Source organism: Rhinoraja longicauda, chromosome 7, assembly GCF_053455715.1.
Source record: "Rhinoraja longicauda isolate Sanriku21f chromosome 7, sRhiLon1.1, whole genome shotgun sequence".
NCBI classification, from domain to species: domain Eukaryota; kingdom Metazoa; phylum Chordata; class Chondrichthyes; order Rajiformes; family Arhynchobatidae; genus Rhinoraja; species Rhinoraja longicauda.
The window spans coordinates 40,750,236-40,894,414 of NC_135959.1; the positions used below are offsets into that span (position 1 = coordinate 40,750,236).

The 144,179-nt window shown below is 43.1% G+C and overlaps 2 protein-coding genes across 2 annotated transcripts; one reads left to right on the forward strand and one right to left on the reverse strand.

The window, feature by feature from the left end:
• The first annotated feature begins 55,763 nt into the window (after positions 1-55,763).
• On the forward strand, positions 55,764-85,275 carry trmt9b (tRNA methyltransferase 9B). The gene is made up of 4 exons (XM_078403036.1): positions 55,764-55,859; positions 75,018-75,218; positions 76,613-76,786; positions 84,066-85,275. Exons 2-4 carry the CDS (start codon positions 75,065-75,067, stop codon positions 85,124-85,126), a joined length of 1,389 nt encoding a protein of 462 aa, XP_078259162.1. The 5' UTR covers positions 55,764-55,859; positions 75,018-75,064; the 3' UTR covers positions 85,127-85,275.
• A 15,909-nt stretch (positions 85,276-101,184) lies between these two features.
• rfc3 (replication factor C (activator 1) 3) lies at positions 101,185-117,060 on the reverse strand. Its single transcript, XM_078402347.1, has 9 exons — positions 116,888-117,060; positions 114,288-114,425; positions 111,408-111,475; positions 107,423-107,520; positions 106,720-106,901; positions 103,782-103,918; positions 103,341-103,439; positions 102,744-102,813; positions 101,185-101,588 (listed from the first exon to the last, which is right to left on the reverse strand). The coding sequence occupies exons 1-9, from the start codon at positions 116,972-116,974 to the stop codon at positions 101,397-101,399; spliced, it is 1,071 nt and encodes a 356-aa protein (XP_078258473.1). The 5' UTR covers positions 116,975-117,060; the 3' UTR covers positions 101,185-101,396.
• Between the last annotated feature and the right edge of the window lie 27,119 nt (positions 117,061-144,179).

Sequence of the window (144,179 nt, forward strand, 5' to 3'; positions counted from 1 at the left end):
ATCACAGCCATCCATCATCAACCACCTGACCCAGTCTCACTGTCTACCAGTCCGCCACCTGGATGCACACCCAATTCTCCCACTATCCCTTTCCCCTTCTCCCCGTTCCCTTCCACTGATATCCCTTCCTGGCTTTACATTTCACGCCTCTTCTCTCCTTATCTCACAGCCTTTTGTCTTTTCACCTCTGGCCTTTATACATCAATCTAAAGTCATAGAGCCATATAGCACAGAGACAGGCCTTTTGGCCCAACTTGCCTATGGCGACCAAGATGTCCCATCTACACTTGTATCACCAGTCAGTGTTTGACCCCTGTCCCTCTAAACTTTTCATATCCATGTACCTGTCCAAATATCTTTTAAATAGTGTTAAATAGTACCTGCCTCAACTATCTCCCCAGGCAGCTCATTCCATATACCCACCACCCTCTGTGTGAAAAAGATTCCCCTCAGGTTTCTACTTTCCTCTCTTCTCTTACTCTGACCTCTGGTTCTTGATGACCCTACTCTGGTAAAAAGACTCAAACTTTCCCCACCTGTATCCATCTATCACTTGCTTGCTTTGTCCTGCCCCCAACTCTCTTCTAGTTTTCTTCCCCTAATACAATCCATTTGAAGATTTCTGAACCAAAACGTCACCTATCCATGTCCTCCAGAGATGCTGCCTGACTTATTAAGTTACTCCAGCACTTTGTGTCCCTTCTATTTACCATTTGATACCTAACCTCTCTGCTCAATGATTCTCTGAACCTACTCAACTCACCACTCCAGTCCTTCAATCCACATACCAACTCCCCACCAACTAATCCCTGATTCCCAAGTCTCTGTCTCCCCCCCGATGACTCTATAGCCCAGCCCTTATCCTACCCCACATCCCATGCACAGGCCTGTGATCATGTAAAATATACACTTGGTTTGCAAATGGATTACTTTACAGCTGATTCTTGGACCTTGAACAGTCTGTTCAAACTGTGGCCAAATCAATGTTGAGGCAATGGTTCTGTGAATAACTATTCCCAAAAGCTTTTAAAATCGGAAGGCAAAATTCCAGTAAAATTGGAAGCTATCCAAGAGAAACCCATCTGTACCACGAGGTTCAAGAACCGCTTCTTCTCAGCAACCATCCAGCTCTTGAACACTGCATAACACTAACGGCACTATGATCTTCTCCGGACTTTGTCTTTGGTTGCACTATGGTTCAGTTTTGCAATACCATGACAACTTAGTATTACAATTATTAATTTATTGATTTAAAATATATATACTTTGTCTGTGGGTATGTGTTTACAGGCCTGTTAAGGTGCAGCTAGTAAGAATTTCATTGTCCTGTTGTCAGTACATATGATAATTAAACATGACTCGATTGATATTTGACTTTAGGGGGCCACACACCTAGGTTTCTTTGTCTTCAGTACGTAAGATACACAGGGGAGCTTGATGGAAAATCATAGGTTGCTGAGTGCAGCTCACAGCAAGTGCCCAATTTTCTATTACATTTCATATTTAATTAAATCAGCATCAAATGGCACACAAAATTGTAGAACAATTTGAGTGAATTTCCAGGGCATTTAAGTATTACTACTGTTGCTGGTCAATATATATTCAGCATTAGTGAGATCATTTATTAAAATAAAATACCATTCCATTAACTGAGATTATGCTTCAGTGATCCATAAAAAATAATGTAGTCATAAACACGAAACCTCATTGGTCAGGAGTTTTAGATTAATTGATCATTGAACCCACCTGTCAAATTCACCAGTATAGTATCTTCCCATTGTTGTTTAGTTGAACTTGATGTTTGTGAAGATTCATAATAATGGCAAAGTATTATTTCCCCTTTCTCTTTGCCACATCCTTTCTTTCCCAACAAGCAATCTTTTATTTAGTCTCTCTATCTGAAGAGCACAATATTCTCCAGCATTTGAACAGGGTTCCCCAGAGGACTGAAAAGGGTGCAGAGAAGATGATGCCAGAACTCGAGGGCCTAAGTTGGGGAGAGTTTGAGCAGACCAGGACTTTATTTCTTGGAGTATAGGAGACTGAGGGTTGATCATATAGAGGTGCATATAATTCTGAGGGGAATCAAAAGTGGGAATGCCAAAGTAATTTTTCTGAATCAAGAACTAGAGGGTATAGATTTAAGCTGAGAGGAGAAAAAATTAATACAAAGTAGAAGGGCAATTTTTTCACTCAGAGGGTAGTTGGTATATGGAATGAGCTGCCAGAGGAAGTAGTTGAGGCAAGTATATTTAAAAGACGCTTGGAGACGTACTGTATATGGATCGGAAAGATTTAGAGTGATGTGGGCTAAAAGTGGGGGCCAGCTCAGATGAGGCATCTTGGTCGATGTGGACGAGTTGGGCTGAAGGGCCTGTTTCCATGCTGCATAACTCTATGACTCTAGGGTCAATGTACGTTTCACCTGTTGCAATGGGTGGTCCTGCAAATGAGACTATGAAGCAAAGGAGGAACTCAGCGGGTCAGGCCGCATTTCTAAAGAACATGGATAAGTGACGTTATGGCGAGACTGGAAACTTGTTCTTTGTTGAAGAAGTTTATTGCGACAGCAATATTCGATTACAAAGTTTTCTTAACAAGATTACAGACAACCATTAAAACTAACTGTCCTCTTCGAAGACGTCTCCCAACTGACTCTTATCGGGCGCCAAAAGCGCACATGACAACGCTGTCCAATCAGCGATGTCGCTCTCTGGACCAATCCCTACGGTCGCACCCACACGTGACCTTGCTGGCCAATCTGAGGGTTCGACGACTAGGACCACTCTCTATGGTCGCTACAACGTTTTATTTTAGGACCCTTCTTCAGACAAAGTGGTCCTCTATGAAAGCAAGGAATAAATTTTAACTCTGCTTCTTTTATTCTTTTATTTTCATTTAGGCAGAATCACTGTGACTGGATTTATAGAAGTCCAAATCACATCCAGTGACTCAAGCTCACAGATCAACAAGGAGCCCTCTTCAAGGATGATTGGATCTGGTCTGTTTCACATCCATCATTCATTTTAGGCCCCAGCAAAGCATTGAAAATATAATTAACTCACCCCCACTGCTGTATTAACAGGAAATGATGGATGAGTAATTCACAAATGGATCACTTTAGTCATGGCATACATTCACCTTATTTTTAATGATCTTTACTTCAACACAGCTGTCATTTCAGCCGGACATTTTGCATTCATCATCAATTTGACACAGCTATTTAGATGCTGAATCATCAATGGTGTTTGAGCTATGCTTTGGAAATTGGAAGCTAAGTGTTAAGTTCTAGTATTATGATCCAGCTATTTGCCTTTGTTGAGGTTTCAAATTGTGCCATGAGGGCTCATGTAATGTTGAGGATGACAGTGTTTTGGTGAACTTAAAAGTAACTGCTCTCTGATTACTCACAAATACATGGTATACTATGAGATCATGAATGTATAGTGTTTACAGTGTTCTCAGTATTTTTGAAGCAGTTAGAATAATAATGTGAAGTAGGTACAAGCAACTGCAGATGTTGGTTCACAAAAAATGCCGCAGTGCTGGAGGTAACTCAGCGAGTCAGGTAGTATCTCCAGAAAACATGAATAGGTGATGTTTTGGGTCAGAGGAAGGGTCCCGACCTGAAGCAACACCCATTCATGTTCTTCAGAGATGCTGCCTGACCAGCTGAGTTACTGCAGCACTTTATATTCTTACATTCACCTTATAGGGAGTACAGTAGGGGAGTCAGAACACATCGTGGAGGGAACCGGTGTTGAGAATTATTGTGGAGAAGGTGTAGTCACCTATCCTCACTGATTGTGGTCCATGGATCAGAATGGCAAGAGTTCAGTGTCAGAGAGCATGCTGATTCCTACTTCCAGGAGTTTAGAGATGAGTTTGGATTGGATTATGATGTTGAAGTTGGAGCCATAGTCAATAAATAGAAGTCCAACTTAGGAGTCCTTGTTGTCTGGGTGTTCCAAAGATGAGTTTAGGGCCAGGGAGGTGATGTCTGCCGTGGACCTATTGCGATGTAAGCAAGCTACCGTGGATCAAGGCTGGCTGGGAGACTGGAGTTAATGAGTGCCATCACCAGTCTCTCGAAGCACTTCATGATGGTTGATGTCGAATCCACTAAATGGTAGTCATTAAGGCATGCTACCTTGCTTTTCCTTGGCACTGGGATGTTAGTGGACTTCTTGAAGCATGTTGACGTATTTAACGACCTCAGAAAGGATTAGTGAGAAGTTAAAGACGTCTGTGAATACCTCTTCCAGGTGATCCGCACAAGTTCTGAGAATGGTGTAAATGGAAAAGAAAATGTGGTAGCCTTGTCAGAAATTGAGGTAAAATGGAGTAACACAGAGACACAAGAAACTGCAGATGCTGAAATCTTGAGTAAAACACAAAGTGCAGGTGGAACTCAACGGGTCAGGCAGCATCTGCGGAGAGAATGGACAGTGCACTTCGGGTTGGGACCTTTCTTCAGACTGATTGGCGTAGCGGGGAGAAAGCTAGAAAAGAGAGGTGAGGATGTAGAGAGTATTCCATCACATTCAAGGTATTAGTTCGGCAATTTATAAATGTATATTTCATAAATGATTACACTTGAAAAATGTTCACTCCTAACTAGTACTGCTACTCTGGTAATGGGAGGATGAGTGATAATGTCAAATTATAAAGCTAAACAATGTGTTACACAGTCATCTGTAATGTATGAGAATTAATTATATTGATAAAATACTAGAAATTCATTGTATAATTGACATAAAAGCTTTATAAGACATAAATTTATTTTGGGAAGATGATTTATATAGTTTGAATTCTTCATGCACAGATATATTAAATGGGTCTGAAGCAGACAGAGTATTGGTGCTTGACTCCATGAAATGGCACATTTTGAGGAAGGACATCCTTGTAATTGAGGCAGTGTTGGAAAATAACTGCAGATGCTGGTACAAATCGAAGGTATCACAAAATGCTGGAGTAACTCAGCAGGTCAGGCAGCATCTCAGGAGAGAAGGAATTGAGGCAGTGATTGAGGCAGTGCAGCGTAGGTTCACGAGATTGATCCCTGGGATGGCGGGACCGTCATATGAGGAAAGATTGAAAAGACTGGGCTTGTATTCACTGGAGTTTAGAAGGATGAGAGGGGATCTTATAGAGACATATAAAATTATTAAAGGACTGGACAAGCTAAATGCAGGAAAAATGTTCCCAATGTTGGGCGAGTCCAGAACCAAGGGCCACAATCTTAGAATAATGGGGAGGCCATTTAAAACTGAGGTGAGAAGGAACTTTTTCACCTAGAGAATTGTGAATTTGTGGAATTCTCTGCCACAGAGGGCAGTGGAGGCCAAATCACTGGATGGATATAAGAGAGAGTTAGATAGAGCTCTAGGGGCTAGTGGAATCAAGGGATATGGGGGGAAGGCAGGCACGGGTTATTGATTGTGGATGATCAGCCATGATCACAATGAATGGCGGTGCCGGCTTGAAGGGCCGAATGGTCTCCTCCTGCACCTATTTTCTATGTTTCTATTTTAATTGTAAATGGGAAAATGTTACTCGCTACGTTGGCAAGGGTGAATAACTGAAATTGATGAAAATCAGAAGAAAACACACATTAGTACCAAAATTCAATTTGCCACTTGATCAATCTTGGCAAGAAATTTTCTGATACATGGATGATCATGCTCAGTTATTAAAAGTTCTTTGTTCCTATTTTATTCAGCTTTGCAGCTTACTTTCATTTTAGTTTTGCTGACAGTGGCTCCAATCGTAAATATCAATGAGCAATGAGTTAATGCACAATGACATCCATACTGAAGCATTAATAATTATCAGTGCTGTTTTATACAATCTTCAACACTGCACAGAAATCCTGTTTGCATTTGCAATAAACATCCATAAAAATGGCAGTTGAATAGGTGAGTGCCTGGAACGCGCTGTCAGGGTTGATGGTGGAGGCAGATATTTTGAGGTTTTTTGATAGGCATATAGAACAGAACAGCACAGGAACAGGCCCTTTAGCCCACAATGTCTATGCCACACATAATGCCAAGTTAAGCTGATCTCTGCCTTTTGATCCATCTCCCTCATTTCCTGCATATCCTTATGCCTATCCAAAAATCTCTTAAATGCCACTATTGAAGGGAGGTACATGGATCAAGAGGCAGATAATTGTTTAAATTGGCATCATATTTGGCCTGGACATTGAGCCTGTTCCTGTGCTGTACTGTTCTGTGTTCTATGATCATCTTTTAAAACCATGAGCAGGACCACCTCATTGAATCATTGAAAGATACAGCATTAAAACAGGCCCTTCGGCACACCGAGTCCAAGCTGACTGTCGATCACACGTTCACATGAATTCTATGTTATCCCACTTTCCCATGCACTCCCTACATACTAGGGGCAATTTAACTTACAAATCTGCACCTCTTTGGGATGTGGGAGCGCCTGGAGAAAACGCTGATGGTCACAGGGAGAACATGCAAATTCCACACAGACAGCACCCGAGGTCAGGTTAGAACCCAGGTCTCTGGTGCAGTGAGGTAGCAGTTCTACCTGCTGCAACACTCTGCCTCTCAGGAAGATATCTGAACTCTTATTAACATGACATTTAACAGTTAGGTGCTGTACTTTGCATTCAGTGAAAATTAAATCCTGCTTATGCTAAACTGAAATGTTTCATGCATTATTGGAAGTGAAAGAATTTCTCTGCCTACTGAAAATATCACACTATCTAAAATAGGTTAATATCAGCAGTCAATATGGCATGCTAGAACGTCATAGATAAATCTTCATTCTTAAGCTCTTCTAAGAGATATGTATCTGAAATACTAAGTTACCTTACCTCCTTTCAATTTTTGACAGATCAACTGTGTACATTTTATGAATTTAGATAATTGGTACAAATGGAAATATGGATTTTTGATCTGAGAACATTGGGGTAAAGCCATTGCTCTTTACAGCACCACACAAAAAGAAACAATTGAAAAAAAATAGACCATTGGATAAAAATATGTCTTGTAATTGAGATTATTCTTCACAGAATCGTACCAACAGGCCTGATCACTTTGGTTTTGGCTGGTCTGTGCATTAAATAGGTTCTGTTAAATGCAAAGTTGATCTTTAAAAATGTATAAAATCCCAGGCCAATTGTATATTCAAATTTCCAAGAAAATGTTAATTACAGATCTATTTTAAGGAGCATTAAAACTAGAGAACTTAATGTGAACAAAGACTATGTATTTAGTGTGGGCTCCACTTCCATCTAGTGGAGAGTTTAGGAATCAAAAGCCAAGGAGGCCAAGTCAATTGATATTTTTAAGGCAGAGATTGACAAATTCTTGATTAGTACGGGTGTCAGGGATTATGGGGAGAAGGCAAGAGAATGGGGTTGAGAGGGAAAGATGATTGAATGGCAGAGTTTACGATGGGCCTAATGGTCTAATTCTGCTCCTATAACTTATGAAGTTATGAACTTATGAACTAAATATGGTGTTTGATTGTTGACATTAACTATGTCAGTTTGCATAAAATAACATATACTTTTGTATATAAATTGACTTCAGATTGGTGTGAGGTTAAATATTCTCCAATAGGGAGCAGACACTTCTTCATTTACACATACTTCATCTATTATGTCTTTGTGACATTTAGCATTGTGGGAAAGAAACATGATGAAGGTTGGCATGATTTAATATTAATTAAAACGTGGTGATCTAAACGAACAAAGGTTGCCAATGGCATTCTTGCCGGTTTCGTGTTCAAGTTCACTCACTATCTTAATCTGCCACATCAGATCTATGTATGTTGTTATAATTTGTATATTTTTAAAATTGTATTTCCAGTATTTGACACCATTATCATAGTCATATAGCTTTACAGCACGGAAACAAGCCTTTCAGCCCAACTTGTCCATGTCGACCAAGATGCCACCTGCCCGCATTTGGTTCATTTCCCTCTAATCCTTTCTTATCCATGTACCTGTCCAAATATCTTTTAAATGTTGTTATAGCGATATGTTTTAGGGATAAGGGCCTAATGTGAGCAAATGGATTAGATAGGCATCATGGATGAATTGGATCGAATAATGCATTTCTGTGCTGTAAAAGTCTCTGATTCAATGATTTAGACCTTGTTGAAAATATCTAAAAATTGTGTTGATGCCTAATGAAATTGGTTTCACATAAGAAGATAGCTGAGCTGAAATGAAGAAAAACCTGAATCATTTATCTATATATGGGTGTTAAATTGAGCCAATATTTTGCTTAAATTGCTCATCAGTATTGTTATACCCTCCATCTAGTTTTATTCTTTAACATCATAAAATAATATAATAGGATATATTCAGATAATTTTTTCTCCTTGTGAGAGATCTGAATAAAAAGAAATAATCTTAAAATTAGAGCTTAAGTCATTCCAAATTACTTTATCATATTTAGGTTGCTTTTCCCAAAAAGCAATAACTGAAATGTAACAATTGAGATCAATAGATTTTTTTTTCAGCGAAAGGTATCAAGGGATTGAGGAATAAATGAAGCTGAAGTGTGGTTTTATAGAACTGCTGAAGATGTTGGAGAATAACATTACAGAAAAGCAATATGGATAAACTATCCTATACATATTCACCCACTGCTGGTACTTCATTACAACAGAATCACCTTCTTAATATATTTTCTTCAAAATGCTATTCTCATTTTTTATTTCTCAAACAAGGAAGCAACAGCCATCAATGCTATTGCTCTGTTGACCCACTTAGAGTCACAGCAAGCAAGTTGCATTCATGCATAATTTTGATGCAAATGAGAAGTGAATATCATGTGTATTTCTTCAAAGCTTGGCGTATCTGTTCTGATTAGTATGCAGTGCTGCCGGCTTGTAGTTGATGATGAAAGAAACACTCCTTTTTCTAACACCGAGGCGGACAATTTCTTCTTCTATACGAAAAGTTCTAAATTTTGCAAATTGGTGTGCTCTGTTGATTTCAATGGTCAGGTTGAAAATAGGAGGAAGGACAATTAGAGTAGTCGTGCATTAAAATCATCTGTTGGAGCACCATTTGGTACTCTTGACTTGCAGAATGATCTACTTCAGTGAATTCTCCAATTTCAAGTGATACCTCCAAAAACAAGTAATACCTCCAATTTCAAGTAATACCTCCAACAAATCCTTCCCCTCCCCCCTCTTTTCCCTGCCCTCCTTCTACCCCGATGTGAATACATTTCTCCCACCATCTGCCACTGCCCCCAGTCACCCTACTCCTTTATCCCCCTCTGTATGCTTATCTCCCATTCCTGAGTCTCATATTTCCCTTTTATATCTGCCTTCTTCCCTTCCCCCATCCCCTTCCACCCACATCCCTCCCTCCAGATTTACATTTAATTCCCCCTAATTTTATTGGACACTCTTTTGTCCCATTTGCACCTCCAGCCTTTGTCACTCACTCTCTCCAACTGCTAATACCTCTCCCCCCACCCACCCCCACCTGTGTCCACCTATCACCTGCCAGGCCTGGTCCCAGCCCAACCTATCTTTTCCAGTTTCTGCCTCCCTCCCTCTTACTCCAAAAGCCTGAAGAAGGATCCTGACCTGAAACATCATCAGTCCATTCCCTCCACAGATGCTGCCTGATCCACTGAGTTCCTCCAGCACTCTGTTCATTGATCAAGATTCCAGCATCTGCAGTTTCTGGTCTCCACTATGATTGCATGTAGGAAAACCTCTCTGCTACTTTAGGGGCAAGGATAACAAAATAAGAGGTGAAATGCAGCTTGATGGGCTGATTGAAATTGCAGTTCAGTTTGTGTGCATCAATAACCATAAGCTAGCGTACCCTCAAATTCACATCTACCCCGTTGCGGACATTGGACTTTGTCTATGGAACTGGTGCGCTGAGAACCATGTTCTGCACTCTATACTTTCACCTTTGCCCTACCTATTGTACTTGAGTTTGATTTGATTTTATCTATGTATGGTATATCTGATCTGATTGAATAGCATGCAAAACAAAGCTTTCACTGTATGTCAGTACACGTGATAATAATAAACCTAAACCTCTTCTTCTGTTCTTCTACAAATCATTAATATAAATGATAAACAACAAGGGACCACGCCACTGGCCACAGGTTTCCAATCTGAAAAATAACCCTCCACCACTATACTCTGACTTCTTCTATCAAGCCAATTTTATAACCATCTGATCTGTTTGGATAGCATGCAAAACAAAGCTTTTCACTGTACCTTGGTACACATGACAGTAATAAACTTAAATCTAAACATTATTACTGGACAAACAGCATCAGCAATTAATTCACTGGATTGCCAAAGAGAAATGCTTGATGGTTCATGAGATTTAGCAGAATGTAGGTTCCTTCACTCGGAAATAATTGTATAAACAATAGGGTAGACTATTGCACCAGATTACTTCATTGCCTTTGCTCGTGTGAAGTTATAGTTCCAAATCAGCCTCAAACAGCTCAAATAAAGTGAGATATAAATGTACTTGAAGACATCTGATTTGCAAGGATTATAGGAAACGACTTGGCTGTGGAACTAAACAGAAACTGATGGTTCAAATTGCCTTATTATGTGCTGAGAGATTATGTGCTTCTCTATGCACAGTATGTTTGGATTGTCTGAACCCAGTTGCTAATGAATAAAGGGAACAGTGCAAATTGACTCAATACAGTGTTAACAAAGTCTCACACAGAGAGTCACTGCAAGACTATCAGATAGGGAAATGGGATATTGTATCCATGCAGTTTTCTGAGCTGGTCAGGCAACATCTCTGGAGAACATGGATAAGTGACTTTTCAGGTCAGGACTCTTCCTCAGAATGAAGAAGAATTCCAACCTGAAACGTCATCAATCCATATTCTCCAGAGATGCTGCCTTACCTGCTGAGTTACTCCAGCACTTTGTGTCTTCTTTGGAAACCAGCATCTGCAGATCCTTGTGTCTTAGTTTTTATATAATGGTGTTTTTATTAAACTTTAACAAACATAATTTTACTTCAATTGTTATGCTTATTTGCATGTCTTGTTTTTCTACTGACAATTAATTTAGTTTAAAAATACACCATGGAAACAGGCCTTTCCACCCTTAGAAACTATCGATCACCCATTCACACTAGTTCTATATTATCTTACTTTTGCATTCATTCCCTACACTAGTGGCAATTTTCAGATGCCAAATTAACCTACAAAACCTACACGTCTTTGGTATGGGGGGGGGGGGGGGGGACTGGAGCACCCGTGGAAACCCACACAGTCTCAGGGAGAATGTCCAAACTCCGTACAGACAGCACCTGTAGTCAGATTGAACTCAGACTCTGGCACGGTGAAGCAGCAACTCCACCAGCTGCATCACTGGGCCGCCCATTAATGAATATTTCTTGAATATTTAAACTTTGCTTATTAATTTTTGCTTAAGGCTGATAACAGCTGTTGTATTATAACTTGTGTAATTTATAAAGTCACGTCTAAATAAATATGGGACTTTAAATGTATTTTAGTGCTAGTGCCTTTTCTGATATTGGCTCATATGATTTCACAGCAGCCGTTATCAACTTAAACCTGCCAAACTTCATGTGCGAACCTTCACAGTAAATATCTTCACTGTGGGAGAGTCACAGTTGAGGATGAATCTGTTTGCATTTTACAGAAAGTTAGAGCAAGGCAGACAGAAGAGGTCCCCCACTGATTGCTTTCCCTGCTCCATGGACTCTGTAGCCAGTTATAGAAGTCCTATTGCCGCTCAGCTATAATTCAGTTCATTCAGCACAGTTCAAGGCTGCCAACCTGCTAGGTTCCATCCCTTGGCGCCACACCTGGTAGTACCATACTAACTTAACACCTATCAAACACAGGATCTCTCTTTTTTGGCAACAGCTGAAATGTGTTTAATTAAAATGATAATTATGCATGCAGTGTTGAATTTAATAAATGAAGCACATGATAGGGACTCTGTTAAAGGCATGGCACTGGGCTGCAGCTAGAGGCTTATCCAGTTTGAGGGCAAATTAGGATATATTGTAGGCAATGTTAACATTTAAACATTCATTTTGGGGAAGAAAAAACAAGTGGACTAAAACAACATGGATCTTTAGTAAGGCATTTGATAAAATCCCCCATGGTAGGCTGATCCAGAAGATTAAAATGTATGAGATTAACAGTGATAGACACAAAATGCTGGAGTATCTCTGCTGAGTTACTCCAGAATTTTGTGTCTATCTTTGGTATAAACCAGCATCTGCAGTTCCTTTTTTAACATAAAGGTTAACAGTGACTTGGCCATCTGGATTTAGAACGGGCTTACTGAAAATTGCCCTCATGCTTAGGTGTGTGGTAGAATCTAATGGGGAACTGAGAATGTGGGGAGAATAAAAAAGGGACTAATGTAAGATTCATGTAAATGATGCTTGATGGCCCACATGGATCCAATGGATCGAGTGGTAAAGGTCAGAAGGATCTTGGGGTCCAAGTCCAAGGTTCTTTATCCCTTTGATAGGCAGTTGGACAAACACCAGAGATGAAAAGAGGAAAAGTGAATTGTTAAGCCAAAGGAGGAAATATAGGTGGAAGGAAATAGAGGGAGAGGAAAAGGGTTTCCAAGTTCTTGGTTTCCAAATTAATAGTTGAGCCTTAAAGATAAAACCAAGTATCATCACAGTTGTTGCTTTATCATCGATGGAAATCTCACATGTCACTATGTAAAGTTCGTATATGAGTGTGCATACGTTTGGTTTTCAAATAGGTATCGCCGCACATTAAAACAGTTTGATTTGCTAGCATCCCATATTACCCGATTGATGAGATAAACAAGAGAGTCGATATGTCAGTAAGATGTCGGGTGCTGCCAATTATCCTTCATAATCCTTAAAATGTCCCATTAAACTACATTTCAGCAAAACCCTGTGTGTTATTTCATGTTATTTGAAATCCTGAGAACCTGTGAATGTCTGAGGAACTATTTACAGCAGAATCATAATAAAAAATGAGAAGGCTTTAACCAGCAATGTTTGGTTCACTTGAGATCAGAGCCAATCCCTTGGTATCCTATGTCTCTGTTGCTTCATAAGCAAGCATGTGATGCAGAGGCTCTTAATCAGTTTGCTTTTTGTTCTATGACATAAAACTTGGGACAGTTGTCACCATTTTTCATTTCGTGAGGTCACTTCAATTGCTGGAGAGACATTCTTAAAAACAGCAGCGGCGTTGCAGTGTTTCAGTTCCACAAACTAAATCCAATGTTCCACAGACTAAATCCAATGTTCACAATGGGGTAGAGGTGAACCGGACAGTATCTTAGCCTATGGAAGGACCGTTCAGAAGCTTTAGAGGGGAAGAAGTTGTTTCTGAGTCTGGTAGTGCACATTTTCAAGTTCTGTACCTTTTTGCCTGATGGGAGCAAGGAGAAGAAGGAATGACCACAGTGGGACAAGTCTTTGATTATGTTGGCTGTTTTTACGAGGTAGCTTGAAGTGTAGATGCAGTCAATGTTGGATAGTCTGGTCTGTGTGATGGATGTTAGCTATATTGAGATCCCAGAATGTTCTCAGGGGACATTATTCCCAGCATAATTTTAATCATAAAGCTTATCTATTTGCCCGAACAGTCCTTTGTGTGCCTGAACAATTTCTTTGGTTGCAATCCCCTTGAAGTAGGTTTCACATTACTTCAAGGTCACCTCCAATAATGTGTAGTTCTGCATTACTGGACTAAATATGCCACCTAGATTTTATGTTTAGGCTCAGGTGGCCAATTTGGAATCAGGATTATCTGGTTCAGAGGTGACAATAACAACAGCTGTTTTAAGCTGACACAAATTCATTTCATTAGATATTAAGGCCATTCTCACTCAACCACAGGTGCATGTAAAAAGATCCAAAGGCAGAAGTCAGAAACACTGCTACATATTCAAATAAAACAATCTGCAAGAACTCTTCTTGCGCTATTTTTATTTCAGTTGACTTTTCCTCTAAAACAACTTAATCTTGACCTTGCAACCTTGTGGTAGAGGTAGATACAATAGCAGCATTTAACAGGCTTTTAAAGAATTATATGGATATGCAGGGGATAGAGAGATATGGATCATGTGCAGGTAGATGAGATTAGTTTATCTTGGCATCATGTTTGGTGCAGACATTGTGGGATGAAGGGTCTGTTTCCATGCTGTATTATTCTACATTTTATGCTCTTCCTGCCATTCAGAATCCTTCAGCCTGTGTTCTGCATTATAAAAGATTTTGGGTCTGATTAAATGTGTGTCCATTCTTAGAACCACAATCATTTCCTTTACTCTGAATCATCCGCCCACTTGTCTTGCCTTTATTAAGTTCATAAGTTCATAGGTTGTAGGAGCAGAATTAGTCTGCCATTTAATCGTGGCTGACCTATCTTTCCCTTTCAACCCCATTCTCCTGCCTACTCCCCAAAACCCTTGACACCCGTACTAATCAAGAATCTATCAATCTCCACCTTAATAATATCTATTGACTTGGCCTCCACAGACTTCTGTGGGAATGAATTCCATAGATTCATCACCCTCTGACTAAAGAAATTCCTCCTCATCCCCTTTCTAAAGGTATGTCCTTTTATTCTGAGGTTATGGCCTCTGGTAATAGATTCTCCCACCAGTGGAAACATTCCCTCCACATCTCCTCTATCCAAGCCTTTCACTATTTGGTAAATTTCAATGAGGTCCCCCTCATCCTTCTAAACTCTAGTGAGTACAGGCCCAGTGCCGTCAAACACTCATCATATATTAACCCAATCATCCCTGGGATCATTCTCAACCTCCTCTGGACCCTCTCCAATGCCAGCATATCCTTCCACAGAATATTTCTTCCATTATAGATGAGGCTCTCACTAGGGTGTCTTCTACATCCCGCAGCTCCGCTCTTGCTCCCCCTCCCCCCACTCGTAACAAGGACAGAATCCCCCTCGTTCTCACCTTCCACCCCACCAGCCAGCATATCCAACAAATCAACTGCCAACATTTCTGTCACCTACAACGGGACCCCACCACTGGCCATATCTTCCCATCCCCTCCCCTTTCTGTGTTCCACAGAGACCATTCCCTCTGTAACTCCCTGGTCCACTCGTCCCTTCCTACCCAAACCACCCCATCCCCGGGCACTTTCCCCTGCAACCGCACGAGATGCAATACCTGTCCCTTTACCTCCCCCCTCAACTCCATCCAAGGACCCAAACAGTCTTTCCAGGTGAGACAGAGGTTCACCTGCACCTCCTCCAACCTCATCTATTGCATCCGCTGCTCCAGATGTCAACTTATTTATATCGGCGAAACCAAACGCAGGCTCGGCGATCGCTTCGCTCAACACTTGCGCATGGTCCGCGTTGGGCAATCTGATCTCCCGGTGGCCGAGCACTTCAACTCCCCCTCCCATTCCCAGTCTGACCTTTCTGTCATAGGCCTCCTCCAGTGCCATAGTGAGGCCCACCGGAAATTGGAGGAACAGCACCTCATATTTCGCCTGGGCAGCTTGCAGCCCAGTGGTATGAACAGCGACTTCTCCAACTTTAGATAGTTCCTCTGTCCCTCTCTTCCCCTCCCCCTTTCCAGATCTCCCTCTATCTTCCTGTCTCCACCTATATCCTTCCATTGTCCCACCCCCCTGACATCAGTCTGAAGAAGGGTCTCGACCCGAAACGTCACCCATTCCTTCTCTCCTGAGATGCTGCCTGACCTGCTGAGTTACTCCAGCATTTTGTGAATAAATATCCTTCCACAGATGTGGGGCCCAAAACCGCTCACAATACTCTAAATGCGGTCTGACCAGGGCTTTATAAAGCCTCAACATTACATCCCTGTTTTTGTATTCTAGGTGTCTTGAAATAAATGCTATCTTTGCATTTACCTTTCTTACTACCAATTCAACTTGCAAATTAACTTTTTGGGAATCCTGCACCAGCACTCCCAAGTCCCTTTGCACCTCCAATTTCTGAATTACTTTCCCATTTAGAAAATAGTCTATGCCTTTATTCCTCCACACTTTGCTATGCTGTATTCCATCTGCCACTTCTCTGCCCACTCTCCCAACCTGTCCAAGTCCTACTGCAGAGTGCCTGCTTTCTCAACACTACCTTCTCCTCTACCTATCTTTGTATCATCTGCAAACTTGGCCACAAAGCCTTCAATTCCCTCATCCAAATCATTGATATACAACGTGAAGAGTAGCAACCTCAGCATCGACCCCTGCGAACACCCCTAGTCACTGGCAGCTAACCAGAAAAAGCCCCCTTTATTGCCACTCTTTGCCCTCTGTCATCCAGCCAACCTGTTATCCATGCTAGTATCTGCCCTCTGATACCATGTTGTTGATGCTACCGCAGTTATATGAGAATATCAGTTCTGACTGATTAGAATACATGCAAAGGTTGAGCAAATCTTCCTGTCAGCTCAAAGTGAAGAAAAGGTGCGAAGCCAAAAGAAGAAGAGAAAATTAGCAGCAGTACCAACATAAGTTGCACTTCCATAATAACTTTACGTGATATTTGTGGTGTTGGATGTCAAGAGAAAATGTGAAAAGAAACAAGAATTGTGACAAGCATTGCAAACCGATTTGGTATTCGTTCCTAACATGATAATTGTTCACAAATTGTGGCAGATTAAACAAAATATTATTGCTCTTTAATTTGTAAAATAATGCAAACATACATCAATGGCACAAGAAAGCTGCTCCCGTTTATTTTCTTATTAAGTCACTTGTGTAATTCTGACCAACATGCTTCCTCCTTCAACCATCAGGGATGGGTATTTGAGGGTGGAGATTTTCCTGTATCTGCTTTCAGCGGATTTATGACAATTGTGTGACCGCTTCAAACTCATTGTCTGAAGTAACATTCTTAATACAATTCCAAAAATCAATTGAATAGAAATAATCTCATTTGCAATTACATGCACACAAAGCTTTCCTATGCTGGAACAATAATCATATGTAGACTCTCTCATATGTAGAATATGCACAGCAAATTCTGCAATAATTGGTTTAGGTTGGATATATTCAAGCAAGGTATGTTAGTCACTTCTTTCATCTAACTCCCCGACATACTCCATTGCCTTTGTCAGGCCTGACCTCAAATATAAATTGTTTCACCATCTTGGAACAAATACGGATAGAATTTCAGAAATGATTTTGCAGGTACATCCTCTCTGAGCAATTCTATTAGTGCATTTTTGCATGATAGTCGCAAAGCTAAACAAATCTCTGACAAGTTTATTTCTCCCTTGTCATAGACCTTTATGCAGTTTAATGAGAAGTATATGGTTTGTCTTAAATGTAGGATTTTAACATTTCTATACCCATAGAAAAGTTAAGTAGAACTCAGAACACACAACTAGCTATTGCTAGTGATTATTTTCAAGCTGTGAGTAACATACATATTATACGGAGGGCATTAAAATATGATTGCAATTAACTCCCATCCAACAAAGGAGAATTTAATATGCTCATATTAACATATCATATGGTGTACATTTAAGGTGTTGTTGATGATGCTTGCTTCAATGCAGACACATTAGTGTCATTCTGTCTGGTAGCAAGTGTAATGGCTGGCTGGACCACATGTTAATTTATGGCAATCAGAGATCACTCAATGTGGTAAGGATAAACATCTTACTTCGCTTATCCTGGTGAATCTTTAAAACAATGGGGTGGATTGACATTTATGTCTGAATTGAAGATATGTCAAGTTCAAGTGAGGAACAAACACTTGATTCTTTGCAGACACAAGGAACTGCAGATGCAAAAAACGCAAAGTGCTCGAGTAACTCAGCAGATCAGGCAGCATCTGTGGAGAACATGGATAGACGACATTTTGCGTTGGTAATGTTTTATTGATTGCAAACCATGACCATCAGGCTCTTGGTTGAAGGGATTAAAAGTACCATTAGCAAATTTGCAGATGATACAAAGCTGGGTGGTAGTGTGAACTGTGAGGAAGATGCTATGAGGTTGCAGGGTGACTTGGACAGGTTGTGTGAGTGGGCGGATGCATGGCAGATGCAGTTTAATGTGGATAAGTGTGAGATTATTCACTTTGGTGGTAAGAATAGGAAGGCAGAGTATTATCTGAATGGTGTCAAGTTAGGAAAAGGGGACGTACAACGAGATCTGGGTGTCCTAGTGCATCAGTCACTGAAAGGAAGCATGCAGGTACAGCAGGCAGTGAAAAAAGCCAATGGAATGTTGGCCTTCATAACAAGAGGAGTTGAGTACAGGAGCAAAGAGGTCCTTCTGCAGTTGTACAGGGCCCTAATGAGACCGCACCTGGAGTACTGTGTGCAGTTTTGGTCTTGTATACACTGGAATTTAGAAGGATGAGAGGGGATCTTATCGAAACATATAAGATTATTAAGGGATTGGACTCATTAGAGGCAGGAAACATGTTCCCAATGTTGGGGGAGTCCAGAACCAGGGGCCCCAGTTTAAGAATAAGGGGTAGGCCATTTAGAAAGGAGATGAGGAAAAACTTTTTCAGTCAGAGAGTTGTGAAATTCTCTGCCTCAGAAGGCAGTGGGGGCCAATTCTCTGAATGCATTCAAGAGAGAGCTAGATAGAGCTCTTAAGGATAGCGGAGTCAGGGGGTATGGGGAGAAGGCAGGAACGGGGTACTGATTGAGAATGATCAGCCATGATCACATTGAATGGCGGTGCTGGCTCGAAGGGCCGAATGGCCTACTCCTGCACCTATTGTCTATTGTCTATTGTCTATTGAACCCTACAAAACACTAATCTCAGTAACTATGAACTACCAGAGACTGTGTCTTCAGTTGAACTATGCATCTTTGTTTTTTACTCTATTATGGTTACTTAGTATTATGGTTATTAATTTATTGTATTATTGATTATTATACATTTTCTATGAGATTTTGCATTTATGGGCCTGTAAAACTGCAGCAAGTAAAACTATCATTGTTCCATTGTCAGTACATATGACAATTAAACACTCTTGACTATTAATGTTGTGCAGAAGGCAGCACACACTAAGCATTCTGGACCCCATGTCTGATACTGCTGGTGAAGCTCTTCTTCAGATCTGCCCAGGCAGCTGAAGTGCATCCCCAGCATACCTATGTAGCTTGTTCAGTGACTCACTGAGTACCATATGGCTTTCAGTATAAACTCCTGTGTATCAATGCCTGGGATTCCTCACAAATTTTATCAGCCATTTCTTAAGTGGTGATGGCTCATTTCTGAGGAGATGGCACAGAAATCTACTTCAAGGTACAAAGTGAAGAATGGTGATAGATTGCAGTAAGCTGGGAAAATGATGTGCAAACCAACACAAAGACTCTTTTGTGCTTACATATGAAATGCACATTGACGAAGTGGATGTGGTTGATGAATATTTCTGAATATTCTGGGAGTATGTTAATTGCCACACCTCTTCAATGATGTCCCCATGTGCTGAGAAGAAGCCAATTTGAGCTGTAGACCTGGTTTTGATTGACATATTTGCAAGCTGAGCTGATTTGATTGCCTTCCCTGGAAAGCAAGACATTAGTCAGGTCTTATGCATTGGTGGTCGATTGTCTGTGAGGCCTTTGTCAAAGTCCTGGAAAAATTCCAAGGCAAAGACATTTAATATACAATAATTATACAGGTGCAAGTATAGTTTGGTCAGCAGATCATTGTGGCAGCAGGTCTCTGGAACAAGAGTCAAGAGTGTTTGATCGTCATATGTTCTGGCAACAGAACATGAAACTCCTACTTGCTGCAACTTTACAGAGTCATTAATGCAAAAGCACACAAATAGAAAAATGATAATCAATAATAAAATAAATTAATAATCAGTAATTCTCAGTAACCATACCATAATAGTTCAAAAACAAAAGTCGGCGGTGAAACAAAAACAAGTCTATAGTTGATGAGGTTGAGGTTAGTGTTGTATAGTGTTCAAGAGCTTAATGGCTGCTAGGAAGCTCTTCTTGAACCTGGAGATCATGGTTTTTCAACCCCTGTACCTTCTTCCAGATGGTAGTAGCGAGATGAGAGCCAGGGTTTGCGGGTTTTTGATGAAAGCAGCTGCCTTTTTCAGGTGGCGCCACAATGGTGGCGAGGACAGTACCCATGATGAACTGAGCAGTGTCCACCATTCTCTGAAACCTTCTTTTTTCCTGGACATTTAAGTTACCAAACCATGCCGTGATGCAACCAGTCAGTATGGTCTCTACCGTACACCTGTGGAAATTTGATAAGAGCACTCAGGAACATACCGAATCTCCTCAATCTTCTATGAAAGAGAGGCATTGAAGAGCTTTCTTTGTGATTGTACTGATATGCTGGGCCCTGGACAGATCTTCAAAGATATGCACGCTCAGGAACTTGAAGGTGTTGACTCTCTCCACTATTACCAGATGCAACTATCTGTCATCACCTATGAAGACCAAGTGTGCCCTGAGCCAGGGGTCATTTGACATGTTGAGGAAGTATATTAATTTAGAGATATAGCTTGGAATATACAGCGTGGCCCTTCTGCCCACTGATTCCATACCAATCATTGATCTTCCATTCATATTAGTTCTATCCACTTTCTCATCCACTCCCTACACACTAGGGGCAATTTTACATAAGCCGATTAACCTACAAACCCACACATCTTTGGAAAACCCACATGGTTGCAGGAAGAATGTGCAAACTCCACAAAGGCATCACCCAAGGTCAGGATTTAACCTGAGTCTCTGGCACTGTGAGGCAGCAGTTCCACCTGCTGCACCACTGTCCGCCCTTTAATGTCCTCTGACTTCACACACTATTTAGTTTCCAACAACCTGCTCCTCTTTCAACCTCTCTCTGCTGGAAGTTAATCTGTGAGGAGCAGGCTACTGTTTCCTTCTCCAATAGATTCTGTTGCTGCTGGCAATGCTGAGGCTTGGTTCATTATAGGGCTGCACAGTGGCGCAGCGGTAGAGTTGCTGCCTCACAGCGCTTGCAGCGCCGGAGACCCGGGTTCACCCGGGTGCTGTCTGTACGGAGTTTGTACATTCTCACTGTGACCGCGTGAGTTTTCTCTGATATCTTCGGTTTCCTCCCACACTAAAAAGACGTATAGGTATGTAGGTAAATTGGCTTGGTAAAATGTAAAAATTGTCCCTGGTGTGTGTAGAATAGTGTTAATGTGCGGGTTCACTGTTCAGCGCAGACCCGGTTGGCCGAAAGGCCTGTTTCTGCACTGTATCTCTGAACTAAACTAAACTAAACTAAACTAAACTAAAATTATATGATCCTCGCTTGAGTTCCAAGACAACAGAGCATCAGCAGCACCCATTCTGATTTGATAAATACATCCTCCAAAGTTTTAAAATTAACTTTCAAAGTTTATGACATTACCTCTCACCACAGGTTCCATGAACAAAACCTTTCATGGAGCAGCCAAGAAAGGAGGTTCCAGGATTTATTGACTGAACTCACTGCCAATTCTTAATCTCCTCGAGGGCTGTTGTACTCGACTTGATTTCACTGGCAAATGCCTGTAAACTGATTGAACCATAGTTAAACTTAAAGAGCCACGTTAACAAAGGTCTGTTTGAAGTAATTAAAAATTAAAATTGGTGGCCTGCCATTATTTGTATGCATCCTAACCCTACTGGATCTTTTAACCTATAGTGGACTATTTGGTCTATTGTGTCTGTAAAAAGATTATTACACTTCTGCTCATTCCCCAAGCTGAGGAAATTTCTTCCCCTTTGTGTATTTATCCTATTTCCTTTTAAATGCAACCAGTGAATCGCTTTTTGTCATTGTATTGGGCAGCATACTGCAGCGCAGTGCTGTTTTTGTAGACAAAAAGGGTGTCTTTACATATATAATTCCTTGCTTCAGGTGCCCATGGCAGATCATCCTCCTATAACACACCAAGTGCTGAAGTAATTTAGCGGGTCAGGCAGTATCCCTACAGAACGTGGATAGCTGATGGTTCAGGTCAGGGGCCTTCTTCAGACTGATTAGAGTCATAGAGTGATGTAATGTGGAAACAGGCCCTTCAGCCCAACTAGTCCCAGCTACACTAGTACCACTTGCCTGCATTTGGCCCATATTCTCATAGACACCCCACACCCGATAATCAGTGATTTCTGAGCTAACAGTTTAGCTTCACTTCTAGTGAAGTGTAGATGCTCTCTACACTTCTATAATTCACACTTCTGCCAATGAGGTGTGTCAACATAAGTGTCTTTATAATCCGTTTTGAAAATGACTGACAGCATCACAAATGAAGGGAGAGAATTGTATTTCTGATCGTTAACAACCAAGGCCTAAAAATGTATCGGCTGCAGTTGTACTCACTTGATGTTTAGTCCAATTGATGTCAGGAGATGTCTACAACTGCAGCCAACACTTGAGCAACTCCTAGGGCAGTCCCTTGGGATCAAGGATTAATTTCGTGCTTTCTGTATTGTGAGTTAGAAATATGGGAACCGTGCACTCTTTATTGGTTTTGTTTAGTTTAGTTTAGTTTAGAGATACAGCATGGAAACAGGCCCTTCGACCCACCGAGTCCACGCTACAAAATTGATCACCTGCACACTAGTCCTATGATATCCCACTTTCACATCCTGCATACGAGAGGCAATTTACAGAAGCTAATTATCTTACAAACCTGCATTTCTTTGGTACATGGGAGGAAACCAGAGCAGCCAGACAGTTCCAGGGTGAACATACAAACTCTGCACAGTCAGCACCCATATTCAGGATTAAACCTGGATCTCTGGTGCGGTGCGGTAGCAGCTCTTCCGCTGCGCCACTGTGCCGCCCTAATTGGGGCGGTAGTTATCTTCGCTATGTCTGATAGAATCCCAGAGTCTCCAACTATATGATGGGTGGGCTGGTAGGTTGTTTCTGAGGTAGCGTGCTCTTTCAATCATTTACACAGAATTCCTGTGTATTCCCTATGCATAGTCTCAAGGTCCTCATTGGCATCCCAAATGCCCCTTCTCCACTTCGAGTGGACATAGGCTAGAGATTTCCAAGAATCCGTGTGGATGTGCTCATAGCTTTCTTTTCATAAAAGAGGCTTTGAGCACTTGCTTGAATCTTTTTCTCTTATCACCTGTTGACCCCTTCCTGTAACTGAGCTCAGAATTGAGTGCCTGTCGCACGGGCCTAGTGTGATATTCCAGCACACTAATGATCATAGACCAATTTCTTCCCCCTCCCCCCCCCCCTTCTCTCCCCACTGCTGTCGTGGTGTAATCAGTAGATAGTTAGAGAGCCAGAGAGTCATACAGCATGGAAACAGCCCCTTCTGCCTAACTTGTTCATGACGACCAAGATGCCTCATCTACGTTAATCCCATCACCTGGGTCTGGCCCATATCCCTCTAAACCTTTCCTACCCATTTATCTGCACAAATTTTCAATTTCTTTTCAATTTTGTTATATTACCTTCCTTAACTACCTCCTCTGGCAGTTCATTCCATATACCCACCACCCTCTGTGTGGAAAAAAAGTTCCCTTCTCCCTTTTATCCTAAACTTATTATTCTGGTTCTTGATTCCCCTACTCTGGGTTAAAGGCTCTGTGCGTCTACCCTATCTATTCCCTCGTGATTTTATACACCTCTGTAAGATCACCCCCTCATCCTCCTGCGCTCCAAGGAATAAAGTCCTAGCCTGCCCACACTTTCCCATAGCTCAGACCCTCGTCCTGGCAACATCCCTGTATTTTAACCATAATAAATCTAAGGGGAACGCCTATATGTAAGCACCTGCATTTTAAACAGTATTGACCAGACTATAAAACGTCTATTATTCCTGAATAAACCTTGACTTTTGTACCTTTTAAAGAGCTAGCTGCAAAAAGCATTTAAAACAAGTGTTTTGATTTATGCCTGGATAAGCAACATGTTGAGTGAAATTAAATTAAATGCATCTGGTACATTGGATCAGCGATGGGTCTATTCAGAGTCAGTTGTGTGTGAATATCTGGCCTAATATTGGTGACGGCTTAAGCAGAAAGATTTTTTTTACAGCTCAAGGTGACTTTGACTTTTAGAAGAAGCAGTGGAAATGGAACAGATAAAATAAATGACTTGATTCTGTAATCTCCAGGGTGCGTAGTCACACTGAACAGCAAGGAAAGAACTGATGTTCAGGAAATGGGAATGACACAACGGGGATGATGAAAAATGAGAAATGTGGAGATAGTGTAAAATGACATAATAGTGGGCAAATACTTGAAGAATATAAATACACTAGGAAAACTAATTTTGCTCTTGTTTACACTGCAACTGTAGTGTGAATAGGGAGCCATGGCAACATTGGTGTCATAAAACTCAGATTCCCTCCATTGAGAATATTGTGTCACACTGTTTTCCATAGTCTAATCTCTCTCACTGAGTTTGTCAGCTGTTCCTGTTTTTGTTCCCCCATATATCTCTTTGTTTTTTATTTTTCCTAAAAAGTGTTAATCAATCTTTGGTCTGCTTATTTAACTCTCATTCCCAGTCCTGTGATTGCTTGTCCTAGAATCTGACAGAACTGACAAGGTATCTTTAGCATGCTTCCATTTCAAGTCTCATGCTTCCATTTCAAGACTCTACATGGATAAGAAAGGTCGAGAGAGATATGGGCCAAACTGGCAAATGGGATTAGCTTAGATAGGGCAACTTCATTGAGATGGGAGCTGGGCCAAATGGCCTGCTTGTGCTGACATTATACATGGAACATAGAACAGTATAGCTCAGAGACAGGCCCTTCAGCCCACAATATCCATGCTGAACATGATGCCGAACTACTCTGCCTGCCTCCATGTCCCTTAATTCCCTACATATGCATGTGCTTATCCAAAAGCATCTGAAATACCACTATCAAATCTGCCTCCACCACCACCCCTGGCAGCGTGTTCCAGACACCCACCAACTTGTGTGTAAAAAAACTTGCCCTACATATCTTTTTAAACTTTGTCCCTCTCACCTTAAAGCTATGTCCTCTTGTATTTGACATTGCTGCCCTTGGAAAAGGTTTTAACTGTCGACCAATCAATGTCTCTCATTGTCCGTTTACTCTGGATGCTCTGGTTTCCTCCCACATCCCAAAGACGTGCAGATTTGTAAGTTAATCGGCCTCTGTAAATTACAGTTTCCTGTGTCTCCAAGGATGCTAGGTATTGCATTTTTTTTAAATACCTAATTCCCTGTTAAAGGAATTGGATTCTTTTAGATTGATTCGTACAGTAGCTATGACCAAGATCCTTGAATAAAACATGAAAGTGAAAAATATTCAATTTTATGCATTTGAAATCATCTTCTGGTGGTGTGAACATAGGTTTTTGTTTTTGGCTGCTGCATGATGCTAATTTACCCAATAAATAATTAATCAATGCAACTGATAAGATATCAGCATAATAGAAAGAACTAAATGCAATAGGTAATGCATTAGTTTAATAAACAGCAGCCATGTGCCGGATATTTCGCACCTGCTGTTTTCTATTGAGTTAACACTAGAAACAGCAACATGCTCGATAAGGACCTCGTTCTTATTGTGCAAGTTGAAAGACAGCTGGTTGGAGATCCAAAATTGTTTGACTTTTTCTTTTTGTCTTGGAGTTTGAATACTGATGTATTTTGATACTATAGTTCAGGAATATAAATGAATAAATGGAATGAAAAAGATAATCGGTTCCAAAAGGAAATCAGACATATACATTGCCCTGTCTTTCTCTGCCGAAAGATGTTCATGACAAAATCAAAATCTTCCGTGAAGAAGCTGAGCACAATTTATTTGGATCCAATGAAATTTGATCAAGCTGCTATACTGCATCATATCTAGTCATTACTTGTGTGGAAAAAAACAATCAAAATTATTCATTGGAAAGCTTTTTGAAATGCAAGGTCACAAGGAAAGAATAATTTTTTAGGTTCCCGTTAACTTTTACCTCGGCAAACGTTTCATATTTATTTTTAACCATGGACTCTATTTCAAGTGACTGGGACATGATTTTCTTTTCCTCATTAGACAGTACATCAGAGCCAGCTGGATTCAGATGTGAACGGGAGATTAGTTAAAATGATTAATTTCACCAGAGGTGTGGAGTAGCAGAACAGATTTTTTGTGCTTTACCTGGCATTTTCCCAGTATTTATGTGGATATTAATATTGTCAGCAAATGGATACTATTTAATTAAATATGGAGATGATACAAAGTGACCAGAATGACTTGTACATCCTATTACACTTTGGTTGTTTCTATTACGTTGATATCTAATCAGTTGCATTGATTAATTATTTATTGGATAATTGAACAATGTAACAATACAACACCCCTCTTTTGGAGGTGGCATAATGGTTCAATGGTACTTTATTGTTGCATGTACTGTAGGGAGAGGCTGAGCAGGCTAGGACTCTATTCCTTGGATCGCAGGAGGATGAGGGGTAATCTTATAGAGGTGTATAAAATCATGAGAGGAATACGTAGATCGGGTAGACACACAGAGTCTCTTGCCCAGAGTAGGGGAATCGAGAACCAGAGGACATAGGTTTAAAGTGAGAGGGGGAAGATTTAATAGGAATCTGAGAGGTAACTTTTTCACACAAAGGGTGGTAGGTGTATGGAACGAGCTGCCAAAGGAGGTAGTTAAGGCAGGTACCATCGCAACATTTAAGAAACATTTAGACAGGTACATGGGGAGGACAGGTTTAGAGGGATATGTGCCAAATGCAGGCAGGTCGGACTGGTGGGATATGTTGGCTGGTGTGGGCAAGTTGGGCCGAAAGGCTTGTTTCCACACAGTAAGACATTATGACTCTATGTACCTAAGTACAGTGAAATTATTTTTGTTGCATATAGTTCAGTGACAATCCTACTATACATTAGGCACAATCATACTAACCATGAGTTACGAGAGGAGATGACACTAATTCCGTACACAAAAGTCACTACATTTTAGGTGCCATCTATTTAGGCGCCATTGAAGGCAATTTGAAACCACGAGTTTAATCGTAAAATCACATAAAATAAGAAACGGGGCATTCTTACTAACAGGTTTTTGATCATATTGTTTTCTACCATCCACAACAAGAAGAGCAAGGTGTCATACCTCTATGACTACCAAGCAATGACACTCCTGGTATGGCATGGTATTAGTTTATTGTCACATCCACCAAGGTACAGTGAAAAACTTCTGCTTGCATGCTATCCAGTCAAATCAGATTTACTTTCTATGAGTATATCAAGCGATACACAAGACCGTTGTGATGAAGTGCTTCAAGAGTTTGGTTATGGTGTAAATCAAATCCTGTCTGAGTAATGATCTGGATCCACTTCCATTCATAAAAGACTGACAGCAGATACAAACTTACTGGCTCTCCATTCAATGTAGGACTACTTGGACACTAGGTACACGTACGTCAGGCTGCTGTTCTTCAAAAATAGCTTGACATTCAACACATTCATCCCTTCTAAACTAATTGACAAACTCAGGAACATGGATCTCAGCTTCTCCCAGTCTCCCATGGATCATCAACTTCCTCAACGGCAGACCTCAATCAGTATGAATTGGCAACAACACCTCCTCCTCAATTTGTAGCCAGGCACAGCTCCAGGTGTTGTGGACAAATAATTGGTATCAATGAGTCGAACTTCAGGAGGGAGATCAATAACCTGGTTGAGTAGCGACAGAACAACAATCTTACTCTCAGTGTTAGCATGGCCAAGAAACTAATAATAAAGTTCAGGAAGGGAATGTCAAGGGCCCATGCATCTGCCTTCACTGCTGGGACAGTGGTGGAGAGAGTCAACAGCTTCAAGTTCCTGGGCATACACATCTCTGACAATCTGTCCTGGAACCAGCACATTGATGAAATTGGAAAGAAAGCTATCAATTCTTCAGAAGTTTGAGTAGATTCAGCATATTGCTCTATCAAACTTCTACAGGTGTATGGCAGAGAGCATACCAACTGGATGCATCATGATCTGGTTCAACAATTTGAACATTCAAAAACAAAGGAGGCTGCAGAAAGTGATGGACTGGTACTGACCTCCCCACCATCGAAGGGATCTACAGGAAATGCTGCTTCACGAAGGCAGCTAATATCATCCCACACCACCCTGGCCCTGCTCTCATTTTACTATTATCATCACGAAGACGGTATAGGAGCTAACCATTACCTCCACCCCTGCTTCATGCAGCTGCCATAGGCTGCACTCAATCTGCTCGCTCACCCAGCTGCTGTAGGGCCTCCCGCGGCCACCTCTGCCAACACCACAACCCGTGGCCACTGCAAATGTGCAGTCTGTTGCTTCCAGCAGCCACCCCTCCACTTCTATACGCCAAGGTCGCCGTGTCCCACTTCCTGAGCCGATCACAGAACTTTAGGGATCTTTTCGAGGGTGCAGGAGGCGTGTTCGTGGACCGTTCACAGCCACCGACTTTCCCTTTCACCTTCCACCACTGCCATCTTGGTTGAGAGAATGTGTAAACTCCGCGCAAACTGCACTGGAAGTCAGGATTGAACGTGGGTCGCTGGATACATGAGGCAGCAGCTCTCTCCGCTGCAAATTGTTTAAATTGAAACCAGAAACTTTATTCTATTTTGTACGCTGGTTTTGGGAAGGAAGCAACTACCATGCTGAATTTAACAAATGTGAAAGGCAGTGGTAAATTATACAGAGAACAAGCAACTTGAGAACCATTTGTGAATGCAAATTTACCAACTAGCTCACGTGTTATTTTCCAGTCTTATTTATCACCATGTTAATGCAATTTACAACCGTAAACACAATACTCCTGTTGCACCACTGCAAATAAGGATTTAATTGTTCCATTGTTGGTACCTATGACAATTAAACACTTGCTTTCTTGAAACAAGATTACGTGGCAGACTCTCTTTCGCCATATGTGCGTAGCTACAGTATGTGATGCAAACCCATACATATTTGTATGAGTTCAACTTTGTGTCTTACTGTAACCATGACCATTGATAGAATTATTGAACATTATAGCACATGGATATTAAAAAAAACTTTACAACATCACTGGCTGAATTGAACTGCATTATTTTTTAAAGCAGCCGAGCTATTGAATTAAGGAATAACACATATATTAAGCATTGTTCCAAAATTACTGAAATAATGTCTGTTTTAATTCATAATTCTTGTGAAATAACATTACCCTATTCATTAGAACATAAAGTGCTGGAGTAAATCAGATTGTGAAGAAGCGTCCTGAACCGAAACATCATTTATCAATGTCCTCAAAAGATGCTGCCTGACCCATTGAGTTGCTTGAGCGCTTTGTGTTCTACACGCGGTTCCAGCATCTGCAGTTCCTGTGTCTACATGTTACCTTATTGATTGATCGAAAAATACAGCATTGTAAAAGACGCTTTGGCCCGCTGAGCTCATGTCGAACATCATGCTCATGTCTGTTCACACTTGTTCTATGTAATCCCATATTTGCATCCACTCCCTACACAATTAGTACAATGTACAGAGGCCAATTAACCTACAAATCCACACATGTCTTTAGGATTTGGGAGAATACCGGAGCACCCGGAGGAAACCCACGTAGTCACAAGGAGAACGCGCAAACTCCACACAGACATCACTCAAGGTCAGGATCGAATCCAGGTCACTGGCACTGTGAGGCAGCGGCTCCACCAGCTGCACCACTGTGTCACCTAGTACAATATTTTAATTTATTTTAGAGCAGCGAGATTAGGAAGTTAAAATACTACATAGCATTTAACAAGCTGATTTATAAACTGTCACAGTTCCTTTTATTGATCAATGGTAACATACAAGCAAACATTTTCTTCTCTGATCGTGCAACTATTTTCAAAACCATAATCAGTCATTACATATAAGATTGCAGAACTTGCTGAGACAGTACTTACATTGTTTCCTTGTGCATAGATTGGAAATATTCTGAAATATTAGTGTACCTTGGTCCATGCAAAAACACGATATTGGCTTGCTTCAATCTCTTTATTCAGTTTCTGGTTGGAGCTATACTAGAGAGTGTGCAGTTTTGAGACAAAGCTTGACTTTGAGATGATCTTCAACTTCTTTCCTATCACATTCAGACTGATCGATAGTTTGCCACACTGCTGCTAAAATCATCACCCATACTTTTCAATGCCACAGATCATCAGTCTAAGGAACGGTCCCAAACCAAAATGTCATCTGTCCATTCCTTCCATGGATGCTGCCTGACCCGCTGAGTTACTCTTGGCACTTTGTTTATTGCTCAGAACCGGTTTGTCAGCTCAAAACTGGGCCCCCATGAGGTGCTGTGAATCATCAGCAGTAGCAGAAATGTTCACCACCACAATCTGTAACCTCATGGCCCAGGATATCTCTGACTCGACCATTACCAATAAACAAGAGGATCAACCCTGGTTCAATCAGGAGTGTAGAAGCAAACATGGGAGAAACACCCCATATATCTAAAAGTATTCAGGTGCCAACCTGGTGAAGCTGAAATGCAGGACCCATTGACCTAGCACATGAATACAACCATAAAGAAAGCCCATCAACATCCCTACTTCCTTTGAAGATTAAGGAGATTCAGTATGTTAACAAATGCTCTCTTGAACTTCAATATATTGACCAATTGCATCACAACCTGGTTCGGCAACTCGAACGTCCAAGAATGAAGGAGATTACAAAAAGTGCTGCACAGTGCCCGGTCCATCACATGCATTGACCTCCCCACCATCAAAGGGATCAATAGGAAATGCTGCCTCAGAAATGTCGCCAGCATTATCAAGGACCCACACCACCCTCTAATTTCCACACTCTAATTTCACTCCTGCCATCGGGAAGAAGGTACAGGAGTCTGAAAACTGTAACGCCCAGGTTTTGGAACAGCTTCTTCCCAACAACCATCAGGTTATTGAACACTACAAACTCCAACTAAACTTCAAACTATGAACTGCTTGGGTTGCACTGGCACCTTTGGGCTTTGTTTTGTTTGTTTTGCACTATATTGGGCTTTTTATTTATTGAACATATTTTTGTTATGTAATCTACTGAGAACAGCATCTGCAGTTCCTAGTATCTACAGGACAGAGTATCTACAGGACAGAGCTTGACTGGCATCCCATCAACCTCTCTCAGCATTCATTGCCTCCACATAAGCATTGTGGCTGCAGTACATACCATCTACAGAATGTACTGCAGTTACTCTCCCACGCTACTTCAACACAATGTCTGTGTCGAACATGATGCCAGGTTCATCACTTATCTACCTGCACATAACCCATATCCATCCGTTCCCTGCATGTCTATGTGCCTATTCAAAATTCTCTTACATGCCACTATCATATCTGCCTCAACCAGCACCACCGGCAGCAGGTTCCAGGCACTCACCACCCTCTGTGTAAAAAAAATGACTTACAGATCTCCTTTAATCTTTGCTCCTCTCACTTTAAAACTATGGCCTCTAGTATTTGATATTTCCATCCTGGGAAAAATATAGTTTAGTTTAGTTTAGTTCATTGTCACATTTACCGAGATACAGTGAAAGGCTGTATCTGTGTACAGATACATGATAAAGGAATTTAACATTTAGTGCAAGATAAAGTCCAGGAAAGTCTGATTAAAGATAGTCTGAGGGTCTCCAATGAGGTAGATAGTAGCTCAGGACCGCTCTCTAGTTGCTGATAGAATGGTTCAGTTGCCTGCTAACAGCTAGTAAGAAACGGTTCCTGAATCTGGACGTGTGTGTTTTCACGCTTCTGTACCTGTTGCCTGATGGCAGAGGGGAGAAAAGGGACTGTCCAGAGCAAGACTAGTCATTGATTATGGTGGTGGCATTGCTGAGGCCGTGTGAAGTATAAATGAAGTCAGAGGAAGGGAGGTTGGTTTGTGGGATGGTCTGGACTGCATCCACAAATGGATGGAGCTGTTTCCAAGCCAAGTTGTGATGCATCCTGATATAATGCTTTCTTCGGTGCATCTGTAGAAATTGGTGAGAGTTGTTGGGGACATGCCGAACATCCTAAGCTTTCTAAGGAAGTAGAGGCGTTGGTGTACTTTCTTGGCCATTGCTTCGATATGGGTGATCCAGGACAATTTGTTGGTGATATCTACTCCAAAGAACTTGAAGGTTTCAACTATCTCTACTTTGGCGCCATGAATGCATACCCGGGTATGCTTTGCTTCCTAAAGTCAATCACTAGCTCCTTTATCTTCCTGACATTGAGAGAAAGGTTGAAACAACACTGCCACTGCCGGAACGTCTCTGGAAGAGTTCTGCAGTTGTGTTCCAATGAAAAATTTAAGTACCAGAAAAACCTAACAGATCAGCCACAGAACAAGGATAGACAAAATGCAGTAAATGTTTCAGGTCAATTCAGAGAAATCAGTGAAGAGGACCAAAGAATAAAGGAAAGGTCTGATTTGGGATTGGGATGAAGTGATTAAATGGCAAAAGGAGTGATACCACAAAACAACAGAAATTTAAAGATGGGCAAAATACAAAGTGCTGGAAGAACTCAACAGGTCAGGCAGCATCTGTGGAGGGAATGGACAGATGACATTTCGGGTCAGGATCTTTCTTCAGACAGAGAAGTCTAAAGAAGATGAAAATGTGAAGTAATTATCTTACAATAATAATAAAAAACACAGATTTAATGAAATCTGAAACCAACCTGTCCTCATCACACCACATCCTGACCAAGTTAGTGTGCCCAACAGTTCAAGTGCCTGTGTATGTGTGTCACGTTTCTTAGGCAAGAGAACAGTATTTGCAGTCGTGTGCAGACCATCTTGACTTAACTTGTAACATTGTGAAATTTCTTGTGACATTGCTCCATGGTTCAAGAATCTATGGCTCTCTTGATGATGATGTGGTGTATGGAGGTTGATTATGCAACATTTGAAAATCTAACCTTAATAACTAGTATGACACAACAGACCTGTTATGCTTCTGCAAATAAGAATTTCATTATTCTGTTTTGATACGTATGACAATTAAACCCCCGTGACTCTTAAAAACATTAGTCACAGAGCCATGTAGCAGAAAATCGGGCCTCTTCAGCCCATTGAATTAGTGCCAACCAACAAGCACTCATTTTCACTAATCCTATTTGATTCATCCCACTTTCCCATTAAGATAGACACAAAATGCTAGAGTAACTCAGCGGGACAGGCAGTACCTCTGGAGAGAAGGAATAGGTCACCCATTACTTCCCTCCAGAGATGCTGCCTGTCCCGCTGTGTTACTTCAGCATTTTGTGCCTATCTTCGGTGTAAACCAGCATCTGCAGTTCCTTTCTCCCACTTTCCCATTAATTCCCCCTCAGATCCAGCATCGAGGAATGGTAGGGTCAATTTAGTAACCGATTAACTAGCCCTATGATAGAAATTTTAACAGCTGGTAATCCAATATTTGGGAATACATTTCTGTATTCATTCCCCAGGACTATCAACACCCATTGTGTTCCAAATATGTGTCAGATGTTCTTTAGGCTCCCTAATAACATATGACATTGTCATATATTCAAGTTATTCCCTTTATCATATATCTGTACACTGTGAATAGCTCGATTGTAATCATTTATTGTCTTTTTGCCGACAAAAGCTGCAAGAAAAGTGTTTCACCGTACCTCGGTGCACGTGATAATAAATAAACTACACTAAACTGGAGTCATACAGTGTGGATCCAGGCCCTTTGGCCCAAGTTGCCCCATCTACACTAGTCTCACCTGCCTGCGCTAGGCCAATATCGCTCTAAACCCATAATGTTGACTCCGGCCATCAAATGGCATGATTAGCATTGGCTGGGTGCATGGATCATTGAAATGCAATATGTAGCTAATGTGTCACCAGCAGGCTTCCCAATCAATGTGATTTCATCGTGCTTTATCGTTCCTGTGTCTGTGTTATATATACTTTTATAGGACGAAGGGTTTCGACCAAAACATCACCTATTCATTTTCTCCAGGGATGCTGCATGGCCTGCTGAGTTATTCCAGCACTTTGTGTTCTTTTGTGTATTAACAAGCATCTGCAGTTCTTTGGTTCTTCAGTATAAAATTTAGCTCCCTTGGTTGTCTTGGGATTTCTTGTGATTTCTTGTGTCTCCATTTTTATAATTCCCTTGGTGTTGGAAGAGGAAAGGTGTGATCTCAAGGACTGAAGTAACAGTGTGACAGAGAGAAAAAGCACACTTTTGAAGTTGGTAGTATAAATTAATGTTTATCGCTTCAGTGTCCAATACTTGGAAAATGCTGATAACAAATAAACACGTTTTGATCAATGGAACCAATTCCTATAGCGAAATTTGAGGCTTAATTTTGTGTATTAAATGTGTGTATTCTCCATTGTGTGATATCTCATAAATAATTATCTGTTTTATTATCTTATCACTCTGTGGCACAATGATTCACAGGTGTGAGATCTATTTCCATGCAAGTGCGAATAACATCCTTCTTTCCCATCTGCCACCAGTTCAATTTCACAGCTAACATTTAGTGTAAAACTCTCTTGCCTCGCAGATGGTTCAGAAAACATTCACATGTCCATCTTTTAAAGCAGTCATAGCACAGAACCAACACTTTTGGCTGTATTTGTTGTTGTCCACACACATTTGATGGAGAAATATTGCTGATAGGGAAATTTGAATTGGGGACCTCCAAGATGCAATTTATTCAAATAGTGGAGTCACTTCCCTGCCACATTTAATAAATAACATTGTCAATAGACACAATACATCTCTTTCACCCATTGGCAAAAATTGGATTAAAAAGCGGAGGTATACAAAGCACGCAATTAATAGCCAGTTCATAGAGGAGCACAGGATAATTAGAATTAGTGATTTAGGTTTAGGTTTCTTATAGTCACATGTACTGAGGTACAGTGAGGTGCATGTTATCCAAACAGATCAGATAATACCATACATAAATACAATCAAACCAAACTCAAGTACAATAGGTAGAATGAAGGGAAAAATGCACAATACAGAATATAGATATCAGCATTAAATCGCATCTCTTCCAGAGGAAAAAGTTCAATGTCCGCATTGAGATAAAAATAAATCAGACGATACCCTAGCTTATGGAAGGAGTGTTAGGAAGCCTGATAACAGAGGGGAAGAAGTTGGTCCTGAGTCTGTTGGTGTGCACTTTCAAGCTTCTTGACGAGATTGGGAAGAAGAAGGAATGACAGAGGTGGGAAAGATAGTCATAGTCATATAGTATGGAAACAGGCCATTCGGCCCAACTTGCCCACGTTGACCAACATGCTCCATCTATACTAGTCCCACCTGTCTGCGTTGGCCCATGTCCTTCAAAACCAATCCTATCCAGATCTTTGATTTAATGGCATAATCTTTACTTTTAATAAAACAGTTATTTTACTGTAGTAAAATTTTCTGCCACACGAAGTATGGGGGTGGTCATGGCCCTCAGCCCAATCACGGCTGAGAATAGTCCTTCTGGCTCATTCGCAACGTCCATTGTGTCATATGATCTTATGGTCATTAAGGTCTTTCTGCCCAATTGTGGCTGCTCTGTAGTTGAGTTGATTCACTGTTGTAACCTTATGCCCACATCCCAGTTCTTCTTCCCCCACCTCTTATTTCCCCCCATTTCCCTACCTCAATTTTCCACCCTGTTTTTAAAGTCACCATTCCCTTTAACAGAGATGACACACTTTCCAGTGCATTTAGCTGCGATCCTAGCTGCCAGCACTCCACACAAAATGTAGGTCATGTTTTCACATTCCTTAAAGCATGCAAATTATGTTAATATTTTAACAAGCTTAAAACAGGATTATCCCAATTTCATGACGTTTTTGATTACTTTAGACGTCATTTAGTAAGCCAAAACTATATACTGTTACATTTATAGGAATTTGTCTGACATAAGAAATTCATAAACTCTCATTGGAACCCATCAAGTCATAAACTTAGAATCCTAAACATCAGCTCCTTGCTTTTTCTATTTTAGTGAAACAAATTATAACTTAGAACATAGAACAGTACAGTACAAGAACAGGCCCTTCATCCCACAATGATTCTGCTGAATATGATGCAAAGACTAATTCTTATCTATCTGCGCACAATCCATATCTCTCCATTCCCTGCATATCCTTGATAAATTCTGTGCAATATTTATGCCTTATCATCACGAAGACTGCTGCCTTCATTCTACAATATCACCTGCCTTTAGACTTATTTCTCTTTATTACATTACAATTACTCTATCAATTCAGTGTATAAAACATAAATCTCAGTAGTTATTATACTTTATTGATCATGGTCTACTTATTATCACCAGTATAGCTTTTACCTTGAGCTGTTGAAGAGAAAGACATCTAAATCAATCACTTCCTATCTCCAATCTTCAATTGGAAAATATCTTGCAGGTCTTCTGCTGAAGAAGAGAAATGGTCATTCAATGCGTCAGTATTCATCTCTTAAATACTTCAGTGCAACCAATTTTCAACATCCTGAACTCCTTCATTTCAATGAATAGAAATTGCTCCAAATGTTATCCATTACAGTAAGATGATGATTTCTTACATCTGTTTTAAATTTACATTACACTGACATAAGTTCATATATTATTCTGGTAGACTTGCAAGTTACAGGAACATTATTTCCTCTAAATGATTTGATACATTATATACGCTGATGTAGCACCACTATATGTCTTCCTTTTCGACAGTAAAGTATAAGGTTGAATGTATCAATCCGTACTTGTGAAACTGAAACGGAACTGAACTGAAATCTGCTAGAATTCTAACGAAATTCAAGCAAAATACCTAAAGGCTACATCAACTTCAAAATTGCAAGTCCCAGACTTTCCCCTTCCCCCTGTCCCCTTCCTCCTGTATCCCTTCCTCTGGCTTCATGCCTCCTCTCTCCTTAAATCATATCATAACCGTTTGCCTTTTTCATCCCTGGCCTTCCATCTGCTAATCCTCCCCCCACTCACTTCATGGAGAGTCAAAGAGTCATACAGCATGGAACCAGGCCCTTTGGCCCAATTTGCCCATGGCAACCATCATGCCCCATCTACACTAGTCCCACCTGCCTGCTTTTGGTCCATACCCCTCTAAACCTATCCGATTCATGGACATGTCCAAATATTTTTTAAATGTTATGATAGTACTTGCTTCAAGTATTTTCTCTGGCAACTCGTTCCATATACCTATCGCCCTAAAAAAATTGCCTCTCAGGTTCCTATTAAATCTTTCACCCTTCAACTTAAAAAGCCTGTATCTATCTATTGCACACCTGGCTTTGTCCTGCTTCATCTATCTTCCATCTTTCTTCACCCTACCACAAAGAAGTTTAAGACCCTTTATTATTGTACTCAATGAGCTCAATACCAGTGGTTGCCAAGAACAAATTTGGAGTATAGATGCAGGGAACTGCAGATGCCAGTTTACAAAAATAGACCCAAAGTGCTGAAGTGACTCAGTAGGTGAGGCAGTAGTGAACATGAGCCTTGACCCAAGACGTCACCTATTTATGTCCTCCAGAGATGCTGCCTGACCCACTGAGTTTCTCCAGCACTTTGTGCTTTTTTTGTAAACTACATCTGCAGTCCCTTTTGTCTACAGTCCCATACTTAGTAGTTCTAGCAGCTTTACTTATGGTAAGAGCCCCTATACAGTCCAAACAAGCAACAAATAAGGAGAAGATATAACACCAAATGTTGGAGGAACTCAGTGGGTCAGGCATCATCTATGGACGGAATGGACCAATAATATTTTGGGTCGGGACTCGTTGCCTGACCCATTGAGTTCACGCAATGTTTTGCTTAGGATTCCACAAGGAGAGAGGGAAAGCCTCTCATCTCCACTTGGGAATTTGTCATTTTTGTTCTTCTGGAGTCAAATATCCAGATCCAAATTAAATACAGTCGGCAGAAAGGTGCACAGCCCCACAGTGATGAATGGGGACCAATGAAGGTCACGGGTGAAGGAGAGAGTTCATGCCGGGGAAACAAAATGTAAACAAATACCACCTAAAAAACAATTAACAGATTTTTAAAAATGAATTCATTTGTGTGCAATTAGTGAGGTCAGAATTTGATGCACATCTCTAACTGTTGTTTCTGAAATTAATGGTGAACTTCCTCTTTAGACCACTACAGTCTGTGTGGTAAAGTTACAGTCCAAGATTTTGACCCAATGCTGATGAAGTTGCTGGAATATTTTTCAATGTCAGTATGCTGTATGCCTTGAAGAAAAACATGTTTTTAATTTCCTCCTTTGCTTCAACCCACACACTTCTTCCCTTAAGCCCTGAATATATCTCCTACTTCTAAATATTGGCCATGGTAAGATCTGGTCCAGCTCCAGCCACTATTCACCTCATGCCCTGTTTTCAAAACCTCTATGAGAACATACATCAGTATCCGTGGAATAGTAAATATGCAGTACACAGAAAGGACAGCACAGGAACAGGCCCTTCGGTCCACAATGTCCATGCCAAACATAGTGCCAAGTTAAACTAATCTCCTCTTCCTACACATGATCCATATAGATCAGTGGATGATGCAATCAACCTAGGCCTGCACTTTATCCTCCAGCACCTAGACCGCCAGGGGACCTATGCAAGGATTTTGTTTGTGGATTTTAGGTCTGCATTCAACACCATTGTGCCAGAGCTACTGCACTCCAACTTCTCCCACTTGACTGTGCCTGAACCCCTCTGTCAGTGAAACACCAACTTCCTGACTGACAGGAAGCAGCATGTGAGGCTGGGAAAGCACATCTCGGACCCGCTGACACTCAGCATAGGAGCTCCACAAGGCTGCGTACTCTCCCCTCTCCTTTACTCTCTCTACACCAATGACTGCACCTCCAGACTCCTTTGTCAAGCTCCTCAAGTTTGCAGATAACACAACCCTGATTGAACTGTTCCAGGATAGGGAGGAATCTGCCTACAGACAGGAAGTGACACAGCTGGCGTCCTGGTGCCAATGCAACAACCTGGAGCTCAATGCTCTTAAGACGGTGGAATTGATTGTAGACTTTAGGAGAGCGCCCCCTCCCCTCCCTCCACTCACCATCAACAACACCACAGTCACATCTGTGGAGTCATTTAAGTTCCTTGGAACTATCATCTCCAGGGACCTTTAATGGGAGGCCACCATTGACTCCACAGTCAAAAAGGCCCAACAGAGGATGTACTTCCTGCGGCAGCTGAGAAAACACAATCTGCCACAGGCAATGATGGTCCAGTTTTATACTGCCATCATAGAGTCTGTCCTCACCTTCTCCATCATGGTCTGGTTTGGCTCAGGCACCAAGCATGACATCCGGAGGCTGCAGCGCATCGTTCGATCAGCTGAGAAGGTTGTTGGCTGCAACGTTCCCCCCATCGAAGAACTGTACACTGCAAGGGCCAAGAAGCGAGCAGATTAGACCATCCCTGACCCCTCTCACCCTGGCCACAAACTCTTCGAATCACTTCCCTCTGGAAGGCAACTGTTAAAGCCACCACAGCCTGACATAAAAACAACTTTTTTCCACGAGCAGTAGCTCTACACAACAACCAAAAGTCTGTAGCCTCCTTTTGCTCTGGTATTTTATTTCATTCTTCAAATGTTTAAATTATAATGTTTCATTCTTGATTGTTTACTGTCTATCGTGTTGTTACTTGCGAGCAAAGCACCAAGGCAAATTCCTTGTATGTATACATACTTGGCTAATAAAATGTATTCAATTCAATTCAATTCAATTCCTCCATTCCCTACATATCCAGATGCTTGGCTAAAAGGCCCTTAAATATCATATCTCCCTCCATTATCACACTTGTCACCATGTCCCAGGCACCCAACACTCTGCGTAAAAAACTTGCCCTGGCACATCTCCTTTAAACCTTGTCCCTCTCACCTTAAAGCTATGCCCCCTAGTCTTTGACATTTCAAAAAAGGTTCTGGCTACTAAACCTTTTAAATATGTCAACTATCGTAAAAAAAAATCTGCACTTTCTTGCTTGCATTGTTTTTCTTGTACTTTATTGAAAGAAGCCTTTATGAAACAACATTTTGGTCATGGTCTTTAAAAAGCATAGTGGCAATGGAAATACACAGGAAGCATAGTTTCTCAAAGTCAAGGAGAGAAAAAATGCATGTCGTCTGAATACCTTGGTCCCTAAATGTATTGCTTGCAGTCATGCCATTTGTTTCTGACCAATTTCCTCTTATTTAATCATTAGCTTTCCCGTGTCCTTTGACTTATTCTCTTTCAGTTGTTCAATACTTTTAAAAGGTAATTACACTGAGCAAAATTGGAGACTTTCAATCGGAAATGAATCACTTCTGCCAGTAGTTTATGTTATTGTCTCAGCCACAATTGTCAACAATCATGGCAAAACACAAAGTGCTGAAGAAACTCAGCGGGTCAGGCAGCATCCTTCAGGAGAGATGACATTTAGGGTTGGGACCGACCTCCATTCTTCTAAATTCAAACAGTTCATCATTTTGTAATGTAGTGTATTATTCTATTAAAATATATATTTTTAGCAAGGTTGCTTCCTCATTTCGGGTAGGTTCCTTGAGTCCACAATGTTCACTGCATACATGCTAATATCCTGAGCAAATGCCCTTTGGTGTGATTTACCGCTCAAATGTATGTACCTGCTGCTACAGTTACACTGGAGTTCCTTGAACGCACTAAAAACAAATCCTTGGCCCATTCTCACTAACCAGCTGGTAGAGCCGCTGTCTCACAGCGTCAGACACCCAGGTTTGATCCTGACCGCAGGTGCTGTCTGTGTGGAGTTTGCACAATCTGCCTGTGACCGCACGGTTTCCTCTTCAGCAACAATCTTACCCATGCATCTGCTGCAGCAACGGGTTTTCAACTTTTCAATTGCACATGCAGTAAAATATTTTCTTTTTTTCCCGAGAAAATCTGCAGTAACAAATAAGTTTGCCACTTCTGATGAAGTGTCTTTGGAATGAAACATTAACTCAGCTTTTCTTCCCACAAATGCTGCCTGATTTGCTGAATGTTACCAGCATTTTATGTTTTTAAACAAATTGGCATTATTCTGTTCCGGATGCTTTATTATTAGGCTTATCTTTTGATTATTGAAATGTAGATTCTTCAATCATTTTGTCTCACACCTTCTGCCTTTTCATCTCTGGGCTTTGTCCAACCATCTGCCTATCAAAGCTCCCCTCATCCGTATTAACCTATTACCTGCTAGGCTTTCTCCAGCTCATCCTATCTTCCAGCTTACTCCCCCCCCCCCCCCCCCACATCTCCCCTACCAATCCCCCAACCACAATTAGTTTGAAGAAGGGTCCTCCACCCAGAACATCACCTATCCATGTTCTCACAAGATGCTGTCTGACCTGCTGAGTTACTCCAGCACTTTTTTTGTAAACCAGCATCTGCAGTTCCTTGTTTTATTTATTAAATTCCTTCCTACACAATTTGTCTGCTCAGTTCCTTCCAACACATTAAATCAACTTGTAATCCCATACAAAATTTTACAAAATCACATTTCCTGATATTCTTTGGAAATGGTGCACGATGTGCACACTGAGCAGAAAATTCTGCAAAGCAGGAGTTAAGGGCCTGTCCCACTTCGACGATTTTTAAGGCGACTGCCGGTAACTGTCAAAGTCGTAGCAGATCGCCGAAAAAACGGCGACTGGACTCCCCCTATGACAATGTCTACAACAATGTCTACGACAACCTACCACCTAGTCGACGGCAAGCTACCAACAACCCAGTCGTCACGACTTAGAACGCCCACCTACGACAGCGCTTACGACAAGCTATGACAACCAAAGTTAACCTACCTCCACCCTCGACAAGCTACGACCCTGTCAATCACAACTGATGACAACTGTAGCCATTTCACGTAATTTTGGCGTCAAAAGGGTGTGGGTAGGGTTTCAAATCATTCTGCTTCATGACTGCCATGGAGCAACATATGATGGCATTGCTCTTACAAGAAGAACAAGCCCTGTTGCTTGCAGCGGCCCTCATGCTTAAAATTCTGCAAGACAGAAGGACAAGAAGAATGGGGAAGAAGAAGCCCAAGAAGAGGTCTGTGTAGTTGAAGCCCTTGTCCCTGAAGAGACCCAATATCAAAATAAATGAATAAATGAAAAGAGTTCGCTTTTCAATGCAGTTCAATGCTTGTGTTTGTGTTTGTTTTATTGGTCAAAATAAATGAAATTAAAATATTTGAAAGAGATGCCATGAGAAACTACTATGAAATACAATAACTTCAAACATCAATCTTTTGTCAAAATGTCCAAAATTTACTTTATTCAAACAACCAAAATTCTTATAAAAGGTGGATAACCGTCGTCAGCACCGGTGACAACCTAAGTCACCTGGCGACAACCTACGACAGCGCCCACGACAGGAGACGACAAGCTACGATCATTGGCGTCAAGCCAGCAGTTGCCGAAACTTTTCGAGCAGGGAGAAAATTCTCTGGCGACCAGAAAAAAGCTACGACTCTTTGGAGACTACTCATGACCATGCCCGCGCCACCCCGCAACACCCCGGCGACCGTGCGGCGACAGCCCAGTTGCCTGTAGTCACCTTAAAAATCGCCGAAGTGGGACAGGCCCTATACTTGCTGAATTGTAAATCGGTTAGCTTTGTAAAATGACATCCAGCCCATTAACTTCCCCATGTTTTTCATGGTTATTGCATTTACATATTAATTGCCCAGTGAAATTACAACAGAAAATTATCAAGTAATTAATGCCATGAGATCCTTTTTACCATGCGATAATTGTTAGTTAGCAATTGTCTTACAAAGCCCAGGAACAGTATTACTGATTATCATCCACTTTACAATTCAAAGACAGGATCTATCCTAGACAGTCCACATGTCTCCACTCATCCTGGTTCCTATTTAATCTGAAAACTCAGCAAACTCGGGAATGCTGAAATCTTGAAAAAACCACAGGAGTAACTCAGCAGGACAGCCTGCATCTGTGGAGTGAATGGATAGGCAACATTTCAGGTCAGGACAAGTTAAAAGCTAAAAGATATAACTAAACCGTTTTGTCCTTTGTTTTCTAGAGTGAGACACGAGGTGAGCCCTGTGGGTGTCTGAAGACACCCAGTGCTGACCTCCCCACTCCCGCCCGCTTGGTGTAATAAATTGTATAAGAAAATAACTGCAGATGCTGGTACAAATCGATTTATTCACAAAATGCTGGTGTAACTCAACAGGTCAGGCAGCATCTCGGGAGAGAAGGATTCATTCCTTCTCTCCCGAGATGCTGCCTGACCTGCTGAGTTACTCCAGCATTTGGTGTAATAAATTTACTGTTTAACCACTAACTTTGTTGCATTGTTGTCTGCCTAGAGAAAACAAACTTTAACATTCATAACGGGAGGATTGGAGTATAGGAGCAAGGAGGTCCTTCTGCAGTTGTATCGGACCCTGGTGAGACCACATCTGGAATATTGTGTGCAGTTTTGGTCTCCTAATTTGAGGAGGAACGTTCTTGTGGAGCAGGTTACAGAAAGGAAACACACTAACAAAACATGGTGTCAGATCGGGGCCTGCTTCAGGATCAATCGAAAGGACGACAGCAGACGACATTTGTGAGTAATTACTGCTGAGAGACGACTGTGGGACCTACATTGTTTCCATTGATAGAGGGGCGGATTTATCAGGAAAATTGAGCAGCTGAAGCCCCCTAGGCAAATGAATTTTGAGGCAAGGGACCTGCCAATGGAGTGGAGACAATGGAGGGAAGAGTTTGAGCTCTATGTTGATTTGAGCATGGAAGGGAAGGAGGACAAGACAATGAGGAAACTGCTAATGTACCTAGTTGGACCGCAAGGGAGAGAGCTCTAACAGACGCTCGAGACATGGATGCCGGAGGGCAACGTACAAGAGGTTACGCTAGCGCAGGCACTCGATGCTTTCGAAAAGCATTGTCAACCCGTGAGGAACGAGACCGTCGACAGGTATAGATTCTTTATGCGGAGCCAAGAGAGAGGGGAGACTTTTGATTCGTTTTTAATAGAACTGAAGCTCTTGGCAGCTCATTGCGGTTTCAGAGAGTTGAAGGATTCACTGATACGTGATAGAATAATATGCGGCATAAGGGATGACATGCTGCGGGAAAGACTTCTCCGAGAAACCTCACTTGACTTAGAAAAGTGTGTGAAGGCATGCCAGGCTTCGGTGCTGGCCAAGGCCGGAGTTGATGTCCTGGTAGGGGACCAGCGACAAGATGTCTGTGCAGTGAGACATGAGGGGAAACGATACCAGCCAACCATAGAGTGCAAATACTGTGGATACAAACATGAGAGAAAGAAGGAGAAATGTCCGGCATATGGCAGGGAGTGTTTCAAATGCCATCAGAAAGATCATTTTGCCTCACAATGCAGGGAAAAGCAGGGGCAGCAGAAGAAAGAAAAGAAAGGGAAAAAACCTGTGCATGCAGTGGTGGAAGTGGAGAGTTCCAGTGATGAGTATGATGACAGTCAAGAGGTTGATGAAATTCACACAATGGAACTGCAACCAGAAGCAGGAAAAGCAGAAAGTGTGCACAGGGTTGAGGAGACTCAATTCCCAAAGAAAATCTTTGCGACCATGATGCTGAAAGGGAAGGAAGTAAAATTCCAGGTGGACAGTGGAGCCACATGTAACATAATTCCCAAGATGTATGCGAAGGATGTGGATGAAACCAAGCAAGTATTGTCCATGTACATCAATACGACAGTGGTGCCTCTTGGGAAAAGCACGATGAGACTGGTGAACCCGAAGAATGGAAGGAAATACAAACTAGAGTTTGTAGTCCTGGAGGAAGACTGCATTCCAATCCTGGGAAGCAGGGCAGCCCAGCAGATGGGGCTCATCTCGGTTTGTACAGAGAACATAATGACACTGAGTGGCAGTGAAATCCCTCTGACCAAGGAAAGATTGATAGCGGAGTATGCTGATGTGTTTGAAGGGACAGGTAAATTTGAGGGCAAGTACCATCTGCTGGTAGCTGACAGCATAACGCCGGTGATCCACCCACCACGAAGAATCCCTGTAGCCTTACGGAGTAAGCTGAAAGAGGAGTTGGGCAGACTGACAGAAGCGGAAATAATTGCCCCAGTAGAGACCCACACACCATGGGTATCCAGCCTTGTGTGTGTAGAAAAGCCCAATGGGAAGTTGAGAGTGTGTTTAGACCTGAGGGATCTGAACAAGGGGCTTAAAAGAAGTCATTACCCAATGACGACGATCGAAGATGTCCTCACCGACCTGAATGATGCCAAGGTCTTTAGCACGTTTGATGCCAAGAATGGGTTTTGGCATGTGGAACTGGATGATGAGAGTTCTCAGCTTACGACATTTAACACACCATATGGTAGATATAGGTGGAGACGCATGCCGTTTGGTTTGTCCACGGCCCCTGAGGAGTTCCAGCGACGACAGAACCAAGTGCTGGAGGGCCTGGAAGGAGTGAGGTCTGTTGCTGACGACATCCTAGTGTTTGGGAAAGGAAAAACGGCAGAGGAAGCAGAAAGAGACCATGACAGGAAGGTTAAAGCTCTGATGGAGAGATGTCGTGACCGTCACCTGAAGCTGAACATAGAGAAGGCAAAGCTGAAGGTGAAGGAAGTCACTTTCATAGGACATAGAGTCTCTGCTGCAGGACTGAAACCAGATCCAGGGAAGGTAGAAGCCGTGCTACATATGCCTAACCCAACGGATGTCCAAGGAGTTCAGCGATTTATTGGCTTTGTTAACTACTTGAGCAAATTCCTTCCTGGATTAAGCGACCTATGTGAACCGCTACGCAAGCTGACACAGAAGGATATAGTTTGGTGGTGGGCACAGGTGCATGACAGGGCGGTGATGGACATAAAGAAGCTAGTAACTGCCGAGCCAGTACTCAGATACTATGATCCATCCAAGGAGCTGACAGTACAGGCCGACGCGTCAGAAACTGGACTTGGTGCGGCGCTGATGCAGGAGGGCCATCCAGTTGCCTATGCCAGCAGGGCCCTGACGGATGCGGAGACCAGATATGCACAAATAGAAAAAGAATTGCTGGCAGTGATGTTTGGTCTAGAGAGGTTCCATGTGTACACATATGGAAGGCCAGTGAATGTGCAGTCAGACCATAAGCCACTGGAGATAATCGCCACAAAACCACTTCATCGAGCACCAAAGAGATTGCAGAGGATGCTGGTGAGGATGCAGACCTATGATGTGACAATAAGATACAGACCAGGGAAGGAGATGCACCTTGCAGACACGCTGAGCAGAGCATATATTCAGACTGGCAAGACTGACAAGACCATGAGAGAACTGGAGACTGTAAACCTGGCAAGGCACATCCCAATAGCACAGCCTCTGCTAAATGGCATAAGGGATGCAACAGGAGAAGATGAGACTATGCAGAAACTGCAAGAGGTGATCAAACAAGGCTGGCCAGAGAACAAGAAGGATGTTGACCCAGAGCTCATCTCCTATTTCCATGTGAGGGACGAGCTGAGTGTTGGAGATGGTCTCATATTTAGGGGAGAGAGAGTAATCATCCCTAAAGCCAGGAGACGCGACATGCTCACAAGAGTACATGATTCCCACATTGGTGTGAATGGCTGTCTAAGAAGGGCAAGAGAATGTCTGCACTGGCCCGGAATGAATGCAGAAATCAAGGACTTCATACAAAAATGTGAGACATGTCAAGCTCAAGGGAAAGAGCAACCAAAAGAAACGCTGCATTCCCATGAAATTCCAGAGAGACCATGGGCGAAGGTGGGTGCAGATTTGTTCCACTTGGATGGAAGGAACTATTTGATCACTGTGGACTATTTCTCAGGATATTGGGAAATAGAATATCTAGAGAAAACATTGGCAGTGAATGTCATCCATAAAATGAAAGGCCAGTTCGCAAGATATGGAATACCAGATCAGCTCATCACAGATAATGGGCCACAGTTCACAGCTGAGGAGTTCAAGAGTTTTACCAAGAAGTGGCAGTTTGAACATACGAGCACATCACCCTATTATCCACAGAGTAATGGAAAGGCGGAGAGCAGTGTGAAAGTTGCGAAGTCATTGCTGAGGAAGGCTAAGGCTGCCGGAGCTGATCCTTACCTGAGCCTACTAGCTTTTCGCAACACACCAACACCTGGCATGAGTAGCAGTCCAGTTCAAAGATTGATGAACAGACGTACCAGGACCATTCTACTGACTACTCAGAGGCTGCTCAAACCTGAAATTCCAAAAAAAGTAAGAGATGAGTTGAGAGCAGCTAGAGACAGACAAGCAGACTACTACAACAGAGGATCTCAAGATCTGATTCCCCTGAAAGCTGGCGATCCAGTTCGAGTGAAGCCGACCGATAATCGACATCAGTCCTGGAGGAAGGCTGTGGTTGTAGGCCGTGTTGCGCAACCCAGATCTTATGAAGTCAGAACCGAGGACGGCGTCATCTATCGTCGGAATCGGCGCCATCTGAGGAAGACCAACGAGCCATTTCATCGCGGTGATGTTGACCTAGATGACCTGGTGACGTTGCCTGAACCGGAGTGAGAAAATCGACCTATGAGCCGACCACCGGTCCCCAGGGAGCATCAAACCCTGACAACAAGATCTGATAGATGCGTTCGAAAACCACGCTATCTGCAGGATTATGTGCCCAAATAAGGATAGGGCCTGGTCATGTAGTTAAATATAGATGTAAAGGCTATTAGGTTATGTTTAAAAAGTTAATGTTATATTTTCGGTTATAGTTTGATATGCATTGTTTTATGTAATGGCTAATAAAACTAAATAAATAAACAAACAAATTAATAGATAAAAAGGGAAAGGGAATGAGGAACCAGACATGTGTTGTTCAAAGTTTAGATAATTCCGAGCACTGAACTGTCGCAGATCCAAGGGAGGAAAATTTGGAAGCTACCACGGAAATGGATTGTCAAAGGCATGTTGGAAAATGGACTGTTGGAGACATGTTGGACTCAGTGAAATAAGATACCATGGAAGAATTTAATTTATGGCTATACATGTAAAGTTCCTATACATATCTGTTTTGTATATAAAGGGGGATGTTATGGGAATAGCGCACCCGGTGGTGCAGTACCGGGGATATATTACCCATGAGGCTGTAGCCAGAGTGATCCTGAATTAAAATGGCTGAACCCAAGACTCGAGTGTAAAGCCTCTGTTAATTAGTTGTGTAGCTGTAATGGAGCAGGTTACAGAAAGGAAACACACTAACAAAACACTTGCTACTGAGGCAGTGCAGCGTAGGTTCACGAGGTTAATCCCTGGGATGGAGGGACTGTCATATGAGGAAAGATTGAAAAGGCGGCTTGCATTCACTGGAGTTTTAAAGGATGAAAGGGGATCTTATAGAGAGGTATATAATTTTAAAAGGACTGGACAAGCTGGATGCAGGGAAAATGTTCCCAATGTTGGGGGAGTCCAGAACCAGGGGCCACAGTCCAGGAATAAAGAAGAGGCCATTTAAAACTGAGGTGAGAAGAAACTTTTTCACCCAGAGTTGTGAATTTGTGGAATTTTCGGCCACAGAAGGGAGTGGAGGCCAATTCACTGGATGAATTTAAAAGAGAGTTAGATAGAACTCTCGAGGCTAGTGAATCAAGGGATATGGGGAGAAGGCAGGCACAGGTTACTGATTGTGGATGATCAACCATGATCACAATGAATGGTGGTGCTGGCTCGAAGAACCAAATAGGCCTGCACCCGCACCTATTTTCTATGACACTGTCAGATTGGATCACTGCAGATTGTGGATGATGCAGAGTCGAAGTGTGAGGAAAATAAAAGATCTTTCTTGATACTCACTGGTTAATCAAATATAATATAATGAATCTTTTTGGCTTGACAGTAATATAAAAATCAAATGCCCTATCATGAGAGTATCTCATTGCACTATTGTTCAAGATATCCAATACCATGTTGACTATATCCTCTATATAGACAATCGAGGAAGACTACAAAAAGTGTCTAGTCTGTTCACAGGAACCATCGAAGGGATCGAGAGGAGATGCTGCTTCAAAAAGGCAGTTAGAATTATTAATGAACAACACTTGTCACTCACATTTCACTCCTGCCATCAGGCTCTGAACACTCGCAAACACAAACTAAACTATAAACTTCAACTGTCTTGGTTGCACGAGGGACTTCGGGCTTTGCTTTGTATTAACATTGTGTTTTTTTAAATTTATTAAACTTTTTTACTGTTTAGTTTGTTATCCATGAGTACTGTGTTTACAGACCTGTTATGCTGCTGCAAGTTAGAATGTCATTGTTCTCTTTTTGTTACATATGACAATGAGACACTCTTGACTCTCGACTCGTATCTAAACCCTCTCTGCCTCAATCATTAGTGGTGTAATTAGAACTTACCAAGTTCAGACATCATATTTTTAGAATATTTATGCATTGTGACAATCAAATAGGATACTTTCTTATTATATTCTTATGACTTTTGTACAGTTATTTTTAAATGATTCTATTTAGTTTTAATCTTCACATATTGATGTTACACTGTGATTGGCACAGTGGTGCAGCTGGTAGAACTGCTGAATCATAGTGCCAGAAACCTGGATTCGATCCTGATCCTGCTGTCTGCGTGGAGTTTGCACATTCTCCCTGTGATGGCTGGGTTTCCTCCAGGTGCTCTGGTTTCCTCCCACACCCAAAAGAGGAGCTGGTTTGTAGGTTTAATGGCCTCTGTAAATTGCCCCTGGTGTGTAGGGAGTGGATGCGATGTGAGCTAATGTGAACAGGTGATCGATGGTCGGTGTGGACTCAGTGGGCAGAAGGGCTGTATCAATACTGTTTCCATGCTGTATCACTAAACTAAACTAAGGGATGAGAATTTGGGGAGCAGATTATATGATGAATGGTCTGTAATCTTGTACTGAAGTGGTATTCCATTCAGCTCAAGAGTATGGATGTGTTTCATCTCACTGCAGATGTGATCTGTTTATGAAAACTGTCCTTTGTCTGTGAATCCAAGTTCAAAGTTCTGGAAGGGAGCCAGGTTTTAAATGAATTGTCCAGGGAATGTATTTATTGAATAGATTTATGTATCAACTTGATGAATGTTTGAGCAAAATCTTCTCGCATCATATCCATTTGTCAGAGTGACTGAGATCAGCAGTGATGAAGTCACTCACTGGATTTGTTTTTAAAAACTATCTCCAGGAGTGGGAGACAAATGGATGCATTTTTACACGTTTATTAGATTTATTTTCCCTGTATACCTGGAGCCATCATGACGTTTATCCACATGATTAACCTGCAATACTGTTTGTGGATAAAGTTAAGTATGACTTTGTCCAACTTTACTGCAGCATTCTTTGTTGAATTAGTTTATAATAAAAACAGAAAATGCTTGAGATACTGCGTACTCTTGGCCTTGATCCTGAGCCACACTTCTGAAAGTGTTCTACTTTCGAGAATCACTGGCTTCAGTGATGGGCTGACTGCAGGCTGCTCATTGAAAAGCAAAATAAAATTCTGCAGATGCCAAAAATCTGAAATAATATATCACTTTCATCAAAACTGATGACATCCAAGGACATTGTTGGAAACTAGAGAGGAAATTGTGGGAGCTCTGGTTGAAATTTATGAATTGTCTTTAAATACAGGAGAGGTGTCGGAAGACTGGAGGGTTGCAAATGTTGTGCCTTATACAAGAACGGCTGCCGGGAAAATGCTGGGAACTATAGTCCAGTGAGCTTAACATCTGTGGTTGGAAAGTTACTAGAGAGTATTCTGAGGGATAGGATATACATGCATTTAGATGGGCAAGGGCTTATTGGGGATAGTCAGCATGGTTTTGTACGTGGGAGGTTGTGTCTCAAAAATCTGCGTTTTCTGAAGACATGATCAAAAAGGTTGATGAGGGCAGAGCTGTACATGTACATATGGACTTCAGCAAAGCAGTCGACAAGGTTCTGTAAGGTTGCTCTGTAAGGTTAGATCGCATTGGATCCAAGGAGAGATAGCTGAATGGATAGAAAATTGGTTTCATGGAAGGAAGCAGAGTGTGATGGTGGAAGGTTGCTTCTCGGACTGGAGGCCTGTGACAAATGGTGTGCCTCAGGGTTTAGTGCTGGGCTCATTACTGCTTGTCATCTATATCAACCATTTGGATGAGAACACACTTGGCAAGATTAGCAAATTTGCAGATGTTACAAAAGTGGGTGGTTTGGCAGATAGTGAAGAAGGTTGTGAAAAATTGCAGCAAGGTTTTGATCAATTGGTCTGGTGGGCTGGGAAATGGTTGATGGAATTTAATAAAGAGAAATGTGAGATGGTGCATTTTGGGAAGTCTAACATGGGTAGGACCTACACAGTGAATGGTAGGGCTCTGGAGAATGTTGTAGAGTAGCGGGATCTAGGAGTGCAGGTGCATGGTTCCTTGAAGGTGGTCACAGGTAGATAGGGTGGTCAAAAATGCTTTTGGCACATTGGCCTTCGTCAGTAGGTGGATTGAGGACCCAAGGACATAGCTTTAAGGTGAAGGGGAAAAAATTTGATAGAAATCTGAGGGGTAACTTTTTCACAAAAAGGGTGGTGGGTGCATGGAACAAGCTGCCAGAGGAGGTAGTTGAGGCAGGGACTATCCCAACATTTAAGAAATGGTTAGACAGGTATGTGGATAGGACAGGTTTGGAGGGATATGTGCAAAACGCAGGCAGATGGGATTAATGTAGCTGGGACATGTTGGCTGGGGTGGGCAAGTTGGTCCGAAGGGCCTGTTTCCACACTGTATGACTCTATAAAACTGGACAATAGAGGAAAACAACCTGAAACATTATCTATCCATGTTCTCCAGAGATGCTGCCTGACCTGCTGAGTTACTGCAGCACTTTGTGTCTTTTGTTTGTTAACCAGCATCTACTGCTCCCAGTTTCTAAAACAAAACATGTTTTATGTTCCAGAGGTGAGGATGGGTTACTCTCACTGTTTCTTCCCTAGGCCAACATCATCTCCACTTCCATCAAAAAGTTCCCAAAGTCATTTGTCTCATGACAAAGCATGTAGATAGAAATGGTAAAGAAGACATATGGTATGTCCATCTTCATTGGTTGGGGCATTGATTATAAATGTCAGGGAGTCATGAATCATCTCTATAAGACTCTGAAGTAACTAGGCAGGTCAAGCAGCATTTTGGAAGAACATGGACAGGTGACGTTTCATGTCGGGGCTCTTTTTCGGACAGGTTCCTACTTGAAACATTACCTATCCATGTCCTCCGGAGATGCTGCCTGACCCATTGAGTTACTGAAGTCCTTTTTTTGTTGTAAACCAGCACCTGCAGTTCCTTGCGTCTGATTAGGCCAAATTTGGAGTATTGTGTATAGTTCTGGTCGTCCCATTACAGAAAGGATGTGGAAGGCTTGGACAGGGTGCAAAAGAGGTTTGCCAGAATGTTGGCTAGATTGGAGGGTATTAGCTACAAGATTGGACAAACCTGGATTGTTTTCTTTGGAACACCAGAGGTTGAAGGGAGGCCTGATAGAATTATATAAATACATGAGAGGCATAGATAGGTTAGACAGTCGTAACCTTCTTCCCAACATGGTAATGTCAACGACAAGAGGACATAGCTTTCAGGTGAAAGGGGCAACATTTAAAGGAGATGTGCAAGCTAAGTTTTTAACACAGAAAGTGGTGGGTGCCTGGAACACGCTGCCAGGGTCTGGTGGTGGAGGCAGACATTATAGTGGCATTGAAGAGCCTTTTAGATAGGTACATGGACAGAGGGAATAGATGGATATGGATCATGTGCAGGCAGGTGTGCAGGCAGTTTATCTTGGCTTCATGTATGGCATATTATCAGCCAATGTTGTCTGTGACTGTCATATTCTTACACTAAAATACTAAATACATCTGTGGAGAGCGTGGAAAGGTAATATTTCTGGCCGGGATCCGTCTTCATACTGATCAGACTGAAGGTATTTTAGTAGCTCTGTTTATTTTCTTATGATAGAGAAGGAAGCTGTTGGGCCCATTGAGTACAAGTAATCTATTCTTTCTCACATGCCCATCAACTCCACCTCCATTCGGAGTAATTTACAGTAGCTGATTAATTTACCAACCATCCTCGCTAAAAAGCAATACCAAAGAATCTCTGGACGCTACACTATTGAACTTGAGAATTCCCAGGCCACAGCTTTCAAACAAAGATCAGATGTAATGGTTATTTAGAAGGATTAGACATGAAAAGTTCCTGCTGCAACAACATTGCTGCCCCTTTGGTATGAAATAAAATCTCCCAAATTTATAAATTAAAAAAAGTTAGCATTTTTGAAGAAAATGGAAATCTCTGTGAATTAATTAAATTTAAGTTGAGAGAATCGCTGCCTCACAGCGCCAGAGACCCTTGTTCAATCCTGAGCTTGGGTGCTGTCTGTGTGGAGTTTGCACATTCTCCCTGTGACCGCATGGGTCTTCTCCGGGTGCTTTAGTTTCCAACCCACATCCCAAAGACATGCGGGTTTGTAGGTTACCAGGGTCCCAACCTGAACCTATCACTTATCCATATTCTCCAGGTATGCTACCTGAACCACTGAGTTACTTCTGCAATTTATGGGGTTTTTTGTAAACCAGCATCTGCAGTTACTTGTTACCACATCTTGATTCCTGAGATGGCATTTTAGTTGCACAGGGAGAGATTGAGTGGACTGGGTCTATAGTCCGTTGAGTTTCGAAGAATTAAAGCTGCCGGAGAAGGTAATTCTGCCGGAGAAGGTAAGCTGCCGGAGAAGCAGGTACAATAACAACATTTAAAGACGTTTGGACAGATAGATGGATAGGAAAGGTTTGGAGGGAATTGGTCCAAATCGGACAGCTTAGAAGGGGCATCTTGGTTGGTATGGAATCAGTGGGCTGAACTTATAGGAAGGAACTGCAGATGCTGGTTTAAACTGAAGATAGACACCAAATGCTGGAGTAACTCAGCGGGACAGGCAGCATCTCTGGATAGAAGGAATGTGTGACGTTTCGGGCGAGACCCTTCATCAAACAAAATCAAGAGATAAGGAAATATAAGGTGTGAAAATGAGACAAAGGGGATGCGGCACAAGGAAAATGTACAATAGATCATTGTTAGCTGGAGAAGGTAACAATAAAGCAAACAGTGATAAAATGTAAATGAGGACAGTCAGACTAATCGGAGAACTGGGAAGGGGGAGGGATGGAGAGAGAGGGAAGTCAAAATTCATACCGCTGGGGTGTAAGCTGCCCAAGCAAAATATGAGGTGTTGTTCCTCCAATTTGCACTGGGCCATACTCTGACAATGGAGGCCCTGGACAGAAAGGTCAGTGTGGGAATAAGAGGGGGAGTTAAAGTGTTTAGCTACCGGGAAATCAGATAGCTTTAGGCGGACTGAGCGGAGGTGTTGAGCGAAACGATCGCCGAGCCTGCACTTGGTCTCGCCGATATATTTCTCTGTATCTCCCTCTCCCCTGATTCAGTCTGAAGAAGGATCTCGACTAAAACATCACCCATTCCTTCCGTCCCAAGGTGATGCGTATCCTGCTGAGTTACTCCAGCATTTTGTTTCTCTCAGGGGGCTGAAGTGTCTGTTTCCATGTTGTATCTTTCAATTCCATTCAATAAAAAATACACACAGGGATTTTCTTTGCATTGTGTATTTTTTTGTAATCTTTAAAACCAGTGCAGATATCTTTTGGTTTTGAGCCAGTGACCCAATGGATAATTAATTTGAAGTTCTTCAGAGATGCTGCCTGACCCACTGAGTTACTCCAGGACTATGCGTCCCTTTGTGTAGACATCTGCAGTTCCTTGTTTCTAAATTAAAGTTAGTATTGACATTACCTCACAGGTATCCATTCATCCACAATTTCTACTTCTGCCTTGAGGGTAGACACCCAGAGATGGTTCAGAGTTGGGTGGCGCAGCGGTAGAGTTGCTGCCTTACAGCGCTTGCAGCGCCGTAGACCCAGTTCAATCCCGACTATGGGTACTGTCTGTATGGAGTTTGTTCGTTCTCCCCGTAACCGCGTGGGTTTTCACCGAGATCTTCGGTTTCCTCCCACACTCCAAAGATGAACAGGTATGTAGGTAAATTGACTTGGTCAATTGACAAATGTAGGTAAATTGACTTGGTCAATTTATTGTAAAAATTGTCCCAGCGGGATCGCTGGTCGGCACGGACCCGATGGGCCGAAGGGCGTGTTTCCGCGCTGTATCTCTGAACTAAACCGATGGTCTGCCACTCATTTAATGGGTAAGATGTTATTTTCTCTTTGTAAATAAACTAAACCTAATAGGGGTTATTCTGAGTGAGTGCTATGATGACCCAGCGTTGCCAGCTGGGGCCAGGCTGGTTGCTAAGGGCGATTCAATCAGCGACCGGCTGCCGAGTCAGGTGATCTGCCGCAGGATCGGACGCAGACGAGGGCGGGGCCTTGGCTCCACTGGAGGCTGATTAAGGTGGGAGGCGGGGGTTCCTTTTGATTGACGGGTCCCACGCGCTGCTGAGGCGGGAGGATGGGTTTTGCTGGCGGCTGATTGACACGTCGCGGTCTGACAGTTTGGAGGTCACGCGCGGGGTCGCGCAAGCTGCTGCTCAGCCAGCTGATCAGGCGGCGGTTGGCTGAGCAAAGTTGGAGCGCGCGCTCGCGCGGGGCAGGCGCGGGGTCCAGGTTAAACTGGCTGCTGATTGGTCCGCTGCCGAGGAGGGCGGGTGTGTTGAGCCGGCTGCTGATTGGCAGGAGCCAGCTCGTCGCTGAGGTGGGGGCTGCACTGGCCGCTGATTGACGGGTCCCAGCGGAGCGGGGCGGGGCTTCGCTGGTCGCTGATTGATGGGTCCCAGCCGGCGCGGCGCGGGGCGGGGCTTCGCTGGCCGCTGATTGACAAGTCGCAGGTCGCCAGGTGCGGCGCAGGACGCCTCGGAGTTCAGTTGTCTATCTCAAAAAAGGTAAGTTTACGTTTGAGCTCTCTGCTCAAGTCCTCCACCCGATGGGGCGGGGGAAACAAGGCGACGGCATTTAAACTGGTCTCCGTTGAAATTTGAGGAGTGAAAGCAAACTGGTGACGCTCGGAAGAGCTTCTGGAATCTGTGTTGGAGGAACAGCGGGTCAGGCAGCATCTGTGGAGGGAATGGACGTGACGTTTCGGGTCGATCCCTCTTCAGGCCGGGGAAAAGCTGGGAAAGAGAGGAGAAGGAGGGGGCGGTCACGGTGGTGCAGCGGTAGAGTTACTGCCTTACAGCGCTGGAGACCTACCCGGGTTTGATCCCGACTCCGGTGCTGTCTGTACAGAGTTTGTACCCGTGATCTGCGTGGGTTTTCTCCGAGGTTTGGTAATTGTAAAAATTGTTCCCAGTGGATGTGGGATAGTGTTAATTTTTTTTGTCCCTAATGGGTATAGATACTTCCAGTATAGTCCCTGGTGGACTCTTCGGAAGTCATGACAACAAGATTCAAGATACATGAAAGCCTGCCAAATGATAGGTGGATACAGTTGAGAAGCGATTGACAAATGGATGGAATTACTCAGTCATGCAGCACAGAAACAGGCCCTTCAGCCCAACTTCATGGCAACCAAGATGCCCCATCAACATTAGTCCCACCTGCCTGTGTTTGGTCCATTTCCCTCTCAACTTTTCGTATATCCAAATGTCTTTTAAATATTGTTATGGTACCTGCCTCAACTACCTCCTCTGGCAACTCATTCCATAAACCCTGAACCCACGGAGGGAAAAAGTTGCCTTCCTGTTACTGTTCCTGTTACATCTTTCCCTTTTTAGTTTCATTTATTGTCACGTTTACCGAGGTACAGTGAAAACCTGTTTTATTGCATGTGCTCCAGTCAGCTGAAAGACTACACATGATTACAATCAAGCCATCCACAATGTACATATACTGGATAAAGGGAATAATATTAGTGAAAGATAAAGTCTGATTAAAGATAGTCAGAGGGTCTTGATTCCCCTACTCTGGGCAAAAGACTGTGGATTCACCATATTCCCCTCATGACAAACGCTAGAAGTGAAAAGGAGACAAAGGGGTGTCAGATAAGGAGAGTAGAGGAGGCATGATATGTAAAGCTGGAGAGAGGGATATAGGTGGAAGGGGACAGGATGGCAATAAGTGCACGAATGAGGGAAATGAAGAGGGTAACAGGGGAGTGGGGGTTGTTGATGGGAAATAATGGAGGAAATGGGAGCACACTGGCATGGGTGCATGGGCAAGGAGGAAGGACGGATGTGTGGGGAGGTAGAATATTCCATGAGATTGGAGAAGCCAATGTTCATAACCAAAGCACAAAGTGTTGGAATAACACAGTGAGTCAGCAGCATCTGTGGAGAGAATGGATAGGCAACATTTCATTCCATGACCCTTCTCCAGTTTGAAGAAGGGTCGACCTGAAATGTCATAAAAACTTAGAAAATAGGTGCAGGAGTAGGCCATTCAGCCCTTTGAGCCAGCACCACCACCATTCAATTTGATCATGGCTGATCATCCAGAATCAGTACCCTGTTCCTGCTTTCTCTCCATGTCCCTTGATTCTGTTGGCCCAAAGAGCTATATCTAACTTGCTCTTGAATACGTCCGGTGAATTGGCCTCCACTGCCTTCTGTGGCAGAGAATTCCACAGATTCACAACTCTCTGGCTGAAAATGTTTTTCCTCATCTCAGTCCTAAATGGCCTACCCCTTATTCTTAAACTGTAACCCTTGGTTCTGGACTCCCCGAACATGGGGACCATTTTTTCTGCATCTTGCCTGTCCAATCCCTTAAGAATTTTATATGTTTCTATAATGTCCCTTCTCATGCTTCTAAATTCCAGTGAATATAAGCCCAGTCAATCCATTATTTCATCATATATCAGTCCCGCCATCCCGGGAATTAACCTGGTGAATCTACGCTGCACTCCCTCAATAGCAAAAATGTCCACCTTCAAACCTGCACACAATACTCCAGGTGCAGTCTCACTAGGGCCCTATATAACTGCAGTAGGACCTCCTTGGTCCTATACTCAAATCCTCTCGCAATGAAGGCCAACATGCCATTGGCTTTCTTCACTGCCTGCTGTACCTGTATGCTTACTTTCAGTGACTGATGTAAGGACACCTAGGGCATCTTTTCCTGATCTGACACCATTCAGATAATAATCTGCTGCCTTGTTCATGCCACCAAAGTGGATAACCTCACATTTATCCATATTATACTGCATCTGCCATACATGTGCTTACTCGCTCAACCTATCCAAGTCATCTTGCAGGCTCATAGCATTCTCCTCGCAGCTCATACTGCCGCCCATCTTGTGTCATCTGCAAACCTGGAGATGTTGCATTTAATTCCTTCGTCCAAATCATTAATATATATTGTAAATAACTGGGGTCCCAGCACTGAGTCTTGCGGCACCCCACTAGTCACTGCCTGCCATTCTGAAAAGGACCCGTTAATTCCTACTCCTTGCTTCCTGTCTGCCAACCAGTTCTCTATCCATCAATACCCTACCCTCAATACCATGTGCTCTAATCTCTTGTGTGGGACCTTGTCAAAGGCTTTTGAAAGTCCAGATACACCACATCCACTGGCTCTAGCTTATCCATTCTACTTGTTACATCCTCAAAAAATTCCAGAAGAATAGTCCAGCATGATTTCCCCATCATAAATCCATGCTGACTGACCGATACTGTCACTGCTTTCGAGAAGGGGGAAGTCTTTTAGGACCGAGAGTGGTGAATCTGTGGAATTCTCTGCCACAGAAGGTAGTTGAGGCCAGTTCATTGGCTATATTTTAGAGGGAGTTAGATGTGGCCCTTGTGGCTAAAGGGATCAGGGGGTATGGAGAGAAGGCAGGTACAGGATACTGAGTTGGATGATCAGCCATGATCATATTGAATGGCGGTGCAGGCTCGAAGGGCCAAATGGCCTACTCCTGCACCTATTTTCTATGTTTCCAAATGCGCTGCTATTAGATCTTTAATAATTGACTCAAGCATCTTCCCCACTACCGATGTCAGGCTAACTGGTCTATAATTCACTGTTTTCTTTCTCCCTCCTTTTTAAAAAGTGGGTTTACATTAGCTACTCTCCAGTCCATAGGAACTGATCCAGAGTCTATAGAACATGAAAAATGATCACCAATGCATTCACGATTTTAGGGCCACTTTCTTGAGTACTCTGGGATGTAGACCATCAGGCCCTGGGGATTTATCTGCCTTCAGTCCCAACAGTTTACCCAACACCATTTAATGACTAATGTGAATTTCCTTCAGTTCCTCCATCACGCTTGATTCCTCGGTTCCCTAGTATTTCTGGGAGATTGTGTCTTCCTTTGTGAAGACAGGACCAAAGTACTTATTTAACTGGTCTGCCATTTCATTGTTTCCCATTATAGATTCACCAGTTTCTGACTGGAAGGGACCTACATTTGTCTTCACTAATCTTTTCCTCTTCACATATCAAAAGAAGCTTTTACAGTTAGTTTTTATATTCCCCGCAAGCTTTCTTTATTGCTCTACTTTCCCCCACTTAACCCCTTTGTCCTCCTTTGTTGAATTCTAAATTTCTCCCAGTCCTCCGGTTTGCTGCTTCCTCTGGCCAATTTATATGTTTCTTCTTTGGGTTTAACACTTTCCCTAATTTCCCTCGTTAGCCAAAGTTGAGCTGCCTTCCCTGTTTTATTTTTACGCCAGACAGGGATAAACAATTATTGTAATTCATCCATGCGATCTTAAAATCTTTGCTATTGCATATCCACCATTGACTCTCTAAGTATCATTTGCCAGTATATCCTAGCCAATTCCCATTTCATCCAATCAGTTACTTTTCTTTAAGTTCAGGACCCTCGTCTCTCGTTGTCACTCTACCTTAATGCAGAATTCCACCGTATTATGGTCACTGTTGCCCAAGGGGCTTTGCACAACAAGATTGCTAACTAATCCTTCCTCATTACATGATACCTAGTCTAGGATGGTCTGCCCTCTAGTTGGTTCCTCTACATATTGGCTTAGAAAACCATCCTGTATACACTCCATTAAATCCTCGTTATCAATTTGGTTAGCCCAATCTATATGTAGATTAAAGTCACCCCAGATAACTGCTGTACTTTTGCCACGCGCATCTCTAATTTCTTGTTTAATGTTATTCCCAACCTCTCTACTGCTGTTTGGTGGTCTGTACATGACTCCAACAAGCCTTTTCTGCCCTTGGCTATTTCGAAGTTCTACCCATACAGATTCTACAGCATCCAAGCTTATGTTTCTCTGTACTGTTACATTAATCTCCGCTTTAACCAGCAATGCCACCCCACCTCCTCTTCCTTTCTGTCTATCCTTCCTGAATATTGAATACCGCTGCATATTAAGCGCCCAGCCCTGGTCACCCTGGAGCCATTCTCCGTAATCCCAACTATATCATATCCGTTAACAACTAACTGCGCATTGAATTCATCCACCTTATTATGAATGCTCCTCGCATTAAAGCACCAAGCTTTCAGGTTTATTTTTCTTTTCACCCTTCTACCTTTTGCTTCTGCCCCCATTTCACAGCCATCTGTCTCCCTGCATTGGTTCCCCCTCCCCTTGCCATATTAGTTTAAACGTGACCTTTCCTGCACTCTCTTTCCCGTTAACTGCAGGCATACACTTCCACGTTGTTGACCCCACCTCCCCACTATTTAGTCGTCAGTCTGATCCTTCAACAGATGCTGACTGACCTGCTGAGTTCCTCAAGCACTTTGTTTTTTATTCAGGATTCCAGCAGCTGCAGTTGGTTGCGTCTCAATGTTCATACAGTAGGATTGTAAACTACATGAGCAGAATATGAGGTGCTGTGTGTAGGAAGGAACTGCAGATGCTGGTTTAAACTGAAGATCAGGCTTATGAAGGGTCTCTACCCGAAACATCACCCATTCCTTCTCTCCAGAGATGCTGCCTGGCCCGCTGTCACTCCAGCTTTTTGTGTCTATCTTCGATTTGTAGTAAATGCCAGTGGATATTTTGTCTCCTGATTGCAGACAGAGCGTGGAGAGATGAATAAGAAATTGTTCAAGTGAGATTTGTTCGAGGACCATTTCCTTGGGGATTTTGCAGATGTATCTCACCTCCTAACTCACACCTCAAAATTGTGCTGAAGGACATCCAGTGGTCAAAGAAAAATGTTTGCACAAATGCCATTCTTAAGGCAAAAATTTTGTTCCCTCCTATGTGTGCAGGAAAACTCAGGTCAGCAGAAGGTAAACGAAGCGAGATAAAAGCACATGACCAATGCCAGTCTGAAAAAGGGTCTTGACCCGAAACGTCACCCATTGCATCTCTCCAGAGATGCTGCCTGTCCTGCTGAGTTACTCCAGTTTTTGTGTCTATCTTAGGTTTAAACCAGCATCTGCAGTTCCTTCCTACACATTTACTACAAATCCACTGACCCCCACAACTACCTAGACTACACCTCTTCCCACCCTGTGTCTTGTAAAGACGTTACACTTTTCTCCTAGTTTTTCTATTTCTGTTTGTTTCTCTTCACAATCCTGGCAATTTCTATGATTGACTCCATTGGTAAGGCAACTGTTCTGCTCAAGACTGTAAAAAACTGCAGAGAGTAGTGGATGCTGTTCATCATGCAAACCAGCCTCCTTCTACCTCTTCCCATCACTCCATTGATACTTCAAGGTGCCTTGGGAAAGTAGCGAACATATGAAGGACTGCTCACATCCCAATCATTCTTGAAAGCATGAGTTACCAGATTCAAGAACAGATGCCTCCCTGTTATTATCAAACTCTTGAACAGACCTCTCATATGTCATGGATGTATTCTTGATCTTCCAATTTACCTCATTGCGGCCCTTGCACTTTCAATAGACAATAGACAATAGGTGCAGGAGTAGGCCATTCAGCCCTTCGAGCCAGCATCGCCATTCAATACGATCACTCTCAATCAGTACCCCGTTCCTGCCTTCTCCCCATACCCCCTCACTCCGCTATCCTTAAGAGCTCTATCCAGCTCTCTCTTGAAAGCATCCAACGAACTGGCCTCCACTGCCTTCTGAGGCAGAGAATTCCACACCTTCACCACTCTCTGACTGAAAAAGTTCTTCCTCATCTCCGTTCTAAATGGCCTACCCCTTATTCTTAAACTGTGGCCCCTTGTTCTGGACTCCCCCAACATTGGGAACATGTTTCCTGCCTCTAATGTGTCCAATCCCCTAATTATCTTATATGTTTCAATAAGATCCCCCCTCATCCTTCTAAATTCCAGTGTATACAAGCCTAATTGCTCCAGCCTTTCAACATACGACAGTCCCGCCATTCCGGGAATTAACCTAGTGAACCTACGCTGCACGCCCTCAATAGCAAGAATATCCTTCCTCAAATGTGGAGACCAAAACTGCACACAGTACTCCAGGTGCGGTCTCACCAGGGCCCGGTACAACTGTAGAAGGACCTCTTTGCTCCTATACTCAACTCCTCTTGTTATGAAGGCCAACATTCCATTGGCTTTCTTCACTGCCTGCTGTACCTGCATGCTTCCTTTCAGTGACTGATGCACTAGGACACCCAGATCTCGTTGAACATCCCCTCCTCCTAACTTGACACCATTCAGATAATAATCTGCCTTTCTATCCTTACTTCCAAAGTGAATAACCACACACTTATCTACATTAAACTGCATCTGCCATGTATCCGCCCACTCACACAACCTGTCCAAGTCACCCTGCAGCCTTATTGCATCTTCCTCACAATTCACACTACCCCCCAGCTTAGTATCATCTGCAAATTTGCTAATGGTACTTTTAATCCCTTCATCTAAGTCATTAATGTATATCGTAAATAGCTGGGGTCCCAGCACCGAACCTTGCGGTACCCCACTGGTCACTGACTGCCATTCCGAAAGGGACCCATTTATCCCCACTCTTTGCTTTCTGTCTGTCAACCAATTTTCTATCCATGTCAGTACCCTACCCCCAATACTATGTGCTCTAATTTTGCCCACTAATCTCCTATGTGGGACCTTGTCGAAGGCTTTCTGAAAGTCGAGGTACACCACATCCACCGACTCTCCCCTGTCAATTTTCCTAGTTACATCCTCAAAAAATTCCAGTAGATTTGTCAAGCATGATTTCCCCTTCGTAAATCCTTTCCTATTTTGATTGGCACTTTCTCCTGTTGTACTTGTGTATGCCATGATTCGTATGGGTAGTACGCAATACAAAATGTTGCACTATATTTTGGTATGCATGGCATTAATAAACCAATACATTACCACTATCAATGCTAGATATGAATGCTCTACCTTTTCATATCATATATATATATATATACAGCCGGAAACAGGCCTTTTCGGCCCACCAAGTCCGTGCCGCCCAGCGATCCCCGTACATTAACACTATCCTACACCCACTAGGGACAATTTTTAACATTTACCCAGCCAATTAACCTACATACCTGTACGTCTTTGGAGTGTGGGAGGAAACCGAAGATCTCGGAGAAAACCCACGCAGGTCACGGGGAGAACGTACAAACTCCTTACAGTGCAGCACCCGTAGTCAGGATCGAACATGAGTCTCCGGCGCTGCATTCGCTGTAAAGCAGCAACTCTACCGCTGTGCTACCGTGCCGCCCTTTTCTGTCAAAAAAAAAACAGAGTCTGAACCAGAAATCTCGACGGATCGGGCAAATAAACCAGCATCTCCAGTTCCTTGCAGTCCCTTTCTGTCGTTAAAAAAAAAAGTAATCCTTCCTGATCTGGACATCCAGTGCATCCTGCAAAATGGCGCAGCCCATTTGCCATTTCAATTCATAACATGAACTCAAATCTGAACACAGAGTACTGGAGTAACAGCGGATCAGGCATTATCCCTGGAACTACTTGGCATCCAGGAATAAACTTCCTTCAATAATTGTTTTTTAAACCTACCCTACCCAAATCCCATTGAAACTTTGACTCAAGTTCCTGCTTTAAGTTTTGACTTCTCCTGTTTAGCTAAATGATACTTTATCCTGAGTAAAACAAAGCGAGTCAAGGAGATTGCAAAGTCAGATGGGAATAGCTACAGGAGAATTTAAATATGTTTGAGAAACGAGCAGATAGTTGGCAGATAAATTTAAATGTGGACAAAGTCCTTCATAAAGTTTCCGACAAAGCCAGTTACTTAAATGGAGAGATAATCCTGTGCGTAATATTGAATTTATTCTGGGGGCAATGTTGCTATCCTGACGGAAATTAAACCAATGATATGGCAACAACACTGGCTGGCACACACAACGTTTGGATGCATTTCAAGGTTGCTATGAAGTAATCCTGTCATTTTATAAATCACACTTAAAATACTGTGTACCATTAATCCAAAGACTTTATTGCACCAATTGAACAAATACAGTGGGAGGCATTCAGAATAATTGAGGCGATTAAGGGATTGAATTATGAAAGACAAATATGTGAATTGAGATGTTCTCATTAGAAGAGTGATGGATGAGAGGTGATTTGATTGTTATTAAGATTCTAACGGGACTACATAATGAAGACAGTGCTAAGTTGTTTCACCTCGTCAGTTATAGATGGATTGATGGAGATTAATTTCACCATTATTGTTGTATCTTTTGTCTAGCAGATTAATGGAAGATAATGGCTTTATCATTATCCATTGTCTTCCATGGCACAGCTGGTAGAGCTGTTCCTCTTAGCATCAGAGACTCGGGTTCAATCCTGACTCGGGTGCTGTTTGTGTGGAGTTTGCACGTTCTTCCTGTGGCCACGTGGGTTTCCTCCAGGTGTTCTGGTTTACTCCCACATCCCAAAAATGTGCGAGTTCATAAGTTAATTGGTCTCTAAATTGCCCCTAATGTGAAGGGATTTGGTGGTCTGAAAAGTCTGTTTCCATGCTCCTATCTTTCAATCATTCATCTAGCTGGGCTATATTTTCATCTGTATTCCTCTGAGAGAGCCTGAATTTTTCAGAAAAATACACTTTATCCTGTCTATTCCCCTCGTGATCTTATGCACAGCTGTAAGATTACGTCTCATCCTCCTGCGCTCCAAGAAATTAAGTCCCAGCCTGCACAATTGTTTATTAATGCAACAATTTTCATAATAAATTTAAAGAAACACTTTGGCCATTAAGCAAAAGTGTCCTTTGAAGGTAGTGCAGTCCCAAAGATATTTATGGTATCTGCTACCTGATTTATGCAGGTGGCCCAAGTTAAAACTTTTCCTATGATGACTTGTGATCACTATTATGCTCAAGTGAAACAATGTTTTCTCACTGATGCTTAATTAATTGCTTGGACCTATTTTGAAATGGGAAATGTTGATGTGCTTTATTTCTGTGCTTCACTCTATTGCTTCCCACCAAAATTCTTATGCAGTCACTCAACTATATTAGAGTTCTATGCCTAGAATTTAGATTATTTGAAAAATTGTCATCATAGCACGGCAGTAAGAATTGAACCTGCAAGGGGTGTACACAGCGCATATTACGGAACCTCTTCAGATTACAAGGAGGAGGATGAAGGGTTGCAGGGGAGCATGCCAGGAACAGTCCCAGGTATGGTACAAGATTACATATTTTATTAGCAGTCACAGAGCATGAAAACAGGCCCTTCGGCCCAACTCTTCTCTGCCAACCAAGGTCCAACCCCAGACTGAGTGACCTTACCTGACCATGAGTCTTGGGCCTCTTCCCACTGCACTTTGGGTGACAGAAAACATCCTGTGAAAGAAATTATCCAAGAAACACTGTTGAAAGTCTATTTAATATACATATTTCGCACAATAAAGGCTTCAATATTCCTACAGGGTATCCCAAAGATAACAAGGATGGCTTGGCACTATTCAATTCACCCCCTTTGAGGATATTGGACTTTGTCTAGGGAACTGATGCGTTACAATGCTGAGAACTTTATTCTGAACTCTGTATCTTTGCCCTATCATACTTGAATATGAACTGATTGTATCAATGATTGGTATGTCAGAACTGTTTGGATAGCATATAAAATAAAGATTTTCACTGTACTTTTGAACACATGACAACAATAAACCTAAAATTATCAGATATGGGCTTACAGCTATCAGGAGTGATTTTTGTCTTGTGTACGATGTGGCTGTTAAAATCTGTAACCCGATAGCTACGAGAAGCCCATTTCTGATAACTTGTGCCATGTTATCTCTGGGATACCCTCTAGTAACGTTATTAATGAAGTGGTAACGAAAAAACAAACCTTGATTAGGCACTGTCAACTTCATTTTAATGAAATGGAAACTGTGTTTAACATATTTATCGGTTTATTGAATACATATTTATCAAGACAGATAAGGAAAGCTGCTATTTTAATTTCCAAAAGGCATATTGATAACAAATTGAAAGCCACAGCATAAGAGAAACACTCATGGTGTTCAGAGCAAAGCATTAGCATGGATAGAGATTTGGTTGTTGGGATGAGCGAAGATTACTACAAATTGTAATTAATGGGGTGCCAAAGTAATCAAAGTTTATATTAATGATTTGCAAAAAGGAACTAAATGTTGTATTGGTTTAGAAAGTGATCACGGAATCTATGCTCGCTCCCAGGAAAGAATTGTGTCAATTCTACTCCCTTGATCCCACTTCATAGCCTTGCAAATGATTCCTTCTCAGCAATCCATCCAAAGTCCTTTTGAAGGTTCCACCACTTCCATGGTTATGAGTTCAATAAGAAATAATTATTCCTCACATCCCAACTAGATTTTACTCAAATAAAATTGAATCTATGACTTCCCCAGTATTTGAATCACCTGCTATTGGGCAGAGATACCCTCTTGCTTAGCCCCTCTTCTACAGAAGAGTCTCAAGGAATGAGATTGGCCTCCAAGGAGAAGAAGGAATTTGTTCTCTCGGCAGGTTGTGCATATGTTCTCTCCTGAGACTATAGTGTCCTTAAATATTTTGGTGTTGAATCCAAAACTGTAGCTCATTCCTTTTATGGGAAGGGAGGTTTATCCAAGAAAATGCTCTTACAATCCTCAGCTTGAGATACAAGGACAAGTCACTAATTCAAGAGGCAGTTTATGTTCATCGGTATTCCATATTCTCTATTTCTTGTGAATCCATCAAATTCCAAATTTCCATTGTCCCTTTAAACAGGAAAGTTGAAATTAATTTGTGTGGTGTTTCTAAGTAGAATCACAATTTAAGAAAAGCAGTGTACTGTACACATTTATGGATTCCTTGTTCTTTATTGGCTTTCCATGGTCCCAGTAGAAACGTAAGTTAAGACTTCAATATTGAATGAACAGTCCAACATATTAATTTACAATACCAAATATTGGTATTGTTCATTCGATCCGATGCAAAATTAGCACCTAGTGATCCATTTCTTTCAACTGTATGCATCATCAGTGTTGTGGAGATCCATTTTAACGTGGTCTTGTCTAGAACAATGCCTGTTGACTGTTCTTGATCGTTAAACTATTATGAAAGTTTACGGCAATAGACGCCAGGAAGGAAAAAGACGAATAATTTTCTGTTGTTAGATTGTTAGACACAAAATGCTGGAGTAACTCAGCAGGACAAGCAGCATCTCTGGAGAGAAGGAATTGGTGACATTTCAAGTCTAGACCCTTCAGACTGAGAGTTAGGGGAGAGAGAGTAGAGATATGGAAGGGTAAGGTATGAAAATGCCAGATCAAAGCAAATAATAAGGAAATGTAGAATCGTTCATTGTTAGCTGAGGGGAAGGTGACATCGCAGCATACAATCAATAATATTTAATCTGGATGACAGTAGAACTAGTCAGAGAACTAGGATGGGGAGGGATGGAGGGAGAGGGAAAGCAAGAGTTACTTGAAGTTGGCTAAATCAATATTGGGCAGCTGGGTTGTAAGCTGCCCAAGCAAAATATGAGGTGCTGTTCTTCCAATTTATGTTGGGTCTTACTCTGACAGTGGAGGAGGCCCAGGACAAAATGAGCATGGGAGGAAGTGTTTAGCAACTGGGAAATCATGTAGTCCTAAGGGGACTGAGCGGAGCAGTTCAGCAAAACGATCGCCAAGCTTGTGCTTGTGGACTATACAGGAGTCCACACCTGGAACAACGAATATAGTAGATGTGGTTGGAGGAGGCGCAAGTGAACCTCTGCCTCACCTCGAGGGAAGAGGTATAGGGACAGGTATTACATCTCCTGCAGCTGCAGGGGAAGTACCTGGGGAGGGGGTGGTTTGGGTGAGAAGGGCTGAGTTAACCAAGAAGTTGCAGATGGAATGATCTCAGCAGAAAGGGGTGGAAATGCAAAGATGTGGCCAGTGGTGGGATCCTGTTGGAGGTGGCGAAAATGTCAGAGGGTTATGTGCTGTATGCAACGGCTGATGTGGTGAAAGGTGAGGACAATGGGGACTCTGTACCTGTTGTGACTGGGGGGAGCAAGAGAGGAGCTGCAGGATACTGAGGAGGCCCGTGTGTGGGCCTCATCTATGATGGAAGAGGGAAATCCCCATTCCCTAAAGAATGAGGACATCTTGGATGTCCTGGTTTGGAACATCTCATCTTGGGCACAGATGCACGTAGACAGAGGAATTGGGAGTTGGGGGATAGAGTCCTTGCATGAAGCAGGGTGGGAAGAAGTTTAGTCTAGATAGCTGTGGGAGTCAGTAGGTTTATAATAGACTAGACTGAGGTGGACCCGTTGGGTCCAAATCTCTTCTGCGGGCCTCTCCTGGGGCAACCCTCCCCATCTGACGATCTTGCAGGCCCAGCAACCATCTGGAACTGACGAAGCTCCTTGCCGGGTGGGGAGTGTTCCCCGGGGTCGTGGGTGGGCGAGGGGAGACAGGGAAGGTGAGAGGGAGCCACTCACCTCGGCCCCGTGCTGACAGCGCTGCAGCCAGAGGGAGCCGTGGACCCAAAGCTTCTCCTGCATTGGTCTAGCATCCTCCCTCCCCACTCCCCCTCCCCACTCCCCCTCCCCCACTGACCCACTCCATCCCCCCTCAACCCCCCTCACCCACCCCAACCCCCCTCAACCCCCTTATCCCCTCTCCTCCCTTCCCCCATCCATTCTCCTACTCACCCACTCCATCCCCCCTCAACCCTCTTTAAAGCTCCCCAAACCTCTCCTAGATTGGTCTAGCACCCTCCCCTCCCCCACTCCCCCCTCCCCCTCCTCTCATCCTCCCCACCCCTCCCCCACCCGCACTTCCCACCTCCTCGTCTCCCTCCCCACCCCTCCCATCCACTCCACTCTTCCCCCCCCCATCCCCACCTCTTCCCTCCTCCACTTCTCCCCATCCCCTCCGGGGTGGGGGGGCATCTGTTAAAGCTCTCATTGGTTAAAGTCAGCCCCCCCCTCCTCTCATTGGCCAGCACTTGTGCGGGTCCCATTGTGACGTCACACGCTGAACATGGCAAGAAATCCATTTGAAAGGTAACTTTTAAACTTTAAAATGTCTCTAACTTAGAAAATATAAGACCAATTTGAACGAAACTTGATTTAAAGTGTCCCCAGGACAATGGTGATAAAGGTGGTGCTATATTTGTGGCACTATCATGTACCGTTTTGGCTGTAGTTCACTCACCAAATCTCAGATACACATGCTGAACATGGTAAGAAATCGGTTTAAAAGGTAATTTAAAAACTTTAAAATCACTAACTTTAAAAATATAACACCAATTTGAATGAAACTTGTTATAAAGCGTCACCAGGACAATGGTGATTACCATAGTGCTAAAATTGTGGCGCTATCGTTTACCATTTTGACTGTATTTCCATAACCAAATCTCAGATACATATATATTTGTGTATATATATATGTGTGTGTGTATGTATGATAGATGTCAGTCGATAGTCTATCTCCTGTGATGGAGACAGTGAGTTCAACATGTAAACCAGCATTTGCAGTTCCTTCGTACACAATTTTCTGTTGTTGATACATATGACAATTAAACACTCTTGACTCTTAAGACACAGTCCACAGAAGATCATGGTTGTTGAGGTTACTGTTATGCAGTGTTCAGAAGTCTGATGGTTGCTGGGAAGAAACTGTTCTTGAACCTGGAGGTCATGGTTTTCAGACTCCTGTACCTGCTTTCCGATGGTAGCAACGAGATGAGAGGGTGGCCAGGGTGGTGTGGGTCGTTGACAGTATTAGCTGCCTTTTTGAGGCATGCTTCCTGGAGATCCCTTTAGTGGTAGGGTTATTGGTAGTTAATCTGAAGGAGAATGTGTAAAGAATGCAATCTTTTAGAAACTTAAATAATTTCTTAAATAGGAACTCTTGAAAACTGAAGGAAGGGAAAAACACACAAAATTCAGTTTGCAAAGAGAAATGATAAGTTAATGTTTTGAGTTCAACCCTTCATCACAAGCAGTAGCTGAGGTTGTTTAAGTGTTGAGATCTGTGCTCTGCAAAATCAAAAATGCGAAAGTGAAACAATTTTTATTTTAAACAGCATATGTAGCTCCAGATTCCAGCATCTGCAGTCTCATTTCCCAATGTCTAGTTCTAATTTAGATGACCAGATTTTGTTGAACACGATTATGTAACGTGGTTTTATCAGAGTAATTTTGAATACAACAAATAATTCATCATCAAGCGGTATTTTGTATTGAGTTTTAATGTGAAAATTATGGATCATTTTAAACAACGATGTACTTTTTTATCATAGATAACATTAATCTTTCTAAAGCAATAGCATGACAAGTCTGCTAAAGCATCACTGTTCAGAGGTCAGTCCATCGACTGATGCTTTCCTGCAGTGCGTGAGTTCATTAATTTTGTGTTGCATGAAGTAGGTTCTAGATGTGGGACTAGTAATGCGGATAAATTGCTGTAATACATCAGATATATATAACAACGAAATTGCCTCTGAAAAAGAAGAAAATCCAACGTGATATTTGGCTTATGATCCATGAAATTAACTAACTAGGTTTCTATAAGCTCTTAAAGGACACAAGTTCAGGAGTAATTCAGCAGGTCAGGCAACATCTCTGGAGAACATGGATAAGTGACTTTTCAGGTCAGGACTCTTCTGCAGTATCCCAACCCAAAATGTCACATATCTATGTACTCCAGAAATGCTGCCTGACCTGCTGTGTTTCTCCAGCACTTTGTGTCCTTTCTGTGTAAACCAGCAGCTGCAGTTCTTTGTTTCTACATGGTATAAACTCTTGGATTAGCTATTTGTTATCTGTGTCACTTTTGGAAAGGAGCAGGCTAAGGGAATGAGGTGGGATGTGGCAAGGTTGCAGTGCAATGTTATGAGGGAGAAAAGAGAATAGAAGAGCTGTCTGCAAATTTACTTCCATAAGTGAGAGCCAGAGGGGTGAGAGAAAGAATCCCAGAATGTGACCCAAATGACTTAAGACGTACTTGCCAATTGGAAAGGGTATGGGCAGAATATCAGTTGGTTTAATTGTGCTAATTTAGATGTACTTTACAAGCAGATGCATTGAGTGGTGACGTTTATGGAGGACGACACATGGACTCATCGATCATAGACTCGTACAACATGGAAACAGACCGTTCAGCTCAAGGTGTCCATGCTGACTAAGATGCCCCATCTACACTCGTACCTCTTGCACACTTTTGGCCCATATCCCTCTCAACCTTTCCTATCGATGTACCTATCCAGATGTCTTTTAAATGTTGTTATAATACCTGCCTCAATTACCTTCTCTGGCCAATTACCCATCACCCTCTATGTGAAAAAATTGCCCTTCTGGTTCCTATTAAATCTATCCCCTCTCACTTTAAACCTATGTCCTCTGGTTCTTGATTCCCTTACTCTGGGTAAAAGGCTCTGTGCATTCACCCTATCTATTCCCATCCTGAACCTAAACACCTCTATAAATATCACCCCTTATCCTCCTGCGCTCTAAGGAATAAAGTCCTAGCCTGCCCAACCTCTCCCTATACCTCAGACCTTCAAGTCCTGGCAAATCTTATCTTCACTCTTTCCAACTTAACTTCCTTCTTATAGCAGGGTGACCAAAACTGAACACAATATTCTAGATACAGCCTCACCAACATCTTGTACGACAGTAACATAGTATCCAACATCTTACTCAGCACCCTGACTGATAAAGGCCAATGTACCAAAAGCCTTCTTGACTACCCTATTTGTCTGATGCCATTTTCAAAGAACTCTGTACCTGCACTCCTACAACTCCTCCGCTCTACAACACTCACCAGGGTCCTGCCAATTCACTGTGAAGAATCGCCTATAGAAATGTCCCAACCAGAACCGCCATCAGTCCATTTCCCTCCACGGTTGTCGCATGGTCCGCTGAGGTCATCCAGCACTATGTTTATTGCTACAGTTTCCTCATTCTAAAATGTTTCTCATTGTAAAGGAAATATGTACTTTGTGGAGTTTGTTAAAAATGCTCAATTAAAAAGATTATGTCTGATGTTCCAATATGAATGCTCCTCACTTTGCCGCTGTATTAATGCTTCACTTACATCCTCTGAGAAATGAGCTTTTAAGTTTTATTCAATTTTTTGCTGCTTCTGGTTGAAATGGAGGGGAGTTGCAGATTCATTTTCTCATATTTGCTTTGCAATATTCTTGTTGAATACCCTCCACTCAGAATCTCTGCATAACCTTGTTAATTATACCACTAATGAAACATTTAATACATTGAATTAATAGGTATTTTGAAGCAGAAACTGCTTCTTTATTAAAATTGAAATATTTGGTAATCACTTAATATACTACATTGTAAAAGGAAATCAATAAGTGTTAGTGTGTCAGGTTTGCTAAATACTTGGCTGAGAATTTTCTGCTGTATATAAAAAAATAAATACAGCAATTTCAGGCAATTATGCTGCCTCTCCATTGATTTCCTTCTGGGAACCCATTTTGAATTTTTGGGTGCCACAAAATAATGAAGTGTTTGCCTGGACAAATTGACTACAGGCTGTTTTGAGAAAATCATGTTGAAGTTTTCAATTTGAATTAGAAAACTCTCCTACAGTCATTTTTGATTGAGAACTGTAGTCACTGGCGGTCACGGTGGCGTAGTGGTAGAGTCACTGCCTTACAGCGAATGCAGCGCCGGAGACCTGGGTTCGATCCCGACTACGGATGCTGTCTGTACGGAGTTTGTACGTTCTCCCTGTGACCTGCGTGGGTTTTCTCCCACACTCCAAAGACGTACAAGTTTGTAGGTTAATTGGCTTGGTAAATGTAAAAATTGTCCCTAGTGGGTGTAGGATAGTGTTAATGTGCGGGGATCACTGGTCGGCGTAGACTCGGTGGGCCGAAGGGCCTGTTTCCGTGCTGTATCTCTGAACTAAACTAAAGTACGGAAACAGGCCCTGAAGCCCAACTCGTTCATGCAGACCAAGAAGCCCCATCTAAGCTAGTCCTATTTTCCATTATACCTCTAAACCTTTCCTATCAATGTACCTGTCCAAGTGTCTTTTAAATGTTATTATATCACCTTCCTCCTCTGGCAACTCATTCTATAAACCCACTGCCTACTTAGTGAAATAGTTGCCCCTTCAGGGAAATCTTTGCCCTCTCACCTTAAGCCAATGCCAGCTTATTTTTGATTACCCTTCCCTGTGCATTCACCCTATGTATTTCCCATTGTAATTTCATACACCTCGAAAAGAACACCCCTCAGCCTCCTGCATTTCAAGAAATAAAGTTCAAGCCTGCCCAACCTCTCCCTGTACTCAGGCCTTCGAGTCTTAGTCATATTCTCAAAATTTGTCTCTGTACTCTTTCCAGCTGCAGCAGGGCATATTTCAAGTTAGAATGCTGCATAAATTGGAAATGAGATGATTATGATGGAGATTAATATGGAGGGATAGATTATTAAGATGACCTTATTCTGTTACGGAAATGCATCATGTAGATCATACATTGTGCAGTAATTGTGTTCCAGTGATAAATGAGTAGATATTGTGTTTAGTTGCAGAAATACGTGAAAAGCAAACTTCTTTCTTGATAGTAACGAGCTTATTTCAGTGCAGTCATAAACTGAATGTTGAGTATTCCATCACATTCCTTGGGTCAATTTTGCCGATGGTGAAGGGAGAAAGCCCAAGTCTGGGATGACTGAAGAAGGGTCCTGATCAGAAATGTCACCCATTCTTTTTCTCCAGAGATGCTGCCTGACCCGCCGAGTTACTCCAGCACTTTGTTTCTATCGAGGAAGGCTATGATTGGCCTCCAACAAGCACAGTCATTCCTCTTGATTTGTGGCTTAATCCATTGGTGCACATTAGTTCATTTTATGACTCTTTGATGACATAGTTAAGCAAGTATGTTGTTTGTCTCTTCTCTGTATCCCCTTGAAAATTCATCTAATCGCCCTGAAATTCAAACAGATGACAAACCGTAGGGCTATAGTGTGAGCATGTCTAACACAAGCTTAGGTGAAATATGATCTGGGAGAATGGAGCAGGGTGCAAGCCCATTCTTTTCAATAGTATTCCCCAGGTTAGGATTGTGCTGAGGTGAATGCTGTCCAGTCCATACACAGAGCAGACTTCCCACCATTGACTCCATCTACACTTCACACTGACTTGGAGAAGCAGCCAACATAATCAAAGACGTTCCAATCAATTACGTCATTCATTCGTCTTGCCGTTCTTCTTGGGCAGAAGGTACAGAAACTTGAAAGTGCGCACCACCAGACTTCGGATCAACTTTCCCTCTGTTATCGGGCTTCTGGCACTGTCCAATTCATCTCTACTCCATTGGAGACATTGGACTTTGGGTTTGGAACTGATGCACTATAATGCTAACAACTATATTCTGCCCTCTACCTTCCATTTTGGTCTCTCTATTGTATGACTTTGACATGATTGTATTTATATTTATGAATTCATTGGTCTGATTAGTTAGCAAACAAAACAAAGCTTTGCATTGTACCCCTGTACACGTGACAATAATAAACCTATATATATATATATACCAAACACTGTATTTGGGTGTGAACACCTTCGCAGCAAACATGCAGACAAAATACAAAAAATACTTTGTTTTGAACCTATTTATGTGGTTGATATCGATGACAGCGTGAACAAATAACTAGTCTGAAATTTTCTGCGCATGTTGTAGTGTAAAATTAATAACCATATTGTTGACTCAATTCTAAGATTTTTAAAAGAACTTTCTTGTTTGCATTCTTTTCCTTAAGCTTCTTGAAGACTTGGCAAGGTACATGATAGAATATATCGTTACACGATGGACAAGGAAGCAAGTCGCTTGGAGAAGGACTATGTTCATAGTGTGTATGAGAAGATTGCTCCTCACTTCAATGACACTCGATACAAAGCTTGGCCCAGAGTACGTCAGTTTCTTCTGGAGCAAGAATCTGGCAGTCTCATCGCCGATATTGGTTAGTGAATGTAGTCACATAACAAGAGCAGAGTGAAACTCCTGTCAAGTTGATACTTGTTTGTGTTTGGCACCTCTGCCTGCCGTGAGAGCAGTGTTAATGAACAAAAGAAGATGCAAAGTACTGGAGTAACTCAGCAGGTCAAGCAGCATTTCTGGATGGGGTGGGGTGGGGGGGGGAGAAAGCTGTAAAAGAGGAGGGGCAGGACAAAGCCTAGCAAGTGATTGCTGGATACAAGTGAAGGGTTTTGAAAGGCAGATGGTTGGATAAAGGCCAGAGATAAAAAGACAAAAGGTGTGAAATAAGAACAGAAGAGATGCCATTTGTGAAGCCAAAGGAAAGAATATAGGTGCATATCAAAAATTCCTTCATCTATCATCTGCTTTTCAACCCCCTCCCCCCCCTCTTTTTATACAGCTATCACTTGCCTGGCTTTGTCCTGCCCCTCCTGTCTTCCAGCTTTCTTACCCCACCCCCCACTTCCAACCATAATCAGTCTGAAGAAGGGTGCCGACCTGAAACGTTACCTATCCGTGTTCATAAAATATAAGACATGGGAACAGAATTGTGCCATTCATCTCATTGAATCTGCTCTGCCGTTTGATAATGGTTGATCTGTTTATTTCTCTCAACCCCATTCTTCTGCTTTCTCCCCGTAACCTGTGACACTCTTATTAATCAAGAACCTATCAATCTCCGCTTTAAAAATACCCAATGATTTGGCCTCCGCACCCGTCTGTGGCAATGAATTCCACAGATTCACTATCCTCTGGCCTCTGGCTAGAAAACACCTCACCTCAATTCTAAAGGTTTGTCCTTTTAATTCTGAGCTTGAGCCCTCTGGTTCTTGACTCTCCCACTACTCGAAACATCCTCTCCACATCCACGCTATCTCGGCCTTTCATTATTCAGTAGGTTTCAATGAGATTCCCCTCTCTTCCTTCGAAACTGTATTGATTGCAAGCACAGAACCATTAAACGCCTCTCATACATTAACTCTATCGACCCCAGGATCATTCTCGTCAACCTCCTCCTGATGCTCTCTAATGCCAGCACATCTCTCCTCAAAGGCCGACAACTGCTCACAATATTCCAAATGTGGCCTGACCAGTGCCTTATAAAGTCTCATCTTTACATCCTTGCACCCCCAGAGATACAGCCTGATCTGCTGTGTTACTCCATCATTTTGTGTCTTTTTTTGAAATCCACCATCTGCAGTTCCTTGTGCCTAGAGGTAATGTCTAGAGGTAATGGCCCATTGCATGAGGGATGTATCTGTTTGTAATACCCTCACCTGCCAAGTCATTTTAAATAGTTTCTCTCTTGCTTACTACAATTTAGGAAAGTAAATTATATTTTTAATTTAATTTCATTACATTTCTTTCTTAAATTAGGATGTGGGAATGGGAAGTACCTTTGTATCAACAATCAAGCCTACAAAGTGGGTTGCGATTATTGCCTGCCCTTGGTAGAATCTGCAAGAGAGCAGAACTATGAGACCATGGTATGTGACAGTCTGCACCTACCATATCGCAGTCAATGTTTCGATGCCATTCTGTCCATAGCAGGTGAGGAACTAATTTATTCTATTGTTCAGCAATAAGCAAAATATGTTTTATGATTGAGCAGAACACAAAGTGTTGGAATAATTCAACAGATCAGGCAGCATCAGATACTGTTCAACCAGTTGAGTTACTCCAGCATTTTGTGTTTTGCTCAAGATTCCAAGATCCGTAGTTCCTGGTGACTGTTTTATAATTGCAGTCTGCTCTCATTATTACACCCACTGGAACTGATCAGCTACAATGCTGAGAACTATATTCTGCACTCTGTATCATCCTCTTCACTCTGCCTATTGTACTTGTTTGATTTGGTTGTATTTATGCATAGTATTATCTGATCTGATCGGATAGCATGCAAAATGAATGAATGAATAAGTTTATTGGCCAAGTATGTACATATACAAGGAATGTGTCTTGGTGCTCCGCTTGTAAGCAACAACACGATCATACAGTAAACAATTAAGAATAAAGCATAAAACATTAAGAATACACATTACAGTTTAAACATGCGAGTGAAATAAACCAGAGCAAAAAGAGACTACAGACTTTTCACTGTACCTCAGTACACGAGGCAATAATAAACCTGAATCTGCACTGACATTGCTCCAATTCTAAACTTGTGGGTCAGTTTATTAGCCTATCATGTGAAGTGAATGTTAGGCGCCTTTGAAATAAAGTTAATGACTTCAAATGTATTGTCGAACTCTTTCAAGGTTTGTATGAGATGCTCAGGATTCTCCAGCAAACCGTGGCAACAGCCGGTGAATGAGAAGACGTGAGCCATCTGCTGAGCTGTAGGGGTGATCTCACTTGACAGATGTCACTATCTCCATGCACTTCTCATGACTGTCCCAATGTAATCTGATTAAAACATTAGCTCACAATCCCATCAGAAATGAAGCAGTTCTATTTTCGAAATTAATATATATTTCTGACCACTTAATTCAAAGTTAACGATCATGTTTTTAATGTATTCTTATTTTTGGACATCATTCTATTTCTCAATGCAATCTAATATGTGTGATTTACATAACCAGGACAGAGCAGATTACCCTAAAGGTATTTAACATGAATTAAATCACAGCTCAGATATTAGGATTGCAGTTTGCAGTAAATTACAGCTATAAAAGAGCAGACTTCAACTGCTGTGAAACTAAGGTAGATTAAATAAGAATATATAACAACATAGAAAATAGAACATTGCATCACAAGAACAGGCCCTTTGGCCCATAATGTTTATACCAAACATGATGCCATGTTAATCTTTACTGCTTACTCCCTCCATTCCCTGAATATTCATGTGCCTATCTAAAAGACCTCACCTTTGCTATTTGTATCTTCTTCCAACACCAACCCTGGTTGTGCGTTCCAGACCCCCACCATTCCCTGTGTCAATAAAATTGCCCCACATAGTTCCTGTAAACTTTGACATGTTAAACTTAAAGCTATGCCATCTAGTCTTTGACATTTCTACCCTGGGAAAAACGTTCTGTCTACTTTATCTATGCCTCATAAATTTATATACTTCTATTAGGTCTCCCCTCAACTTCGGGTGTTCCAGTGAAAAAAATCCAAATATTGGTTTAGTTTAGCTTAATTTACCTGATACTTTATTTTATTATCACATGTGACATGTCTTTGTTTAAAGGTATGCAAAGAGTCGCCACATAAAGGGCACTGACAAAGTTACAAAGTATTCCATTGTAATACAAAGTTTAATTTATTGTCACGTGTACTGAGGTACAGTGAAAAGCTTTTTTTTTTGCGTGCTATCCAATTAGTGAAAAGACTGTACATTTATTACAATCAAGCGGTCTTTCGTGTCGAGACACATGATAAAGGGAACAGAGTAAGAAATTCTGCTGTTGGAGTAGAGTTTTAGAGAGTGGGGCAATTGTGATAAATGATTGCAGATCCACTTCTGGGACGAGCACGTGGAGAGTCACCTGGCTTTGGCGCCATCTTGTCCAACTTATTCCAACTTGTTCAACTTCTTCTTATAGCTATTACCTTCTAATCTAGGTAGCATCAACCTGAAGAAGGGTCCCAACAAGAAAGATCACTGATTCATGTTCTCCAGAGAAGCTGCCTGTGGGCACTGTATAATAGAGAAGAGATAATCACAGAAAGAATATTTAGGAAGGAGAGACAAGGAACTGCAGATGTTGGAATCTTGAGCAAAACACAAAGTACTCAGCAGGTCAGGCAGCTACTGTGGAGGGAATGGACAGATGACATTTTGGGTGTGGAGCGTTTTTCAGACTGATGGAGAAGGGGGAGAAAGCTGGGAATGGGATAAAGGCTGGCATGTGATAGGTGAATAGAGGTGAGGGGGGTTTAATTGGCAGATGGGTGGAGTAACTGATAAAGGCTAGAGGTGAAAAGGAGACAAAAGGGTGTTGGATAAGGAGAGAGGACGAGTGAAATGTAAAGCTGGAGGGAAGGATATGGATCATAGGGCTCTAAAGAAGGGAAAGAGAGGGGGGATAAAAGGGAAATGTGGGACTCTGGGATAGGATATGAGTATACAGAGAGGGGGAAAGAAGTTGGTTGACAGTGGAAGATAGTGGGGGAAATAGGAACACACCAGGGAGGGGTGGGGGGGTACAAGGAAGAGAAAAAGTGTAGAGGCAATGTTTTGCTCAGGAATGTTTCATAGTTTGGTCTGGAATATTTTCTTAACTGCCATTGGCTGAAGTGAGTCTCTGTTTGTCAACCAAACATGAATTCATTTCCAATAATTAACGAAGAGTGAAGCGGTCACATTTTCTCTGGCTTCCTAGTTGTCTCTGCACAAACATGCAGCAGGGGTGAGAGCCAGCAGGGGCACGCAGGGACCTGGGCCAGACTACTCTCTACCCATGAATATTTCACATTTGCACCTCCCTGGTGTTGAAAACAGCTGAAGGTATAATACTAATAGGCAGTCCTTTTTTTAATAAACAAAAAGTTGTCGGTATGCATATCAATTAAAAATTAAGATGCATTTTATCAACAATTTTTTTGTATGCGTTGGGTGCACTTCTAATATAATAACTGATCTCTAAATCCAAACAAATAAATGTTTTAACTTAAAAGGACACAATTGCTGGACTAACTCAGTGGCTCACCAGCATTTCTAGAGAACACAAGTAAAGGGTGGAACCGTTGAACCCAAACCTCTCCTGCATTGGTGTAGCACCCAGCCCTTCCCCCCACTCCCTCCCTCCCCCTACCCCCCCCCCCCCCCCCCTCAACATCAACAGGCCCCAACTGTGCTGGCGCGGACCCATTGGGTTCTGTGCACACGCGGATCTGACGGCCATCTTACGTAAGTATTAGATCAATGGGCCCCAACTGCACAGGTGCAGACCTGTTGGGTTCTGCACATGCGCGGATCCGACGGCCACTTACGTAAGTATTAGATCAACGGGCCCCAACTGCGCAGGCGCGGACCCGTTGGGTTCCCATAGTGACGTCGAACACGGAAATATTACTGCGCAGGCGCGGCTGACGGGCAAGGAAAGTGGAAAAGGGATTTATTAAAGTTTAAAAAGTGAAAAACTTAAAAAAAATATAACAACCATTTGAACGGCAGACCAATGGCGAATAAGGTGGGCCTAAAATTGTTGTTCTCTTTGAATAGTCAAAAGGTATGCGTTAGACAATCAGAGGATGAAAGACACCGCCTACAAGACCACCCTTTGCTACCTCAGTGTTTGAAATCACGCAGAAGTTTTGTCTCTTCTGTTCATCCCCTGGACTGTAGTGCATCATCCAGAAGGCTCAAACTCTGGGAAGAGAGAGTAGAGAAATCTCCGGAATACACTCATATGGCAATCGATCCCTCTGAGAAACTCCCACCAGGTTCCGACCAACCATGGATAACCTGGCACAGTCTCAACAGACTGCAGACAGGCATGGGGAGGAGCAAAGCGAACATGCTGAAGTGGGGATATACTGAAGATGCAGCAGACTGCGAGTGCGGACGGGGCCTCCAGACTATGGAACCTCCCCTGAGCTGTGACATGCTGCATGACACATGCACTGTAAAGGATCTTGCAGAGGCCAATGACGTGGCACTAAAATTTGCTCACTATTGGCAAACCCATATTTGCAGTTCCTTGTTTCTAAATGTTTTTAATTTATTCACTTGCATTGGCTAAGCATGAGTAATAAATATATGTGTCATGTTAGAGGTGTCAGTAACCCATACTAATGCATACTGTCACATAAGAAGCACTGCTAGTAGATGAAAAATTTAGAATAAAATCTTCAGATACAGAAAATACTGCATTTTCTGTTTTAATTTGCATGTGTTTGATACATCATTGATATTCACAGTTTTGGAATTTAATCAGCTGCATTGTGGTGGAGAAAGGAAACCTTTCCTGAAGAGATAGTCTATTTTGTTTTGGTGCATTTCTTTAGGCTGCCAACTAATTATATGAGATTTTCTTTGCAAGTTCACATCTTAATAATGCATTTCCCTTTGGGGCAGCTGGTGAAAACCTGTATTATTGTAGAGTGGCTTGAATCAGCTTTCAATTTCGCATTCCCAGTAATAAAAACCCTTTGGGAAGACCCTTTCAGGCAGTTGGTCTTGGCATCATGTTTGGCACAGACATTTTGGGCTGAATTGTGGGCCAAACACGGACAGGTGGGACTAGTGTAGAGGGGGCATCTTGGTTGGCATGGGCAAGTTGGGCCGAAGGTTGGCCTATTTACATGCTATATGGCACAATGACTCTATATATTGGTAGACCATTAGGATCCAGAAGTCCCTATCATGACCATCTGTGGATGTGATGGGACTGGCTTGCATTCGCCAGCCAGAGTGTATCTCTGCACGATGGCGCAGCGGATGGAGCTGCTGGCTCAAATCGTTAGAGACCCGGGTTCAATCCTGACCTTGGGTACTATCTGTGGAATTTGCTCAGTCTCCCTGTGACTACATGGGTTTCCTCCAGGTGTTTAGCTTCCTCCCACATCCCAAAGATGTGCGGATTTGTAGGTTAATTGGTCTCTGTAAATTATGTCTAGTGTGTAGGGAATGAATGCAATATCAGTCTAACATAGAACTAGTGTGAACGGGTGATCGATGTTCGGCGTGGACCCAGAGGGCTGAAGGGCCTTTTTCCAGGCTGTATCTCTAAACTAAACTATCCCCGAGGTCCCATATTTTAGGACCGATCAACAACAAGAATTACCACAGCCTGCCCAATACCTGCTGTCACAGGCTGCCACTCCAAGCTGATGGGGGCAACTCATTGTTGAGAGGATGCCATGGAGAGCAGGGATCTGAGCCAGTCCAAGGAACAACAGCACCAGGGACTTTGGGGATTCTGGCCAGGGACCCTGCACAATGCACAACCTGAGTCTTTGTTAAAGTACAGGAGAACTAAGCACCTTTTTTCAAACCGGAGGACCAAGAACAAAGCGTTTCAAAAGTTTGTATAAATGCAAGTCATATTTGAAATGTTTTACGGATGCCCCCATTTAATTCCTTGTGTCCCTCCAGTTACCTTTCTGCTCTTCCATCTTGCTTTGTTTTCCGTCTCCTGTACAATTGGCTGTCATTGTGTCATGGTTACACTGACCATGAGTTCGTGAAAACACAAAGTGTAGGAGTAACTCAGAGGGTCAGGCAGTATCCCTGAAGAACATGGATAAGTGATGTCTTGGACCCTTCTTAAGACCAATTGTCATTGATTCATGATGCTATCTCCTTCTCGCACTGTCCAGTTCTTCCCAAAAGTTTTTGTATGGTTCTGGCACATGCCCATTTGCTGATGTACCAAGCAAATCCCAATATGTTAGCTCTGATGAAGTCCAAAGTATGTGGGGAAAATGGTAAGGCATAAAATCATAAGGCTGTATGCACAGAATCTTTTACGCAGGGTAGGGGAAACAAGAACCAGAGGACTTGGGTTTAAGATGAGAGGGTTCAAAGGTTCAAGGGTCAGTTTATTGTCACTTGTACCAATTAAGGTACAGTGAAACTCGAATTACCATACAGCCATACTAAAAAAAGCAACAAGACGCACTAACCAGGGACTGCGAGCTCCGCAGGCTCCCACGGTTGGAGCTCCCGAGGTCGATCCTTGGCAAAGGGATTGCAAGCTCCATGATGGTAAGTCCCACAGGTTCCCAAGGTTGCAGCTCCCGAAGTCGGTCTCCAGCAGAGGCCGCCAACTCCACAATGTTAGGCCGCAGTGCGGACGAAGATACGATACAGAAAAAAATCACATCTCTGTTGAGGTAAGAGATTAAAAAAAAGTTTCCCCCAAGCCGACCCCCACATAAGACGAGCTAAAGAACACTAAAACATACATTTAACACATACTAAAAAAACAACAAAGAAGGAAGGGACGAGACAAACTGTTGGCGAGGCAGCCATTGCTGGCGCCACCCGGTGGAAAGATTTAATAGTAACCTTTGGGCAATTTTTTTCAATCGGAGGGTGATGGGTGTATGGAACGAGTTGCTGCAGGAACTAGTTGAGGCAGGTACCAGAACACCATTTAAAAGACACATAAACAGGTACATGGGTGGAAAAGGTTAAGAGAGATGCGGGCCAAATGCGAGCAACTGAGACTAGCTTTGATGCGACATCTTGGTAGATATGAGCGAGTTGGGTCGAAGGGCCTGTTTCTGTGTTGTATGACTCTGACTATTAGCTAATTAAGAGGAACTCAGTATTTGGGATTGAGGTGTGAACTGTGGAAGTAAAGTTATGGAAAGCTGGACATGTGTTCATAACCAAAGGAGACATTGATGAGTAAAACCATGTCCAATAACACGTGTAGGCCCAGGGATTAGATTAGAAGAAGCGAATAAGCGAAGACCTTAGAAAAAAGGGGAAAAAAGCAGTGAAGAACAAAATTCATAAAAGTATGACAAGATTAGGGAATAGTTCAATTTTGATGGAAACATGTTTTTTGGATGCCCCAGTGATTCCGGATGTTGGAATCTTGAACAAAATTCAGTGCTGGAGGAACTCAGCGGGTCAGGCAGCATCTGTGGAGGGAATGGACAAATGACGTTTTGGGTTGGGACCCTTCTCCGGATGTTTTTGTTTTGCATCTCTGTTATTGTAGTCGGTTTGCTTGCAGTCAGGTTATCCAGATGGCCAGCTATCGAGTCCTAATTCATTAAAGTCCTAGCTTGCCCAGTCTTTCCCTATAGCTCAGGCCCTTGTGTCCTGGCAACATCCCACCAAATCTTCTCTGCACTCTTTTCAGCTTATGAAAACACAGGTGCCCAAGAAACTATTTACAAGGGACTCTCTTTTGTTTTGGTTTAGTGATACACCATTTTTCCACAAAAGAACGGCGAGTTCAAGCAATAAAGGAAATGGCAAGGATTTTGAAAGTAAGAGGGAAAATGATGATTTACGTATGGGCAATGGAGCAAAAGCGCCGAAAGTTTGAAAAACAAGATATTTTAATTCCATGGAACCCTACATCTCCACCTACACAATGTTCCGAGAGCAAAATGATGGATCAAGATGATAAATCATTCCAGTACAATAATAAAGTTATTAATCAAAGTAAATCTTTTATTTGTAAGCATGAACTTAATTGCTGTGAAAAACACTTAAAGTCAAACAAAGCATCCATTTTGGGAAAGGAGGCTAAAGTACTGATTGAAAAATGTTTCAAGTTATGGTTGTTTTCACAATCACTTAACTCTGTGCTAAAGTTTAGCACCAATAATAGAACAAAAGCACCCAAAGAACTGTGGCTGTATCAGGATTATTCTACTGCATTTAAAATGAATGGTGCGATAAATTTTTTCGAACAAAGCAAAAGTGACCATCTGACCAGGGCTGTTTCGAATGTGTTCTCTTATGGACAAAGCTGTGAAGATGTTCTGAATGTTCTCTCCAAGTCCCAACTACCCAGCCAGCACAACAGTTCAGCATCTCGCATGCAATTCTTTGAATATCCATCTGCTGGATCTTTTGGACTTCGAGATTCTCCCGTCCTGTTTGGTAGCTGTGCGGAAGTTTCTTTACCTGATCTTGCTTCGCAGCCTCTGTTCCAAAATAACCTCCACAACTGCCACTGCAAAAAAGAATCTGCAATCTGCCCTGACTGTGAGAAAGACAGATATAACAATGATCAAGGTAACGTGATCACCGATACCAAGAGCCAGTATTTGGAGCCACAAGTATTGTCAAAGGACAACAAAGATCAGATGAATTTCAATAGTGCATGTCTCAGATACTATCATGTTTTTAAACAAGGTGAGCTGATTGAGCTCATAGAAAAGTACACAAAAGACCTCAAGGTGATTCAGACGTATTATGATCATGCTAACTGGTGTGTAATTGCAGAAAAGGTTGGAGCTTGCCAAACTTGAGATTACACGATAATTACATCCTAAATGTTAATGGATAATACTTTATTAATCATCATTGTGTCTTTTAAGTGTTTGTGCATATTGTTTTCATTTGGTTTTATTTAATTTGTGTGTTACTTTAATATTACATTTGTTGATAATGCAGTACTTGACCAGGAACGTACTGCCAAATATTATTATAACGTTTTGCACTCTTGATTAAAATATTTTAATTCAAAACCTTCATGTACTTTGATTATCAACCAGCTGAGAATAAACAAAAAACACTAATATATTTTCTGCTGAAATAAAGTGTTATATTGATTGATTAATACAGCATGGAAGCAAGCCCTTTGACCCACTGAGTCCATGCCACCTGTTCACACTTTTACATCCACTTCCTACACTGGAGGGACATTTTATAGAGGCCAATTAACCAACAAACTCGCATGTCTTTGGATTGCGGGAGGAAACTGGAGCACCTGGAGGAAACCCGCACGGTCACAGGGAGAACATGCAAATTCCACACAGTTAGCACCCGAGGTCATGATCGAACCCATGTCTCTGCTGCTGTGAGGTGGCAGCTCTACCCGTTGTGCCACTGGGCCGCCCACAAGTTACAAGGATTTTAAAATTATTTTGTTAATTTTTAAATATGTTAGTGATACTCAGTAAAATTTCACAGCATGGACAATATTACCAGCCATTTGAGCCTGGGCTGTGCCTTAGATAGTTGTCAAAGATTTACTTGAGCAATGTTGTGGTTGTACCATGTGCAGGGCCTTGCCATTTAGCTTGAGGCAGCCAATTGTTGATGACAGATCTGGAAAAGCTGTGTTCATCTCCACTTCCAAAGTAGGGCGCTGGCAAGTGAAGGCAGGTCTGGCACTGACAGTGGATTCTGACTCATTAATTCCTGTATTAAAAGAGCAAAGCATGTCCGAGCAGTCCATTACAGACAACTAAACAACTAATTAACTCAACGGCAATAATGAATCCAAGAGAACCTGCAGAGAAAAACGCAAAGTGCTGGAGTACCTCAGCAGAACATGCAGCATCTCTGGAGAATACGGATAGATGATGTTTCGCTATTTTCTTTAGTTCAGATCGGAAAAGTCACTTGTCCGTGTTCTCCAGAGATGCTGCCTGACTTGCTGAATTACTCCAACACCTTGTCCTTTTTTTGTAAACATCTGCAGTACTTATATCCGCAGAACCTGTTGTGAATTGGTTTCCATTATTTGCTTGTAAGATCAGTGATTTCCTGTCACAACATTGAGAGGTTTCATTGAGCAGGTGGTTTGATGCCAGAAAATTAATTCCACTTGTGCCCGAGGCCTGGTCTTGTTTCAAAAGTTTGAGGGTTCATTATTGTTTTCAATCCGGCATCCTTACCATTCAATAATCACATTTGCTCACCTATCAAGCTGATATTGTAACTGCACTATAAGGATTTAATATTCCCTCTCCAGATATTCCATCTAAAGGTGGTATTGTTAATTGCAAGTTCGGAGACACCAGAGACCTCAGATGCTGGAATCTTAAGCAAAACACAAACAGCTAGAGGAACTCTGAAATTTGAAGAAGGGTACTGACCCAAAATGTCACTTGTCCATTCCCCTCCCAGTTCCTCCAGCATATTTTTTAATCAAATGAATTTTCTCTGGTACAGCCTCCATAGCCTCCTTCAGTGTTTCTGTAAATTCAGACTCTATCATTACCTCTGGACCCAACATCCCTCAAGTGGCTCTCTTGGTCTTGCTTCGTATCTCTTTCATGAGTCAACTCTAACAACTATTTGCGTTGGCATAAAATCTCGGCATCTCTCAGCAATAGGCAACGTCACCTATTTTCTCATTCATAGAAGAGTGTGGTAACCTTTGTCCTCCCTTTTGTGAAATTGATCATTTGCTTTTTTAAAAAAGAATAACACATGAATTAAATATATCAATAAAAATAGAACGAGACATGGACAAATGACTTGCAGAAATAAGAGTGAAATACACTAAGTTATCTGATGAGGCAAAAGAACTGAAATGGGAAAGAAGACCCTAACAGGAATAACCTTATATTCCGTTGGGATAGCTTAAGACCCAAGAGTATGAACATTAAATTCTCTATTTTTAAGTAATATTCCACCTTCGCCTTCTCCTCCCCTGCCCTCCCCACCCAACGTGCACATATTTCTCCCACTGTCACTTGTTTTCAACATAGGAAAGAAATTTGAATAGAGAATATGTCGTGTGCTGCCATCTACTGTTTTGTAGTTCTGCATTGTCTTACAAGCAATTTTAATTTGAGTTGTGTTTTGTTGGAAATTTATTCTTCTCATCCATATCCATGCTAAAAAAAAAAATCCATCTTTGAACCATTCCCAGTGAGTCCTATTTTACATATATATGTATGTATCTGAGATTTAGTTATGGAAACACAGCCAAGATGCTAAACGATAGCGCCACAATTTTAGCACCACTTTAATCACCATTGTCCTGGCAACACTTTACAACAACTTTCATTCAAATTGGTGTTATATTTTTAAAGTTAGAGCAATTTTAAAGTTTAAAAATTACCTTTTAAACCGATTTCATTATGATCTTCAGCGTGTGACATCACAATGAGACTCGCACGAGTGCTAGCCAATGAGAGGGGGGGGGGCAGGGAGTCGCAGCCAATAAACTGACTTTAACAAATGCGCTCCCCCCCCCCCGGAGGACCAGCAGGAGGACCAGCAGGAGGACCGCCGCCCGTCCCGGCATACCTTGCGCCTGACCTTCCTCCCGTGGTGCAGCAAGGTGTCAGAGAGAAGGCAAGATGGCAGAACGGCCGCTCTCCTACTGCTGGCCACCGCGATGGCCGCCCGGGGCCGGAGTGATAGGCTCCCTCTCCCCTTTCCTCTCCCCCCTCGCCCGCACCTGGCCCCGGGGGAGACTCCGAGCAGGAGGAAGATGGTCGTTGTCCCCGTCATCTCATCGTTCCCGTCCATCTCCTCCAGCGCCCGATTGAACCGACGGCGTCGTTGAGTCCCCGCTCCCGCCAGGCCCTAGTGCCCCGGACCATCACCAGACTACGACCCCCAGCGGGCAGTTTCTTCTCCTCCTACTCCCGCGTCCCCTCCAGCACCCGCTTCAACCGATGGCTTCGTCGACGACTCCAACATAGTGGCGGCCCCTCCCCTTCTCCCGCTCTGACATCTTGTGCGCGCCTCCCACCACCGTGTTGCGTTCCCCACCGCTCGCTGGCGATCAGCGTTGCATGCATGGGTCACAAGAAAAAATGGCTATCGCCACCAACGGGTCCACGGATCGGTAGGGTTTGCTGCCTCCGTCACGGTCCAGGGGACGCTCCCTGCTCTCTAACGGGTGCACGGATCGGTAGGGTTGCTGGACCCGAGGGGAGAGGAGGAGAGCGGGGGGGGGGGGGGGGGAGGGGGAGGGAAAGGGAGAGGGGAGGGGGAGGGGGTAGTGGGGGGGAGGGGAGAGTGGAGAGGGAGGGGGAGTAGATGGGGATGGAGGAGTGGGGGGAGGGGGAGTGGAAGGGTAGAGAGTGGGGGGGAAGGGGAGGGGAAGTGGTGGAGGTGGGGGGGATGAGGGGTGGAGGTGGGGAGGATGAGGGGAGGATGTGTGGAGGGGGAGGGGGAGAGTGGGGCTGGGGGGAGGGGAATGGGGAGAGTAGGGATAGAGGGGAGGGGGGATGGGGGGGAGGAGGAGGGAGTGGGTGAATGGGGGAGGGAGAGGGATGGAGTGGGTGACGGGGGTTGGGGAGGGGGAGGATAGAGTGGGTGAGGGGGTGGAATGGGAGGGGGGTGGAGTGGGGGAAGGGGGGATGGAGTGGGGGGGAGGGGGATGGAGTGGGTGAGGGGGGGATGGAGTGGGAGGGGGTGGAGTGGGGGATGGGGGGGATGGAGTGGGGGAGGGGAGATGGGGTGGGTGAGGGAGGGTGGGTGAAGTGGGTGAGTGGGGTGGGGAGGGGGGATGGAGTGGGTGAGGGAGGGGGGGGTGGAGTTGGTGAGGAGGGGTGGAGTGGGGGGGGAGTGGGGATAGAGTGGGTGAGGGGGTTGGAGTGTGAGTGGGGGGAGGGGATGGAGTGGGGGGGGAGGAAGGGGGGGTAGAGTGGGTGTGGGAGGAGGAGAGAGGGATGGAGTGGGGGGAGTTCCAGAGAGCCCCTAAGACTGGAGGGGGAGGATGAGAGGAGGAAGGGGGGTTAAGGGGGGATGGTGGGTGAGAGGGGGAGGGGGGTTGAGGGGGGATGGAGTGGGTGAGTGGGGGGGAGAGGAGGGGAGTCTGGGAGGGGAGGGTGCTACACCAATGCAGGAGAGCTTTGGGCCCAACGGATGGCCGGCAAATATGCGCATCCGCTGTTGGGGGAGGGTTGTCATGTTGTCTTCAGCTCCGGTGCATGCGCAGTTGGGGGAGGGTTGCCATTTTGTGCTCAGCTCCAACCACATGCTCGACGCCCGATTGGTCCAGGTCCCACATGGAGGGAGCGCCGACGCTTCCCGCTCTGATTGGTCACCGGCGTGTCCTGATTTGCTCCTGCCTCTCACCCCCACTTATGGGTCCATTGATTGGCTCTGTCCTCCCGCTCGATGCCCGTTTGGTCCGGGATCTACTTGGGGGGAGCACCGACGATTCCCGCTCGCCGGCAAGTCCTGATTTGCTCCTGCCGTTCACCCCCACGTGGTCCATTGATTGGCTACAACCTCCCGCTCGACATCTGATCGGCCCGGGTCCCCACGTCGGGTCGAATGATTGGCTCCGACTTCCCGCTCAACACCCAATTGGTCCGGGTCCCATGTGGGGGGAGCGGTTTCTTCCCGCTCAAAACAACTTCCGTAGCAGTCGAGCCGATGCTGCTGCTGAATGAGGGCACAGTCTCAAGGATCTCCAAGAGAGGATTTTACCCATAAAAAGCAAAAACATTCCAGGTAGGATTTATTTTATTTTTAAGAAAAAAGGACCATTTATTTCAAAGAACGAGGAATGGGCGGCGAGTTGGATGGAAAAAATGGGTGGCGCTTCCCGTTCACCGCCGTTCCCTGCCACTCGCCGCCGACAGGGCTGCATGAACGGGGCACAGGTAAGTGGCTTTTGCCACCAACGGGTCCACGAATCATTAGGGTTGCTGTGCGCGCGGTTGTTGCTCCGCGCCTCTGCAGTTGGAGCCCGTTTATGTTGGGAGGGGATGGGGGTCGGTGAGTGGGGAGGGGTGGGGTGCGGGGGAGGGGGGCATTGGAGGGGATGGGGGGAGTGAAGAGGGAGGGGGAGTGGGGGGAGGAGGGAGTGGGGGTGGGGAGGGGAGGGGGGAGTGGGGAGGGGAGAGTGGGGGTGTGGAGGGGGAGTGGGGGGAGTAGGGGTGGGGGGTAGTGGAGGTGGGGTAGGGGGGATGGAGTGGCTGAGTGGGGGAGGAGGGGGGTTAAGTGGGATTGAGTGGGGGGGTAAGGGTGCTAGACTAACAGGAGAGGCTTTGGGTCCACGGCTCGCTCTGGCTGCAGCGCTGGCGCCACGGGGCTGAGGTGAGTGGCACCCTGTCCCCCCTCGCCCACCCACGGCCCCAGAAGACACTCCCCGCCCGGCCGCCCATTTTTGGAAAAGACCTCGGATCCATCTCGGCCTCTTTATTTTACACTAGACCAAGTGGACTCGTTGAGCCCATAACTCATTGGGTTGCCATTGTGATGTTGGGAAAAATCACACTTTTTTCTTTAAAATAGATGCCTTTAAAAAAAAAAATGTCAATGAAAATCGTGATTTTTCTTTAAAATGTGTTTTTTTTCTGCATTGGTCTAGCACCCTCCTCTCCCATCCCTCACTCCATCTCCTCAACCCCTCTTCTTCCCCACCCACTCCCCCCTTCCCCTCCCACACCCCAGTCACCCACTCCATCCCCTCTTATCTCCTCCTTCCATTCTTAGGGGCTCTCTGGCTGCGCCGCCATTCCCGCCCGTCGGGTTTCCATTGTGACGTCGAACATGGAGGTATTACTGCACATGGGCAGCTGACGGGCACAGCAAGTGGAAAAGGGATTTATTAAAGTTTAAAATGTGAATAACAAAATATAACAATTTGAACGTTAATAGGATTTCTTGATGCAGGAATTTTCAACATCAGCATAATTTCCCCTTTTCACAACAGGAAGGAGTTGGCGAAAATCGGCACAACAAAAGGCAAGAACGCCGCCAAAAGGCTCATCGTTCTTTTTGCATAGATGTCGAAGAGTTCTGTCCACCACTTCAAAGTTCTTCCTCCTAATCATCGGGCACTCATCTCGAACAATCAGTCTCACACTCCTGATCAAATGAACCATGTTGGAGTTCTTCTCAATGTTGCACATGGTATTATCGGTCACTTCAATGGGTATCTTGAATCGAGAATGTGCAGTTCTTCCACCAGGCATCAATGTAGCTGCTATACCAGAGGATGCTACAGCAAAAGCAACAGCAACTTGACCTTGAACTTTGGAGAGGATCAAATTGGTGAGAATTGTTTTGCCTATTCCTGCTGGTGTATCAATGAAAAACATTGAAGGAACATTCCTTTCCAAGCAGCTGCACACATGGCCATACACTGCTCTTTGCTCCGCATTCAGTAGAGGCTCCTTCTCTTCAACAAATCACTGTTGTTCAGGTCTATTGTACTGCAGTTCACTCAGCAATTCTGGATTGTCACCATCAAGGTTCATCCTTCCATGTCTTAGTAGTGGCACATGAAAGTATCCTAGTGTCTTGTTGTAATTCACAAGCTTGTCTTGAATATGCAACAGAGCCTGATCATGATGCCTCTCATCAATCATGATATTTGGATCATCGATTGTTCTCCGTTCTCTTTGAAGGTAATCTTCAGACATTGAATTCTTGAAGCGATCCCATAATTGTCGAGAAGTGTTGATCTCAGCAATCGTCAGCAAAACAAACAAATCTCTCATTGCTTCGGGGAGTCTTGTCCGTTCAGCATCTCCCATCGTCTGTTGCCAATGGTCATCAGTTTGCAACATACCTCTTTCTATGCAGACATCTTTGAAGGAAGGAAGAATGTATCCGTCATGTGTTCTCAATGAATCGAAGGAAACTGGCCCTTTTACATGATGGAGAAGCAGTCTCAAGTAGTAGAGGTCACATCTCAAGTAGTAGAGGTGAATCGGACAGTGCCCTAGCTAATGGAAGGACTATTCAGAATCCTGATAACAGATGGGGATCTGCCCAAAAAGAGCAGGGAGAAGAATGAATAACCAGGGTGAGACAAGTCTCTGATTACGTTGGCTGCTTTTCCGAGGTTGCATGAAGTGCACATGGAGTCAGAGGCGGAAAGCCTGGTTTGCGAGCCGGAATGGGCTATATCCCCACCTCACTGCAATTTTTGCAGACTTGGATAGTTCCCAAACCAGTAAACCCTTTTAATGACATTGCTAACAGTAAATAGTGTAATAATAAGTAACTGCAGATGCTGATTTGCCAAAGAAAGATTTTTTTAAAATGCTGAAGTAACCCAGTGAGTCAAGCATATCAAGAGAATATGGATAGGTGACTTTTCAGATCAACACCCTCATGCAGTAAATAGTGTAGATAGAAACAGAAAATTGACAAACGACATTAACAAATTGGGAGTGATGAAAACGATGACAAAGGAGTTCAGCATTGAATGTGGAGTCATCCATTTTGGATTCTAATTAAACACCACAGATTTTTTTTCCCAGGAAGACAAGAACTATGGACGAGCAAGAATCTAACTGAAGAACCCTTTGTGGAAAGGCAAAATATATAAAAAGGCCAAATGGATTTTTGCCATAACATCAAGGATACAACTCTAAAGTTAATGCGTGCACTCTCTTCTAGATTATTCTGTTCAGTGCCGGTAAATAAACCAGGAAGGAAACATGACCTTGGAGTGACATAAAATGCTAATTAGCAACGATGATTTGGGACTATAGTGGGTAGTTGTGTCGGCTAGGCCTGTATTCCTGAAACTTTAGATATTATCTATATTCAGCATTAAAATTGATTGAAGAACTAACAAAGAGAAGCTATCTGCTCTGTCATGGAAGAGCAAAGAATATTGGACGTATCTTTTGATAGCATTTTATCTGTCTGTGGATGAAGTCAGTAAGCACTTATTTCTCTTTATGACAGTGGAAATGTGCAGTTGTCTGCCTTGAGAACAACGGAGGTTTTGTCAGTTGTTTAGTCAGTGAAATTAAGATTTTGTTAAAAGTAATTAATTTAAGAAATATAGAAAAGAGTTAAAGCACAAGGATAGGTGATAACAAGAGAAGGGGTAGAATGAAAAAAAGGAAATACATAAAACCAGAAACATTTGAACAGACATTTACACTAAAACTTAAAATTTGGTTTGTGTTTAATTTTGATTTTTTAAAATATATTTAAATTATATTTTTTGCTAACTATTGAACTTTGAATAACTGAAAAGGTTTTTTAAAGAATACCACTCTTATAAGATTACACTTATTATTGTTTATACTTTTAGTATTGTTATAAAGGTTTAATCTAATACCACCAAACCCTCCCAAAGTGTGGCAATTATCAGGTGAGCATTTTCATCAGTTTGCATCAGTACTTTTTTAAACAACCCAAATCTCAGAACATTGCTCAATCCCAACAGAAATAATTTTGAAAAACTGCCCAATGTTACAAATGTATAGATGAACAGGTGCCCAAGAATCCAAATACATAATTTCTGCAAAGAACACATGTAGCACAAACAAAACTAGCCAATCAGTCCTGATGAGGTGCCACGGACGCTGATTTCCTACAATAGTCTGTTTCTTTCTCTCTAAATTACATCACCCACAGTCTCTTGTGACTCCAACTGGCCACTACATTTTAAGTTCGTGAACAGAATTCAGCACTTGCAAAATTTAACTTGGAGCAAATGAAACGATATAGGGTTAGTGAGGGCGAGTTGTAAAGAGATAATATCATGGCTGATCTATCATTGAATTGTAGAGTAGGCAGGAGATGCCAAATTATTACTTTTTAATTGTTCTTTACATACAAGAAGTGTTCGGGCCTCCAATGAGAACAAGATGCAATTGATCTTACATCCTCTGCACTCTCCTGCCTAAGTACAGCCAAGGTTAAAAAAAACCACAAAGAGAGAGACAAACACAGGGAACTGCAGATGTTGGAAATTTTGAGTTGAGCTTAAAAGTGCTGGACGAACTATGTGGTTTAGGCAGCATCTTTGGAGGGAATTCCTTCCCAACTTCCCACTGAGTTGCCCCAGCACTTTTGTGTTGTATTCAAGGTAAAACAAACGTCACCCCACCTTGAGCTGGAATATGGCGTTTGCCCAGGGTGAGGGAGAGGGGAAAGACGTCCCTGCTCATGCCACGCACTTAAATGTGAATGTCCCACTTTCCCCATCCACCCACAGCAAGGTCTCGACTCACCAACTCGCCATCAGTAAAGGAGGTCCGGTGAGGGGAAGGAAAGCAAGAGAGAGAGAGAAACAGATTGAGAAACGAAAGGGAGGAGGAAAAAGGCACCAGAGGCTTTACAAATGCGTGATGGAAACTTTGTTTTAATTTGTGTAGGAGGTTTCGGAGGGGGGGGGGGATTTGTTATTTTTAAAGATAATGCCAACCAGTTGCGCGGCCTATGGATGCACGGCCATGTACAACAAGTACACCAGCATCCACAGGTAGGGGATGGGAGGGGAGGGGAGGGGATGGGATGGAGGGAGGGAGGGGCGGGACGGTCTCAGGGGATGGGATGGGAAAGGCGATCAGTAAAGGAGGTCGGGTGAGTCAGTGTTAACCCGGAGCCTGCGGCCTACAGCGCCGTTGCCATGGGTGCCGCAGCTGCCGGTGGGCCAGGCCCCTCCCCTCCCCTCCCCTCCCCTCCCCTCCCCTCCTGTAAAAAGATGGCGATGATGTTTAATGGGCCAAAAAAAAGGGGGCGGTGTAAGGAAAGAAGGTGAGAGAATGTGGGAGTGTTATTTTGTGCAATGAAGGAGGGATCAGGCTCCTCCCTCTCGGCGTGGGCGGTGGAGAGACGCCCACCTGCGGGCGAGTAATGGATGAAGAGAAGAACACCTGTGTGTGGGGAGAAGGGAGCGTTTTGAGGGCGGGGAGCATTTCCATTTGGGACTGGGGCAGCAGCAGCAGCAGCAGCCCCGCTGGCGCAGCAGGGGATTGTTGCAACCTATGATGTTCCAACCTATGATGTCCTTCCTAGCCCAAAAAATCTCAACCAATGGCTGGGTGAAGATCCATCATGCCCCCTGTGTTCAACACCAGCCACGCTTAAGCACATCCTCACTGGGTGTAAAGTAAGTTTCTCCCAAAGACGGTACACCTGGAGATATAATCAAGTGCTCAAATGCCTGGCCGCGACTCTGGAAAGCAGGAGAACAACTAACAATGCCCTGCCGCCCAGAACAACCAACCCAGTTATGCCAATTGCCTTTGTTCGGGAGGGGGAACAAAAGCAACGGAAAATTCCACCGAGGACAAGGTTTGGACAGCTGGAGACAGCCCGGGATTGGCAGATGCTGGTGGATGTGGACCAACGGCTTACAGTTCCATCAGTGATAGCCATCACCAACTTGAGGCCTGATCTTGTCTTCTGGTCCAACTCTCAGCGCATGGTGTATTTTGTGGAGCTCACAGTCCCTTGGGAGGATGCTGTGCAGGAAGCCTTTGAAAGAAAGAATCTGCGATATACAGCTTGCAGCAGAGGCAGAAGAGCGGGGCTGGAAAGCAAAGATCTGCCCGGTAGAAGTTGGATGTCGAGGATTTGTGGCAACATCTACCGTAAGACTGATGAAGGACCTGGGGATCAGCGGATAAGCCCTATGCCAGGCTATCAAGGAAACATCACGGGTGGAAGAGCGGAGTAGCCAGTGGTTCTGGCTGAAGAGGAAAGACCCCATCTGGTCTCGCAAATAAGCCGGCTAGGCAGATGCAGAGGGGGGTGGTTCTGGGACGCCAGAATGCACTGCTGAGCCTACTGGAGACGTTGTGGGTCCAATCAGCGAAATGTCGATGAAAGTAGGTGCCCACTTGATAACCCCAATGACGTGTCTGCCTAGCCTTTCTCAACATCGGAGGAGCATAGGTGAGTGCATAAGCCTCCCATCACCACCGGGAGCAAGTTGACATTTGGCACTTTGGATTTCTAACATCTTGTCCTGTGTATTTGGAAACATTTCATTTGAGATTTTTTTTAAACCAATTTACTTTAAAGAAGAAACGTGATTTTCCCAAGTCACAATGGAATCCCTATGAGGAATGGGTCCAACTTGGTCAAGTATATATATAAAAGATGCTGGAATCGAGCAAAACACAAAATGCCGGAGGAACTCAGCGGGCCAGGCTGCCTCTGTGAAGGGACTGGACAGATTAGGTTTCGGGTCAGGGTTCTTCTTCGGACGCAAGTCTCAAGAGATGCTGCTTGACCTGCTGAGTTACTCCAGGACTTTGTATTTTGTTCTATTGTATCACTTTTGTTGTATTCAAATTGGGCTCTAATAATTGTTAGCTGTGTTTAAACTGAACTGTTTAAGATTATAATTTTTGAACTGGTTACAACGAGAATAACAATGGCACTCTTGGCTGAAAAAGTGCAATAATTTGAAACATCAATACTTAGTTGCGAATATGTGCATTGTCTCTGCAGTAGCCATATTGTTACGTCAATGTACAGTGGTTGATATTTCAAATCCAGAGAATGTGTTGCCCCATTATATCATTTGAGATTTCATCAGTCTGAAGCAGGGTCTCGACCCGAAACGTCACCTATTCCTTCTCTCCCGCGATGCTGCCTGACCTGCTGAGTTACTCCAACATTTTGTGAATAAATTGATTTGTACCAGCATCTGCAGTTATTTTCTTATACATATATTGCCCTATTATATGTTGTCGTTGTAGGAAAGTGAATTAATAGAACCCAAATCTAAATGGATTTAAAAGGTGAATAATATTTTCACTCAATTTTCTGGCATCTTGGGTGCAATTTGAAATAATAAAAGATCATGAAATTGAAAAGTGCAATTTAACTTCCATGGCCTCCTACATCCTTCCTAAAGTACGGTGACCATAACTGAATGCAGTACTTTAGTTTTGGCCTAATCATAGTGTTATAAGCTTTTCTCCTTTTGTGTTCAAAACCTTGAGTTATGAAGCCCAAGATCCCATACATTTTCTTGATGAACCGTGAGGTAAATTCATAGATTAAGGCCAGGTCTGCTACACACAAGCCAAACGACCCAGAGTGGTACAAGAAGGCCTGCAATTATGTCAGCAAAGCCATCAAGGATACAAAGAGACAATACCGGGACAAACTTGAGTCCCAGTATAATCACTCGGACACACGGAAAATGTGGCAAGGTCTGAACAAGATAACAGGCTGCAAAGCAAGGTCAGGCAACGTCATTGGTGATAGTACGACCCTATCTGATGAACTGAATGCTTTTTATGCTTGCTTCGAACTGAAGGCCAACAGGGCGGTGACACCTGGCCCTTCAGACTCTATTGTGCCTCTCCGCAGGGTGACTGTAGCAGAGGTTAGATTGGCCTTCTTGAGGGTGAACCCATGAAAAGCAACTGGTCCAGACGGAGTTCCTGGCCGTGTCCTACCTAGCTGTGCGGACCAGCTAGTGGGAGTATTCGCAGACATATTTAATCACTCCCTAGTCCGTTCTGAGGTACCCACCTGCTTCAAGACCACCATCATCCCAGTGCCGAAGAAAACTAAGGCCTCGCGCCTAAACAACTACCATCCCGTGGCCTTGATATCCACCATCATGAAATCTTTTGAGAGGCTAGTTATGGAGTGCAGTAAATCCAGTCTACCCAGCGGCCTTGTCCCACTGTATTTCACCTACCATCACAACAGGTCCACAGACGATGCCATCACCCTAGCCCTGCACTCATCCCTAGAACTGGATAAGAGACACCTATGTCAGACTCCAATTCATAGACTACAGCTCTGCCTTTAATACCATTTTAGAAACATAGAAAATAGGTGCAGGAGGAGGCCATTTGGCCCTTCAAGCCAGCACCACCATTCATTGTGATCATGGCTGATCATCCACAATCAGTAACCTGTGACTTCTTATACTATCCAAGTTTGTCACCAAACTAGCGAGATGTTGTCAGCACTTATCTCTGCAACTGGATCCTCGACTTCCTGACCAACGGACCCCAATCAGTAAGGATGGGGGACAAATCATCCTCCACGATAATCCTCAACACGGGGGCTCTTCCACAAGGATGCGTTCTCAGCCGCCTTCTTTACTCCTTGTACACCCACGACTGTAGCCATGTGCAAATCTAATTCAATTTTCAAATTCGCAGATGACACCACCATTGTGGGCCATATATTAAATAATGACGAGACAGGGTACAGGAAGGAGATTGAGAACCTCATGTCCTGGTGTCGAGACAATAACCTTTCTCTCAATGTCAGTAAGACAAAGGAGATAGTGATCGACTTCAAATTCCTAGGAGTCAATATCACCAACAACTTCTCCTGGACCACCCATATTGAAGCAATGACCAACGCCTCTACTTCCGAAGAAGGCTGAGGAAGTTCGGCATGTCCCCTACAACTCTCACCAACTTCTACAGATGCACCATAGAAAGCATTTTATCAGGATGCATCAAAGCTTGGTTTGGGAACATCTCCATCCAAGACCGCAAGAAATTGCAGCAAATTTTGGACACAGTCCAGACCATCACACAAACCAGCCTCCCTTCTATTGACTCAATTTATGCCTCATGCTGCCTCAACAAGGCCAAGAGCATAATCAAGGATGGGTTGCACCCTGGGCACTCTCTCCTCTCCCATCAGGCAAAAGGTATAGAAGTGTGAAAATGCACACCACCAGATTCGGGGACAGTTTCTGCCCAGTTGTTACCAAGCAACTGAATAATCCTACAACCAGAGAGCAGTGCTGAAGTAGAATCTACCTCTTTGATAACGCTCGGACTATCCTCGATCGAACTTTGCTGGCTTTACCTTGCACTAAACATTATTCCCTTATCATGTATCTAGACACCGTAAATGGATCGATTGTAATTATGTATTGTCTTTCTGCTGGCTGGTTAGCATGCAAAAAAAAGCTTTTCACTGAACCTCAGTACACATGACAATAAACTAAACTGAACTCAATTTATCCTGCACTTTCCAAGACCTTAGTTATTTAGGAGACACAAGAACTACAGATGCTGGAATCTTGACCAAAATACAAAGTGTTGAAGGAACTCAGAGGGCCACGCAGCATACATGGAGGGAATGGATAGACGATGCATCGGATCAGCATTCTTCGGATTCTAGTCGTTTACTTTTGTTTCTTAAACAAAAGCACATGTTGTCACTACTGTGAATAGTTCAATATCTTCTGTTATTGAAGGGAACTTGAAATCCAAATAGCATACTTTTAAATAAATTGAATTAAACTGCTCCTTCCGGTGTCTACTAAAGCCATAGCTCTTAGATTTAGGCAAAAACATCTTACCAATCCATTTCATTTTAATAAGTGCAATGCAATCAGACTTGTGTAGCTGCAACACTTTAATTTATAATGGTGCTACAAAGATTGATGTACAAAATTTGTTTTTCTGCATGATCGTAAGTGGATTTGTTCTGTTTTTAATTATTTTCTTCCTCATTCATTTTATAAGCTAATTAGATGTTGGCTGGCTAATATTAGAAATCTTTCATGTTGGCAGCAAATTAGATTTGGAACTAAGAAGTTTCCACTGTGTTAGCAGATAAGTGATGGAAATGCAGTAGTTAAGCCTCAAGGAAGCCCTATGAACACTAAATGAATAATAAGTAATGATATTTTGCAAGGTTCTGCCAGCAATAACAGTGCTTGCAATTCGATAATACATCAAGATTGATGAAAGTACTTTAATGAGAACTGGTGGAGTTAAGCTTGTGGGAACATACACAAGATCATCAAAACAAATTATTTTAATAACAGCATCTATAAATCAATATTCACACCAGGAATATCTAATTAAACACTTCAGAAGCGATTCATGTGAGGTGAACTTAATTTCAAATGAATTTTTAAAAATGGGAATAGGCAGGTATCCTAAACCCTACTATTTAATGGCAATTGTAAAATTGATTAAAACTGATACATAAAGAATGTGGAGGTTTTCCATAATAGTGATCACAGTTCTTTTTTATTTCATACTGTTATTGGCTACAAAACCAGTCAGTGGATCGTCAGGAGAAAATTCTGTATAGACCAGCTGCTTCCACTACATTGTGGTGTTTGGGTCCAAACTGCTTATCAAATTATCTATGTTGAGGATTGGTGTTAAATATGCTTTTGGTGAAAAACAACAATTCTGCAAGATTATATTAGTCTCTAAATTGCAAGGAATTATAAGACAAATTAGAGTTGTTGATTTGAACTCTTCAGTGAGTCCCGCAAGGTAAATAAAAGCTAATAAAAGTAGATTGAAGAAAAAAAAATTGCATTGAAAGATTTGATTGAAGATTGTCAAATGCAACATATGTACAGTGAAAATAGTAAATATTCAAAAAATATTCTTCTTTGACACGGTTATGGTGAAGGGTCAGGCGAATATAGTGTTTGTTGCTGGTATGGGCATGGGCTTATCTAATCAAGGTTTGTTCAACCCAAAATAAGGTCATTTATTTCTTCCCTTCTGTGAAGCATTTTGAGATCCAATAAACCATCAATACAGCATTGAAAACAGACCACTCACTATTCATACCAAATACAAAACTGTTTTTTGTTTGGTACAAAATGTCTCTGCTGACTCTTAATACAACTTATTTTTAGATTGTTTTTAAGCACTTAACTTTGGAATAATTTGACTATGAATATCTAATCCCCCAATGGTGTTGAGCATTTATAAATACATTAAATGATTAGTAAAAAAATTCTCAGTTACTGAAATGTAAATGATTTTGAAATATAAACATTTCCAAATTGGGCAGAGAACATAATACTCCAGATTCAATCTGCTTGTTCCCTTTTCCTCCATTATCCAAAAGACTAATTCCAAAAGCTAAGCAATTATTTTGAACTGAAAAATAATGAGATTAATGCAAGCACCAAAAAAATAAATAATCAATCTTCATTAAAATCCTATTTATTGTGGATTCAGGTAATTATTTTCACCACCCTTATCAGGTGGTATATGGATATATTGGGACAAAAACATTTGTGCAATTCAGAGTAAATCTAAGGTATACTACAAGTTTTGGTTTGGTTTTAAAAACATACAAAATCCATCTTGTTATATTCACTTTCAAAGTCGAAGAACATCTTCGATAACAAGATGTTTATTAGAACATCATAGCTTCCAAACCATCTTCCATAAATTGTTTATAAATAGCCATAAATTTGGCCACAAAAGCTTCCAGGTGATAGATGGCCTTGTTGCCAAGCTGCAGACGATGTTCATAATAGGCAGCCATCTGTGCAACCTCCCCTTTTAGTAAACCATCACAGTTGTTTAACAACTCCAACAAGAGGCCCTAAAACAGAAAAAAAATCCAAAATGTTACAGCTTAGTTATACTTGCAAGGAACGGTTCAAATTTCTGAATTATTCCAATCAGATCACAGCCAGACTGTGAACAGCAATCACATTTCCAACTTGGTTGAATATGCAATTTAACAAATGACAAATGTGCAATGTGAACCAGATATTTCTCTTTACCCTTTTAATCATCTATTCTTTTTGTCTGGGCATAGATTCTATCTGGAGATTTAAATCTGACATTAATTGGCTTTATTATACAATCTTTTCAACCACTTTATTCCTCTCTCACCACTTGCAAAATGAAATTTTGCAACAAATTGTACAATAGTTCCAACCTGCAAGAGTACTTCTATAAATACTGGGTCACAATCATGCCGTCTGCTTTCAACATTGCAACTAGAAGTGTGTTTGCAACTGAAATGCAGCTCCATCTAGAGTTTCACAGGTCTCAGTATTCAGCCCTTTGCTTTCTATTTATGGGGCAGCAAAGTGGTGCAGCAAAGTGGTGCAGCTGTAGCCTCAGGGAGCCAGAAATTCTGGTTTGATTGGAGATTGCACACTCTTTCTGTGATGTGGGTTTCCTCCGGGAGTTCGTTTCTCACCACATCCAAAGACACGTGCGTTTGTTGGGTAGTTGGCCATCGCAAATTGACGTTTGTGTGTAGATTAGTAGCCGAATTTGGTGGAAATGGTTAATAGAGAATAAAGTTGGATTATATTAGTGTAAATGGGTGGGTGATGGTCAGCATGGACCCAGTGGGCCAAAGGGCCCATTTCCATGTTATATCTCTCCATATCTACAATATATCAATGTTTTACACCCAAATTAGGGGGCATAAAAATATTTGTAGATAGAAATATTGTCTAGGGCTGACAGTGAGGTGAATAGCTTCAGATACAGATGGTCTTGTCCGTTAAGCAGAGAAATTGGAAATGTAATTGACTTCACCCAAGTATAATAGGATAGAATGGAATAAGCTAGTGATGTTTTATTTGGGGAAATTAAAAGGAAATTTGATTGAGGTACATAAAATGGAAGAACTCAGTAGATCAAGCAACATCTATATAAATCAAAGGTGAGTTAAACACTGCAACGAGTGTGAATTATGCAATCAAATGATGGGGATAAATGGTGTTCTATAACAAACCTTCATTATTATCTCCGGGGGTATGCAGTGGGTCAGTAGCTCATATAACCGTCCACGGACTTCCAACAGCCTGGGTAAAAGAGAGTCATTTCAAAGAATTTTGCAAAATTAAATTAAACATCAATGGCCTAAGAAAATTTATCAGCATTATCTAAGTTTAGCTGGACAAGATGATTACATTCAAATTGCTTTAATTGATAAATCCTTTCATGCTTTCTGACAAAATGTCTCAAAAAAATGCTATGGCCAAAAAATGTGTTTATGACTTGATGGCATAATTAAGGATCTTGTTACTAACTTGATGCTTCATTATTAACTTGTTCATAACCAGCAGACTACTATGAAGTTGATATGACATGGTGATGATACTGCATAATACTCATGAGTTTTTGAATCAAGTCCGTTACTTGGATTGTGCCAATCAATGCCACAAGTGTAAAATTCCAAACCTGGTATTTGTAACCACATTCCCCCCTTTGAAACACGCTTCAAACTTTACACCAAGAATCTTGTATTGCTCATTGGCTTCTATCTCAAATGTGGGATGAAGCAAGTCACAAACATGTTAGATACAAAAACAGTAGCCTCCAGGATTACCTTTGTGGAGTTTGTTGGCTGACAATTGCATTCGCGGTTTCTCTGAGGTAAATTTCCCAGTCTGTCTCAGGAATATTTTGATCTGCTGAAAATGGATATCTAAAGAATACAAGAATGTTTACAGCACACCCTTTTCACATTTCTGGTTATTTTTCAGGTATGGTGAGAGCAATAGACAGTAGTTTGCAAAATACTGCAAAGATTGAGAAAATATGAAAATAGGAAAATAGTCAAATTCTTTACACAGGATTGAGGGTATGGCAGTTAGTTACAGATTTAGTAACCAACGCCCAGGGTAATTGAGAGAATAGGCCATCAATCCTCACCGTGGCATCTAAACTTAATCACCAAAAACAATTAGGAATAAGAAATAAAATGCTTGTTTTGCCGGTGAAGACAACAGCCACAGAATGAATGCAATCAATCTCTTCTAGAACTTACTGCTGAACTCTGCAAGCTTCACACATAAGCAGTGCTTTCCTCAGGTTCCTATTGGATTTTTCAGCAATATTCTGAGCCAGCTCTTGAGGAAGTATGAGGCCTTCTTTCTTGCAGACTCCACTTAGCACATGACAAATCTAGGGAAGCACAAAAATAGACATCCTCTATTAACTGATCGTTCGCCAAGCAGATGCATTCATAACTCAATCTTGTCAAAAATCTCTGCTCTTAAAAACAAATGAAGATTCTCTAGTTTATCCAATGAGATAGGAAGGAGGATCTGCAGATGCTGGTTTACACCAAAGATAAGACACAAAATGCTGGAGTAACTCAGCGGGACAAGCAGCATCTCTGGATAGAAGCAATGAGTGAGGTTTTGGGTCGAGACCCTTCTTCAGACTGGGAATCAGGGGAGAGGGAGACACAGAAATAAGGACGGGTAAGGTGTGAAAACAAGACATTAAAGGGGATGGGGATCAAGGAAAGTGTAGACTAGATCATTGTTAGCTCGGAGAAGGCGACAACGAAGCAGACAGTTAAAATTTAATCAGGGGGACAGTCAGACTGGTCGGAGAACTAGGAAAGGGGAGGGATGGGGAGAGAGGGAAAGCAAGGGTTGCTTGAAGTTAGAGAAGTCAATATTCATTCCAAGCTGACCAAGTTGTAAGCTGACCAAGGGAAATATGTAGTGCTGTTCCTCCAATTTACGCTGGGCTCACACTGACAGTGGAGGCCCAGGACGGAAAGGTCAGTATGGGAATGGGAGAGAGAGTTAACGTGTTTAGCAACCGGGAGATCAGGTAGGCTTAGGCGGACTGAGCGGAGGTGTTCAGCGAAACGTCGCCGAGCCTGAGCTTGGTCTCGCTGATATACAAGAGTCCACACCTGGAACAGCAGATACAGTAGATGAGGTTGGGGGAGCTGCAAGTGAACCTCTGCCTCACCTGAAAAGATTGTCAGGGTCCTTGGACAGAGTTGAGGAAGGAGGTATTGGGGCAGGTGTTGCATCTCCTGCGGTTGCAGGAGGGGGTAGTTTGGGTGGGACGAGTTAACCAGGGAGCTGCGGGAGGAACGGTCTCCACGGAAAGGGGTGGAGATGGGAAGATGTGGCTAGTGGTGGGATCCTGTTGGAGGTGGCGAAAATGTCAGAGGATTATATACTGTATGCGACGGCAGATGGGGTGAAAGGTATTTTGAAAATGTCATGCTTATCTCAGTTCTACGAGTCAATTCATTTCATAGAACATCGAGGAGACACTTGGACTCATATGATGGAAGCGGGGAATTTTATACATGCAGAGAAAACAAGAATGTTTTGACACAAATTCATGTATCATTAATTCTTAATGACATGAATTTATCCAAATACATTGCAGGATTCTGGAATATTTATAGACATAGAAACATAGAAAATAGGTGCAGGAGTAGGCCATTCGGCCCTTCGAGCCTGCACCGCCATTCAATATGATCATGGCTGATCATCCAGCTCAGTAACCTGTATCTGCCTTCTCTCCATACCCCCTGATCCCTTTAGCCACAAGGGCCACATCTAACTCCCTCTTAAATATAGCCAATGAACTGGCCTCAACTACCTTCTGTGGCAGAGAACTCCACAGACTCACCACTCTCTGTGTGAAGAAATGTTTTCTCATCTCGGTCCCAAAAGACTTCCCCCTTATCCTTAAGCTGTGACCCCTGGTTCTGGACTTCCCCAACATCGGGAACAATCTTCCCGCATCTAGCCTCTCCAACCCCTTAAGAATTTTATGTTTCTATAAGATCCCCCCTCAGTCTTCTAAATTCCAGCGCGTATAAGCCTAGTCTATCCAGTCTTTCTTCATACGAAAGTCCTGCCATCCCAGGGATCAATCTGGTGAACCTTCTCTGTACTCCCTCTAAGGCTAGAATGTCTTTCCTCAGATTATGATTTTACACAGTCACCAAAGGTATAGTTGTCTATGGCTTCCAGCTCACCATTCTACCCAAAGGTCCCATGCTTGTTCCAAACAGTTACAGTTGTTCGACGGAGACACGAGGAACTGGAATCCACAGGTGCTGGAATCTTGAGAAAAACAAAGTGCTGGAAGAACTCAGCGAGTCAGACAGCATCTACGGCGAAATGGACATGTGATGTTTCGAATTGGAAGCTTTCTTCCAACTGAGTTTAAGGGCTGCTCTCTATTATGCTAAACATTCATGAAGAGGACATTTGAGTTTGGTTCTGTTCCAAGACACAGAAAAGAAGGATTACACCCTTTATGATACTAAACCTCCAAGATAAACCATCACAGCCATATACATGTGGCTACAAAATATCTGTTGGTAAGAGTCCAAGTCTAAAATATCTGTTGGTAAGAGTCTACGTCAGATATGTGGAACAACAGCCTTAACATGTGTGTACATTTGAGAAAATGCAAGGAAAGTATACATGACAAATATATTTTGAATTTGTTTTTGCAAAATAAAAACATTTGTTTCCTGCACCATATCAATAAATGTACATACAATTAGAAAACACAATATAGATTTAGCCTGGGTACATTTTATTACCCAGAAATAAAATGTTAAAATTATGTCAGTTCCAACTTTTACAAAATACCAAATTTCCCTTCTGTGACATTGTTAGTTTCACTAATGCTTCGAAAAGAGAACAGTACAGGAACACCCTTCAGCCCACAATATCTCTGCCAAACATGATGCCAAGTTAAACTAATCCCTTCTGCCTGTCATGAACCATATCTTTCCATTCCCTGCTTATGTATGTGCCTATATAAAAGCCTTTAAAACATTATTGTAATAGTCATTACAATATAATTCAGTACATAAATTCTAAATCTCTATGAAATGAATTGACTCATAGAACTGAGATAACCATGATATTTTCAAAATACAAAATAAAAAAAGATGAAGTATTTTAAAAAGATAAAAAGACACTTACTTCTTCGATGCTGGGGGCAGGGATGCGCACTGCAAGACATCGGCTACGAATAGGAGGAATGACTTTTGAAGTAGAGTTACAGCAAAGAATTAATCTGCACGTGGACATATACTTTTCCATTGTTCTTCTCAGCGCATGCTGGGCATCCTTTGTTAGTCGGTCAACTTCTGTCAGTAATACCACTAACAGAAACAATAAAAATTAAAGCATTTAAACAGTACTAGTTATTCAGTTTCACGTTGTGCAGTAAAAGCAAATGTTAGTTACCACTATGACCAATAAAATGCAAACCAAAAATGTTCTAAATGTTAAGTTAGATTGCAGTGGTGGAGACTAAAACAGAATTCACATTCCGAGCTTATGAACTTGCAACAGAAATACATTGTGCTAAAAATGCTTGGCCAACCTAGCTTTTGAGCTGCAAAGATTGAGTTGACATTGTGGTTCTATGCAGCTCAAACATACCATATCAATGAAGGAATGTTAAATGATAATATTTAAACAGCTCTTTTGATTTAGACTATTGAAAGTTATTTCACTGTGATAAATCAACAGTGATATTGGATAAACTAGTTATCTGGATAAATAAAAGTCAGATATTGTTTTCTTAATCAAAAATAACTGCTTTGAATTAAGAGTGTCTAAGTTTTTTTCAAAATGAATATAATTGGTCTTAGTTATTAAAAACCGTGCAAGTTCTTACCTTTGAAGTCTCTCTGTGTACTCGTCTCAAGTTGTTGAGACTGTGCCACTGTCTTAATTAATTCTTGAATAACCACTCGGTCACTGTTCCCAGCATCACTGACAAAATAAAAGCTCCAATTTTAGTCTGGATGCCAATTCTGCACTTAGGAAATCCAGAAAGTCTTGCAAAAGTTAGCCACCAGGACCTTTTCATTTGGGCTCCTGTCATCGGCAGGCTGATTGGAAGATCTTTTATGCAAGAAATTGTTATCAGACATGCACTTGAAAAAACAACTTCATGTTCATTTCTGTCTGATTTCATTAAGTGGGCTGGTTGGGGCCTCAGAACCTGGTTGACTGAGGTTAAAACTAGGAATGCCTAAAATGAAGGCAGCCAACTTGATATTTAACATGCCAACCTGTTTTCTGAAAACATAATGTAAAATCATTAGTAGATAGATTTGGTTTTGGCATGTTAAGATTATTTGGTATTGGAGGTAGGGAACTGACATGGATAGAAAAGATGAAATTGCGGAGCATTTGGATAGTAGTAACAGGATTGTTCCGAGTCAGCATGGATTTACGAAGGGGAAATCATGCTTGACTAATCTTCTGGAATTCTTTGAAGATGTAACTAGGAAAATTGACAGGGGAGAGCCGGTGGATGTGGTGTACCTTGACTTTCAGAAAGCCTTTGACAAGGTTCCACATGGGAGATTAGTGGGCAAAATTAGAGCACATGGTATTGGAGGTAGAGTACTGACATGGATAGAAAATTGGTTGACAGACAGAAAGCAAAGAGTGGGGATAAATGGGTTCCTTTCAGAATGGCAGGCAGTAACTAGTGGGGTACCGCAAGGCTCGGTGCTGGGGCCGCAGCTATTTACAATATACATTAATGACTTGGATGAAGGGATTAAAAGTACCATTAGCAAATTTGCAGATGATACAAAGCTGGGTGGTAGTGTCAACTGTGAGGAAGATGCTATGAGGTTGAAGGGTGACTTGGACAGGTTGTGCGAGTGGGCGGATGCATGGCAGATGCAGTTTAATGTGGATAAGTGTGAGGTTATCCACTTTGGTGGTAAGAATAGGAAGGCATAGTATTATCTGAATGGTGTCAAGTTAGGAAAAGGGGACGTACAATGAGATCTGGGTGTCCTAGTGCATCAGTCACTGAAAGGAAGCATGCAGGCAGTGAAGAAAGCCAATGGAATGTTGGCCTTCATAACAAGAGGAGTTGAGTATAGGAGCAAAGAGGTCCTTCTGCAGTTGTACAGGGCCCTAGTGAGACCTCACCTGGAGTACTGTGTGCAGTTTTGGTCTCCAAATTTGAGGAAGGATATTCTTGCTATTGAGGGCGTGCAGCGTAGGTTTACTAGGTTAATTCTCGGAATGGCGGGACTGTCGTATGTTGAACGACTGGAGCGACTAGGCTTGTATACACTGGAATTTAGAAGGATGAGAGGAGATCTTATCGAAACGTATAAGATTATTAAGGGGTTGGACACGTTAGAGGCAGGAAACATGTTCCCAATGTTGGGGGAGTCCAGAACAAGGGGCCACAGTTTAAGAATAAGGGGTAGGCTATTTGGAACTGAGATGAGGAAAAACTTTTTCAGTCAGAGAGTTGTGAATCTGGAATTCTCTGCCTCAGAAGGCAGTGGAGGCCAATTCTCTGAATGCATTCAAGAGAGAGCTAGATAGAGCTCTTAAGGATAGCGGAGTCAGGAGGTATGGGGAGAAGGCAGGAATGGGGTACTGATTGAGAATGATCAGCCATGATCACATTGAATGGCGGTGCTGGCTCGAAGGGCCGAATGGCCTCCTCCTGCACCTATTGTCTATTGGCTCTTCAACATTCATCTCACCCATTTATGAGTTTGAATACCGCTCATAATTCAAGAAGTTAGGTGAATACAGGTCACACATTTACACAAAGAATAAGTTGCAGAAAAATAATGGGAGAATAGAACTAATGGGAACACTAAAAGAGCTAGTATAGACTCAAAGGGCTGAATAACCTCTTATGTTGTGAGAAAATACAAAACCAATGGTGGAATTATTCTTCAAATATTTTTAACTAAACAGCACAAAAAGTAAGGAAATTTGTGTTTGGTAGATTATTTCTTTGTTGTAACAATGCTTCTTGGCAATAAATCTTATACCGTTGGAAAGCCTGTTTATTTCCCTTTTAAATGGTGCCACATTTGTAAGGAACATGCATTTGTGGGATGAGCAGCAGAGCCGAGTATATGGGTTGCGCCCATGAAAAATTTGCCAAATCTTCTCTGCCAATGCCAAACAGCTTATTCTGCTGTTGCTATTGACTCTTGTTTTGAGCTTCTGGTACCCCCAGGTGCTGACAATCAGGTGCCTGATTGGCAGCATCTGTGAGCATGGGCACTGCTACAGTGGTCAGTAGGTGTCTGCTCCAAGAATCGGCATGCCACGTTTGACTGATCTGGATAGGGCCCTTGCGATAGGGCAACTTCAAGCTGGTGTTCCGCAAAACCAAGTTGCGGCATTATTTGGAGTGAGCCCTAGTACCATCTCCAAAGTGAAGGCCAAGTTCCATATAACGGGGGATGTCAGAGACAGGCCGCGAAGTGGGTGTCCCAAGAAGACGACACCCGAAGAAGACCGTTTCCTCACCCTGTCAGCACTTAGGAACCGTAGGCTGTCTTCTACAGATTTGCAGTCAAGGTTTGCAGGACGATATGGCCGACGGCTCTCTGCCCAGACAATTCGGAACAGACTGCATGCAGCCGATCTCCGGTCTCATAGGGCTGCCAGGAGGCCTGCCATGACTGCCCTTCACCGTCAGGCCCGTTTGCACTGGTGTCGGCAACACGTGCACTGGAACCTGAACATGTGGAGGAACATTATGTTCAGCGATGAGTCCAGATTCTGCCTACGGCAGTTGGATCATAGGGTCAAAGTGTGGAGAAGACGCGGAGAACGCTATGCTGATTGCTGCACCGATAGAGTGACATCTTTTGGTGGAGGCAGTGTGATGGTGTGGGGCGGCATCTCCCTCACTGGAAAAACGAGGCTTGTCATCATTGGAGGCAATCTCAATGCAGAGAGATATCGAGATGAGATTCTGCAACCAGTCTGGGACCGAACTCTATCCTCCAAGATGACAATGCTTGCCCCCACAGAGCAGGGTTTCTCAGAGACTACCTCCAGAATTTGGGAGTGGAGAGGATGGAATGGCCTGCCAGCAGTCCTGACCTCAACCCCATTGAACACTTGTGGGATCAGCTTGGGCGTGCTGTTCGTGCCAGAGTGACCAACACAACCACGTTGGCTGACTTGCGACAAATGCTGGTTGAAGAATGGGATGCCATCCCACAACAGTGTGTGACCAGGCTGGTGACCAGCATGAGGAGGTGCCAGGCTGTTGTGGCTGTGTATGGTTCTTCCACACGCTACTGAGGCTCCTGTTTATTAAATGAATAAATTGTTAAATTGCCAATATGTCTTGTTTCTTCAGACTTCAATCATCCAATCCACCAAACAACACCGAACAAGAGTCAATGGCAGAATAAGCTGTTTGGCATTGGCAGAGAAGATTTGGCAGATTTTTCATGGGCGCAACCCACATACTCAGCTCTGCTGCTCATCCCACAAATGCATGTTCCTTACAAATATGGCACCATTTAAAAGGGAAATAAACAGGCTTTCCAATGGTATAAGATTTATTGCCAAGAAGCATTGTTACAACAAAGAAATAATCTACCAAACACAAATTTCCTTACTTTTTGTGCTATGTTAGATAACAGTGCAAGTGCTGGAAATGCTGTCAAGATGAAAGTTACACCAGTCCTATCATTTTACCTCCTGCCCCTAATTTGTATCTTGCTCTGAAATTGGCATAGGTCAAGTACAGAGGAAAACTAGCATTCAATTGATATTTCAAGTAGAACAAAACATTCACTAATGCTGCTTCAATTCAAGGTTGACAAAATTAAAGATTCTTGCACTGTGAGAGAACTTACCTCGCATTAACTTCAAGGTGATAATTGCTTGCTATTGTGCTTATTTCCAGTTTCTTTTTCGATGGTGTCTGCAAGGATGCATAAGAAACTAATGAAAATCAACAAGGTTAACAGTGCTTGTACTGATTTGATTCATCAGGTCCTGAATTCTAATGCTGATCCAACCCTTCATTATTGTTCCATGATGACTTCATTGGAAGCTAAAGGTCAATTAATAAGTAGCTCCGTAGCACAGACATTACTGTCACTGATATCTTTCAGGAGAAGAAAAAAATCTGCCATTCTTACTCAGTGTGCCTAGACTCACCAATGTGATTGACCATTAAATACGCTCTGAAATAACCTACCAAGCCACACAGTTGTGACATTACCGCTTTGTTGGAACCTCCTCCTGATTACCATTCATCTCTGATTAGCTTGTGCTCCTCCATGCTGAACAACGCACATAGGTAGAGTTCAGAATAAACTCCGAGAAGCAATGGCAATCACCAAGCACCCTGGGAGTGTCACCAATGACTTGAATATGCAAGGAATGAAAGGATATAGTCCTAACAAAGGCAGCATCTCGAGAGAAGGAATGGGTGACATTTTGGGTCGAGACCCTTCTTCAGACTGATGGGGAGTGAGCGGTACAGGGATAAAATGCAGTTGGAGACAGTAAGACTAGTGGGAAAACTGGGAAGGGGGAGTGGACGGAGAGAGAGGGAAATCATGGGCTACTTGAAGTTAGAGAAGTCAATGTTTATACTGCTGGGGTGTAAGCTACCCAAGCGAAATAAGAGGTGCTGTTCCTCCAATTTGCGCTGGGCCTCACACTGACAATGGAGGACAGAAAGGTCAGATTGGGAATGGGAGGGAGAGTTAAAATGCTGAGCAACCGGGAGATCAGGTAGGTTTAGGCAGACTGAGCAGGGGTGTTCAGCGAAATAATCGCCGAGCCTGCGCTTGGTTTCGCCAATATACAGTTGACATCTGAAACAGCAGATACAGATGAGGTTGGAGGAGGTGCAAGTGAACCTCTGCCTCACCCGAAAAGACTGCCGGGGTCCTTGGACGGAGGGGGGAGGTAAAAGGACAGGTGTTGCATCTCCTACAGTTGCAGGGGAAAGTACCTGAGGAGGGGGTGGTTTGGGTCGGAAGGGACGAGTTGACCCTTTGGAGGGAATAGTCTCTGTGGAAAGCAGAAAGGGGTGGAGATGGGAAGATGTGCCCATTGGGGAATATGCTGGAGTCAATTATAAAAGATGAAATAGCAGAACATTTGGATATTAGTAACAGGATCGGTCTGAGTCAGCATGGATTTACGAGAGGGGAAATCATGCTTGACAAATCTTCTGGAATTTTTTGAGGATGTTACAAGTAAAATGAACAAGGGAGAGCCAGTGGATGTAGTGTACCTGGACTTTCAGAAAGCCTTTGATAAGGTCCCACATAGATTAGTGGGCAAAATTAGACCACATGGTATTGGGGTAGGGTACTGTCATGGATAGAAAATTGGTTGGCACAGAAAACAAAGAGTAGGGATAAATGGGTCCCTTTCAGATTGGCAGGCAGTGACCGGTGAGGTAGCGCAAGGCACGGTACTGGGACCGCAGCTATTTACAATATACTTTAATGACAGATGAAGGGATTAAAAGTAACATTAGCAAATTTGCAGATGACACAAAGCTGGGTGGCAGTGTGAACTGTGGGGAGGATGCTATGAGGATGCAGGGTGACTTGGACAGGTTGTGTGAGTGGGCAGATGCATGGCAGATACAGTTTAACGTGGATAAATGTGAGGTTATCCACTTTGGTGGCAAGAACAGGAAGGCAGATTATTATCTGAATGGTGTCAAGTTAGGAAAAGGGGAAGTACAACGAGATCTGGGTATCCTTGTTCATCAGTCACTGAAAGTAAATATGCAGGTACAGTAGGTAGTGAAGAAAGCTAATGGCATGTTGGCCTTCATAACAAGAGGAGTTGAGTGTAGGAGCAAAGAGGTCCTTCTGCAGTTGTACAGGCCCCTAGTGAGACCACACCTGGAGTGTTGTGTGCAGTTTTGGTCTCCAAATTTGAGGAAGGACATTCTTGCTATTGAGGGAATGCAGCGTAGGTTCACGAGGTTAATTCTCGGGATGGTGGGACTGTCGTATGTCGAGAGAATGGAGCGACTGGCTTGTATACACTGGAATTTAGAAGGATGAGAGGGCATCTTATTGATACATATAAGATTATTAAGGGATTGGACATGCTAGAGGCAGGAAACATGTTTCCGATGTTGGGGGAGTCCAGAACTAGGGACCACAGTTTAAGAATAAAGGGTAGGCCATTTAGAACGAAGACGAGGAAAAACGTTTTCACTCAGAGAGTTGTGAATCTGTGGAATTCTTTGCCCTCAGAAGGCAGTGAAGGCCAATTCTCTGGATGCTTTCAAGAGAGAGTTAGATAGAGCTCTTAAAGATAGCGGAGTCAAGGGATGCGGGGAGAAGGCAGGAACGGGGTAATGATTGTGGATGATTAGCCATGATCACAGTGAATGGTGGCGCTGGCTCAAAGGGCCGAATGGCCTACTCCTGCACCTATTGTCTATTGGATCCCATTGGAGTTGGCGAAAATGTCGGAGGGTTATATGCTGTATGCGACAGTTGATCGGGTGAAAGGTGAGGACAAGGGGGACTGTGTCCTTGTTACGAATGGGAGGGGGGGGGGGAGCAAGAGCAGAGCTTCGGGATATTGAGGAGACCCTCGTGAGAGATATATATTCTGCCATTTCTGTACACCAATAAAAGGCGTACTATGGAGTTTAAGTCAACCACTTCTCACTCCTTTGTAATTCCAGATAATGGTTCAGGTGTTCTAAACAGCTTCATTTGGTACAATGCAAACCAATTTCTTACCGTAATTGTTTGATGTTCAATCCTTAGCTTTTCTATACCTGCGCCATAAAGCTCACGAAGTAAACACATTATCCTAGTCTTCTTTCCTGAGCCTGAAGGCCCATAAATGAGCATATGAGGGAAATCTCCATACTGGACCTGGTGTAAAAAAAAACAAACGTCAGCAAGACCTGGAGTAACTCAGCAGGTCAGGCAGCCCATCCTTTTTCTCCAGAGATGCAGCCTGACCCAGAGTTACCTCTGCACTTTGTGTCTACGGTACAAACCAGCATCTGCATTTCCTTTTTACAAAAAGGTCAGTAAGTTCCACTTGGTAAGAATTTGTTCAATTATATTTATCAAGTGATAACTAATTTGTGCACTTTATTCTCCACAAACTAAAACAGAATTACCATGAATAATTTGCACATTGGAACAAGTTGAGAGTGGCATAGAGAATTTGGGTAGGCACCAGGAAGCTCAGGATTACCTTGCAAATTGAACAGAGGTGTTCTGCAAAACAGTTACTCAGTCAGAAGTTCACTGGGAAAATGGTCCACACAGGGATGGGATTGTCATGAAAACTGTGTATTTAAATAGTACTTTCAAAGAGCTTGAGGGCAAAAAACAGAAGAGAGAAATAATTTTTGTTTAGAGATACAGCGCAGAAACAGGCCCTACGGCCCACGCCGACCAGCGATCCCCGCATATTAACACTATCCTACACACACAAGGGACAATTTTTACATTTACCAAGCCAATTAACCTACATACCTGTACGTCTTTGGAGAGTGGGAGGAAACCGAAAATCTTGGCGAAAACCCACGCAGGTCACGGGGAGAATGTACAAACTCCGTACAGACAGCACCCGTAGTCGGGATCGAATCCGGATCTTCAGCGCTACATTGGCTGTAAGGCAGCTACTCTACCGTTACAGGAAGAGGGACATGAATGAGGTGCACCCAAGACAAAAAAACAACAACAAAATCTGGCTTTTTCAATGGCTATTTGTAACACAGAGGTTCAACAAACACAAACCACAGTTCAAAGCGTTTGAAATCTGAAATAAAAACAGAAAAATGACACAAATTGCTGAGAAAGCAGGGAAAGAATGGGGGGGGGGGGGGGGGTGAAACGACAAACGACACCATGCGATAAAGAAAGATACAAAGTGTTGGAGTAACTCAGCAGGTGAGGCAGCATCTCTGGAGAACATGAATAGGTGGTGTTTTGGGTTGGGACACTTCTTCACAGTGAAGGAGGGCCCCAACCTGAATTTTATTCCATTGACTTCAAATATTCTAATTCTGAAACTAAACCTGTAATTCACTGAGATCAGAGAATTCATAGAATTCGATAAATGTATTTAAGACAAAAGACTGCATATGCTGGAATCTTGAGCAAAACAATATTAGAGGAACTCAACACAGGCAGCATCTGTGGAGGAAAATGGGCAATGACATCCCTCTCCTCAGTCACCTTTTTGTCTCATTTTCATCTCTAGCCTTTGTCACTTGTTCTACTCATTTGTATCCAACTGTCACTGACACTGTCCCATCCCTACCCTTCTTTTCCAGCTTTCTCTCTCCCCTCACCTCACATCTCTCTTTCCCAGCTTTCTCCCTCCCCCCCCCCCCTTTTTGCCAGCTTGGTTGAAAGCTTCAAGTTCTTATGAATAAATATCACCAGTAATTTGTCATACACCAGCTACATCAAAACAATGGCCAAGAAAACATACCAACACCTCTATTTCCTTAGAAGGCTTAGGAAGTTTGGCATGTCCCCAACAATCCTCACCAACTTTTACAGATGTGCCATAGAAAGCATTCTAATGGGATGCATCACAGTATGGTTTGGGACAGCTCCATCCAAGCCCACAAGAAATTGCAGTTATGAATGCAGCCCAGACCATCACACAAACCACCCTCCCTTCCATTGACACTTCATGTTACCTCGGCAAGGCCACCAGTATAATCAAGGACCAGTCTCACCAAAGTCACTCCCTCTTCTCCCATCAGGCAAGAGGCACAGAAGTGTGAAAACATATACCTCCACATTCAAGGACAGTTTCTTCCCACCTGATCAGGCAACTAAGCTGTCCAATCACCAACTGTCCTTGAGCTGTTATCTACATCATTGGAGACCTTCAAACTATCTTTAATGGGACTTTACCCTACACTAAACGTTATTCCCTTTATCCTGTATACTGTGGATGTCTTGATTGTAATCATGTACAGTCTTTTCTCTGATTACACACCATGCAACAAAAAGCTTTTCACTGTATCTCAGTACACGTGACAATAATAAACTAAACTAAAAGCTCAACACCTTCAATTAATGAGTAAAATTGTTAAAGGGAAATAAGAGAAGACCCAAGTGTGCGTTAAAACGGGTTACATTTATCCATGAGGAATCCGAAACTGGACGTGCTACTTGATAAAAATGCTAGAGATGTTCATGAGCAATCACTGACTGATCAAAAAAAAGCAAAGTATGATTTTATTTTGCGCGTGGTTATAAATAGATGCTTTTAACAGAGAGCACAGGGGCGGGAAATGGGAGCGAGTTTAAGGGCTGCAGCTGCAGCACAGCCCCGCGGTCTGGGCATGAGGGCCACTCACCAGGTTGCGGAGCTGGCCGGCCTGCTCCCTGTGGAAGTCTAGCTTGTTGAGGGCCGTCGGCCGGTACTTGTCCACCCACAGGCTCATGTCGCCGCTTTCAACCCTCGGTATTGACAGGACCGGCCGCGATCCCGCCAAACGCAGACCGCGTAATCTGGTGCACGTCGAGGGCCAGCGCGTCAATCACGTGACAGCGTGCCGTTGCTAGGACAACATGGCCCATGGCAGGTTAGGCGTTTTAAAGCCTTTTTAGCAATGCAGTATTTTCTGAAATATAGTCAAGTATCATTGTTGAACCATGCGCTGAGACATTGTTTTATTCTTGTCCCAATCTAAACAGAGTTTGCCAAATTACTGCAGAAATAAAGAACTGCAGATGCTGGTTTATACCAAAGACAGACACAATATGCTGGAGTAACTCAGTGGGTCAGGCAGCATCTCTGGAGAAAAAGAATGGGACGTTCTTGTCAAATTACTGGTTGCTTTGTGTAAACCACTACCTGTTCTAGAGACATACAGGCTCTTCGGCCCAACTCATCCATGCCGACCAAGATGCCCCATCTAAGCTGGATCCATTTGCCTGCATTTGGCCCATATCCCTCTAAACCTGTATTATACAGTCCCCTTTCTATCTCACACAGCTATCAACACCCCTTATGATTTCCTTGTTGCTTACCTGCACCAAGGGTTAATTCACACAAATAATGCAAGCAGATTTAGTAAACGTACCCAATAGAGGATTGCATAACAATTTAAAGTAAAATAAAATGCAGCTCTGGACAAAGTGGGGGAATGGATCAATTAACCCCATTCCACCGATCTCTTACCAGGCCTTGTCCTGCCCTCACTTCTCTTCCAGCATTCTTCCACCCAACCCCTCACAATTAATCTGAAGAAGGGCAATGACCAGAAATCTCACCTATTCATGTTCTTCAGAGATGCTGCCTGACCCATTGAGTTACTCCAGTCTGTTCACACTAGTTCTGTGTTTTCCCAATTTCTTCTTCGGGGCAATTTTACAGAGGACAATTAACCTACAAACCTGAACGTCTGGGATGCAGGAGGAAACCCAAGCGGTCCCAGGGAGAATGTGCAAACTCCACACAGACAGCATCCAAGGTCAGAATCAAGCTGGATCTCTGCAACTGTGAGGCAGCAGCTCTACCGGTTGCACTAATGTGATGCCCTTAATCTGATAGTATATCCTCCTTTTCCAGATGTTGACACTGAAGTTAAGAATTCATTGTTGAAGTTCTTTATCACAGATTTTTACAATTTCATGGGGATGCCATCTGCATTTGAGCCTGTATTACTTGTTTGTTGGAATATTGGCATAACTACTTCTTCTAGCTCCAGCAAGATTGCACCAAATGCATTTGTTTTAGCACAGTTCTCCATGTTGCCTGGCTACTTTTATGGCCTTGTAGAATTATGCCTATTCTATACCCAAACAATTTTCTCCAGTTTAGTCTTCCAGTTTTTGATTCCATTTCTACTGCTATTATTATATCAGCACATTGATCAGCACTCAGGAATGCATTTTTAGGAACTAGGATTTACCATAACATTATATAGAGAGAGATGCTCTCCTGAACCTGGCACAAATTGAGCAATGACTTTTCCCTTGGCTCTGTGGAGAGATTGCCTGTGATGGTTGGTATTGTGGTCAACACTGAACACTGATATGAAGCTCAGTGCAAGTGGTCAACAATGAACACTGAGATATGGAGCTCAAGGCTGCAACCTAGTGGATGTAGGCCATTGTTGGAGACTGGACCAGTCTGGCCAGACCACCCAGAGCTAAGAAGCCATACAGTAGATTATGTGAAACTTATGAGACTGCAGAAAGAACAGTACAGCACAAGAAAGGGCCCTTCACCCACAATGTTTGCGTCAAACAGGATGCCAAGTTTAACTGATCACATCTGCCTGTACATGATCCATATCCCGCTATTCCGTGCACTTCCACATGCCTTTTTAAAAGCCTCTTAAATTTCACTTTTGTACCTACCTCTATGTTCTATAGATTCAGGATCAGTTCCTGTGGATTGGAGGGTAGCTAATGTTGTCCCACTTTTTAAGAAAGGAGGGAGAGAGAAAACAGGAAATTATAGACCAGTTAGTCTGACATCAGTGGTGGGGAAGATGCTGGAGTCAATTATAAAAGACGAAATTGCGGAGCATTTGGATAATAGTAACAGGATTGTTCCGAGTCAGCATGGATTTACGAAGGGGAAATCATGCTTGACTAATCTTCTGGAATTCTTTGAGGATGTAACTAGGAAAATTGACAAGGGAGAGCCTGTGGATGTGGTGTACCTTGACTTTCAGAAAGCCTTTGACAAGGTTCCACAGGAGATTAGTGGGCAAAATTAGAGCACATGGTATTGGAGGTAGGGTACTGACATGGATAGAAAATTGGTTGACAGACAGAAAGCAAAGAATGGGGATAAATGGGTCCCTTTCAGAATGGCAGGCAGTAACTAGTGGGGTACCGCAAGGCTCGGTGCTGGGACCGCAGCTATTTACAATATACATTAATGACTTGGATGAAGGGATTAAAAGCACCATTAGCAAATTACAAAGCTGGGTGGTAGTGTCAACTGTGAGGAAGATGCTATGAGGTTGCAGGGTGACTTGGACAGGTTGTGTGAGTGGGCAGATGCATGGCAGATGCAATTTAATGTGGATAAGTGTGAGGTTATCGACTTTGGTGGTAAGAATAGGAAGGCAGAGTATTATCTGAATGGTGTCAAGTTAGGAAAAGGGGACGTACAACGAGATCTGGGTGTCCTAGTGCATCAGTCACTGAAAGGAAGAATGCAGGTACAGCAGGCAGTGAAGAAAGCCAATGGAATGTTGGCCTTCATAATAAGAGGAGTTGAGTATAGGAGCAAAGAGGTCCTTCTGCAGTTGTACCGGGCCCTGGTGAGACCTCACCTGGTGTACTGTGTGAAGTTTTGGTCTCCAAATTTGAGGAAGGATATTCTTGCTATTGAGGGTGTGCAGCGTAGGTTTACTAGGTTAATTCCCGGAATGGCGGGACTGTCATATGTTGAAAGACTGGAGCGACTAGGCTTGTATACACTGGAATTTAGAAGGATGAGAGGAGATCTTATCGAAACGTATAAGATTATTAAGGGGTTGGACACGTTAGAGGCAGGAAACATGTTCCCAATGTTGGGGGAGTCCAGAACAAGGGGCCACAGTTTAAGAATAAGGGGTAGGCCATTTAGAACTGAGATGAGGAAAACCTTTTTCAGACAGAGAGTTGTGAATCTGTGGAATTCTCTACCTCAGAAGGCAGTGGAGGCCAATTCTCTGAATGCATTCAAGAGAGAGCTAAATAGAGCTCTTAAGGATAGCGGAGTCAGGGGGTATGGGGAGAAGGCAGGAACGGGGTACTGATTGAGAATGATCAGCCATGATCACATTGAATGGCGGTGCTGGCTCGAAGGGCCGAATGGCCTCCTCCTGCACCTATTGTCTATTGTCTATTAACTCCATCACCACCCCCAAGCAATATGTTCCAGGCCCACTATCACTTTCTGTGTAAAAACATTTGCCCTGCACATCTCCATTAAACGTTCCCTCTCTCACCTTACAGCGATGCCCTCTAATGTTAGACATTTCCACCCTGGGAAAAAGGTTTCGACTGTCTACCCTATCTATGCCTCTCATAATTTGATATACTTCTGTCAAGTCTTCCCTCATTCTCTGATGTTCCAGAAAATAGTGGAATCTAGAGCAAAAAACGCAAAGTACTGGAGGAAATCAGCAGGTCAGGCAGCATCTGAGGAGGGAATGGACAGGCGATGTTTCAGATCGGGTCACTTCTTCCCAATTTAGTTCACATCCAAGATGCAGTTACAGGAGAAACTGCATGATTTGGATTTTCAGGGGGTTGCTTGTATTTCCCCTACATCACGTTTTTCCGTTGCAACTTTCGGCATCTTTGCAATTCCCCATGGAATGACGCGAAGGAGTGTGAAGTTTCAATGATTCCTCACTGGGGAATCTACATGAAGATCCTCCAGCAGTTTAACATGGATATCCTACACTGTCTATGTGTTCCTACACTAATGGCTAAATACTCACTTTCTCCTGATGACTCTAGCCATGGTGCTAGATGGATTCTAGCTCTTGGATCACACAGTTTCATCCTCCTGTGATTCCTGCGGTTACTCCAGGGCCCGAGTCTTGAATTTGTCAAAGTCCTGAATTGGAGTAACTGGAGGAATGTTTTTGAAACCTAACTAACTAGGATATATTCAATTGAGTCATAGAGTGTGGATTAGGCCCTTTGGCCCAACTTGCCCACACCAACCAACGTGCCCCACCTACAGTAGTTCCACCTGCCAGATCCAACACTTTGGATTTCCTACATGACACAGGAATTACAGGAAACGGAACTCATTGTTTTAACAAAACAATTCAGAATCCAATTAATGATTCTATTTCATTTATATATTTACCTTTGCGGGTGATTTAGATTAATTGACATTTCCTTCCCACCTGCTTGCCATTCTCTTTACCTTGCTTCTTCAAAATGACTCCTTACACTAATTTCACATCCTTTTCCCAGTGATATAAACTCGATTTTGGATCTGATGGATGTGGGCGGCATGGTGGCACAGCAAAAGAGTTGCTGCCTTACAGCGCTTGCAGCGCCGGAGACCCGACTACGGGTGCTGTCTGTACAGAGTTTGTACGTTCTCCCCATGACTGCATGGGTTTTCTCCGAGATTTTCGGTTTCCTCCAACACTCCAAAGACGTACAGGTTTGTAGGTTAATTTGCTTGGTGTGTGTGTAGGATGGTGTGAATATGCGGGGATCGATGGTCATGTTTGAGAGATGGTTTTCTAAACCAACATGTCGAGGAACCAACGAGAGAACAGGCCATTCTAGACTGGGTATTGAGTAATGAGGAAGGGTTAGTTAGCAGTCTTGTTGTGCGAGGCCCCTTGGGCAAGAGTGATCATAATATGGTAGAGTTCTTCATTAGGATGGAGAGTGACAAAGTCGATACAGAAACAAGTGTTCTGAACTTAAAGAAAGGTAACTTTGAGGGTATGAGGCGTGAATTGTCCAAGATAGACTGGCGATTGATGCTGAAAGGGTTGACGGTGGACATGCAATGGAAGGCATTTAAAGGTCGCATGGATGAACTACAACAAGTGTTCATCCCAGTTTGGCAAAAGAACAAACCAGGAAAGGTAGTGCATCCGTGGCTAACAAGGGAAATCAAGGATAGTATTAAAACAAAAGATGAAGCATACAGATTAGCCAGAAAAAGTAGCATACCAGAGGACTGGGAGAAATTCAGAGTCCAGCAGAGGAGGACAAAGGGCTTAATTAGGAAAGGGAAAATAGATTATGAGGGGAAACTGGCAAGGAACATAAAAACAGACTGCAAAAGCTTTTATAAATATGTCAAGAGAAAAAGATTAGTTAAGGCAAATGTAGGTCCCTTGCAGTCGGAAACAGGTGAATTGATCATAGGGAACAAGGAGATGGCAGACCAATTGAACAAATACTTTGGTTCTGTCTTCACTAAGGAAGACATAAACCGTCTGCCGGAAATAGCGGGGGACCGGGGGTCTAAAGAGATGGAGGAACTGAGGGAAATCCAGGTTAGTCGGGAAGTGGTGTTAGGTAAATTAAATGGATTAAAGGCAGATAAATCCCCAGGGCCAGATAGGCTGCATCCCAGAGTGCTTAAGGAAGTAGCCTCAGAAATAGTGGATGCATTAGTGATAATTTTTCAAAACTCTTTAGATTCTGGAGTAGTTCCTGAGGACTGGAGGGTAGCTAATGTAATCCCACTTTTTAAAAAGGGAGGGAGAGAGAAAACGGGGAATTATAGACCAGTTAGCCTAACATCGGTACTGGGGAAAATGCTAGAGTCAGTTATTAAAGATGTGATAGCATTACATTTGGAAAGTGGAGAAATCATCGGACAAAGTCAGCATGGATTTACCAAAGGCAAATCATGTCTGACGAATCTTATAGAATTTTTCGAGGATGTAACTACTGGGAGTGGATAAGGGAGAACCAGTCGATGTGTTATATCTGGACTTTCAGAAGGCCTTCGACAAGGTCCCACATAGGAGATTGATGTACAAACTTAAAGCACACGGTATTGAGGGTTCAGTGTTGAGGTGGATAGAAAATTGGTTGGCGGACAGGAAGCAAAGAGTAGGAATAAACGGGTCCTTTTCGGAATGGCAGGCAGTGACTAGTGGGGTACCGCAAGGCTCAGTGCTGGGACCCCAGTTATTTACAGTGTACATTAATGATTTGGACGAGGGAATTGAATGCAACATCTCTAAGTTTGCGGATGACACGAAGCTGGGTGGCAGTGTTAGCTGCGAGGAGGATGCTAGGAGGCTGCAGAGTGACTTGGATAGATTAGGCGAGTGGGCAAATGTATGGCAGATGCAATATAATGTGGATAAATGTGAGGTTATCCACTTTGGCGGCAAGAACAGGAAAGCAGAGTATTACCTGAATGGTGACCGATTGGGAGAAGGGGAGATGCAACGTGACCTGGGTGTCATGGTGCACCAGTCATTGAAAGCAAGCATGCAGGTGCAGCAGGCAGTGAAGAAAGCGAATGGTATGTTGGCATTCATAGCAAGAGGATTTGAGTTTAGGAGCAGGGAGGTTCTGCTGCAGTTGTACAGGGCCTTGGTGAGACCGCACCTGGAGTATTGTGTGCAGTTTTGGTCTCCTAACCTGAGGAAAGACGTTCTTGCCTTAGAGGGAGTACAGAGAAGGTTCACCAGATTGATCCCTGGGATGGCGGGACTTACATATGAGGAAAGACTAGATAGACTGGGCTTGTACTCGCTGGAATTTAGAAGACTGAGGGGGGATCTTATAGAAACATATAAAATTCTTAAGGGGTTGGAGAGGCTAGATGCGGGAAAATTGTTCCCGATGTTGGGGGAGTCCAGAACCAGGGGTCACAGCTTAAGGATAAGGGGGAAGTCTTTTAGGACCGAGATGAGAAAACATTTCTTCACACAGAGAGTGGTGAGTCTGTGGAATTCTCTGCCACAGAAGGTAGTTGAGGCCAGTTCATTGGCTATATTTAAGAGGGAGTTAGATGTGGCCCTTTTTGCTAAAGGGATCAGGGGGTATGGAGAGAAGGCAGGTACAGGCTACTGAGCTGAATGATCAGCCATGATCATATTGAATGGCGGTGCAGGCTCGAAGGGCCGAATGGCCTACTCCTGCACCTATTTTCTATGTTTCTATGTTTCTATGTCAGCTCCATCTCAGTGAGCCAAAGGGCCTGTTTCCACGCTGTATGTCTAAAACTATAAACAAACCAATGTTCAAGATTCGTCAAGAGTGTTTAATTGTCATAAATAACGGTAACAGAACAATGAAATTCTTAAATGCTGCAGCTTAATAGGCCTGTAAAAACAATAAACCTGGATAAATATAATAACTAAAAATTCAATAAATTAATAACCACAATGCTAGTGTAAAATGAAAACCCAACTACACAATAAATTAATAATTAGGAATACTCGGTAACCATAATACGGCAAAAACCAAAGTCCGTAGTGATACAGTTCACAGTTGAGGTTAATGTTGTGCAGTGTTCAAGGGCTTGATGGTTGTTGAGAAATAATTATTCTTGAACCAGGAGATCACAGTTTCAGACTCTGCAGGAAATCGGTTTAAAGAGATCACTCTTGCTGCTGGTGCTGAAGACATTTTGAATGTCAGGTTTTTTTATTTTTAGAGTCTGTCCATAGGATTATTTAAGCCAGTGCTGTTAATGGACAGCGGAGTATGAATTGTACATTGATTTCCAACAGTTATATTCACCGATCATCAGAAATGCAGACTGCTGTGCTACATTCTGGCAAAAGCACAAGTAAGTGCTCTGCTGCGCTGAGATACCCGACTGTTCATGGATGAAATTTTGAATGTTATTTTTATTCTACTAAGCCTGTTTCGTAACCAGTTGATTTAATGCAAATTTTCCAAAGCAAGCTCTTCTTATTGCTACCAATTACTGCTCAGAATGACAGATATGACAATTTTATAGGAAACTTCACAAGCAGAGCCATTTTCTTACTGTGCAATCAATTTCGATTTTCAATTTTCTACTTAGCAATTCGGTTTGATGCTTTTTGACTTGATGGACTTAGATCTGTAGAAATCAAACAAATGTGCCACTATATGAAACACAAATCAGTTTGATAGCTTCCAAATGTACTTATCCATTGACGGAAATATAGTCATTAATGTCAGAGAATATCTTGATAATAGTTGTAGGGATTCTCATATTTTCAGTGGATGTAACACAAAGAGCTAAAGATTGCAAGTAATTTGCAGGTTGTTTTATACAGAATAAATATCAACTGTAGTTTGCTTTAAAGAAAGGGTTTTTATCTTGCAAGTAAATCCAGGACGTGCTCATGAAATGTTAAATATGGAAGTCTGAACTGAGGGATGGTTTCTGAATGTTGCATCTGTCAGTTTGCTCTGCTCTTGACTGTGCTGTGAATCCCCAGTGTTTATCATCAGATCTAGCAGAATATCCAAGAACCAATGGATGTTAATGGTAGAATTATATGGCTACATTACAAGGCCATTACATCAGCTTAGTTTAATGTTTTCAAGGTTTATGCTTATATTATTTCATTATCGTCTAAAAAATGATTAATTGCTGTAATATCCAGTAAAGTATACGTGCTCTAGTGAGGAACGCATAAACCACTTTTGATAGTTTAATTAATATTAAACTGACATTGCAAATATATTTTTAATTTCTCCATGAATGGTCTACTCAAGCTGGAGCATAAGAAATGGTAAAATACTGTTCGAAATGACAACCAGCAAGAATATTACTTTTGAAGAATGGAATATGCTCAACTTATTTTACTAAAAATATATAAAAAACAGACAGAAATGGATGATCTGCCCCTATAACCCGCAGTGCCATTCAGGAAGATTACAATTGATATTTTTACCCCAGTCGCTTTCCTGCATTAATCCTATATTCTTTGATTCTCTAAACATCTAAGGGGTTTAGGTATCAAAATCGGGTCCAGTCAATGGCAGATTGGCCTGGGTATTTCTGGAGATGATTCACCTCAGTGTGGCTGAAAGTTATTTTTTAGCTCATGATATCATAGATTGTTCATCATTTAGGCAGCAATTAGTGATTCTAAGGAGAACCTATGACCTTTGTTATTCATCCACAGAAAAACCCCAGGGCACCTGTCATAGAATTTGAGAATGAGACAGCAATTAAATGGTTTGCAACGTCACATAATATCTCCCATTCTCACTTTCCAATGCCAGCATTATGTTACATAAATCATTGGAACCTTCTTTGCTGCCCATAGTTTTTTTAGTTAAACACACTTGCAGCAATCAATGATCTAATGAGCAGTGTGCAACTTGCTCTGGCTTGTGGAATGAGTGGGGCCAGTTCATAACACCAAAGAACCCCAAAGAGCCTCATATTTCCATTCTGTCATGTTTTTCCTATCCTCCTGGCTGCCATTGAGAGAACCTTTTCAGCATTAACTTTCTCAGTAATCAGTGTGGCTGCTGCAGCCCCAGTGGTAATTACTGAGATCTTGAGTTAAGGCCCTGTCCCAGTTAGGCGATTTTAAGGCGACTGCCGGTGATTGTTATAGTCGCAGCAGGTCGCCGAAAAACCGGTGACTGGACCCCCCCTATGACAATGTCTACGACAAGCTACAACAACCTACCACCTAGTCGACGGCAAGCTACTGAAAACCGGCGACCCAATCGTCGCAAGTAGAACGTCCACCTACGACCGCACCTACGACAACCTACCACCACAGAGGCGACAACCAACGACAACCGGAATCAACCTACATCCACCCGCGACAAGCTACGACAAGCTATGACTCTGAAGACTTAAGACAACTGAAGACAATTCACGTTTCACCCACTTTCCCTATAAAAGGGGGTTTCCAATCATTCTGCATCATGACTATTTGAAAGTGATGCCATGAGAAACTACTCTGAAATACAATAACTTCATACATCAATTTCCCGTCAAAATGTCAAGAATTTCCTTTATTGATATACAAACAATTTTTTTTAAAGGTTGATAAGAACATACAACAGTGCATACAAAAATATTGTAATAAACTTCAATAAATTTCAATAAACTTCAAACTTCAAACTTTAAAATTCAAACTTTAAACAGAATACAAGTGCAAATACATACAAAACCTAACATCATTTATGGATACATTACACTGATGGATGATCAGATCAAGTCCACACTTGGAATTCGCCGAAGTCAGCACGGGCGACAACCTTAATCACCTGGCGACAACCTACTTCACCAGGCGACAACCTGGCGACAACCTACAACAGCGCCTATTGCAGGAGACGTCAAGCTACACCCATTGGCGTCAAACCAACAGTTGCTGAAAAATTTAATGCCTTCACAAAATCCAGCGATGACCAGAAAAACGCTACGACTCTTTGGAGACTACCCACGACCATGCCCGCGACACCCCGGCGACCGTGCGGCGACCGTGCGGCGACAGCCTAAGTCGCCTCTAGTCGCCTAAAAAAATCGCCGAACTGGGACAGGGCCTTTAGAACACAGATCTGTATCTAAGTGACATGGTACACTGTTTAACTTTTTTTTTCATTTCAGAAGTTTTATTTGGATGATAGGAAAGTTTATTTTTAGTTCTTTTTATTTTCACGGAAACAGGCCCTTCGGCCCACAGGGTCCATGCTGACCAGCGATCCCCGCATATTAACACTATCTTATACACACGAGAGACAATTTTTACATTTACCAAGCCAATTAACCTACAAACTGTACGTCTTTGGAGTGTGAGAGGAAGCCGAAGATCTCGGAGAAAACCCACGCAGGTCATGGGGACAACATACAAACTGTGTACAGACAGCGCCTCTAGTCGGGATCGAACCCGGGCCTCCGGCGCTGCAAAGGCTGTAAGGCAGCAACTGTACCGCTGCGTCACCGTGCCACACATTATGTTTAGGTTGATTGTGCTGCTGCAACAATAGCTCATCTGTTTAGTTTACAGATACAGTGTGGAAATCGGCCCTTTGGCCCATCGAGTCAAATGGTGACCGATGGTCACTAATTCTATCCAACACACACGGGACAATTTACAGAAGCCAAATAACCTACAAACCTACATGTCCTTGGAATGTGTGAGGGAACCGGAGCATCCAGAGAAAACCCACTTGGTTACAGGAAGAACGTACAAACTCTATACAGACAGCACCCGGTGTCATGTTCGAACCCGGATCTCTGGCCTTGTAAGGCAGCAACTCTACCCCTGCGCCACTGTGCTGCCCTTATTCTGTATTAAGAAGAGTAGCACAAATGTTTCAGGTTGATGAACATTCAGCAAAACTGGGAAAAATGAGAAAATAAGCCCATGTTAAATTGCAAAGAAAGTGTCGAGAAAGCCTGAAAACCTAAAAGGAATGTGACAATAATATAGACAGAATTTCCCTGGATATTATCATCTGAACATGTCAGAAGATTGTGTTGAACCTGGGAATATATTTCATTTTAAATGAGATGGTACCCATCCATGAATTTTAATAACATTCACTTGGCTTCAGTTTTGCTTGGCCAATAAAGACATGTAAATGAATAGTAGATACAAAAAGTCAAGTCAAGTCAAATTTATTTGTCACATACACATACACGATGTGCAGTGAAATGAAAGTGGCAATGCCTGCGGGTTGTGCACAAAAAGAATTACAGTTACAGCATATAAATAAAGTTAATAAGTTAATAAGTTACAAAACAAAGCTTTGCTGAGTTTCAAGGTCAATAAAAAGTTCCATGATAGACACCTGATTTAAATATGGAATGGTGGTCCTTCTCAAATATCTCAGCATTCACAGATAGAAGCATCCAGGAAACCTGTAAACACTGATATAAAAATTGAGCAATAAGAAAGGTGACTAATCAGAGGTTGTCAGTACACTTCTTTAAGCTAATAGTCCCATTGGGGGAAAAGGCATTGTTTGAAAACTAAAATAGTGAAGAAGTTGAGCAATAATGTCATAACAGTGGAGCCAGAGGGATGGTGGACTACGGCTGTTCCTGAGTAAGCACTTCTCTGGATTACGAGGAGAGTGTCGTCATTAGAAGAGATACTACTATCTGTTACAAACACAAGTGTTTGATGCAGAATTCTATGGGGAATTGGAAAAGCAAGCATAGAATGTCAGCCAAAAGACGAGAAACAAGGAGGAGAAACAGTTTTAATACCGTAGGTTGATGGCATCAAACTGAAATTTATAGTCTGTTTAAATATATAGGAAGGAACTGCAGATGCTGGTTTACCCCGTCATGGTGTTAGGGCAAGCGGCATGGGTTTGCGGTGGAGCCCCGGGCCTGCGAGTGGTCGAGTTGTATCAGCTTACTGGAGAAGGGTCTTGTTCCGAAACATCACCTATTGGTTCTCTCTGGAGATGCTGCCTGTCCCACTGAGTTACTCCAGGCATTTTGTGTCTATCTTTTATAATCTGTTAACTTTGTTTTTTACCTTTCACCTAAGAAAGATAATTCCTTCTTATTAAATTTTTATGGATCCTTCATAATTTTCCACGCGTCAATTCAATCTCCCTTCAGCCTCCCTTGTTCCAAAGAGAACAAAGAGAAATTATTCTGCCCAATATTTCCTACTAAACTATTTGATCAGTATTGCTGACATTGCTTCAGATATGGTCCAACATTATTCATCCAAAAATCCCTCAATTCTTGACCTCCACGATTCTTTTTCAATCATTTAGTTTAGTTAATTGTCACATGTACCAAGACACAGTAAAAAGCTTTTGTTTCGTGCTAACCTGTCAGCAGGAAGACTATACATGATTACAATCGAGCCGTCCACAGTATACAGATACAGGATAAAGGGAATAACGTTTATTTCTGGATCAATCATTTCTGACGAGGGGTGTGTCCAGAGAAGAGGCCACATTATATGGTATAATATCAAGAACTGATCTTGAAGAAATGTCAAAGAATCACAACCAGCTTCCTCTGCCAGGAGCAATATATATTCCTTGGTCTAACAAATGGGAGGAGAATTTCTTCACTCATTAATGCTCAATGTGGAATTGTGCTCCAAAGGCTCGATCTTTGATGGGACCCAGGAAAACATTTCTCCGTTTAGAAATTTACCCATAACATTTTCACTGGGGAAAAATATAAATCTGATTGCTGCAATCAGTTAGGGCAGCTGAATAAAAATAACTAGTTTTTCAATGCCATGCAACCTGGAAAGATTCTACTATCTTCATAGGTATTTGCACTGATATATCTTCATGATAGAGCAATCCTTCTGTGCAGTTCAGATCTAATATGCGACCCCAAAAGAAGTCTGCTGCTGGAATTATATCCCCTTAGAAATATGGTAATTTGGCAAGAAATAAAAATGCCCTTCAGGCTGTTTACTTTTCAAGCAGCCAGCTGTACCTTTCCTTAAAACCACCCCTAGGCAAGTATATAAGACATGCCCATAATGGGCACACTGATTCTAAGCCTCAGGGTATTTAGTAGATGTAAAATGGTGCTGCAGTTTTGCCAGCGATGTATGCCCGAATTAGGTTTTTCCCTAATATCAGTGCCTTATGTTGGGTAATAAGTTCCATTTACTTTGGACCCTTAAGACAGTTAACAGTAATTGGTGTCCTTGGAAATTATAGTTTACTGGAATAAGTGGCTGTCTGTCATAGAAACATAGAAAATAGGTGCAGGAGTAGGCCATTCGGCCCTTCAAGCCAGCACTGCCATTCAATATGATCATAATTAATCATCCAAAATCAGTACCACATTCTGGCTTTTTCCCCATAACCCTAGATACCCTTAGCCCAAAGAGCTAAATCTAACTCTCTCTTGAAATCTTGTGACATGCTAGTGACGGGTTCTTACAATCGACAGGAGAACTTTCATCAGCCTTCAGGCAATCTGTTGGCTGGGGTCTCGAGGACCAATGGGTCAAGTGCCTTAGCAATGGGTGTTGAGGGGAGACTGCTGTGTTGGGCATTCAAGGACCTTTGTGGGATCACTGGGTTTGGATGTTGGTTGATTGTTGCATCAGCTGCTAATTCATTAAAGGACCAGGGATTAGTTGGGGGGGGGGGGGAGTGGGGGAGTCAGTTTTTGTTAGTTTCATTTAGTTTATTGTCACGTGTACCGAGATACAGTGAAAAGCTTTTTGTTGCTTGCTAACCAGTCAGCGGAAATACAATACATGATTACAATCTAGCTGTCCACAGTGTACAGATTATGGCGAGTCTGGAAGCTTGTTCTTTGTTAAAGAAGTTTATTGCGGCAGCAATATTCGATTACAAAGTATAACAAACAAAATTACAGACAATGATTAAATCAAACTGTTCGCTTCGAAGTTCTCTTCCCACTGACTGGTTTTGGGCGCCAAAACCACCACGTGACCTTGCTGGCCAATCAGCGGGTTCGACTCTCAGGACCAATCCCTATGGTCGCACCACCATGTGACCTTGCTGGCCAATCCGAGGGTTCGACTCTCAGGACCAATCCCTATGGTCGCTACATGACTCCCCCAGAACCCGAGGTACGGAACCTAGCAGGGAGCCGGATTTCGCGACCAGAACGAGTAAGGAGAGGGGCTGCAGGAACCACAGGAGCAGGGGGTCCCGGATCAGGGGGAATTGCAGGAGGACGGCTCCGTCGAGGTGGTTGACCGACCAGGACAGGGCGGTCCTGATCCAAATGTGCAGGTTTGAGCCTGGACACAGAGACGAGCTCACTCCTGCCCCCAACATCCAAGGTGAAGGTGACCGTCCCTTTACGCAACACACGGAACGGTCCTTCATAGACCCTCTGCAACGGGGAACGATGGGCATCCCTACGCAGAAACACAAATTCACAGTCCTTCAAGGCAGGCGGTTCATGCACCATGGGGCACCCGTGACGTGAAGTAGGAACCGGAGCCAGGGAACCCACTCACGCCCGGAGGGATGCTAAAACCGACGGAACCGAGGGCTGCTGACCAGAGGACTCCGGAAGGAAATCCCCGGGCACTCTGAGTGGCGAGCCATATACCAGTTCTGCGGACGAAGTTCCGAGGTCCTACTTAGGAGCAGTACGGATGCCCAAAAGGACCCAGGGGAGCTGGTCTACCCAGTCAGGGCCTCCAGCCGCGCACTGAGGGCCGCCTTAAGTTGCCGGTGAAACCTCTCCACGAGCCCATTAGCCTGTGGGTGGTACGCCGTGGTCTGCTGCAACCGGGAACTGTACAGCTCCGCTAGCGTAGCCCAAAGGGTAGAGGTGAACTGGGACCCCCGGTCGGTGGTAATGACGGACGGAACACTGAAACGGGCCACCCAATGGAGGGCCAGGGCCCGGGCACAAGAGGCGGCGGAGGTGTCGGACAACGGGAAAGCCTCCGGCCAACGGGTAAATCGGTCAACCACCGTGAGTAGGTGAGTGTAGCCCCTGGAGGAAGGCAAGGGCCCAACTAAATCAACGTGAATATGGAAAAAACAGACCGCAGGGACCGCAAGCTCCTGCACCGGAGGTTGGACATGCCGGTGAACTTTAGCGGTCTGGCAGGGAACACAGGAACGGGCCCAAGCGGCTACTTGCTTCCGCAGGCCATGCCACACAAACCTAGCGGCTACTAAGGCAGAGGTGGAGCGAATGGACGGGTGCGCCAGCCCATGAATGGCATCAAACACCCGGCGCTGAAGGGCGGCCAGCACCACCGGCCTAGGGCGGGGAAGGGAAACATCACACCAGACTTTTGTACCCGCAGGCCCGCAAGCCACTTGGGCCAACTTCAACCCCGAAGTGGTGGACTGGTATGCTGAGGCAGTGTCTGCCAGGCGCTGTGCCTCCGCAAGCTCCTGGAAATCCACCTCGCATTCCACCGCTGAAATTGGGGAAATGGCTGGCCGGGACAGGGCATCAGCAACGGCATTAAGCTTACCCGCGACGTGGCGGACATTGGTAGTAAACTCTGAGATGGCAATCAGGTGCCGCTGCTGGCGGGCCGACCATGGGTCGGACACTTTCGAAAAAGCAAAAGTCAATGGTTTGTGGTCCGTAAAGGCCACAAATGGGCGGCCTTCTAGAAAATACCTAAAGTGGCGGACAGCTAAATAGAGAGCCAGAAGCTCTCGGTCAAAGGCGCTATACTTCAGCTCAGCCGGATTAAGCTGTCGGCTGAAAAACGCCAAGGGCTGCCAACTGCCATCTACATGCTGTTCCAAAACCCCTCCTACCGTCACGTCCGACGCATCGACCGTCAGGGCCGTGGGGGGGAGGCGCTTGGGTGGATGAGCATGGTGGCGTCTGCCAGAGCAACTTTAGCTACCTCAAAGGCCGTCTCAGCGGCCGCGGACCACTCCAACTCGACAGGTTTGCCTGCGAGACACTGGAAGAGCGGACGCATGACCCGTGCCGTTGCCGGCACGAACCTGTGATAGAAATTCACCATGCCCACGAACTCTTGCAACCCCTTTACTGTGGTGGGTCGCGGGAAGGCACGAACAGCCTCCACTTTGTCAGGCAAAGGAGTGGCGCCGGCTGAGGTGATCCGGTGTCCTAAGAAATCAATAGAGGGGAGGCCAAATTTACACTTGGAGGGGTGGATGATGAGCCCGTGGTCTTGAAGCCGCCGGAACACGGTCCGTAAATGGACCAGGTGTTCCTGCTCCGAGCGACTGGCGACCAGGATATCATCCAAATAAATGAAAACAAACGACAAATCCCGACCAACACGGTCCATAAGCCGCTGGAAAGCCTGTGCCGCGTTTTTCAAACCGAAAGGCATACACAACCTTTCGAACAACCCGAACGGAGTGATCGTGGCAGTCTTTGGTATGTCTCCCGGATGCACAGCAATCTGGTGGTAGCCCCGCACCAAATCAATTTTGGAGAATACCATGGCACCTTCCAGCCCAGACGAGAAGTCCTGGATGTGCGGTATGGGGTAGCGGTCCACCGTGGTGACGGCGTTAAGGCGCCGGTAATCTCCACATGGTCTCCACCCCCCAGATGCTTTGGAGACCATATGCAACGGAGAGGCCCACGGGCTGTCGGAACGACGGACAATGCCCATTTGTTCCACCTTCTGAAATTCTTCACGTTCTACCCTCAGTTTGTCCGGCGGCAACCTCCGGGCCCGAGCGAAAACGGGGGGCCCCTCGGTGGGAATGTAATGGACAACGCCGTGCTTCGCAGAAGGGGCGTCAAAACGCTGAACGAGCAGCTCCGGAAACTCAGCCAGGGCCGCAGCATACGGGTCGGAGGCCGCGACAACGGCCTGGACAGACGGGCTGGGCGGGGTGGCAGGCGGTGGAGCAGCGGGCTCATCGCTGCTAGTGGAGGGTCGAAGGCCTTTACCTCGGACATCGGGAACTAGCGAAAAGGCCCAGAGGAAATCTGCGCCCAGGATCGCCTGACCGACTTCCGCGACGATAAACGACCATTCGTACGTGCGGGTGCCTAAAGACAGAGACATTGCCCGCGTACCATACGTGCGGATGGGGCTACCGTTAACCGCGATGAGGGTAGGCCATCTCTTACCTGATCGGGTTTCAATAGACAATAGACAATAGGTGCAGGAGTAGGCCATTCGGCCCTTCGAGCCAGCACCGCCATTCAATGTGATCATGGCTGATCATTCTCAATCAGTACCCCGTTCCTGCTTTCTCCCCATACCCCCTGACTCCGCTATCCTTAAGAGCTCTATCTAGCTCTCTCTTGAATGTATTCAGAGAATTGGCCTCCACTGCCCTCTGAGGCAGAGAATTCCACAGATTCACAAATCTCTGACTAAAAAAGTTTTTCCTCATCTCTGTTCTAAATGGCCTACCCCTTATTCTTAAACTGTGGCCCCTGGTTCTGGACTCCCCCAACATTTCGAGGTCAGTCGGTGGTACGATGCTGACTATGGCTCCCGTGTCGACCAAGAACTCCGTGTCCGTGAATCGATCTCTGACGTAGAGGCGTCGGTTCTGGCCATTCGCAACTGCCTCTATGTACGATCGGCCGAGGCATTTCCCGAGAAAGTGCAAGGTGAGCGGCAGTTGTGGGCTTCTCCACCCCATCGCAGATGATAATAACACCAGCCGCGCTTGTGCTGATCTTTTTGGCGGGGTTTCGGAGAAATGGCGGGAGTCGCGGCGCCATCTTGGTGCCGCTGCGGGCTGCCCGATGGTGCCGAGACCCTGTTGATCGAACTGTGTTTTTTCGATTTTGACGCCATGAGCGCATCGGCTTTCTCCGCGTATGCCACGGGGTCCTAACATCTTCTGGAAGTTGCTCTCGGAATGCCTGCTCGAACATGAGGCAATCCTTGTGCTCACCTGCCAGCGCCAACATTTCGGCCATGAAGGCGGACGGCAGCCGATCTCCGAGATCCGGTAGGTGCATAAGCCTCTCAGATCGATCATGCCTACTGAATCCGAAGGTTCGAAGCATGAGTACCTTCAGCGCCTCGTACTTGCCATCTGCAGGAGGGGCGGTGATGAACTGCATCACCCGCGCGGACGTCTCAGGCGGTAGAGCGCTGACCAGGTAATAATACTTTGTCTCGTCCACCGAGATGTTTCTCAGGTTGAACTGCGCTTCAGCATGGGCAAACCAAAGGTGGGGTTGATGTGCCCAAAACGGAGGAAGATGAACGCTGACCGCGTTTAGCTGCGGTACGCCGGGCGTTAGAACCGAAGAAGGGGCGTCTTGTCCCTCCATGGTAGATGATCGGCTAGATCACGTCGGGGTCACCAATATGGCGAGTCTGGAAGCATGTTCTTTGTTAAAGAAGTTTATTGCGGCAGCAATATTCAATTACAAAGTATAACAAACGAAATTACAGACAACCATTAAATCAAACTGTTCGCTTCGAAGTTCTCTTCCCACTGACTGGTTTTGGGCGCCAAAACCACCACGTGACCTTGCTGGCCAATCAGCGGGTTCGACTCTCAGGACCAATCCCTATGGTCGCACCACCATGTGACCTTGCTGGCCAATCCGAGGGTTCGACTATCAGGACCAATCCCTACGGTCGCTACAAGATACATGATAAAGGAAATAACATTTAATGCAAGGTAAAGTCTGATTAAAGATAGTCTGAGGGTCTCCAATAATAGCTCATGACCGTAGCTCACTAGTTGTTGGTGAGTTAATTACCTGATAACAGTTAGGAAGAAACTATCTCCGAATGGAGTTATGCTTTATCATGCTTCTGTATCTCTTGCCTGATGGGAGAGGGGAGAAGAGGGAGTGACCAGGGTGAGACTCATCCTTGATTATGCTGGTGGCCTTGCCGAGGCAGCATGAAGTGTAGATGGAGTCAATGGCAGGGAGGTTGGTTTGTGTGATGGTCTGGGTTGCGTCCACAATTCTCTGCAATTATTGCGGTCTTAGATGGAGTTGTTCCCAAACCATGCTGTGATGCATCCTGATAAAATGCTTTCTATGGTGCATCTGTTGAAGTTGATGAGAGTTGTTGGGGACATGGCAAACTTCCTAAGCCTTCTAAAGAAGTAGAGGCTTTGGTGTGTTTTGTTGGCCATTGTTCGACTTGGCAAGTCCAGCCAGGACAAGTTGCTGGTGATAATTACTCCTATGAACCTGAAGGTTCAACAATCTCTTCTTTGGCGCTCTACGTAGATCAGATACCTGTGCTGCCTTGGTGTCAGGAAGAGATTGGTCGGTCAAAGCTCTTATGAATTTTGTGGTTTGGTGTCTGCGTTAGTTGGATATTTACACCACAAAACTCTGTTAAGCAATGTAACATGCAGCCTTTAGTATTTTTAGTAAGCAGTAATATAATAAACATAGCTATTAAAAGCTCCTCTATTTTTGAAAATCCTGTGCAAAAAGTAACTTAGTTATTGCGAGTTTGAAACTCACTAGCCCTAACTCCCTTTTTCCCCATTAACACAATTTTTCTGATGCACTGTTCTAGATCATAAGGTTTCTTGGTTTTGTTTATTATTGTCACGTGTGCCAAGGTACAGTAAAAAGCTTTTGTTTGTGTGCTATCAAGTCAAAGAAAAGACGACCATGAATACTGTGAAGCCACCCACAGTGCTGAGATAAAGGATAGAGGGTACAATACAACATTTAGTGCAAGATATAACATTGAAGTTCGGGAATGTAACTATCACTTAGAGCAAAAGTATCTGTAATAGATGTCCATGTGATACTGAAATCATCTTAGACATGTAAGTAGGCTTTGTGCCAAGAAGTGCCTGGTTGAGGATGTGAAAAATACATTACATAGAACAGTACAATCCAAGAATGGGCCCATCGTCCTACTGTATAAGAAAATAACTGCAGATGCTGGTACAAATCGATTTATTCACAAAATGCTGGAGTAACTCAGCAGGTCAGGCAGCATCTCGGGAGAGAAGGAATGGGTGACGTTTCGGGTCGAGACCCTTCTTCAGACTGATGTCGGGGGTGGGACAAAGGAAGGATATAGGTGGAGACAGGAAGATAGAGGGAGATCTGGGAAGGAGGAGGGGAAGGGAGGGACAGAGGAGCTATCTGAAGTTGGAGAAGTCGACGTTCATACCACCGGGCCGCAAACTGCCCAGGCGAAATATGAGGTGCTGCTCCTCCAACTTCCGGCGGGCCTCACCATGGCACTGGAGGAGGCCCATGACAGAGAGGTCAGACTGGGAATGGGAGGGGGAGTTAAAGTGCTGGGCCACCGGGAGATCAGTTGCGTTAATGCGGACCGAGCGCAGGTGTTCAGCGAAGCGATCGCCGAGCCTGCGCTTGGTTTCGCCGATATAGATAAGTTGACATCTAGAGCAGCGGATGCAATAGATGAGGTTGGAGGAGGTGCAGGTGAACCTCTGTCTCACCTGGAAAGAATGTTTGGGTCCTTTGATGGAGTTGAGGGGGGAGGTAAAGGGACAGGTGTTGCATCTCGTGCGGTTGCAAGGGAAAGTGCCCGGGGTTAGGGTGGTTTGGGTAGGAAGGGACGAGTGGACCAGGGAGTTGCGGAGGGAACGGTCTCTGCGGAACGCAGAGAGGGGAGGGGATGGGAAGATATGGCCAGTGGTGGGGTCCTGTTTGTATTTGTACCTAACATGACGTCAAGTTAAACCGATCTTATCTGCCTGTACATGATGCATATCCCTCTACTCCTTGAACTTCCATGTGCCAATCTAAAAGCCACTTAAACGGCACTATCGTATCTGCCTCCACCACTGCCACTGGCATTGCGTTCCAGGTTCCTACTACTCTCTGTGTAAGTGGTGTAGATGTTCCCTGCACATCTCTATCAATCTTTCCCCCTCTTGCCTTATAACTATGCCTTCTGGCATTGGACATTTCCACCCCGGGAAAAACGTTCTGAATGTGACATAATTTCTAGAAGTGTCTAATTCACTAAATTATTCAATCTCCAAACAAACTTTGTGTAACATTATATTGTTGCATAATCAAGGCTATATTCCAGATTGTTATCATTGTTTTTGCCTGATTAAATTCATACATGTTCAATGTTTTATTTTACAGAATTATTTTTTATTTCTTGGATACTTTCAAGGAGTAACATATTTTACTAAAACTTTCTACACTATTAGATTGACCTTTTTCTCCGCTGACATTACTATCAAATCTCCTCTTAATGTTTTCTGATCTGCAGGTACTGCTGTGTCTTCCCCAGACTCTGCTGACCATGTTAATCATCACTACAGCCTAATTTCCAACTGCTTGACATTGTTCCTCGAGCATTCAAGATTGAACATAATATTCCAACAGAGGCCTCAGCAGACCTTGTTTTATACATGCATACTTCATGTTTTTGTGTTGCTTTCCTCTATTAAATATGCCACTGACCCCTTATACTGTATTACTCCTTTTTAGAAATACTAGATTCACTAATTCAGCCTGCATGTGGTAGCGATGCTTGAAGAAAATAATCAAATAATCCACTTGCTTTATATAAAGTATTGTGTGTTAAGACATGAATGTCGTCTGTTACCACTTGCACTCTGCGGTTTGGAGAATCTTGCGATGTAGAAAAATTGAAGTGATTTGTCATTCTCCTACAGGGTTTCTATGGAGAAAGTAATGAAGATTCTCTCCTTGGTGACAACCCCCCCCCCCCCCCCCCCCCCCACCAGCGATACGGTTGAAGCATTTGTGCAGTGTGGATTGAATGATGTTGCTAATAAAACAGGCATTAGAATTCAAGACAGCAGTGACCTAAATGGCACTGGCCATGCGCGCTTCTTGTATTTTTGCCTCTAAAGGTAAGATTCAAATTGGTGATTCAACTCCACTGCCTCCTCCCTAGTGAAATATAAAGGATATTTTCTATCTCTGATGTACCAGCTAGATATGTTTGTTTGTTTACACATGGCCACAATGCTGCAGTAAAATCTGGCTGAGGGTTACATTCTCTTTTTCTCACCAAAGAAATGCATATGGCAGTGAACATCATGGTTGCTGTCACATCCTCATTTTCAATTATAGTGGTCAAACGTAGAGTTAGAAATCCAATTATTTAAAACTTTTACTTATAGAATTGTGACAGCAAATTTAAACCACAAAGTCAAGAACTTGTCCAGACTTCATTAATTATATTATGGATCCACCACTTCTTTAGTAGAAAATTAAGGAATTGTACAATAGGGCATTCAACACAAAAAGCAAAGTACTGGGGGAATTCAGCAGGTCAGGAAGCATCTGTGGATGGAAATAAACAGACAGCATTTTGGGTTCGGACGCTTCTTCAGATCATCGATCTGATGAAGAGTCCTGACGTGCATTGTTGTCTTTCTATTTTCCTCCATGGATGTTGCCTGACCCATTGTTCTTCCAGGACTTTGTTTTTTCCTCAAGATTCCACCATCTCTTGTATCTCCATGGTATTTTACCCTGTACATTATTTTTCATACTAGAATGAAGCATATGCAGATAATCTGCAGGTGAGCTGTGAAGTAGCGTGGAAGAAGCTGAAAAATGAAATAATCTTGCATATAGTTTGGATTATAAAAAGCCATGTTCCATCCAGTATATGATTCCGTTTTGATTGCAAGAAAGGTTAATTGGGGAGTTACTGTGCTGTCCAATTCCCCAATAGCTAAATTTGTGACTCCCATTCCCCACTAACCCTGAGTACCCAAATTTCCCTGATTACCAACACCATAACAATCCTTCCTCCTTAGTCATAAAGACATACAGCATGGACACAGGCCATTCAGCCCAACTGGCCCTTGCTAACCAAGGTGCCCCATCTAAGCCAGTCCCATTTAACTGTGTTTGGTCCATATTCCTCCAACCCTTTCCTATCCCACATGCCTGTCCAAGTGTCTAGTAAATGTTGTTAATGTACCTGCCTCAACTACTTCTTCTAATAGATTGTTCCATAAACCCACCAGCCTCTGTGTGACAAAGTTGCCTCTCAGGTTCCTATTAAATCTTTCCCCACTCACCTGAAGCCTATGCCACTAGCTCTTGATTCCCCGACCCTGGGAAAATAACTCTTATGCTCCCTTCTCCCATTGATCTTAGCAAATGATCCCCAATCCTGCCTATCAACCTCCAGAACTGACCCTCACCCTTCCTCTCCCAGTGCGACCCACAACCATTGACAAACCTTTTGATCCTTGCTTGAAATTTGGACCTCTTTCCCCAACAAACCCCTCACTTCCTTCCCCAACCAAACTTGGCCCTATTCTTTAAAGACACAAAGTGCTGGAGTAAATCAGTGGATCAGGCAGCATCTCAGGAGAACATGAATAGGTGATGTTTCGGGTCAGGATCTTTCTTCAAACTGATATTTCTTCACCTGCTGAGTGACTCCAGCACTTTGCACCATTATTTGTAAACCAGCATCCGCTGCTCCTCGTTTCCACATTTCTCTGGCCCTATTCCTACTTGATTTATTTTCCATACTCTACACTGCCGGGTCATGTAAAGAAAAGGATTGTAAACAGTGCCTTGGACCTTATGGGGTTATAAATGAATGGACCCACACACAAAGCAATTTTTCATTGGCTTTTTATTGTCAGCTCACCATATCGAAATTGGCATAATTCAACTTCTAAGTACTCACACTTTGGCCCACGATCAGAAGATGTAGATACGAGTTTAATTTCCCCAACTCTTGTCCGAGGCATTGGTTAAAAATCGCTCTGAAAAATCTACTTGCATATCTCAAATGCAAAATGCAGCACTCATTTAATTGGCCACTAGGTGATGCAATGGGCTTAAAGGTTTGCACCGTTGGTGGCATTTTTAGGAAGAGAGAAGCATGGATGATTTACACTTTATGAAACTAAAACCTCTTTATTTAGGGTTCTATCTCTTGACCAAAATTACAAGTTTTTGGTCATTTACCCTTATGTGTCTTTTCATGGCTCAATGTCAACTTTTGTTTGAGAATGCGTTGGGACATTAGAAAAACATTTGTAATACTTCCAGAAATGAATATGTAATTTCTCATTTTGCAGCAATCGGTTGTTGAACACAGTTTTAGTCATACAGCAAAAAAAAAGCCCTTTGGCCCAAATCGTCCATGCTGACCAATTACCTAACTGAGCTGGGCCCACATACCTGTACCTGGCTCATAGCCCTCCAAACCTTTATTATCCATGTACCAATTAAGTTTATTTTAAATATCAAAATCGTTCCCTCTCCACCACTTCCTCTGGCAGCTTATTCCATGTACATAACACCCTCTGTGTGAAGAAGTTGCCCCTCAGCTCCCTTTTTTTAAAATTACCCTTTCACCTGAGAGGTATGCCCTCCGATTTTAGATGCCTACTCTAGAGAAAAGACTGTGGCTAATCATCTTATCTATGGCCCTCCTGAGTTTTGATACCACTATAAATTTACCTCTCATGTTCAAGGGATAATAGACCCAGCCTATCCAGCTGAAGATCAAGGAAAATTTAGAATGGATCATTGTTAGCTAGGGGAAGGTGACAACGAGGCATACAAAGATAAAATTTTGTCTGAAGAAAGGTCTCGATCCGAAACGTCACCCATTCCTTCTCTCCGAGATGCTGCCTGACCTGCTGAGTTACTCCAGCATTTTGTGATACCAAAGATAAAATTTAATCAGGAAGACAGTCAGACTGGTCAGAGAACTAGGATAGGGAAGAGATGGAAAGCGAGGGACAGCCAGAGTTACTTGAAGTTAGAGAAGTCAATAATCATACTGCTGTGTTGTCAGCTGCCCAAGCAAAATATGAGGTCCTGTTCCTCCAATTTATATTGGGCCTCACTCTGACAATCAAGGAGGCTCAGAACAGAAAGGTCAGTATGGGAATGGGAGAAGTGTTTAGCAACCGGGAGATCATGTAAGTCCAGGCAGATTGAGCAGAGGTGTTCATCGAAATGATTGCTGAGCCTGCACTTGGTCTCGCCGATATGTAGGAGTCCACACCTAGAACAGCAGATACAGTAGATGAGGTTGGAGGAGGTGCAAGTGAACCTTTGCCTCACCTGAAAGGACTGTTGGGGTCCTTGGATAGCGTCGAGGGAGGAGGTACAGGGACAGGTGTTGCATCTCCTGCAGTTGCAGGGGAAACCTACCTGGGGAGGGGTGGTTTGAGTGGGAAGGGATGAGTTAACCAGGGAGTTCTGGAGGGAACGGTTTCTGCGGAAAGCAGAAAGGGGTGGAGCTGGGAAGATGTGACGTGGTAGTATCCCGTTGCAAAAATGTCAGAGGATTATGTGCTGTATGCGACAGCTGATGGGGTGAAAGATGAGGACTAGGGGGACAATGTACCTGTTGTGACTGGGGGGAGGGGGAACAAGCGTGGAGCTGCAAAATACAGAGGAGACCCTTTTGAGGGCCTCATGTTGATGGAAGAGGAATGAGGACATCTCAGATGTCGGGGTGGGAAGAAGTGTAGTCCAGATAGCTGTGGGAGTCAGTAGGTTTATAATAGATGTCAATCGATAGTCTACCTCCTGTAATGAAGACAGTGAGATCAAGAAATGGTAGGGAGATGTCGGAGATGGTCCAAGTGAATTTAAGTTAACGAATTCTGCATGGGTGCAGGAAGTAGCCCCAATGCAGTCGTCAATATAGCGAAGAGAGAGTTTGGGGATTGGGCCAGTCTTCACCACAGTGTCCACCTGTGTCACTACATTTATGGAACTCTAACCCAGCACCCTTGAGTCTCTCTGTTCTATTGCACTCTGTTACTGTGTTGTCCTGCTCTGTTTTTTCCTAACAAAATATAATACCTCACATTTATCTGAATTAAACTCCATCTGCCATTCCTCGGCCCATTTACCCATTGATCAAGATCTCATTGTAATTATGGATAACCTTCATTCTCCTCCATACCACCAATTTTGGTGAGATCCACAAACTTATCGACCATGTCACCAACATTCATGACCAAATTGTTCAAATAACAAACAATAGGAACCCAGGAGCAGTTAAGTAAGTTATCACAGGATTTGGCACATTTGTGAATAAAGTTCATTGTGGGATGCAACCTCAAGCAAATTACCCGTTTTGGTCAACATCTCTAGCTAGCAAAGTGTTGAAAGCATTGAGAGGGAAAGAAGCAAATTGAAAAGCACTGAGAAAAAGTATTTATAACTGAGCGGGATTCTTAGCATTTATTCAGTATGTTTGTAGCTTAAGACTATTGTATCAAAAGATTAAATTAAAATATAATTCAATTTGAGAACTTTGTGAAGGCTTTCATATCGCATTTTCTATAGAGCAAATTATCTTTGTTTTAATCATTCACATTCAAAAATGGTAGCAGTACTTTGTTCATTATGTCACCATAAAATAATAAAAATTCTTGCATTGTCAAGGTGTCAACAATGAAAGACCTTGCTTTTTGGAGAAGTATTCTATTATATGTTGAGGAATTTCTTTGCTTAGGTTGAGCTTATTCTTGTGAAGAAGAAAATGACAAAAAAAATTACTTTTAACTATGGTTAAAGTATAATGAGAATCTTTATTAGGTTTTTTGTAACATCCATAGCTATTGGTTCATTATTGTTTATTATTATTTACATTGCTTAGATGCTATTATTGAAATCCTACTGTTTAATGGAGTTTCTGGTGATTACTGATTAGTTAATAATTTTCATACAAATTCCATTGATTAAGAATTTGACTGTATTCCACAGCTGTGTCAAATAGTGAAAATGCTTGCTGTGAAAAATGAGATCATTGCTTCAATCTGTTTGACAAAAGCAGCACGGCACGTGGGAATTTTGTGAAACGAGTATATTTTTCTCTTTTGAAAAGATTTAAGTCATCTTACAAATATGTGTGCTTG

Bases quoted from the DNA above. Each gene is read 5' to 3' on its own strand.
- trmt9b (XM_078403036.1), top strand. From the start codon at position 75,065: ATGGACAAGGAAGCAAGTCGCTTGGAGAAGGACTATGTTCATAGTGTG. The intron at 75,219-76,612 runs GTTAGTGAATGT...TTCTTAAATTAG, and splicing joins CAGTCTCATCGCCGATATTG to GATGTGGGAATGGGAAGTAC. The intron at 76,787-84,065 runs GTGAGGAACTAA...GTTTTGGTTTAG, and splicing joins TGCCATTCTGTCCATAGCAG to TGATACACCATTTTTCCACA.
- rfc3 (XM_078402347.1), bottom strand. From the start codon at position 116,974: ATGAGCCTGTGGGTGGACAAGTACCGGCCGACGGCCCTCAACAAGCTA. The intron at 114,426-116,887 runs GTGAGTGGCCCT...TTTTTACACCAG, and splicing joins CCGGCCAGCTCCGCAACCTG to GTCCAGTATGGAGATTTCCC. The intron at 101,589-102,743 runs GTTTGTTATAGA...TTTCTGTTTTAG, and splicing joins CCCCGGAGATAATAATGAAG to GGCCTCTTGTTGGAGTTGTT.